Here is a 101,799-nt window from a genome sequence, read left to right as displayed (position 1 = left end):
TAAGGTTTTCTTGAGCATTGCCTTTGTTTTGCCAGTCTCATTGTGTACACCCGTGTGTAATGTCTGTCATTATATACTTGAAATTGTTGCTTGGGAAAATATTGTACTAATTAGTGAAAAAAATGTATAAACCTAAATGAGTGACATTTCCATTGAAAAATGTGTCATTAACCTCTGCATCTTTATTTCATGAATAAAAGCCTGTGTTGAAAGGCTTTTTAACTCTGAACTCAGTGAACTTATTTGCTGTCTCTAAAGCGAGAGTATCCACCCAAATAGACTGTTTTCACCAGCCAATGTTTGTCTGAATGACAGTGCCAAACCAGTAGTGAGAGAGGAAATAGGCTCTCAAATATGCGGTTATGTGGACTCTCTAAAAGGGAAACATACAGGGAATTTAGTATTATGACAACATTTGACTTAACATTTTAAAGTCCCTGACCATGCAAGTCACAGAACTTATCGCAGTGCATCCAAACTATTATTTTTACAGTCTATGATCCAAACTGGTATGTTGCAACTTTTTGTATTTAATTCTTTGTTTCTGTTGTGTTGAAATAAAATCATATTTTATTCAGTGTCTTCTGTTTGATTCCCTTGATATTAGGGTGTGAGCAATGATATATTTAAACGAATAATCATTTCGAAATAAACAAACATACAGCTACCACTCAATTTCGATTTTTTTGTTTTTAAGATTTTTGACTCTACCCGCTTTCCGTTCTGTTTGGATGTATCATAGCAACCAAAGGGGAGGAGGGTAACGTCTTGGTGAGGAAGGAAGCGGATGGTTTCCATGGTCACAGCTGATAGCAACCTATCGTAGGAAACCTAAAAGTACACGGTAAGTTTTTGTTTAAGAACATTTACTGACCGGTTTATGGTAAAAACATGTAACGTAAGTTTTATTAACGAGTAAAAGTTGTAAGTTGTTGAAGTGGGCTTAGCTCAAGACGGCTTTGCTAACGAGAGTAACGTAAGTCAGATCATATGTAGCCTACGTCATTACGTCAACTCCTATAAATATAAAATATTTCACATAATTTTGTAATCTTTACGACCTGTTACGGGACTGCAGTTAGGAAATACATAAAAGGACATTATTTTTGTTCTGATAGAAGTTACTCAAAGCTGGAAAAATAGAGTTTATAGTTTTGTGCGACTTTTATTAATCTGCACATTTTAGGTCACGATCCTGCAGGTAGTCTATATTTATTTGGACTCCCGTATATTTCATGACCCTTTACATCTATTTAGAATAGCCTGCCCATGTGGGATAAGTTACAAAACTCCTCAAAACCTAAGAATTGGTTGAAGAGGATAAAGTTTTATTGCACACGCATTACTGTTTGCATGCATTTGTTTTATATTATAAAAAGCAGTAAGCTTTGAATTCATTAAGCTAGAGACATAAAGGGTTAACTATATGAGGATATATGATCAAATTTACCTCATTAAAAATGACGTGCTCATTACTTTGAGTGTTGCTCGATAGATTCTTGACATATTGTTTCAGCTCTGAAATAGCCTAAACGAAATAAAGTTCTTCCACTATTTTAAGCCACAAAATGTTTAAATTATTGGGGGTTTTTTTTGTGTGAAAAATATTACAGCTGGTGCTATGGGGGTATCACTGACCAGGGCAGCCCAGTGGAGCCCAGCCAGCTCTGGTACTGGCAAACTGGAGTTCACATCAATGAATGAGTCCTTGTTGAGAGAAATCCTGCGCTTTGTGGAACAGTTCAGCTCCCGACACCCACAGGAGGCAGAGCATGTGTTTGAGGAGCCGCTCCGGTGGAGTACCACTTTAGTGGCATCTGATTTCAAAACAGGCTATGACATCAGGTTGGTCTAATCATGAGCCGGGCAGCTGGCTGGCTGCTGCTTTCAGTATTACGTGTCTGTGCAGGATATGCTGTCACCATGGTGTCCAAATGTATTTTACCTTGGCTTTAGTCAAAGAAGTAAGCTATAATTAATTTGTTTTTCATTTTCAGTTAGACAAGAGTACATTCCATTTTATTTCATCAGAAATTCTGGTTTTCTTTCTTTCATATCTTGGAAGCAGAGAAGTAAAAAACAAAAATACAGGATCTGATCTTCCTTTTGAGCTGTGTCATTTAGAATCTAGCAGAAAACAATTCACAATAAGTATGAAACAAATTCATGTCTTTTTCTTTTTTCCCTCAGTGAGTTAGATTTACAGTCCCATGAGAAAGACAGTCAAGGGCATCCATTGTTGCAGTTCACCTCTCCCGTTGTTTATGTACGCAACTTCAGCCAGATCGCTAAACTGCTTCATCTGGTAGAGGATAAGAAGCTGGAAGAGGTCCGAGCATGTCTAGAAGGTTAGTATGATAACCACGGGATGGATTTCGATTCCATTAGGTCCAGACGCCATCATACGTCTTTGACACACAGACTTTAAATTGAGATTCTACTTATTCTCGACAACCAGCCATCAAATAAGAATAATGCATAATTAATAAAGTTTTTTTATCCCAGCTGATTCTTGTTTTTTGAAAAGATGAGTGTGAATGTGACCTGCTGTATGTTTAATTTAAAATTAACTCTATTGATAAAGTTATGAGCTTCTGAATGTGAACATATGCTGATACTCGTCTGTTTTACAACAGAAAATAGAGACCCTGTAGCGAAAATTCTTGGTCCCAGCTTTTCCAGCATTTTGGAGAAAGAGGATGCCGATTCTGATGGACTAAGTGTGGTAGACAAAGCAAAAGAGGAAGGTCACGGCAAGGACTCAGAGGTCAAGGTGCAACTGCTCCTGTTGCTGCAAAATCTGGATAACCACATCGTCACCAAGTGCCTCAAAATGATATCTGAGTAGGTGCCTCTTTAACCCCATCCTTCTATTTGTTTGGCTGTCCTCTTTCATTAAGACCTCTCCACTTTGACCGTGACATGTCGTAGTTTTGAATTGGAATTGTCAGTGGGCTTCAGAAAAGGAACCGTGAGTGAGTGAGATGAATTAGATGTTTGTCTTGTTTTTTTTCCCTCCATTTTCATCACAGACAAGTCAGCCTGGACCCCACCGCAGTGAAGAATGAAGTGGAGCTGTTGAGACGTTTCTGCAGTGAAAGAGAAAAGAGAGCGTTGAAGTCGGTTCGATACACATCAGGTTTGAATTATCTCCACTTTTCACTGGGTTGTAGGGAAAGCAATTGCTGTTAAGACTAAGGCTGGATATTCCATAGCATCAAAAAAGGTTCCCATTCTGCCGCCGCTTAAACAGTGGAAGTCATTATATCTGTCTGATTCCAGTTCAATGAGTCATTAGTCAGGGCATCTATTTAGCTTTTTTTTTTTTATCATGCCATGCAAAGCAAGCAGCTGCATGTGAATACCAAAAGCTCTTTCTCAGGTTGAATATGAAAAAAAATACAAAAAACAACATCAAATAAACAAAACTAATGTTAAAGTATGATAATAAATCTACATTTTAAAAGCTGGCCGGAGTACTACAAGTCTATGTTTCCCCTGCTTACCTCTACCTGTTGTAAAATAAGTTGCAACACAATATAATGTAAAACATTTTTTGTTAGAACCGCCAACTTATTCTTCTTGTTTTCTTTTTAGAATATGAATTTTCGAATGGCTGCCGTGCCCCTCCGTGGAGACAGGTGCTTGGGGAGATTTGTTACCTTGTGATCGAGCCTTGTGACGCTGAGACTCTCTACATCACCTACAGCACTGCTGGAGTTTTTCTTAATGGGGTAAGAGAAGGTTGATAACGCCCTGTGGACTACATCAGCTCTGAAATGAAATATATGATATATTTATGTTTTGGGGAGATAACTTACCACCAAATTATTTCTGATGGAACAATTCATTATTGCACAGTCAGTTAAGTGGCAGTAAATTCTCCACTGTATGTTTGGTTTGTAGTTTGAGAGACAGTGGAAATTGCTGTAAATTGAGGAGAGAGAGAGTAGGGATCGACATGCTGAAAAGGAGCCAGACCCGATCCCAGGCCGCCTGCTCGGAGGACCACGGCCTCTGTACATGGGGAGCGGGAAACGCCCCAGGCAGTTCACGTCTATTATTCCAGAAAACAAAACACAAATAATATGAATATGTTACTACTACATTTTTCCTCAAGCTCCTTCAAGAATTTGTTCAGCTCAATAAATCGCCACATTTCTCGTGTTTGACCACAGAAAGGTTTGTTAAGATAACAAGAGAAATCTTGGGACACTGGTAGCGCAGTGGTTGGTGCGCTCCATGTGTGGAGGCTGTGGTCCTCCGGGAGGGCAGCCCAGGTTTGAGTTCCACCTGTGTCTCCTTTCCAGCATGTCATTCCCCATTCTCTCTCTCCTTGGTTTCCGACTCTGTCCACTGTACTATCTCTCCATTAAAGGCACAAAAAGCCCAAAAATAAATCTTAAAAAAAAAAAATAAAGATAACAAGAGAAATCTTGAGAAGAGACATGAGTAATAGAAGGTTGCAGCATTACATAAGATAGACCATCACACGCTAAAAAATAGTACTGACAATATACCGTAAGTTGCTTAACGACATTTATGAGTTCCCCAAACTTTCAGTATAAGTTGAAAACAGTGCATTTAGTAGCTAAGGAATTGGCCAAGAGTGTTTTTCTGTCTTTTCAAGTTCTTCTGACAGCTGTGAGTCTCTCTGTGCATCGTTCCAGCTGGAAGGCGTACCATATTTAAACAAAGTACAGTGGTCTACAAGATTACCACACCCAGTAATAAAACAAAGAGTAGTCTTTACATCCCGTATAGGCACGTGCATCACCATCACCCAGTAAAGACAAAAAACAGTGGAAGATATCAGATTGCAATGCTTGATGTTTTCTGATGCCATTTTGAAGTGTCTTTACACCAGGAAAGTTTGTAGCATGAGTAAAACAAGCCCATGTTCTTGATTATGACCAAGTAACAGCTTATTGCTCAAAGTTTTAAATTATGTTTATGAATATGTCCAAAATTAGTTTCATGCAAATATCAAATATAGAGGTTTTCAGTGTTCCCCTAAGTGTGCTTTTGCATGGACAGACATGGAGCTCCCGTATACTCTTCATCAAACGTGTTTGCAATCATTTCTAAGAGGGGATTTTGCATGCTGCAGCAGCTTTCACTCTTTCTGTGACTTTGCTGACAAGCCATAGGTTTCCTGCTTCTGTTTCTTCACCTGGAAGCGGTTGGGCCGAGGTGGAAAAACTACAACCTTACACCAAATGGTTGACATTGATGCAAATGAAACCTCAATGAGCAGCAGTGTCTTACATCTAATTTAGCGGTTTACATGGTTTTACACTTCCTCTTTGAGGCTGCCTGGAGATACTCTGAGCCTTCAAAGTTCAGCTGTTTCCAGCTGACATGTGGGTCACATTATAATTGTGGTTTTTAGAATTAATGAAGCTGTTTTTCACTTTGTTTTCACAGCGCATAAAACAGGAGGGGGAGGAGGGTGACTATGAGCGAACAAGTGATATCTACAAAGACCTGGTTACTCTTCTGAAGAATCGATCTCCACATTTTGCTGAACACATAAACAAGCAGGTACAGTGAAATACAGGCAGATGCATTCAGTGACACATGAAGACCTCCTTATGTAGCCTTGAATTTTAACATTCAGGTCTTGGTTGTGTGGGTGTTGAAATGCATCTTTGTTTCATGAACAAGGTCCTTCTCTCCAAACCTCTGATTTGATCTCCAGTGCTGTGTGACTCATATTCGTAAACACAGTTAGGATTGTGTAATCAGTGTCTGTGCTGTTCTACACCAGTGAGCTAGTGTCTGCTTGTCACTGTGCTGAAAAATTCCTGAAGCGACCTCCTCCGTGTTGCCAACATCAAAACAGCACAACCACTATCCCACCCAGCACACACACCCCCTCAACACACAGACAACTACATGCAGGCACACACACACACGCTCACTTCCAGACATTGAACAATGTGTAATTTATTCAGTAGTGCTACTTCCTGCCTTAGTGATTTGACGACTTAACGTATCACTTCAATAATAGATTCCAGCTACAGCCAAAAATCTGTTCAGCTTTTCAAAATGTGATCTGTTTTTCTCACTCAGAATATAGCATCATCACATGCTCGCTATTGCCTTTAAAGAAACAACTACTCACTGCCTGCTTCTTTAAAGTTATAAAGGCTAAAAGTGTTTTCTTTTTAATAGAATCGATTGTTTTTCCCAGAATCTGCGAAGGTGCTTTTAGTCGATGTGATTTCTTCTGCAGTAGGAGATAAAATTGAAGGTGTTGTAGTAATATGGAATGCAGTTAGTAAAGGGTTGAATAAACAGATGAGTAGTGCCAGGCCGAACTGTGTAAAAAAAGACATTCAGGCTTTTATGTTTTATGAGAAGTGTGTGAAGATTGATGCCCTGAGTCTGAACAACCTAAAAATGATGGACAGCTGCAGTAAAAAGTTGATGTGAAGCAGTTTTGAGGAGGCACAAATCATTCGGTGTCTTTGTCTTCTGGATTCTTTCGCTCCTTTGATATTCCCCTCCCAGTCTTCTTACACTGAAGTTTCACTCTCACTCTCTCTCATCTTCTACTCGAGCTAATCATCTTCACATGATGCTGTCAGCATAAACACAACACTTTCACATTCAATTGATTGATTTCTGATAACAGCAATCAAACATCCTGTCTCTGAGATATGAAGTAATTGTATTCATTCTTGATATGATTGTTTCCAGTTGTAATTTTGCAAAGTTTGATATCTGCGGTGTCTGTCAGAAACACAGTTTGGCATAGCTGCAGCTCAGTTCCCTGATTGCAACTCAGAGTGTTGAACTTGGACGGTGATAGCCAAAGATAACAACACCTAATCTCCCGACATATCTGAGCGTATTCCCACTGTGAGGAAGCAGGTCTTTTTTTAACACTTTTATTAGATTAGACAGCCTCAATCAAATGAGCAGAGGCAGCCAGAGGAGTCAAGGGCTGCAACACTGGAGGAAGCAAACTCGCCTCCTCTGCTCAGTGTTGAGGATTCATTTTGACATCACAGCGTGATTGGAAATTGGACATGCTGCGTATTTGCATGCACAAAATGCTCCCTGTCAAGCAGAGAACTCCCTTGGTTGTAGATTTGTTTTCCTTATTCACCTCCTGAAATTAATATGGACTGTCTCACTGTCATAATCAGTCAGTAGACCTCTTGAATCTTGCCACTGACAGATGTTTTACGGCTGATGGTTTTGCTGCCCTGATTTTCTATGAGTATGGATTAAGTCATTAGACACAAGTCTACCACAAACATATGCAAATAGTTTTAGGATTTATTAGTCAAATGCTCGGAAAATAAAGACGAATACAAAAATAAAGGTTTTACTTCTCAATTGCTTGCCATAAAAAAAAAACCCTCAGAAAGGCACCTGTAATAGGACTTTTTACTGTGGCATGTCAAGGAATTTGGAGTGTTCCCTCCTGTGTAAGCGCATGGACTTTGTCCATTTCACATATAATAGAATTAAAGGAGGTTTGTTAGCCTAATAAAGTCAGACTGTGGGTCTGTGGTTTGGTGAATTGACTTGTATGTTTCCAATAGCAGGTCACTTTGTGTTTTAGAAAAAAAACAACAAGTCCTTGGAAAAGTGATTAGGCTCGCTTGGCTCCAGCTTGCGCGTGAACACAAGCCACAGAAATACATCTTAATTCTTTTTCCTCTGCCTTTAAAAACTGTTGAGCTCCTAACAAACAATGACAGTCTGAGCTTTCTCTGCAGAGCAGGTGTCTGTGATTAAAAACTCTCCTGCCTGCAAACCATTCATATGCGTCTTATTGGCATCCATGTATAGGTTGTTAAATTTGAAAGAAAGACCTCCAAAACTTAAAAAAAAATACTAAATAACAGTGACACAAAGGCGTTATTTTGTCAGTGCCAAGCTGCAGACTTTTAGGTTGAGGAATGTGCAGCAACAATAAACTTTTGATATTGTTCAACCAATCAACACAGGGGAATGTCGTTTATGTAAAGCATTGGAAGAAGTGTGATTTTATTCCAAGTACGTATTAAAGGCTGGACTGTTGTGCAGGCCTGCACAAGGCTTTTATGTGAATTTTATGTTGTTCATGTGTCACTGATATTGTTCTGTATTTGATTCCTCTGCTGGAGTGAAATGGCTGACACTGAGTCTGAACATTGAAGAGTGAACCATCGTGTCAGATGATTAGTGAAACTAAAAGGCACATCCTTACAAAAATGTAAAGCGAACATCGGAATGACTATACACAATGACTTCACAAGCATCAATCAGAAAAATGTATACCACTTGAACATGTGGTTGTAAATCGACATTTATTGTATGTCACTTCAATAGAACTTCGGTGCGAATTGAAAGAGGACTTTCTCCTCACTCTGCAGCTTTTGTCTTTTTCCACTTACCAACAGGATTTTGCAGCTCAAGAACTTCCATCAACACAAAAGATCCAGCATGTGGAATCGGTTGATGCGGAGGAACAAGGCCAACCCCAGAGGTCTTACGAGCAACAGGAAAAGAATGTGCATGAGAAGTGGAGACAACACGCGCCATACAAGGCAGGCGGCAAGAAGAAATATGAACCATGTCCGAGATGGAGGAATCTTGGTCTGATTTCTCCATGTGGGTACGTGATAAGTCCCTTCATGAGTATCTTCAGGCTAAAGCCTAATGTGTGAGGTGAGCCCGGCCCGACTTGGCCCACAGCCTGAAGCTGGTTTGGCCAGGATCTGTCATTCAAACAACTTCAAACTTTAATTATAAATTCCAGCTTATAAAAAAATATCAGATTTTAGTCGGGCTCGGGCCATAAATACAGTTAATGAGACGGGCCAGGAGACATCGTGCACAGGCTTGGGTCGGTTTGGGGCTCGATCTACGCTCTGGTGGGGATCCCTCTTGTTAACGGCATGAGCTGTGGATGATATTTATGCCAAGCCTTCGACACACGTGCTCAGTGTGTCCGTTAGCAGCTGCACATTAGAAAAGACATGCTTATAATGTTTATAAATGTCAGGGTAACTGCAAATATTCCTAATTATACATTGATCTCAGTTAATAAATACGTTAGCTGTGCTGAAAGCCTCTCTGCTCAATTTCAGACAGAAATCTTGGGAAAAAGTCTTAGAAGAAATCCCCAAATGATCTATCACATATGGTCTTTGATTGATAAATAGATCTAGCATGGGCTGATCTGTTGCAGCTGCACTTTGTGATAACTGTACCCATTTGAGTAAAAACTGGCTGAAGATGAAAGTATCTCAGTTGAAAAAAAAGTGCCAGCTGAACCCTTGTCTCATGTTGTTAAATAATGATTATGTTAGAAAAATAACAATTTTCAAAATAGAAGTAGGCATAATGACTCTTATTTCACATCATTATAGTAAAGCAGAGGAAAAGAAAACCAGTAAGAGCTCTGGAGAGGAGAAGTCTGGTGAAATGCAGAAGAAAAAGTCGGCACTCGGAGCCAAGAGCAAGATGAAAGCAGAGTTGTCGGTGTCCTCTTTACCTGTCCTACGCCTGTCCTCCCACAAGAAAATGTAAGTGTCTCAAATGATCTTCCCTCTTGTCAGAGTCTATAAGGAATTCTTCAGGGTGAACTGGAGGAGATACCTTAACCTGTATAAGATTCAGGGGCTGATATGAAGTACTAAATGTTTTTTTTTTCTTGTCGTGCAGTTTGTTGTTGTAAGTATAACAAAACCCTGAAGAAGCTTTTTCTTCCTTCTGCTCCTGGCAGGTATTCTTCCTCTCCGCCAAATACTTTCCAACATATACACACGCTGGTAGCATCATAAATTGACGCCAGCCACTGTTTACTGATAGCATTCTTTACTGCTCATCACTTAGTGTAAAGGCAATAAAGACCCGGGGTGCATTCACTCAATCACAATCATGCACTTCACTCAGAATAGAGGCCTTTTCTTCTTCAGTGTTTATCATGTTGATTTGTGGAAAACATTCGCTCATAACGGCTGGCTTCTTCTGATATTAAGCTCCCCTGGCAATGCTATTTGTACATACATGGAAACTGTCTCTCAGCGGCCCCATTTGAATGCGTACCAAATTTCATTGCTCCACAGTGCACCATTTTCATGATCCTGTTATCCAAGTGGCCACAGCAACTCTAAAAAGCCATCTGCAAATTTGTTTGCATCCAGTCTTTGCTCTGTGTTTAATGACTGATCCAGTCCTCCCATGACATTATTCCAATCTTTACTTTCCTGCTGCTAAATTTCTGAGGAAGTCAGAACACTTGACACTTGAATTTCAAAGTCTTTGATGAGTCTTCTTGTGTGGGAAGACCAATCTGTTCTTTCCATTTCAAACACAGGAAAAGAGATTTTGTGATATTGTATTCCATTCCCTTTGTCTGGTTGTGTATTGTCTAGTTGTTACACTATCCTGCACCTTTGTAGATCGTTATCTGAGGTCTTAAGTGCACCACTATCTGCTCTGCTTTGCTCAGTAAGACCCCAGCAGGAGCCATGCAAGTTGATGCATTCAGTGAGAGTTCATCTGAGAGTGAGGAGGAGGAGGAGCAGCCCGAGCGCCGTCCAGAGAGCAACACCGATCTGCCGTCTGAATACTGGCAGATCCAGAAACTGGTCAAGTACCTCAAGGTGAGCAGATACTTCACTGCACACTGCTGTTCCTCCTCTGCTCATCCCAAAATACTGATCTGTACAGAGAGCTCCTGCAGGTGAAGGCAGACCACAACAGACAGGAAACAATAAAGCTCAGGCTCTTTCCTGTCATCTGTACAAGAATTTTAATGCTATCCCAAGTCTGTGTTTAACTTTTCAAAAACTCTTCAGAATTTCAATGCATGGAAAATTAAGTCTAGTAGTCAGGACATGGCTGGCATCATTATAATCCCACTTGTGGGCCCTGCTTCAGTCATATCAAGGTTCTGATTAGTCAAGAAAAGGATGTCAGATAAAGTGATGCATAGGTTTCTACCAATTTTTGGTGGCGCTTTGTAGGACGATGCTTATTGAAGTGGTTGACTCCGCTTGTGGATTCCTGGCGTCTGACACGGGCCTCTTTTTGGTTTCACATGTGAGCCAAAGCACAGGGGAGGAGAGCTGTCTGACGGCAGCAGCTGTATGCACTGTTTGCCCACACCGCAGAAGAAGCATACATATGAAGCACTCCCTGTGATAGGTCTGACAGGGCATATGGTGAATATTAATGTGTCAAAACAGAGAAGAAAAGGAAAGAGAATAGAAACGCCAATGAGCCAGACTGGCTGGGAATACCTAAAACCACTTCAGAGATGACTCTACCTTACTCAGTCGTCTCTATTATCTCTCTATATCTGGACACTATCATTCAGACACATTATATTTACAGGCTGCATTTACTTTATTTTAGGAATCTGTTGTGCTGCCCTATCTTCTTTGACTTTACAGCAGAATTCCTTCAATGCTGCTGCAACCTAACACATCTTAAGCACGTTAATGTTTATTTTTAAATAAGCAACAATAGTCCACATTACATTCGATTTCTCACAGTGCATCAGAGTTAATCTTTAAGAGAAAACACTGCTGTAAAGTCCAACTCTAGGTTTATATTTTTTAGCTTAGCAAAATGGAATATAATAGAAGGAAATCCCCACTCTAAGTGCAGGCTTATATTTCTTCCATAAAGGAAAAAGACGATGGAAATGACATGAAACAGGCAAATAAAAAATAAAAAAATGGCGAGTGTTTTTCACATGATCTCCTTTCAGTGTGATTGTGGTATATGGGATGTGTATGTTCCTGCTTCAACAAGATGCAGCAGGGCAGTTACCAACATGTCCCTGCTTTTCTATCTGTCTGGAAACCGCACAGCACAGTTATTTATGGGGTTTGTCCAGTAGTCATTTTATAATATCATTACCATCAGACGCTGAAACTCACCCTGAGCCAAGTTAAATATCTGTTTTATTTTAGGAGGAGATATTTTTTCCCTCCTTTCCTCCGCACTATAGACAGCCGTTTGTACTCGAGGAAGTTTAACACTTTCATAAAGCGACACATGTATGTTCTGTTTTGTGTTTTAATGATATTTATGTAGGGATATTTGCCTGGGGCTTCGTTGTGTTTGTTTTTAAACTTGTATGGCTGGAGATCTGTGCCATGTTACATGGCATGCAGATTAGAGATGAAAGAGTTTCTACAGTCGGTCTATGTCTTCTACTAACCGTCTATATTATGTTAATATAGTCATAAGGCATAAAGCACTTGAAAACATTGTTCCTGTGCCAGGGCTGCATTAGTGTGTTAAAAAAGTACACTTCTTTCCAAGGGCAGCACTTGCTCAGTCTGTAGTGACTTAAGTTGGGGACTGGAGGGTCCCCGGTTCAAGTCCCGTTCTGGACCGAAATATAGAAGTTGGTCTGGTTGCTGGACAGATGCCAGGTCACTTCCCAAGTACTGATGAGGTTCCCTTGAGCAAAGCACCGTATCTCCAACAGCCCTGATGTGCTGTGTACCCAACTCTGACATCTCTTTATTGATGCGTGTTCACAGATCCTCAGGATTTCATAAAGTATGTAATATATTTTAAAAAACCTAAAATCTTAAGAATCTACTTTAAAGAGAGTACAGAAAATGTTTTTTTTCCAATTTCCCAGCCCATAAAAAATCTTTATACATGGAATGGGCATCACAAATAACCAAATATTAAGCTTAAGCTTCTTCCAAAAAATATGAGTTATGTTCATTTTCATTTCGAAAGATACAGGGAATAAACAAGGCTGCAAAGACACATACACATTTTTTTTCAAGATGTATTTTTTGGGGCTTTTTGTGCCTTTATTTGAGAGATAGGAGAGTGGATAGAGCCGGAAATCAGGAAGAGAGAGAGGGGAATGACCTGGGGGCCGGCTGCTTGGAGGATTATAGCCTCCATACACGCACTAATTACTGCTCCACCAGCGCCCCACACATACAGTTTTGAGAATTTAAGTCATAAAAAGCATGACATTGAAATTGAATGGAAACCAGACTAGACAGATCTAACTAAGTTTGAACTTTGTTGATTAGAAGGTTTCTAGTTAGGATAAAAAAAACTCCTCATGGTAAATTTAGTCTCCAAGTTATAAAATCTTCTTTCAGTGTTGTGTCTGTTTAGATGAAGATGAAATTCCTCAGCTGCCGTCGATTATATCTGCTCATATTTTTCTAAACATTAAACATTTTTCATCATAGATATAAATATTTTGTCTAATAAAAAACATGTTACTGCTTAACATATGAACATTTGAATAATGCGTGTTGTAAACATTTTCATAACTTTCTCTTTGAATATTTACATTTTTTCTAATGGCACAATGTTCTTTTCTAATCTTTCCTGAAAAGTGGAGTTACCAGAAAGTTTTTAATCTGTGCAACTTTTGTTCATAACCTTAAAAATATTTTCCTTTGGCTCTAAATTCACCGTCAGTGTAGAAGTAGTTAACACAAACAAACTGAGCTGTCCTTCACACACATGGTTTGTGTTCAGCCCTCATTAAGGTAGCTCCCCCTCTGCTGGCCAGTAACAGTACTACAGCCCAGCTCTCCTCCAGAGAGAAACATTCCTTTCAATAGCTCCACACTAATCCTGTCTCCAGTGAACTCGAGCCAGAATCAGCTCATTTTCTCAAAAATATGTAGATAATTAGGCTCTAAGTAGTCAGGCACTTTAGATATTTTACATCAATCAATTAAAATGATTAATTTTAGTGCTTGTAATACATTAACAACATGTCTGATTTGGCAAAAATGAGTTACATAATTTAATTCTTTAGCAACCTATCATTTCACAGACTTCACTCCGACATGGACTTTTATGTTATATGAGATTCTAAGTCAAGGAGAAAAACAAACCAGTAATTATTCATTATGTCTCTGCACTTCTTCCATATATTCATGCAGGCTGTGTTGGTTCTTCTTATTTGCAGCCTTCCCTCTGTGTCTGCTCTTAGCAGAAGTACGAGACCTCGTTGCCAATACCTGCTCTCTAGAGCTAGATGACGTGCTCCGAGTGGCCACCTGTCACAATTCTAGCATGGAAGATATACATTCTTGTGTATCTCTGCACTTATAAATAATATGTATGTTAAGCCTTGCTGGATCAAATCCAAGCCAGACACCTGCACAAACCGTCTTCAGGAATAGGGGCCAGTATGGAAGGTCAGCAGGGTATCACTGACAGCCAGGTTAACCCCATCTCTGCTCCAACATGCTGAATACTGTGTGAAGTACCATAGGGAGGGCAGGCTGAGTTTACACAATCCAGTCTGCTGCAGTCTGAGACACCTGTAGTAAAGAGACAGAATGAGAAAAACATCTTTAAGCTGCTGATCTGATATTCAGCTCAATAATTGAAGTGCAACTAATGGTAAAAAAAAGTGAAATGGTTAGAGTCACAATATATTTTTGGATATTATTTTTGATTGTTGACCGAGCTGTGTTGTTTTTTTCCCATCACTGTGACTTCAGGAAGTTGCTCCAGGGACTTACCTTCAGTACAGTGCGCCTAAGGGACAAAATAGCAATTGAAAAAAATAATGCGTTAATTTCTGACCTTATTTGCATTGCGATTCACGCGTAGCTATAGTTAGATCATTCTTTATATATCAGGTTTTGATCCTGCAATTCCCCCTTACCGACACATGAACAACTTTCAGTCTTGTTTTCTATTGGTTGGTTCAATTTCCTCTGCTGTTAGCAGTAGCTCATGTCTTGACAAGTGGAAACTCCTTTAGGTTTAAGAGGCAAACATGTGAAGATTTTTTCTGGTTTGTTTAAGCACTAAATTCAACATGTTATTGACCATGTTTCCTCATACCCAACATGTGAAAAGAAGTCAACTTAATATTTGTATTACATATTAATTATGAAAGTGCCAGTAGGTCATGGCTTACAGAATATGCCAGCCAAAACACTTTCTGAGTAGTATTATGTTCGGGGGTCGAATAGTGGTTGCATTGGTTCCACTTTGAGCATCTGCCCCTATCTTGCTCAGTGAGTCAAATATCTCTCACCATAAAAGATCGTCAGATGTTCTCAATGTTTAAAAGAATGTCGACAGTGCTTCAAGAGCAAAGCTAACAGAAAATGAAAGCACATGATCTGTTTTCTGTTCTCCCAGCTATCACTCCTAAACATACCTTTTTTTTTGTCGGGGGGTTGTTTTTACAAGGTACGAACCTCGCCCGCTGAATCCTTTGAAGAGTGAGAACGGAGGACACAAAGGAAGCAGTGGATCCACTGCTGTTAATGGGCAAATGGTTCACATTTAGGCTCGCATCATGATATGGAGAACACATGTGTCTGCTCTCCTGCTGTGTCAGAGCACTGCTTTGTGAGGGAGATATGATCAAACACCACTTGAGTCTGTGGCATAGTTCTTCACTGATGAGCCAGCCACCGCCAACAGCTGCCTGAAACACATTACTTTCCCTTCTTCTGTATAGCTATGGGTTATTTTCTACTTATATGAGTTGCTGATCGCATGGCATGTAACCTTTTTATGACTGGTTAAAAAAAATCTACTTAGGATGTTCCTGAAGTCTCAAATTATTTGCAAAGTGTGCAACTAATAAAGGATATGAAGCTCTGAGAGTTAGATGCAGCCTTGAATCTCAAGTCGGGAACTCTATCTGTAGCACATGAAACCACTATGAAAAGTGAAAAACATTTGATTGTTCACTTGCCAGGAGATTTTGCAATGGACATTTCAGTGTCACATATCAAAGCCATGTAACAGGTATTGTATTACAGAAGCTAACTGTTACATGTTGTGCCATTGGCTTCTGTTTTATCTGATTGCTTTGATTTTTTCCCCTCTTTTTTAGTGATCGGCTCCATTGCCTGCCAACAGAGTTGTGCAATTGCTGATGATACACGCTAAATATGGTAGCAGAAAAACACCATCACTGCCTGCTTGGGACCTTAAGACTGGTATTTTAAGTGCCATAACGCTGTCAACACCCATCCACTGCCTGGACATTTATTTGGATTTATGCAGTGTTAGGAGAACTTGACAAAATATAAAAAGTATTGGGATGCTAACTTTAGCAGAAGTCAAGTTCTGCCACGGCTGCACAAGTCAGGATTTGACCACACACATGCCCAATTTTAAATCTCTGTATTGTTTGTTTTCTTAGTGAACACATTGTCACTAAGTGGCCATAAAACCTAATCAGTTTTCTGCCAAATGTGTGCAAAGCTGTTTCAATTTGAAGCACTGCACATGTTGTCCTTGGAGTGTTGTAGTTACTCACTTGGTAATCACTAGGGTGCAGGGCTATTAGAATATGTGAGCATGTAGCAACTGTCAAAACAGATTCTGCTTTTGAAAGGCCAACTCATCATTAGTTTCAGGGTTTCAGTGCAAATAGTGTGCTATTTCATTTAAGGGTCATTGTCTAATGGCTTTTGGGTTGGCAGCGTTGTCAGAGCTCGGTGCTCTGTTTGATAATTTCCTTTCTACGCTTAACACTTGCCAGACTCTGGTACAAACAAAACAACGGCAGCAGGAGTGGTATCATGTGGGGGAACAACACAGGGAGAGAAAGGTTGGTGGAATTGAGGGGAGGTTTTGCATCCTCCTCCCTTTTCTCTTTAAAAGTCTGCTTAATGTCTAATTCTCTCCACCCCGCTGCCTTTGGTCTTTCTGTGTCATTCATTCAGGGAGGCGACCAGACCGCCACTGTGCTCACTCTGGTCCACATGATGGACTTAAATTTGATGCAGGAGACGTGCCAACTGGCCATCCGGGATGTAGGTGGCCTTGAAGTCCTCCTTAACTTGCTGGATACAAATGAAGTCAGATGCAAAGTGAGTAGCTGTGCCAGAGCTGAACCTGGATGGCCTGCAGGCATACGCTGAGCCTGCTGTGTGTGCCCGCCTGTGTTCTAGTAACAAAAACATGAATGTTGGTTAGAGAGCGTGCGTTTCAAGACACAGGGTAGCAATTATTCTTCAGTGTGCCTAATCACATGTGGGTGCATTTTAACCCCCATTTTATTATGGCTTTTTGTCCCTTCTATTTTTAGTAGAAATGTGGGTTGTTGGTTATTAGATATCGCTGTATGAACACTCTGTACAGATTGAAGCCTGATGTTTGCATAAACACAACATGTTTTTTTTTTTTTTTACATAAAACAAACCCATACTACACAAAATTACTGTTCACATATTGTAATATCATTTTTTCATGTGTTCTTTAAGATTGGATCATTGAAAATCCTGAGAAAAATAAGTCACAATGTGCAAATCCGTCGGGCCATCGTTGACATGAGAGGCCTGCAGAGCATTGTGAAGATCCTGGACTCTCCTGTCAAGGACCTCAAGGCATTAGCAGCCGAGACCATCGCTTATGTTGCAAGATTTCGCAGAGCAAGGAGAACTGTCAGGCAATATGGCGGCATCCAAAAACTGGTGGGTAGAGTAAAAAAAAAGCTAAGTTTCTATGATTCTAAAGTTGTGTAGATACAGAGATAATATGCAAAAAAGTCCCTGATCTGTCTTAAAGGGATGAATGAAAGAATGTTATGTCCTACAGTGGCATACTTTCCATTAAATAACATGTCTTTTTATGTCTATGTCAGCAACTCTGAAATTTAGTACTAACGTTTTGCATTAAACCACAGTGCCTCAGAAGCTGTGGAAAAACAGGATGGTGCCTTTTCAAATGGGATCCCCATATTATCATTACTGTTTCGTTGAAAATCTAAAACACAGAGTCAAAATTTTGCAGAACTAGGTTTTGATGCACGGCAAATCAATTACCTTTTTGTGCCCCTTTCACTGTTCAAAGTGGCCCGTTTGTCCTTTTTCAGCCACTCTATAAAACAGGAGAGTGGGCGTTTGGGTAAAACAGATAGAATGTCCTCTACATCCTCTGACCTGCATGCATGTTTGTTGACAGAACGCCCTGTGATTAAAGCTTGCATGCCTTGTATATTTTCCTCAGCTCCAAATCGGATGTTCTCATGTGCAAGTCACTCACGGAGGCAGATTAATTTCACGCTATGCTACGAGACCACCTTTGAACTATGCTGTGTGTAATAGCTTTGCCTGCTCTGTCTCATTGGCCAGGAACTATGGATTAGAACACTGAATGATGGCCATAAACCGTCACACTGGGCTTTTCAAACCTAACATCAACATCTATCCTGACAGTTTTCCACTCCTAGCATCTCTGGCTTTTTCATCCTTGCAGACCCACTGGTAATAGAATTTTAATTGCGCCCTTAATCACAGCAAATAACCTGCTTTTCCCATCTGGAACCATCCATTATCACTCCGATCCTGCAAGCAAACCTTTCAGACTCCTTGAATGTATGTCAAGTTCAGAGAGTTTGAGTAAATGTGTGTAAGTTTTATGCCTGAGCACGTGTGGTCTGCCTGCTTGTTTGCTCTCATTTTCATGTTTGTGTTTATCCACTTCTAAATCTGGCCCTCTTGTTTCTGTGCGCAGGTAAAGCTGCTGGACTGTGTCCCAGATTTAGCCAACCTGAGTGCACACCAGCAGAAGGATGTAGAGGTAGCTCGCTGTGGGGCTCTGGCTCTGTGGAGCTGCAGCAAAAGCACAAAGAACAAGGTAGCCATCAGTAAGGCCGATGGGATCCCTCTGCTGGGACGCCTGCTCAAGTCTCCACATGAGAACATGCTTATTCCTGTGGTGGGCACCCTGCAGGAGTGTGCCTCAGAGGTGAGGGGGGGCACACACTTTATTTTGTATTTATTGTTTTACCAGTGGTCAAATAATTCTACATGTAATTAAACACAGATGACTCTAAAGGACAACATGAGATTCCTCTGAAAGGATTAGGCTGATTATAATTATTGTCAACAGTGAATTGAAATCTACTTACCTGTTCTGTGTGTGCAACCTAAACTGTGTATTTCTTATTCCTGTGTCAACCAGAGCATGCTTTTTGAAAATATTATTGTCCTTAGGGTGGAAAAAATTTACACTTCAATGTACAAGCAGTCACAAAGTGTTGAAGGAAGGCCTAGCAAGCACAATAAGAAACAAACAATTCATAAAAGATCAAAGTCTGAAAAATAATTGAAGAATAGGAACAATGATCCATACTCAAGGAAATACACAAAAATGTCTAAGGATGAAACAGAATGATAACATGTTAGAGTAAAAAATGAAAACAGTATGAAACCAAATTTGATGAGGTGAGATGAGGAAACTATTAGAGATATAAAATAGCGAGAATTATTATGTAAAATGATTGTATTTTATTTGGTGTTCTCAGTGTCTGTACATTGTTTTGTGATTGCAGGAAAGCTACAGGACTTCCATTCAGTCTCTTGGCATGATCAAGGATTTGGTCAAGAACCTGAGCAGTGACAACGATGAGCTTCAAATGCATTGTGCCAGTGCAATCTTCAAGGTACACATTTTCCCAGTGGTGCTCTTAATTAGCGTCTGTTTTATTTGTTTTACAGAATAGTTAAAACAAGGACCTAAAGCATGAACGTTTTTCTTTGTTCCTTCTCTCCTCATTCAATCCAGCCTGTAGAAATGAACGGCGTTCTCGCCCCCTTCCTTTTGTTTTGCAGTGTGCAGAGGACAAACAAACTCGTGACCTCGTGCGTAGGTATAAAGGTCTGCAACCGCTGGTTTCTCTGCTGAGCAAGGCAGACAACAAGCAGCTCCTGGCTGCTGCGACGGGGGCCATCTGGAAGTGTTCCATCAGTGTGGAGAATGTGGCTAAGTATGCCGGGCCTCACTGTGCTACCTCTCATTAACACACACACAAACTGAACATGCCAGAGATACAAAAACGCATTGTAGCAGAATATTTTGGGTTGTATGACTGTGTGTTTGCAATTAGTGGTAACAGACGAGAATGACTTTGATAAATCACTCAAAATAGCAGGCTAATGAGCATCAGTGAATAAGGGGGTCAGAAAGGAATTTCACCCTCATGAGCTCATTTCTTTTTGAAATATGTTTGAAAAGATGACTTGGTTTTGCAGCAGTCTCAGACCCCGTACAGCAAGAAGGGGTTTAACTAACGTGTGTGCATTGTGGTTGTCATGCCATCATCACATATGTTACTTTTATAGGGGACTGTTTTCATTCATCAAAAGCTGTGTCACTTTTTCCACTCACATGCTGTTGTCATATTCCCCCTTCTTTTATCATTTTGTCTGGCTGAGGTGATTATTTGCGGAAAATGTAAAGTTTTTGCACGGATTCTATTCGCTCTGAACTTTTACAAGAGTGTTTGCTGCTTGAATTAAATCTTTTCCACCGTTCACAAAGGCTCAAGTCAATGTGCTGACTTTATAGACTTCAGTTGATGTGTTTAGTCGAGGCCCGCGTGTGTAAAATCAGACGTATAGGCATACTGCACGAATCTGCAAAGAGATGGTGGTTTTCTAATGTCAGAGGACGTAGGCTGGCAGAGCCTTTAATCATTTGTCATGTAAGGCGAAGGAGTTTATTTGAGTGTCATTTCGCCTGGTTCCTTCAGTAGTGTGAATGGTTTTTGACTTGTTCTTTATTGTCAGATGATTTTAAAATCACTGATTTTCCCTCTTATATAAATAATGCCCAGAGACTGTGCCTTGGCAGCCACATACATTTCCACTTGAGGAATGATTAAGTGGTATTTATGTTCTTATTCAGTTTGAGGCCAGGGGCATAATGTATAGCTATAACCCTCATGCAGTCATTTATCACCATGGCAACATGTTTATCAATTAAGAACCTTATTCCACCAATGTAGCCACATGCACTGATAAGGGTTTCTTAATCATTTTTATGACATGAGTCTTTTGTTTTGTTCAGGTGGGATTATGTAAACATTATATTCTGCTGACTGAGAAACGTTGTACGGCTCAGATCGCAGTGGGATTCTAAAAATAACAAGAAAAACGAGCAGTAGCACTCACAAGGATCTTTCTTCACTTCATACATCATAACTGACAGAATGATATCCTGCATTTAAAGTCTAAGTTAAGTCCTCCTGACTGGGACTGCAGTGTCTGCTGCCACAATGAGTTAAGTGAGGATTCCTTCACAGGAGCAGAAGCTCGATGATGACATTTATTTTAAAGCTAGAAGGACAGATCACTGCTGCTTTAACCAATAGCCTTGAAGGAAATCATTTGGGGGTTTAATTTACTGAAATGTAGTGAAAAAAGGATGATCATAAACAAACAGTTAACAGTGGTGACATGGCTGTAACTACAGAGTATTACATCAAAGTGATAAATCAAACATCTGAATCCGCTGCTTTTAAATAAATAAAAAAAATGGCTGAACCTTTCTGACTGCGTTTTGGCAATAGATGATAAAATAAATGAGCTGCACCGGGCATGAGTAATGTTGAAATACTTTCAGCCAGCAGTGACTCTCTGCCATTCGTAATGACTTGTCACATTGTTGCTACGTTAAATACTTATCATTGCTAGTAAAAATAATATTAATATAAATAATTATAATGATGCCATAAATCACATGTAAACCACGTTTACTGACAGTTCATGTTTTAAACACTAAGAAACACTTTGCCTGCCTTCTCTTCATTTTACCTGTCATTAAGGTATCTTACCAAAGGACCTTAGTATGACAGGTTCGCTTTGCATTTTTCATTTCTGGGTTTTTTTTTGGGGGGGGAGGCAATGTGTACAATTAGGTGTGAATGAAACTCAAATTGGGCCAATGACATGATGCATGTCAAAAGTATTTAAAGTTACTTAAATGTGTAAGTGGTTCTGTTTGGTCATTTTCTCTCCGGCTTATTGAAATCACTTAAAATGTCTAGATCAAGTAAAAGCTCGGAGAGAAGTGGCTGAGTCATTACTGTCAAAAAGTAAAAGCTGCTAATGGCAACAGTGTTTTAGAGGCACAGGCCTGCTTCAAAACCAGTCACAGGTTGTGTGGTGTTCTGTGATGAAAATCTGTTTAAAATATATTTATGTTACAGCGATAATGGAGAAAAAAAAGGCCCTCCTCTATTATATCACAAAGAATCCGGTCAAATGAAACAGACCTTTCTGCCCACTGCAAACACCATTACTTTTTTTTTTTTTTTTTTTTTTTTTTTTTAAATATGACTGATGATTTTGGTGGTCTGGACATTATAGAGATCGGGGGGACCTCCACTCAGGACAAGTAGCAGCATGTGTTAGCTATTTGCTTGATTAATGATGCATCAAATTGAGAGATGATTGATGCCCAGAAATTTAATTACATTTAAACCTTAAGTGTGTTTGTTTAAGGATCACATAAGCTTTTGTTTTTGTCAGACTTACAATATTACAGAGAGCGCTTTATCTGGGCCGGGCTTTGAAAAAACGCCTTTTTTCTTTGCAGATTTATGGATGCATCAACATGTGGCCTCTTGAGCCCGTACACCAAGGTGTTCAGGACACGCAGGAATGCTGTAAAAAAGTGCTAAACATAAGAGTGAGGGAACAACTTTGCAGTGGAAAGTAATGGCTGCCAAGTCTGACTGTATGTGCCAGCGCAGTAATGTTTGGGGTCAAGATTGTGGGGTTCGCTTCCAATTTACTGGCTACCCCTCCATCTTACCTCTGCTCCAGCCCGAGGATGAGCACACCATAATTGCCCCTCCAAATGATACTTAACTATGAAAAGGCATGTGCTCATCCAAGTTATTCACCGCTCTGCTGTGAGCAATCTGTTCACTTTTAGGTTAAATACGCAACTGCATCTGTGTTCATGGTCATTGCTACACATCTCTGCGTGCCTGAAATGTCTTATTTCTACTTGCGTCCTCCTAAGGACACTTATTATAAAAGGCAGCATTTAAGCTTTCTGCACTTCGTTAAATTTGCAACTAGTGTAAAAGAATGAGAAGAGGAAAAAGCAGGCAATCAATCATTTAAATCCCCCGCACAGAAGCCCCACTGTGGTTCCTGTGTCTTCTGACAGGCTTTTATAAGCTTCCAGTGTTTGCAATAGAAGCTGCTCCGGGCAGCCTTTTCATGCAGTGTTGCTCTTGCCATCACGTAATTACTTCAGCTGGGATTGGCTAAACAAAAATAGGCATTCCTCACTGTTCGTTTATCAAAAGTTATGTCTGTGATTACAACATAATTCTACTGTAGGCAACTACAGAAGACACTTCAGCGATGGAATAGGAAAGCCATTGTTTTTCTTTACAGTGCATTTCACTGAAGTTATCTTTGGCAGCTCCTCTGTTCATTAGCAATGTTTTCACTTGCAAGAATAGGCCGTGTTCCTGGTGAAGCGGACCAAAACCAAATGACCCCAGCCATCTACAATAGCTTACGGACCCTGATGCCAGTAACCGTAACTGCGAATAAAAACAGTCGTAGAACTTAACAGTACATCAGAGGTCTGTTGAGGTTTCCTGCAACCGCATTATATCCCTTTTAAATGTTTACTATAGTTTACCACTCTGTAGCATTGGCAAACAAGTCAAGATCACAGCAAAAGAGGGTGGAAGTTTTTTCCAAGCCACAGCAAAGCTTTGGTTATGCAAAGTCTGACAAGGGACAACTGTGAGCAGCCGTGGGAAACCTGCCTGTTCTGCTGGCTTACAGTAAGAGTTCTGTGCCCGTGTGACTGGGGATGCTGCAGCTGCAACTTGTCACCTACTCAGCTCAAGGCGTTTTTACCCAGTGGTGTGAATCCATTGATGGCAGTTTTGTCTGTCTGTTGGTCTACGACATAGTCCAGACATGAATATCACATCAAGTATTGAATAGCCATGAAAGATTTTACAAACATGTATGGTCCCCCGAGAATAAACAACACAGACTTTCACACTTAATCTGACAATAAATGAAGTGTGAACATTCAGGTTTCCCAGGTGACTTTCCTCTAAAATAGTATCGTGACCCTTCTTAGAACTATTTTATGTTGTAGTGTGCGTCGAAATGTTAGTCCATTGCACCTTAATAAATTGCCTTAAGTGATCCATGTGCTCTAGTGTGTTTTTCTTTGTATTCTTTTTACTTTGTTCAGGAGTCCATTGAATTGTCTTTTAAACATCTAAGGTCCTTCTCTGAGAGCACCGACCTGTAGAGGGGCTGAAGCGCAATCAGTTCCCTCTTCCTTACTATTAGAAGGTCGACATTGGGTGTTTTCAACATAACTTTCCACAGGGGGGGTTTACAATCACCTACTAAGTTTTTTTTTTCTTGTGCCATCATCCTGCCAAATACTTTGTTTTGTGACCAAATAGCTGCAGAACTAATCCAATTCTGACAAAACTTTACCAACTTTATATTCAGTGCTGAACAACAAATATTTGCATGCAAACAAGTCGACCTAAAAATGGTTAGTAATTAACTCAAGCAACATTGTGCCTGCATAGTCAAATTAAGTTGCAAGCATGACAGCATGCTCCAACACCAGTCTGAGTAATTAAACTGATTTTTCAGTGGGTTTTAAGTTCATGGTAACAATTGCACAAGTTTTACATCAGCATGTTAGCATCTTCATGTGTATCTATTTGCTTTTGTCTTTTTATTATGAGCTGCTAGCATAGCTGTTTGTATTGTTTCTGGTTCACTCTATTAAATATAATAAATATCTCCATCCTTAAAAGGTTTCAGGAGTACAAAGCCCTGGAGACCCTTGTTCACCTGCTGACCGATCAACCTGAAGAAGTCCTGGTAAATGTGGTGGGAGCAGTGGGAGAGTTTTCCCAGATTCCTGCCAACAAGGCTGTCATCCGCAAGTGTGGAGGCATTAAGTCCTTAGTGAATCTGCTCACTGGAACCAACCAGGCAAGTGTCACTTTCTCTTATTTTATCTATTGTGTAAAACATGTTTCTATGTAGATCCATGCATGTTGACTTTATGTGTTTCACCAGGCACTGCTTGTGAACGTAACCAGGGCAGTGGGTGCTTGTGCCACAGATATGGACAACATGGCGTAAGTCTCTTCCTGGGCTTTAAACCAGCTAGCTTACAAAACAGACCCATGTGAGGTGTCTCTTACAATGTGATTAGTAACTTACCCACTGTCATTACCAAATTAGCTGCAAACACATATTCTTAGCCATGTTTTGATGTCATATGTTATGACAAGGGAACGACACCAATTCCAAGATCCAAACACAGTATCATTAACCTGTCATGGGCTGATACTTAAAGAAATTTATGTTCTTTTAATTTGTTATTATGCAGGTACTTTCCTCTTTCATCCCCTGTTTAATGACAGGTTTTACAAGCCTTGTTTATTGTACCTGCTGTGTTAAATATGGTTGTGGTTTGATTCCCAGTGCTTTACTATAGCTCTGTGGTCACTGTCAGGACTCGAGCTGGTCAGACGAACATACCTAAAGCCCTACCCTGTCCAAGACTACACAACTGAGAAAAACACAGCAAACCACAGTCCAGAGCTCTTTGTTCTGTGTTCATTTAAACTCACACTCAATACTGCTGAATATCGCCGAGCCTCCATCTGTGCCTCATTGCTTTTATGAGATTGTTATGGACTACAAGATCCTTCCTAATTAGAGCTGGACACTTATACAACTTAACAATCCACACTGTTTGTTAGCTGTTAATGCTATCCAATGAGCCTGTTACTTTTTTTTTTGGAAAAAGAAAACAAGGCGTACAATAAAAAGTGAAGCATGTCAAAATAAAGCCACTAAGTGTTGTAAACTTTGCACAAATGGAGAAATGTTTCACATTGGTTCATCATGTTCTCCATGTTTTCTCACGGTATGTATATTCAGGCCTCATTTTTCAGCCTTCACACATAGCTGTAAACAGTGAGGTCTTATTCCAACAGCATGTTGTATGTTTTGTGGCAATAGCTTATTTTGAGACATTTATGTGTACAGTAGTTTTCTGACCAATTAACATCACTCACATTCGGTTGTTTCCTGCTCTAACTCAGCACTGCTAAAGCTGTTTTTCAAACCCCTGTGTTTAGGCAGTGTTTGGCTTGCGAACAAATATGATTATGATATATGCATGATACCACACAGTCAGCTACAAAATTCCTGTCAGTGAACATGACTTATCCAACCGACAGAAACTTCTGTTGATCAGAGTAATCATTATATCGTCATCATTCATATTCAGCTCTTCCATAACTACTGAGAGTCCAAAACAAGCACAGATCACTTTCAAGTTTTCCATCAAATACTCGCATGTTTGTTTTTATTCTCAACCAGTAGGCAGTGTGTGGTTAATGACAGAGCACTTCCTCCCATGAATCTTGTGTAGCTACAAGAGTGAACACACGTTGTTTAATGCCTCCAGGGTTTGTGGTCTCCTCCTCTAATCCATCACTGTCAGCCACAACTTCATTGCTAATCTTTATCATACCTGCTTCATGGGAAGAGCGAGCTGTTTTTGGCGGATGATATGATGCTTTGCTTTTGTTTTTTGGTCCGGATTTAAGAGGCCCAGTAGACTGGAATCTGATGTTATGATCCCTCTAGACTGATTTATGTGCAAACGGAAGACAGATGGCGCAGAGGACGTCCCTGATGAGTGTTCGCTCATTGCCAGTCACGGAGATACTGTGATTAGGGAGTGTTTAAGTAATTATGACAGCATTCAATGTCGGCCTTGTTGGTGGAAGCACACATGGGGAACACGTTACATGTTATTTATACCAGACAACGGGTGCTCTGTGGCGTAATGCTTCGGGTTCCCAGACCCTGACTGCAGTTTTGAATACAGTCATGTATACGGCATGAAATACAGCTCATGCCTAAGTAAACTTCGCTCAGACCCTGTGAAATATAGAGCGACCTGTCTCTGGCTGTGTTTGATTTGGAAAGAGGGTCCTCTTCTTGGCTTTGGTTGAAAAACAAGCCACCAACATAAAGTGTAAGTTTGTCTCAGCTTCTATTTATAAATCTGTGCATGAAGCACTATACACAGATGTATGTAAGTTAACCTCTGGCTCTAGCACTGCTCCATGGTGGGTGATTTAAGTGAACAGACAGTGGGTGGGTTTCAGGCCTGCAGAGTAACTGAGCAAGACTGAAGGCAAGTTGTAATGAAAAGCCAATGCTGAAATCGATAGATCCTTTGATCCTTCTTGGCTGCTGTAATAGTGAACCTGCTGCTAGCCAGCTGAGGCAAACATAATGAAAAGAGTGATACTCTCAAATCTTTCAAGGAAAAAAGTATGCACAATGAAAGTTGTCGTAAAAATCACAACATTTTTTTTTTTGTCTTGCTTACTTTTTCTTGTTCTTTCATTCTCACACTTCTCTGATGTCTCTGTCTCTTCTCAGAATCATTGACCAGCTCGATGGAGTCCGCCTGGTGTGGTCCTTACTGAAAAACCCCAGAGCAGATGTTCAGTCCAGTGCAGCGTGGGCCCTTTGTCCATGCATTAAGAATGCAAAGGTACAGTACAGAGAAGTGATTTGTCTTCTGCCTCTGACCTGTGGCTATGTGAGTGACGCACACCAAAGGCACACATAGAAATTATCTTAATCAATGAAGTCTGCAGAGGTTTTGTCTTTCAGAATAAAGGGTTATCCCACTCACTAAATAGAAGCCAGCTTATATCAGCATTCATGTCTGCAAGTTCTCCCTCCAACCTGCTGCTGCTGCTGCTGGGAGGTTAGCAGGGGCAGAGCTGTTTCAGAGGAGGCTTACATGGACCTCAGGCTAATATGAAGCAGAGAAGTCTCCTTGGCACACTTGGATTGGTGAATTGGGAGAGAGACTGAGTAATATCCTGTGGCATGGCTTCTAAATTTCCCAGCTGAAAATCCTCCCTCAACATGCTACTAGTTACGGAGGCACACTGTCTTCCAAAGGGTATCAGACAGTTTCTGTGAAAAGGACTTCTCTTATGACAACTGCACAAATGGTTTGCAGAAGAACCCACAACTTAATCTAAACCCAGGAAGTGAGGTACGGGTCGATGTGCATTACGAGTGTTGTGTGTATTCTTTATCACACTTTCTTACAGTGATACAACATAAATTTGACAAACGCTCTTTGGTGTGTGAAAAGTTCAGTGTTTTATGAAGTTTAGCACTGAAACATTATGAGTTGCTTTATGGTATTATCACAGGCCCTAAACCCTGTCTTTCAAAGAAGCTTTGATTTCAGTTAGACATTACTAAGTCTTTAATCCCCTGTGCCCTTAAATACTTTCCAGTTATAACTGTGGTAGTGTTATATTATCACTGTGAATAAGGTAACCAGCTCATTAAGTTGAAACAGATATATTGGGCCCAGGCAGGTGTCTTGGGGGTGAAACCCTTTTTTTGTTCAGGCTGGAATTTCTCTGGCCAAGAAGTGCAGTCAAAATGATGCATGGCAACCATATGGAGGGAGACTGCGGACCCACTATGGGGCGCTAACAAAGTTTGACAATGTATGTCTGGACGTCAGTTTTCCAATTTTGAGGGAAATTCATGAACATGCTCTTTTTTTCTGAGACAGGGGCAATGACAAGAACTAAATAGTGCTCTTTGCCCATTGAGTTCAGGAATCTGATATAGCCGCTTTTGGTGCAGTCGCTATTTAGATAAAAACCCCATGTGGTTTGAGTTAGCAGCTCCATAGTGGATTTATGAGAGAGCCGTGGTATAAATGCATCTGAGGGATGTTTCAGACAGTACTGCTGCCCCTCAGAATACACAGTATCTCTGAGCCCTCTGCTCCACAGTTTGGAGTCACCGCCTATAGTACTATAAAAGTGCTGCAACGACTTAATAGTGAAATGTTCAACTACCTTTCTTCTCCAATCAAAGAAGCAGAATCCTCCCAGTTGAAGGTAATGGGGTGTAACATGAATTTGCCTGGATGCAAAGGCTCACTTAGATGCTTGCTTTATTTTTCCTTTACATAGTAGCTATGTATGTTATAGTAGCCTGATTGCTGGAGAGAAAGGGTCATGGCACGCTTCTGCCATTCTCAGCTTGGCCTGCTCCCCATCGGCTTGAGATCACGCACAGAACAGCAGATAATGTGTTTTCTATTTCATTTCATCCCGGGTAAGATGAGGGGAGAGAGAGAATAGCGAGAAAGAGCCTTTCCGTGTGCAGCCTCATAATGTTGCGGTTTTCAGATCTGGGGGCCCGTCCAGGCCATGAAAGAGATTCTGGCTAGTCTACCGCAGCTGGTGGCTTGAGAGAGCTTCCTCTGTCGCAGGGACTCCCGGCCAGCCATCATCAGTATTCCTGAGGAAGGGCTTCCTGTGTGTCGGAGGTCAGCTCCTGGCCCCGGCAATCTCCCCCCCCCCCCCCCCCCCCCCCTTCCCTTCCCTGCCCTGCACTGCACACATGGCTCATCCTCTGGCACGGCATCACAGGGCCCATACACCGCACCCTGGCTTGATCTCAGCTGTAGCTCTCTGTTAGGGAGGAGAACACAACAGTACATCCAGCTCTCCTCAAGTAGCTGCGCTCTAAAACCCTAAATCACCCATTGCTGTTTTGTCTGTGCTGAATTTGATGAAATCCCTTAATTTACAGAATGGAGTACAACCAAACTTTATGTTTAACCATCTCTTGTGTATTGAACCATTCATCAGCTGTGGACATGTAGATTGATGTTGAAACATACTCAAATTAAGCGTGCTTTGTGATTAATGTGTAGTCCAGTAATCCATAATTGTATGCTTTTGGAGAAATGTGTGTTCTATTTTCAAAGCACTGAACATTACAGCCTCTGCCACCATGATGTACACTTCCATGGCTGGTGATATGGTGTGTTGTGACTTTAAACAGCAGCCTAATGTGCCAAACCATACTGAAGCCAGAGATGCTTCCAGCTCTTTTGCTGTGGTTCTCCCGGCTCTCGTCACCGGCCTGTCTGTTTGCTAGAAATTGCTCCAAAAGTGACTGTGATCCCTTTGGTGTTACATGTTGCCATGAACTCAAACCATTAAGCTTTAAATACACTGTGCGTCAGTCTGAGGCAAACATTTCAAAAGCTATGACTAAGCTCTTATTTTGAAGTGTCATATTCATGATGACATTTAGGTTGAAAGTATTTCTTAACTTCATGCAAACTAATTCCTGAATATGGATACATTTATTTTAAGTACAAGCAGGTACAAAAAGGTACAACTACAACAATTTATTTTACACATTTTTAAGTCTTATTAATTTTCTACTTGTTTGCCCAGATCAACAACAGGTTTACCGAAGGAGAGGTTGTTTTATGTTTAACTTTAGATAAAGATAGTTCTCCTGGTTGGTTTGCTTTGATGGGACTTTGATTGTTTCCTGGGTTGATCAAAGTACTTTCTTTGTACTAATTTTGGTGTTTCTTGTTTTGTCTGCCTTGCTCAAATGCCCCTGCCTGCCTCTCCTTGTCAGTCATTAGACTGGCTCCCTCTTCATCATCCTGCTCATTCATTTTGACAGAGCACCAGCTAATAACAGACTCTTTGCCCATAGGATGCAGGGGAAATGGTGCGCTCCCTCGTTGGTGGATTGGAACTGATTGTTAATTTGCTGAAGTCAACAAACACTGAAGTGCTGGCGAGCATCTGTGCTGCCATCGCCAAAATAGCCAGAGACAAGGAGAATCTGGCAGTCCTTACTGATCATGGGGTTGTCCCATTGCTGGCCAAGTTGACTGACACAGTAAGTTCACTTCACTGCTGGAGACAAACAACAAGGTTTTGCTAATCAACAGCACTGCATTTAATGTCAGTAAACAAATCTTTACAACAGTGTGGTGGTCTTTTCCCATTTACCTCAGCATAAAACCAGGTAATGAGAAGTATGTTGTAATGTTTTGCCAGGAGTCTCCTGCAGAGCTGTATAAGATGTGTTGTTGTCGACATTGTGAAGGCTGGTCTCTTGAGATCAATAGCATCCTGCTCTCCTTTCCACAGACTGATGACAAGCTGCGTCGCCACCTGGCTGAGGCCATCGGCCACTGCTGCATGTGGGGCAGCAACAGGGCATCTTTCGGTGATGCCGGAGCTGTGGCCCCACTCGTGCAATACCTGAGTTCAAAAGACACAGCGGTCCACCAGAGCACAGTGATGGCCCTGTACCAGCTGTCAAAGGACCCCAACAATTGCATCAGCATGCACCGGAGCGGAGTGGTCAAGGTCAGTGTTAGTTCTGCGGAGGCTGGAGTTCTGACTCCTTACTTCTGCATTTTACAAAGAATTAATTCTATTGTTTATTTTGTGCTTGTATGGCTAAATGTGTCATAATAACCTTGAGCAAAAGTGCTTTGCCCCCCCCCACCCTTGTTTTACCAATGTGTGAAAAACACAGGGTAATAAACCTTGAAAAGCTGTGACTATTTTCAGAGACTTTGACCGATGAGGGCAGAAACAAAGTGTGTTTCATTCGGCAGCGGAAACATGACTCCACTTTCTAGCCGTCATGGGAATTCAGCAAAGCTAACAGCTCAGTGTGTGCGCAGTGCCATTTCTCCGGTAGACCCTAGATGCCATTACAGCACAAGTCAAAGGGCTGTAGCTGGGGGTAACTGTTGCTAAGGGCTGTTCCTGGACATCAGGGTAGAATGCAGATCTGGTTCAGGCCAGAGAGTGGGGTCAGAGCTGTTTGAGGCTTAAAGAGAACAATGTTTGGTTTTTTTTGGTCAAGTGTTTTTTTTTTTTCTCTCCAAGGCTACATCCGCCAACTTCCTTCATTTCAGTTGTGTAGCACTCGTCCAAAAAGAAACAAGCATTGTTTTGTCTAAAGTCTGAGCCTTTTGGGCTGTTTCCACGTTCAGCACCAGAGACTGTTTATGTTTGTCTCTGACAGTGATGTCTAGATTTTATGTTCAGATTAGGCTGTAATTGATGTCGTGTCATGGATGATCATGTACCCATAGTTTAGCATTTTGGGAAAAGAGTGCTATCTTTTTCTCTAATTCATTCATCTTTCACATAGAAGCACTTTCACATGGAAATCTTTTTGCAGTCCAAAGTGAGTTTAAATCCTTTTTCCCTACCCTAAATAACAACTGCGATATAAATTATAAAGTGGTTATGCCATTGCAGCCAGATACTTCTTTTCCCATGTTCATTAAATGGTGTACTTTAGCTCGATCTGCTGTTACAGTGTATGTGGTTCAACACTGGCCATAATTGGTAGCTGGACTCAACATTGGGTGTTCCAACAGAGTTATGTCCAATTTGCAAAAGTCGTTAAGCGGAGTGCTTTTTTGTAGTTTGAGCCACGACAAAAACTGGACAAACCCTCTTTTTTTTCTCAGTGTGTGCGTGTCTATATTCAAAATCTGGTGTGTTTGTATGGGTGTGAGTCCAGAAGAAAGGCATACCACCCTTTTTAATCTGTCTCTGTGTTTGCCCTTATTATGTACCAGTTAAGAGTTGCAACACTACTCCTTCATGTATTTTTGGACTTTTAAAGAGCTTAATAACCAAAGGCCACGTAAGTGCACCAGTATTGCATTTGTTCTTAATCTCAGACATGGAAACACAACACAGGCAGCCTCATTGTTCAGGCTGGCCTCAGTCTCAGTCGGTCAGGGAGGGCGGCGGATACTTACCTGCCTGACCCAGGAGGAAACATTTCAGTGAGGGGACCTCGTCAGTGTCCTGGATTTCGGTTTGCACTGTGATGTCGTGCTTCATGATATACAAGCAGCTGGTAGAGAGAACGTGTTAAAATAATAACTCCAGTAGATCTGAATGCGTTGGGAGACAGATTATTGAGGATTGATACACAGCCATGTGTCTGATTTACTGCCACGTGTAAAACTCTGGACTGACTCTTGTATTATTGGAAACGTATTTCAAAGAGCTTTTTCTGTGCCGTGGAGAAGCTCTACAAACATGTTCACCCACGTGTAGTATACCATTTCCAATAAGCGCAGGTCTCTCTTGCTCCAAGGTTGGTTTAGAATGTAACTTTCCCCTCTAGTGCACTTTATGGTGTATGGCCCGGTCCCTCAGGATTCATGGAGGAAACTAAACGTGGATGAGGAAGCATTTCACACTGGAAAAGAGATTAGTGACTTGTTTTAGTGTACTCAGCCTCAGATTTGCTCAATAGTTGGTATAGTTATTAAAAGTAATAATTCACCTTGTGTCATTTTTAAGTTCTTAAATATTTGTTGTTTCCTTGCTCCTAAAGTTGGTGAGCCGTATTTTTCTTGGAATCAGTCTGCTTCTAAGATCAGACGTTGTACAAGAGTAAAGACTTCAGGTGCAAAGTACATACCGAGGAAAAAAGAAAAAAAGATGAATAGCATGCACCGTTTGATTTCACATCCACACTTGATATCTCACAGTTTTATACGGATGTGCTTGGTTTTGTGTCATGTACAGAATCAACATGCCTTCCCTCCTGTGCTTTACATTGCTTCCAGAAGCTCTGGGGATTGTTTACTTAAACCATAAATCCTTGTAGACAGCTTCAGCCAGCTATTTGCATTAAAGAGGCTCTTTCATAAGAAAAGCTTTGTGAAGTAAATGGACGAAAATTACTAAATGTGGTGGTAATGATTCGTAATTTTCAACTGAAAGCTTTCCAGAGCATTGCTTTTGCCAGGTCCTGATATGTATTTTAGGCGTTTGCTAATCTAAATGAGAAAAACGTTTGCACTTTAGTTGCCATGAGCACGCTGCTGCCCCAGCCTGCTGAGTGTTTGTTTTATTTTTTTTCTCTCTCCTGCACAGTCAGACGCAAGGAGTGAAAGTGCACAGTGAGGATGTGGGGGGCAGAAAACACACTAAATGTGAGGGCAGGAATAAAAACCCAACAGAGCATCACAGGTTTACTTCTTCAGTTTCCTGTTGGTTTGTGGGAAACATGACTTCAGGTTGTGGGTGTAGTGAGCAGATGATACAGCCACTGTGTGCTGCCTGCTCTGTTATGACTACCATGTTTTTTACAGCCATGGACTGTAATGTTTTAGAGACTTTGAGTCCTTGTGCATTGGGTCAGAAATGCCAAGCCATGTTTGGGTTAGAGTAGGGTTCAGACAAGAGGCTTTTCTTTTTACTCAAATCACAAAATAATGATGTGAAGGGGAGGACAACTGGGTTGGTAAGGCTAGGGATGGATCCAACACAGGCACACATAACAGATGATGCACAGCTGATGAATGGAGTCTGATCTAATGAAAACCTGGTCGACTAAGTCTCTTTTCTCTGGATGACAGTTTGGTCAGCTATTTCCGGGCAGCTGTGGTTCAGACTGAAACTTTCCTCCTCAAGTCATTGATTTTAAAGTCGCCCTCCCGCCTTCTCCTTTTGCCCTTCAGACTACCAGAAACAGCAGCTTAACAGTCTCCGGTTCACTGGAGGCTGCAGGGAATGTTGTTTACCCTGACATCCTTCACCAGCTTCCCCTCAACCCCTGCTAAACACGGCTGTGTGTTTGTGCTGTTTGCGTCCAGGCTGGAGTCTAAAACACGGGAAAGCTGGGTTAGAAGGGGGTTGATGGAGCTATAATGGCTGTCAGACCTGGCACATGGGAATTTAACCTGAACTCTTGAGGGCAGACAAGGTGCAATAGGGCACACTTAACACCATGACACCTCCTTGTGCGATTCAATGTGTATGTACACACATGCAACAATATTGTGCAGCCCGGCCCAGACCTCATGCCTGCTCCTCCCCCTCCCTCGCTGGCTGGAGGGAAGCGTGTTCCCCCAGCTCCCTTCTTGGAGGTCAGAACTTACTGAAGCTCTGTTAAGTTGCAAAAACCTCAAAGGCTCACGATTCAGTTTTCAAATGTGGGGCAAGTGTTCATGTTACCACAGTCAGGGAATATCTAACAAGTGCCGTATTATATTCTGAGAGATCCCAGCTGGGAGGGAACGAGCGAGCTTGAAAAAAAAAAAGGCAGCGAAGAGAGACACGCTTATCTTAGCTGAGCCGCGCACTTCGGGAGACCTTATTTGGCTACGTCTGAATAACATGCTATGAGGTTGGCAAAAACTCTGCCTCTGGCACTTTTCAGGCATCCTCTTTTCACAAAAGAGACTTGTTTAGCGAGCTGCATGTTTTCTGGAGCCTGTGGATGTAAGTTTACTTTTGGAGGTGTTTTGGGTGCTATTTAAAAATCATATAAAACCTGAGGGCAAATGTTTCACATATACTCCACTACACTGGTGCATTGAGAGGGGCTGACATCTTCGACTGCTGTAAGTCTTGAAGCGATTATAATCAGAAGGAAGTGTATTCTCGCACTTTTTGAGAAAACTTACGCTGTCGTTTCAGAGCCTTTTTCCTTTTTTGTTCTTGTACATATACAAGCTGGCTCACCTCATCTCTCATCTGTTTTCTTCACACTGTTTGTCCTTTCCCTGAAAATCCTGGGAATGTCTTGTCTCTGCTTCTTTGGCTGTTTGCTAACCACACAAATGTGCCGAGTCGTGCACAGTCACAAGTTTGCATACAACACGGGGAAGGGTCAGGATCGACCTTTAGCCCTGCTTAGAAATACAAAATGAACACGATGATGACCTGAGAGAGGAAAACATCCTCAGTACGACCTCAGCACTGATCAGAGTACACATTCATTAAAAAACAAAGAAACATTAGAAATACCAACTCAAATGGTTTTTGAAGTGGGGGACATGGGGGAGAACACATTTGTTTTCCGAGGACATTTAGAATCATTCATCTGCTTTTAAATGAATCTAAAGGAGAGGTATGATTATTTTTTGGTCTTTTTCTTTGACTGTGACATCAGTCTTGATATTGTCTTAAGTGTTTCTGAACATCAACTGGGAAACATGATGGTTCTTAAACTTGACTTGTGAGCATTATCTTCCTTTAAAGAGATTTTTTTTTTTAAATCCCCTTTCATATGCTGAACACGGCTTTGATACGTGGGACTTAAAAAGTGCCTCAGACGTCTCAGCAGTCGCTGTATTTATCAAAGCCTCATTGTGTTTAGTAGCAGGGAGGCCTTAAGTGCTTAGTTGAGGGATGTAATGTTGCCGTTGGTTCATTATGGATGTAAACAAGATGATCCAAAATAATTGCGAGTGTGGCTTAGGAAACCTCTGTGGCACACCATTGTGATTTCACCAGGGAGCACACATTGAACACATTTAGATCCATCCATTACACCAGAGTATTTGTGCTTACATTGACATTTACTTTGATTCAGCCACGCAGACGCCCACAGACATAATGTAGTGATTTTGCTGCAGATAAAATAGAAAAATGGCTCACCCCTACAAAGCACATGCCACTCAGTGGTATGCCATATATCCAGTGTTCCTTTCTGCTTATTTCTGCACAATGCGCAGCTCTTTGAAGTTACAAAAATCCTTTTTTTAATGTTCAGTTTTATGTCACCAAAATATAAACTTCCAAAGCTGGGCATATCTGGAGAGCGCAAAACCTTGTTCTGCAATAAGATCTAACGAGATCCATTACACAAGCCACTAATAGTCGGATATAATCTGACCTTTGGAACGGCAGAGGCTGTCAAGTTGTGTGGTTCATGCTCAGGTTTTTTAATGTTGAGCCTGCCCTGCAAGACTTTCATCTGAACACAACTTACAGGAGCATGTGTGCTCGCAGCTGTAACCCCTTTGCTGAGGCATGGTTTGGAAGGGTAAAGTGGGACACACACATACACACACACACACACACCCACACATAAAGGACCACATGGCCTTGCTGCCTGAGACTGTCGCAGCATAGCCACTTTACATGCATGCAGCCCTTTAGGATTGTGAAGTGTCGACTGCTAACATGGCTATGTTAGCAGTCGACGTATGTGCATTAAGCTGCTTGTTTGGGTACTTTTTTGTACAAGTGGTTTAGTACACTGTCAGTCAACATTGATGTTTTATAAATCTGGTACCTCTGTTTTTTTTTGGTTTTTTTTACTCCCACAGCCACTCATCCACATCATGGGCTCTGACGATGAGACGCTCCAGGAAGCTGCGGCTGGTTGCGTGCTCAACATCCGACTGCTGGCCCAGGCTAACAGAGAGGCAACGTTTTATTATTGACAATGAATAATCACAGCAAGTTCACTTTAATCACATGGCTGGATGCTGGTGGGAAGCACAAAATGCTGTTATCATGTCTTACTACTGTGCTCAAGGTTTACAAATCCATGTACAGAATCTGTTAAATCATGATCATTTCATTGTCAGGCGATTCGTAAAGAACTCAAATTGTCCTCATGATCATCTTTCATGTTGTCAGTCTGTGAAATCTATAGAGTAGCTTTGCACAACTTAAAAAAAAAAAACCTTGTTCCGCCTTTGCCTGAAATGGTTAATTTCAGCTATGTCTCTTTAAGGACCCCCTCCACATGTGTCCATTTTCTTTCTTTCTCATTATTTGTATTGCGCCAATCTCTAGACGCTTTACAAAAGAGCATATGGGATAATATGCAGGAAGGATTTATCCTTTGTGTTCCTCACGTTCCTGTTGTCCACACCTCCTTGCTGCGATCCCTCATGATTTGAAAAGCCCTTACTCAGCGTTAATCCATCATGAGTGTAGCACTTAGCAACATTTAGCAAAAGTTACAGTGGCATGAAAAAACTTCCTGGGATCGCCGGAGATGGGATAATTGTATGTTAGTATGAGCATCCAGCATTCTAAGACTAACCCTAACCCATGTGCGTTTTAAAATGGGAATCAGCACAACAGGTCAACTTTAAAAGATCATTTTTTGTGAAAATCACGGGGGATTGTTGGCCATTTTATAGTTAAATCAATAACAATGTTATCATCATTAGCTACTCTGAGACAAGTGGTGGTAATTTCTGTCTTATATTAGCTAGCTAACCGTAGTCAATAAATATTTTTTTTATTGTTTGGCGCCAATCAAAACAAGAGTTATCTCAAGATATTTCACAATAATGTAATAACGACCATTCCAACATTCATTTGATGTGACACACTGTCAAACTGTGGTTTAATGATTATGTTAGCTAGCTTACAGCAGCTAGGAAGTTATCAGTGATGTTGTTTTTTACTTTATATTTCTTGATCTTTTCTATCATCCATTATTACCTAGTGTCTCTTTAATTCCTGATCAAATGAGAAGAGGTGACAGCAATTTGTCAAAATGTTTGGATGATTGCAAACATGAAACCCGGCAGCACAGCATTATAACAGCACTTTAGCCTCCCACCCTGAGCATGAGGTTAGAGGAAGTATTTACCATGTGAAGTGTGAAGAGATTTATGTTTGTCTTTTATAACTAACACAATAAATAACCTGAGAAATAAACTGTTGTATTATAATTGATTAAAGCTTTTTACTGTCCTGTTTTTGCTCACTCTCTCTGACAGCGATGATGTAAATAAATGCTTCTTCTTCATGTTTGATCTTTAACCAAATACTGCAGTTCAGCGTGATGTCCTTCTGAAGTAACATTCCTAAAATAATCCTCCAGACCACGATCCAAACAAGGCACACATCTGTTAGGTTGCTCAACTCTCTACACACTGTCTGTGTATTTCTGCTCTTATGTCTCATAATATTTGTAACTCAGCCAAATAAGAAAAGACACAGCCTGCAATGAGAACAAAGCAGAAACGCTTGCTGTTAGTTATATAGTAGCAGTTTAGATTACAGGGAGTCTGCAAATGTTGTGTTTGTAATAAATATGATAATTTTAACACATTTTTCAAGTCTTAAGGGAACTACTTTATTTCCATAAAAATTGTTAATACATCGAGTTGGGAACAGTTACTCAAAAGTTTAACTCTGTTAACCGTCACTCCATTATGAGATACGTTAACTTTAATCTGTCAGACCACTGACAAACAAACAAGTCTTTCTGATATATTTTTCTTAAAGGGGACATATTATGAGAAATTCACTTTTACAGTGTTTTTTAACATATATTTGGGTAACCTGAGTGTCTACTGACCCACAAAATGTGAAATAAACCCATCCAGTCCTTTGTTTGTGGTCTGCATAAGTCTTACAACACAGAGACAAATTCTATGTTTCAAATGTGCTCTCCTTGTGATGTCACAGTGGGATTCTGGTAAAAAATAAATCCCCTCCCCTCCCCTGATATCTCCACCCATGGACTCCATCCCCAGCCTAGAACTAAACTTTTGCAAAGGTCTGCCATTTTTATTCTCACTTGATAATCATTTCATCAAGATCAATAATAATTTAAAAAATTAACGCTGATAATTAAGGATGAACGGGTCACCAGACTTATGCACAGCTCTGGTAATACAACTGTATGTCCTGTCTCTGCTCATTTCTTCCACATAACTCCAGATTTAAAAGTTAGATTATGTCGGGGGTTTTCATTAGAAATAGTGAAATAGATTTTACAGGGAAACTCATTATTGTCAGTAAATGCTAAAAAGTCCATAATTCAGGGTCATCTCTGTACAAGGGCGCTTAAATGGCATTTAGTTGGCATAACTTTTAAAGGACTTAATGAGGGATGTTTGGGAAATCCCTCATTACAGCAACATGTTCTGCTTCTCCCACATGTGGTCGTTGCTTTTTTGTGAGTGAATATTTTACTGAAAGGCTTTATTCTCTCATTTTAATGCTGTTGTTTTTCTTTACTTTATATGTTAAGGCACTGCAGTGGTAATAATGTGAGTACAGCTGGTCCGTTTGTCTTCTGTTCTTGTTTATTATAAACAGACCATGTCAGGCTTGACAGCATTTTGCATGTCAGATTCAGTGGAAGACTGTTGGCCTCGACCACTGCTGCCCTCACACAGCCTGTCAGCCTCTCTGTCTCCCTGATCCCTCTGTCCTGGTCCCAGTTAGCGGAGATGCTGCAGCATTCAACCACAGAGGCTGCTGCTAAACCTCATGGGACTTTTATCATTAACATCAGCAACACGCTAAAATAGAGAATTAGCAAAACATTGAAAATATGTGGTTGAAAATCTTCATCACTCTTTGAAGTTTAAACACTAGCAGCTGTTTGCAGGGTTCACTGGGAGAGCACGGATGGAGGAGAGTATTTGAGAAGCCTTCCTACAATGAAGATCCTCCGAAAACACAAAAGCTAGGAGCTGAAAGAAGCCACTGTCTCCAAACCAGTCAGAGCAAATAAATTCACGATGATTAATAGCTGTTTAATTCGACGCAGCCAGTTTTATGGCCTCTGCAGCATGCCTAGTGTCAGAACGGATTCGCTAGAAATAGTCAAAGAAAAGCATTTATTCATTTCAACAAAGAGGGACACTTTTTGTTTTCTTTGTGTGGGTCAGCTTAGCCTCCCTTCCTTCAGCTGATTTTTTTTTTGTTTTGTTCAGCTATAATGTTCACAATTTTCCCCTGATTTTTTTTTTTTTTAAACTTGGTTTCCTGCTATACTCTTTTGATAATTACAAGAAGTAGGGGAAATTTATTTCCAAAAGTGGGGTGAGAAAGGGAATCCATATCTTTTCTTTTCATTTAAAGGAGTCATTTTTCGTTGCAGCTTGTAAACACAACATTCAAACTGGACCTCTTCTCCTGGGTTCACACTCACTGCAGGACGAAGTGTGTACGTTCTACCTACACTGCAAGCTACCACCCGCTAGCACAAGCAAACCGCCAACAGATAGCAGACCAGACGCCAGGTCAGCGTGTAAGAGCCGACACACGATTCAACCTTGTGAACGAGCTTTATCTGCTCTGCGTTTCGCCTCACAATGATTATATCTTTTGGTATTTGCCCCTACATGTATGTCCATGTCCGTCATATTTGCTAGTTTTAATCTAATTCGATGGTTGAATTGTATCCACTTCTAAACTCACCTGTGCGCTCTCATTGGCTGGGGGAAGACACACCAGCTTCCCACCCAGAAACGCCCTGAGTCGACCAAAACAAAAGAGACATTAAAACCCAGTCAGGACACAGTCTCTGCAGACACAGTCTCCAAAACACATGTATGTAGGCCCACAAGTGATGATTGAGCAACATTACTTTCGTCTAAGTTTTCATTTTTTTAGTAAAAGCTACTGACTCTATCTTTGATACAAATACATAAAGAGCATGGCAGCAAATGGCTCCCTGCAAGGTTAAAATGTATGCAGAGCAACATCTCTCCTGCTAACAACTTAGCACATTGTATCTCATTTAAAATATACAAAACACATTTTATGGCCTTCAAGTAGAATTACATGTTGGATCTATTTCTTGACCCAAAACCAGATTCTTATGCACCCTGTATTTCTGAGCGCCAGGCAGTTGTTTACCAGGAATTTATTTCCGAACATAACTTCCCCTAAAGCCACAATTTGTCTAGATGACATTTCTCTTTGAATATGGATTAAACAAAGCGAGATACAACATGCTAATTAACCATGCTGGTTGGCGTATTTTGCTCTGTTTTAACACAGCAACTTTGGCGGCTTCATCCTTCCGTCTTCCTCATCTGCCAAACGTTGGGGCTAAGCTAGGCTAACCACATCCTGACTCCAGCTCTCTGCTTTACACACAAACATGAGATTTGTATTCATTTTTCCTCGTCACTCTTGGAAGGAAAACGAATATCTGTCCCCCCCAAAATGTTCAACAATTTCTTTCACAAATTACGTAGAAGAATGTGCAACTCCACTTCCATGAGTTTTGGTCAATCAAGGCTACTACTAGCTTTCTGCAGTAACCTGATTTTGCATACCTAATCCAAACAACAAACCCAAGTTGCTGTAATTTCGCTAAAGGATTAGAGGAAAATGTAGTTAACACACTAATTTGTGCTGATTTCTTGGCCATGATTTTCTTTGCATACATAGAATTGGCTTCTGACGTGGGTTCAAGAAGTTTAGCAATAAAAAGAGAACAACGGATTCTTTCTCTCCTGCATATTGGCTCCTATCATGTCTGAGCTGAATCTGATGAGCCTTGATTTGCATTATTTAAACACTTGCTGGATAGAAACAATGCTTTCCTTTCCTTTCCTCTCTGAACCTGATGTTAGACTTTGCAGAGCGCAGAGGAAGCAGTACGTTTGTTTCAGCAGCCTGGCTCTCGGGCCCATCGGTCATAAAGCGATGGTTGAATGTATTAGCCGAGCCACAAACCCTCTGAGAAAAGAAACTGCCACTTTCTTTGGTCCGCCGTCCAACACAGGGACATTATTCACGGGAAATTAGAGGTTACATGCCTCCACGCCTCGGCAGAGGCAGCAATTACGTCCTCCTGCTCTGGACGTTTGGTCACCATTCATGATCTGATGCTTTTCATCGCTTCACGGAAGGGATAGAAATAGCGGAGGGATAACCGTGATGTTGTCGCTCCTGTTTGTTGGGCCATGTGGGCTCTGGCATCTGCCACACCCCTGTATCTCCTCTGGTCTGTCTCACCAATGTCCCGACCTTCACCCTGCTGAGGCTCCGGCAGAGGTTTCCCTCAGGTCAGGGTGATGGATGCAACCACACTCCATTACTTTATTACACATGGCTCAAGACTTATGTGTGGAAATATCCGCTCTGCAGTCAAGAAATTTGTCTGTCCGCATTCTGGGTGGACGGAGTAATACATTTATACATTGCTTATTTTTATAGTAAGGCAGTCTTTCAGCTGTGTATTGTGATACCAGCTCAATTGTTTTAAGAGTGAACTACTCTTTTGAAGTGTTTTAAAAGTTCCCGCATATTCTCATTCGCTCTGTCGCAATATTTTTATGAAAGAAATTAAGCATAGTAAAACTTCTGTCCAGATATTAGAAGTGGCTTTCCTTCCCCCTTTAGTGTCTGAGGACCGTTTTTTAATATAAAATCACAAACTCTCGCACAGCAGCGGCAGCAGCATGGTCTGCTTGTGATGTTGCCATTAAAAACATGCTCGTACACAACGCCCTCTCAGAGCCTCGTCCAAACAGAGAGCGCTGCTCACTGGTAGCCGAGTGCAGCGGGTGAACACAGCTTCTCTTCTCAATCTGTAAATTAGTTTTTGTATCATTGCAGCATGCTGCACACCAGCTCTGTTGGAGTGAGCCTCGCGTGTCACTCGCACCCACTGTTTGCTCAGCGGCCTCCCTCTCTGCTCCCGTTTCCTTCCTTCAGTCACTCACAACATCGCCCAATTTCATACTCCCCTGAAATGCTGTCCTGTGATCCGTGTGCATTTCTACTACGTTTTCACTTTACGTTTTCGCTTTCACTAGACTAATGAATCCTGACACTCCCTTCCATAACACATGAATAACAAGACAGTTTGACATAAAATAAACACAAATGTGTGAACACATCCCCTGTCCTGTGGGTCGGATTTCAAGTCTGCAGTAGAAATGTCTCTATAAAGGTGTCACAAATTGTAGTTTTTCCGTCATTGGTCATAACAGCTGTGTTTTATGCTTGTGTACGTTAATTAAAGGACTCCATAAAACATTGTATGTCGCCTGGCCCAGCAGTGCACTAACCATAATGGTAAGGGTTAGCTCATTTAGGCTACAACTTTATGATTCAGGGAAGTCTACTTGACCAGTGTACCTTTATAAATCCATAATTGCAAATAAAATAAATATCTGTCTGAAGTTGCAAATTAGGGTAAGGTCCTACAGAGCTGATCTTGAAGTTCACTACAAATGATGTTTAAAGTAACGGTCCTGTTAGCTTATTTGAAGAGACAAACCAATGTGAGCAAACACCATGCCCATAAAGTAATGCAACACTAAAGTCATGCTTTAGTCCAACTTGAGGTTGGCTGCAGAAGCCCCAAAAGTGACATACACACCCATTCATAAAGTCAGTTGCCTGCTATCGACAGGCTTTGAAAGTCAGTAACCAAAGTCAGTAACCAATGGGTGACGTCACAGAGACTTTGTCCATCTTTATTTAGAGTCTATGCTTTTTAATATGGGACCTGAAAGAGATTTCTTAGCTTCTGCAGTCAGCCTCAAGTGGACACTCAAGGAACTGCAGATTTTTTTTGCACTTCACATTGGCTTCAATTTTCAAAACTAGTTTGCAAAATAACTAGTGTGGAAAATAACAAGTCAGAATGGGGTTTGAATAGTTCTTTTGTAAAGTTATTTACTGTTTGATGCAATCTACAGCTATACTGCAGCTGTCAGGGGGATCTGGACATGTATTGGGAACTGGGGTTTATGTATCCAAGAAGAATAGCTGATACATAACCAAGCAAACAAGTGTATCAGTGGTTAGCATAACAGCAACAAAGGTTCACCACCCAGAGCTGCTAGCAGTGGTTTTGCCACCAAGCTTCCAACCTGTTGTTCAGAGATCCCCTGATTATGTTTGGTGTGATGCTTCAGGTTTGATAAAAAATATAATGACTATGAGATTTTTTTTTCATCAATACATACATTTTTCTTGTATGACCACAGGGCAGAGCAGATTGGAGGAGGCAGCGTTCATGGCTTCTGTCAGATTAGTCATCCTGACTCATCCTGAACTGTTACGGCACTCGATATATCCAAGCCTTTCTAATGAAGCAGCCTTAACTCACCGGATCTGATGCCTGTTTGTCTGCTGTATAGTCAGTGTAAGGTGCAGGAAGGGGCTGGAGTTCAGGATATGCCTGTCAACCACATTAACAGATCAGAGCTTTTTTTTTTTCTGTACCTGACCTTGAAATTGAGGAAATTGTGAAATTGTAGACACCATTCCTCTGATTTGATGAAACTTGGAAGGTATGACTCTTGCTTGGATAAAATTGCTCTGATTAGCCTCGAAGGCATCTTTTAAAAAGAACAACATGTTAGCAGTTATTTTCATAGGCTGTAACTTTCTCACCCTTTGTGATGTGACATGTGAGGATGTTTAGTTTTGTGTTCACAGAAGTTTAAGTGTAACCTAAAGCCTTTTGGACCTTTCCTTCTTGCATTTACACCAAACTGGAGAGGAGACGATACTGATGGCCAACAGGCAGTTACATTCATTTGCAGACAAAGGATAATGTCAGGAAAAGATGCAAAAACGTTTCTTCACACAGACAGTGATGAGTTGGCACACTCTCCCAGCTGCACAGCTGTGCGCCAGAAGTCCGGCCAGGTTTCCCCTCTCTCTGGATCAGGAACCAACCTGAGAGCTCTGCATGGCACGGCACCAAAAATTATATTATCCCAGAGTTTTCATCACAGTCTTTTCATCAAGCTATCACAACTGTGGACCTGAGGGGAAGACATGCAACAGAGGGGAATAGCACCAAATCAACAAATCATCAGCAGGGCATTATAGAACATCCTATTTAAATCTGTAACTGATTGCTCGCTTTGAGACATGAGCACAGAGTTGAAAACTGTAAAAGACGCCGCTGGATTAAGTTTCTTCTCAGAATTAAAGTAATATTTGTAAAAGTTGACAATTGGGCAAACGACTGAAACTCATTTTTGCTGCTTTGCTGTGGTGAATCCCTTTCATGTGGTACTTATTCTCCTCTGTGTGACCATCGGACTCCAATGTTTTTTGGGACTTTTTTGATGCTCCTGCTTTAATTCTGACTTTTATAAATGTCCTCTCCCTCTGCGCCATGCATAAATAACCCCATGTTCCAGTCTAGCTCACTGCTGCCTGTCAGTTTGCCCAAGCACTCCCAAATACTTCAGACCTCTTCAACAGTCTGCTTACAAAGAGAAAAACCTGGAGACTCAACAAGCAGAGATAGATGGAGTTATAGAGGTGATGACACTCATATAACTGAAACCTTTCACACTGGCATTATCAATGACACATTCAAACCTTAACAGGAGCACTTCTGGCAGGGTTTGGGTTCACAAAAAGCACACTTTGTTGGACTTTGTTCTACTTGGATGGGTGATGTAAGAAAATGAGAGGGTCCAGTTCACAGTGAAAGCATGTTCTCTGACAGATGTATCCATCACCTACTTGTACATCCGATACCACGCTGGCATCTCCTCCCTGTGTAGTAGCCTGTTTAGTAACCATTTGTGTATTCTTGGAAAGCCATTTTTAGAGAGACAACAGAAGGGTTTAAAGAGTATCGGCTCTTCCAAGGTGCAATTATTCCCCACTGTAATTTTCAAGGAGCAATCCTACTCATTTCTAATGGCGCCTGGTTTGGCCTCTTGATTGCTTTCTGTAGACATGGATGGACAGCAAACGTTACGACTCGCTGATTAGTGTCCCAAATGTTTAAATCCCCCTGAAAACAGTAATTGGGTCATTTTGAACAACCTGCAAATTTTCTCCTCAGTCACATTTTCCAGCAAAGCTGGCAAACTATCGGACAAATATGTCTGTGGCTTTACAAGTAGTGCGAGTGGTACAGTGTGTAATTCCAAGGTGGTTTAACGTGTAGAAATTAAGTCCAAGTCTGGAGTGAAAACAGCATCTTTAATGAGGGGCAGATTACGGGTGCAGGGGACGGGTTTTAAAAAATAATTTGGATTGTAATGGCGTAAGGTGTTGACATTGAGCTTACAGCGATTTTTTTTAGTAATGGCCACCTTTCATAGCCAGATCCTTTAATACACATTGAATGATGAAGTACCCCAAGGCAGAAAACAGGGTGTTTCCTGCTGGATCCATGACGTATGATGTGTCTGCTTTTCAATGTTACATTCACAGCTTCAAAAAGGACTCACAAGTCCTTTATGGACTTGTGGACAAACTTCTGGTTAGACTTTCTGCTGCATCTTTATTTGTATTATTTTTTTATGATATTATATTTGTTAAAACTCAAAACATTGTTCTGCCTCCATACGTGGCTATGTTTTCTAAATGGGTCAGAGTTTTATTGGTAGTTACTGGAAAAAACAAATGTTATGAGCACAAGAAAAATAAAACTTTCACTAGAACCGCTCCTCTGGCAGGCCAGACTGAACCAACACACAAAATGAACTCCAGTAGATTTGATACAAAACAATAGTGAGTGAACAATCGTGAACAACAGAGTGAGTAACATGTATATAAAAAAAATAATGGATGAAATGGATGCAATGACAGAGCTTCATTTTCCCTAAATGACTCTGACGAACAACATATAAACTCAATTCTCTTGGGCAGAAGAGGTCGGGTGACATTAAACTGAGGTTTCCTTCTCACCATAGAAAACAAAGTTCCAGATGTTGGGATACAGAGCAAAAGATATCTCATGAAGAAATGTTCTTCAGATGGTCTCTTTACTCAGCAGCCTCTACCATCAGTGTGTGAATGTGTAGATGTGACCTGCAGTGTAAAAGCACTTTGAGTAGTCAGAAGACTAGAAAATAAATATACAAGCTCAAGTCCATTTACCATTTACAGAACACAAAGAGCTTTGTTATGTCCAGATAACATGATAAATAAGTCGACTTCTTGAGAAAAGCAGAAATGACCTGACATCACTGGAGAAAGGAGTAAACTAACTGTATGTCCACTTAAAGCTTAGGCACTCAGCAACACTCAGAACAAATATCCTGCAAAATTTCAATTGGACTAAAAGATGATCTGGGTGGATTCAGTCCAAGGTCGAGAGTCAGAATCAAGAGCAGTGTTTTGTTTTTTTTAGCCATAACTTGAGAATTTACCCAAGAGTAACAAGGTTAACTTCACTGTAAAATACTTTTCTGGCATTTTCATGTAGTCAGACGGCTCCTGTTTAATGTATGCATAATGCCTTCTTTTGCCTTTTTTTTTTTTTGCTTTTATGGAAACATTTTCCTTCAGATAGATAGATATATATCTATTTATATTCTCATGTCAGCCCCTGTTACACCTTCACTCTCAAGGAAACACTAACAGATCTAAACTTCAACCTGGTGGATATAATCACCCATGAGGTAGCTAAACTAGATTTCTCTGTTAGCTGTTGAATGACATGATTTTCACTTCTGGAATGAATAACAAGCACAAAGAGTTTTGTTTTAAACATGTGGCCTGCAAGCTCAAGGTGAGATAACACTGCTGACATCACTGTGACATCATCACGGTTATGTTTTCAGATTTGACAGACGTCCTCCAGAGCCACAGAGGTAATGACTCCACTGTTTTTACAAATTAGAACTGTAGGTACTTTTTGAACTCATATTTGTAAAATTTGTGGTGTGTCTCTCTAACCAAGAAATCTGGTGAAATTTCCTTTTAGGTTTTGAGTTAACATAACCCAGAGTTTCCTTTACGGGTATTAGAGTATCAGGTGTCATTTCAGGCTCCATTTTTAACCATTATAAGAATGGATTTCTGAGCTACTTTATCATTTAAGCCCAAGACTTGTTAAAACCTGCACAATGTCTCATCTGTCTGCAACTTCAGACTTTAAATACTGGTCTATTGGTTTTGGTGCCAGGCTTCAAAAACCATTATTTGTCAAACGCAAGTGACTAGTAAAGCTAGAAGGATTAGAGGGCAGGGAAAGCAGATGCCAGTGTAATTCATGAGCTCCAGCCTGACTTGAAACAGAGCCGTGCACAGAGCTCTCCAGCAGGGTCCCTGCCACCAACCCCCACGAAGTCGGACACCATGATTAATGTTGTGATCCTACCTGCTGGATCGTTTTGTACGCCCACACTGGACAACAAGGCAGGAGGAGTCTGACACAGTGAGCCAAAACAGAAGCTTGGGAGGAGGTCGATTATGATAAAAAGAGATGCTCAAGAGAAGACTCTGTCATTTCCCATGCCTGTAGAAGGCCGCTCTGCCCCTCGGGGTTTTAGACAACAGTGACAAGGTCATGGGAGGTAACAGAGGTTCACTTCAGGCCAGGAGGGAAACTTACACATTGTGTATGACCAAAGCAAATAAACCCTCCCCAACCTTAATTAAAGTGATTATATGACTGGGCCTTTCATGGGATGTTTGCACAAGCTGTTAGTGAAAGTTAACTTCCCCCGTTAAATTAAAATAAGCACAAATAAACAATAATTACACGGATCCCGAGCCCTTCATATGGCTGCTGCTGCTTAGTCACGTCCTTCGAATCACTACCTTGGATAAACCCCAAGGGAACACACAGCTGAGGACCTCAGAACCTATGACTCATGAGGCCATAATGTGACAGGTTTTATAATGGAAGTCAATGAGAGGGTATCAAGAGTAATCAACAGTGGCATGGCTATATACAGTAAGAATCTCTAACCAGGACAGACTTGGATTTCTTGGGTTTAATATTTGATTGAATGATCGTCCGTGCTGCAGAAGCCATTATCTCAAATTGATACCAACGTCAGCTCCGAGGCAGCTTTAGGATAAATGCGGTGAGACTAAAGAATGACACACAAAACCGTTTTATACCCAAGGTGTGATCTTGCAGGAACATGATACGATCTTTACAAGCATCCAAAACAAGGTTTACTGCACTGTAAAGTGTGTCTGCAGCAGAAAGGAGGTAATGGGTTTAACTTGGTGCACAGTGTGGCTGTAAAAATGTCTCTTTCAACAAGCAAAGCTGTGTCAGTGTTTCTAGATCCTAATTGCTTCCAATATAGCTTCACTATTTAAGGGATTTATTTAGTAACGAGGTTGGATTTATTGTGGCATTAGCAGAATTTAAGTGATTTATCAACACATGCATATTCTCCGTTTTCCAAATGTTTATTTTGGTGCTTTTTTTATGTAGAGATAGGACAGTGGATAGAGTCAGAGTTTGTGGAGAGAGAGAATGTGGAATGACATGTGGGAAAGGAGCCACAGGTCGGGCCACCCGCCCGGAGGACCACAGCCTCAGCTCATGGGGCGCACGCTGTAACCACTAAGCCACCGGCACCCCACAACAGCATTTTGTGCATTATAACTAATGTCAATAAGATTCTACATAAATATCAGTGAGTCTTGATTTTTAAAGGTAAAGCGTTCTGGTTTCCCTTTCTAGCACATCTTTAGTCTACGTAGTATTGACCAATCAACAGGTCATATGATGGAGAGCTGTAATGACATCCCAGCTCCTGTTTGCAGTAATCTGACAATGAAAGCGTTTAGATTTCCTGACTTTCATTAAAAGCATCAGAAATCATCAATCTCACCTCCATTCTTTAAACATTTTTTTTTTATTATTATTCTTCTCCTGACAAAGTTTACATTTTTATCTTTACAAATCTGCATCATGATGTTGACATTTAAACAAACCTAAGACCTGTTCATACAAGTAAATCACAGGAGAGTCAGAAAACTCATCCTGCTGAAGAGAGCCAGAGTGAAGCCTCAGTGTAACTCACTATTCACAGTTAAACTGAGACTCACCAGAAACAGATGAATGGCTGTCCTCCAGAAGATGTAATGAACTAAGAAAAGACAACGTTTATTTTGCAGAGGATTCTGAAGTTGTGAAAGTCCCCTCTCTTTTGATCCGAACACATGGTTGCTTCTTCAGTTCCTAATTGGAATGTAAACTAAAAGATTAAATGAGAAGAAGTCTTGGCTGAAAGTGGTTTTGCTAACCACTGGCTGCACCAGAATGCTCGACAAGTTGGTCATCTTTCCCAGAGGCTAACAGTAGATCCTTAATTGGACTTGTGGTTGACAGGTTGTTACCAGGAGAATCAGTTAGCGCCTGAATCTGTACAATGGTGGCATCACATTTTTAACTACCATTTGCCTTTTTATGGAGGTTTAGTTTGGGGAAGATTTTGCAACTTCCTGGAATCAACTTAAACTATTCACAGCAAAGAAACAGTCTAAGCTAACCATCTGAGATTTAAGTTTTAATGCTTTGGTTTTCATACTGATTAAACAAACAGGGTGTTAGTAAATATAGTTAGGATGCTCGTGGGAAGAGTTTGCTGCATTAAGGGCATGGCTAGCAGTTTAGCCCTTTTTCACCGTTGTGCCAAGTTAAGCTAACTGGCTGGTAACAGCTCCCTCATAACTGTCACTCTAAACTCATGCATGAACTGGAAAATTGCATGTTTATGTACAGGAGAATGCAAAGGTAGAACAAGTGTGGGTGTGAAATTTTGTGTGGTTCTGATCTTCTCATCAATGTTGAACTTTTGTGAACACTTTAATTTATCTAGTTTCTCATAACTGCTAATTGTTTAATTACCTCATTATCTTTGGCGCTTTAGATTTAGCAAAAAATGGAAACAAGAAAGGACATGATGAGTTCTTTAGGAGATGTAACTTTCTGAGGACAGTCCCATAAGCCAGAGATGTTTCCCATGTCAGTTTGATACATTTCTTTGGAGATAAGTACAGTCTTCAGACTCCACCATGCATTCAATGATTCAGACAGCCTACTTTTTGCAGCGAGCAGCCTCCCTCTCTCTCTTTTCTCCTCGCTCGCCGCGGCCCCTGAACCGGTGTAAACCATCCACAGTATGTTCGCAGGCTCGAGCTGTGTGCTAGGAAACATGAGCAGGGTGAGTTATTCATAGTCCCGGGCGCCGCGGTGCAGGCCGCTGGATAAAGCGGAGGAGGAGACGGCGGTCCGTGTGGTTTGAGCTCAGGATCTCAGGACGGGAACATGTGAGCGGGGAATGGGCGACTGCAAACAGGATTATTGTTGTACACAGCAGAGAGACACAGGAGGGTCCCGGGACAGGTAAGTGACCGAGAAATACTGACAAACTGAGGTTTGTTTGAGGAAGGAACCGATAGTTTGGAAACGGATGTAATAAATGATAAAACCACTTTACCAAAGTTTGAATGGACATTAGTGAGTTTGCGCTGCGCTTTATTCTGATATCAGTCTGCTTCATTTTTATTCATATAAGATCATTCAGATAGATATAGATATGGACTCAATCTCCACTGCCAGTTTGCTGTTTCTTTGTTTAATTCTAGAAAGCATCACTTCATGACACCGTTAATGTTTGGCAGCTGCTGATGGCACCACTTCACGGTGCGTCTGTCCCCTGACGGATCCAATATGTAGCCTGCACGGGAGAAGCTCTAAATTGAAAGTGAAGAGAAAAACAAAACGTCACATCTGAGGAGCATGAAGAGTTGTTTGTTTTGCATTACAACAACAACAACAACAACAAAAAAGAGCGCACAAGATAAAATAAACCATTCAGGCTTTACAGCGACGGGAGACCACAGGGCAGAGGAGGCAGAGCAGAAATATTCAAGATGCTTCAAGTGGATTTATAAAACACTTTTCTAAACTCATGTTTAGGTTTTACTGTCCAAACAACTTGGCTGTAGATTGAACAGCAATATGACATATGTTCCTTTGATTTAGTAAAATGAGATTAATATAATTTGATGTTTTTTTTTAATTTTGTTATAAGAATGAAAAGTCAGGTGTTTCACAAAATGAGTTTATGTGTGATACATTTTAATTGATTTATATTTATCTCTAATAATGATGCTGCTGTCTGCAATGATTTCTCCTGTGAAGCCCTTAAACGTAGTGAAATACACCCCTCTGAGTCTTCTGGATATTTTGGCTTAATGGTTTTACACAAATACCTCGTTAGAAATCGAACTTGCAGATGTAAATGTTTACAGCGAGCGACCTTAAAATGACGCATCACAACAGCTTTACGCAGTGACTGCACGATAGTGTACTGTACTGTACGTGCTGATAAATGCAATGTTTGGGCATAGAGGTGAGGGTCACCTGATTATATCCACATCAGAATTAATGTGTCAAATTACAATTTTACATGACGTTTGTGTTTTCTGGGAATGGTTATCAGGGAATAACAACTGCTGAAATTAACGTTATTTATGATGACTACCTCTAATGAAGCTTCAATTTCTTTGCTCGAGACGGTCTGTTACGTATTTTGTATTCTGTTCAAAGTCCTTAAATATCCTCCCTTTCTCCACAGGAGAGACACGGGGACATTGTGACACAAACGAGGAGTCTTTTTTTCTTCCTTTTTTAAATTTTGCTCATCACTCATATTTGGGGAATATCAGTCCAAAGATGAACACCATCGTGTTTAACAAGCTGAGCAGCCAGGTCCTGTTCGAGGAAAAGGCGAAAGAGGTGGAAATGAGCAGCAGAAATTATCTGGAAGTCATCGACGGGCAACATCCAGACCTCCTCTCCAGCAACCAGACCATCAGAGACAACCAGGGCATCAGACACAGACGGAGCGGGTAGGTGGAGCAGTCTGCCGTGTTTAACGCTGCTGGTCGGCATGCGAGGCTTGTACTAATATGTGGATTAGCTGTTATTTCACTTGGCACAAGTAAGCAAAGGGAGAGCCTGGAGTAAAATGCTGATTTTGTCTGGTATTCTCTCTTCACCTTGTGCAAAGAACGAAGCCAGAATAAGAAATATCAAACTCAGGATAATGTGTCTTTGGTCAAATTACTACCATATCACACCATTAAATGTCGTGAACTTAATTAAACTTTATAGGCATATGTGCATTAAGTTTGAAACTGAACAAATTGGTTAAATAGTAGTGTGTAATTTTCACTTTTACGCACAAAATCGGACAATTACGCGCGGATAAAAAGTAATTTTTTAACATCTAAAATGTCATCTACTTTTGTGTCACAGTCCGATAACGAAGCATCAGTCTGATTATCCAGTCTCTGCTGTTTTTAACGTTGCTTTAGTGCAACAGGATCTGATGGATCAGGGAATGGATATTTCCCGTTTTCCAGTCTGGGCTTCGTGAAAGTGTTGATGTTCACAGCTAATCTTAAAATTAATAAGTAGGTCAGCCTGTTCGGTAGCGTGTCTGCTGAAAGTCTCCATCTGTTTCCAAGAAATAAATGTCCCCTTTAACTTTCTGTGTGGTCTAGTCAATCACATCAGAGCCATGGGCTTTAGTTTTAAATGTATATCTGATTCTGTTTGGTTTCTCTTCCACGTCAGAAGGAGCAGGTGTAAGAAAAGTTGTAATTCAGATTATTTGTCATGTATTAATTAGAAGATAATTGGCACATATGGGGACAACAGAGGAACGGAGAGAATCCTCTGAGTATATTCTGAGTTAGTGAACCTGTGAGACTGTAAAGTGTCACCTCCGGGGAAGCATCAGTCCTAATGAAGAACATTAAATTACCAAACAGAGGTGTGTGCGTGTGTGTAAGTGTTTAAACCAAAGTTCAGAACACGGAGTAAAACGTCTTTTCGGATGTTCATACTGATCTAGATTACAAGGAAAATATTTGTCGAACATGAACCTCAGGCAGACTTGAGGTTAGACTAAAGTATGTTACATCTGCAGCCGGCGGAGCTTTTTGTTGAGATAAAGGGAGAAGCAGAGCACAGCACCATACTGACATCTACAGGTTCCTAAAACCTGGAGGGAAGGTGAGACTGGGACCCTCACAGCATCACATCATCACCAGACTGCCACAGAAGTACATTTAAATATTCTTTAAAAATACACATTTATTCATTATACATGTATAATGATTTCATGATATTTTCTGGTGATTTTGTCTTTAATATCTTCATCACAACGTCTTAAGAAGAGCTTTAAATTGTCATTACTGAGCTGCTGAGTTGGGACTTTGGAATAAATGTATTTGTATTTTCATCCCAATCCCACGGTATATATTCTGCTGTGATATTTTTACACCATTCTCTGGACATGTGTAACAGCTCTTTTTCTGTAAAAGAAAAACCAGAAGTATAATTTCAGCTCTCGGTCAGTCCCCTGGGCGAAGGCTTGGCTGTGACTCTGACCCAGCTACATTGTTCTTGGTCCACTTCTCCGGGGTGTGAAGTGTTCATCTGGCCAAACTGTCCACCCGGCTCAAATGTTTTTGTTTGTTTCATTGCAACGTGTTGGCGGTTTGTGGGACACGCACCGAAAAATAAACTGGCCGTTCCCCTGGCCCTGCTTCCCACTCTCTCTCTCTCCTTCTCCTGCTTTGTCTCCATGTCTCTCTCTCTTTTAATCAAAATCCATTGCTCTAATTGCAGCTTAGGGTGAGAAAATTGTACACTGTAGAGAGTGTTCACTTTATGTGTCATGACTCACAAATTCAGACAACATGCCGGTCTGCTCAGGTTTCCACTGGTTTGGTTTACGTCAACAAACAACATAATTCAGGTTCTCTTTATGGCTTTAAAACCAGATTTCATTTGGAGAAGGGGAAATTTAATCTAAACTGCTAGCTGACAGTTTATCCTTGTATAATGAACCACTGAAAAACAGAAACGCTACACCATACACCTTAAAAGAAAGTCTGAACGCTGCTTGTTGATGTGTTGGCAGGTTATACATTAACGGAAAACATCAACTAAAGAGATGAAAAAATCCCTCCAGGTTTAGATTTTACTGTCTTATAATTTCTGTCTGACATCTGTGAACCTGTTTCTCCACAGAGGTCGTCCCAGCGGCGGCAAAGTGCGACACAAGCGTCAGGCTCTGCAGGACATGGCGCGGCCGCTCAAACAGTGGCTCTACAAGCACCGAGACAACCCCTACCCCACCAAGACAGAAAAAATCCTGCTGGCCCTCGGCTCACAAATGACCCTAGTCCAGGTGAGTGCACCTTTTTTTTTGCAGCTCAAGAAAAAAAATCAAAGCTGATTTGATTATAAAAGTGAGAGGTATTTCTAAGCATTCTTGCGGGTATGAGTGTGATCAGCAAGGGGAAATTCGCACTCAGTATTTGAGCTTCTGTCTAATCAGGTCTGGAAAACTGGAGTTGTTATGGGATTAACAGGCTGCGAGTCGAAAGTGTTTTTACATCTTGAGATGTTTATTTTACAGCTCTCCTGCAGGGATGGTTAATGTTGTTTCTACCTTCTTCCAAATCCTACAAACGGCATTTATTTTTTTAATTTCACTCCAATGTAAAAAATAGCTGCAGTCATAAATTAAATGCAGACTTATAACTGTCAGTGGTTTCCAGCCTTCTTGATTTATCACCTTGAATAACATTTCTTCTTGATCACTTCCATCACAGTCATTTTAAGTGTTTTTTTTTCACATGAATCTTTATCCATCGTCAGATTGTTGTTGTGTTGCAGTTATTAACATGTGCTTTTAGTTGTCTTGCCCCCTCTTCTGATAACTCGAGAGTCTAGTGAACATCTTGACTTCAGCACCTGACAAACAGACCACTGATAGGGAAACCCGGCAGTGAATGTGTGTGTGTGTTTTGTGTCAGGCCCTTGCAGCTGTGTGTGTGTGTGTGTGTGTGTGTGTGTGTGTGTGTGTGTGTACAGTATCATCTGTTTGACAAGGTCACTGATACGGCCTCACAGCATCTGCGGCGGCTTCCTCGGGCCGTCGGCCACGCTGCTTAATCTGGTTCTCATTTTGGGAGCCTGATGGAGCTGTTTGTTTTGTTGAGGGCGAGCAGAGTGCAGAGGAATGCTTTGTGTTGGACAGCAGGGTGCCTCACACACACACACACACACACACACACACACACACACACACACACACACACACACACACACACACACACACACACACACACACACACACACACACACAGCCTCACACACGCATACTTTTGAGACTGACACCCAAATACCAGCAGCAGGGTCTAAGGTCAGAAGATGATTTTGTACAGGCGGCTACATTTACCAAATTTAATCTTGAAAAAGAAGTCTTCAGTGGGCACATTTGTTAGTCTTTAACTTTCTTTGTTTTTATGGTGAGTCATTTGGTCGTCAATTCAACATGTTTATGGTAAAAAAAGGTTTCAATGAAAGTGTCTGTAGTTTCTTCTATGTGAGAGAATGTAGCTTTGATCTCTTTTTTTTCATTTCTAAATGATTGAAAAGTTTAATTTATTTCTATATTGACACATTTTCAGACAAAAAAAAACGAAAACAGGCTCACCCTAAGATCTGGCAGCATGAAAATGATTTGTCTTATAAGTTCTTTTAAAAGAGGAAAATGACAATGTACTGTTTTTGTCCTTAAGGAGAAACCTGCCTTGGTTAAATGCTACATGCAGTTCAGTACAGCACCAACAGAACACCACAAAAGTGACAGAGACACAGTAGCAAATTACAAACAGCAACAATGAAAATAATCGTACAAATTAGAATTATTGTATAAATGCATGCTACCATCAAATTATTTAATATGCGTTTCATTTTGTAGCAGCCGTATGTGCCATTCCTCCTCGTTGTAGGAGGCCATGAACTACACATATCTTCCACTGTTTAGTCCAAACAAACCAGCCGCTGCTGCCAGTAACGTAGAACGCATCACTTCCTGTGCTTTTTCCCTGGAGACACCCACCTGGCAGCAGGTGTTTAAAACAACTAAATCTGTCATGTTTTAGCAAAAACAGCCCCTTTTTTCCATGTAAATGTTGTGATTATTTCAAAAAGTTTGTGCCATCTCTCCATCCCTGTTGTAATCCCTGCATGCTGTCTCCTCTACGCTTCAGACGGGACAGACAGAGCACGGCTGAAAGAGCAGCTTTGGCGGCTGTGATGCAACATTTTTTTTAATATCTCTGGGTATCATCTGTGTGGATCATAATCCCCCCCCCCCCCTTTCTCTTTTTCTCTCACTCCATTGACGGCACATCTTTCCTCCAGTCCTCATTAGCGAGCCGCCCACATCTCGCCTTGTCTCGCCTCCCCTGAAGCCAAGCCACATGTACAAGATGCCGTCTTTCCCCTCGGTGCGCCACAGCACTGGGCTGGAGACAAAAAGCATGTGGGATGGTCTTAGTTAACGAGAAACACGATACAGAAAGAAGGGATCAGAAAAATAAGTACTCTAGCATAAGGCCCCGTCACAGCCTGTTCATAAGCCACTTGATGTCTATTGAGCATGAAAAGTTATTCTAGTATAACATCTAATGGTCTCCCTTCCCAGTGAAAGGAAGAGCGGCGGCTCAAGTGTCTTTTTTTATTGCATCTTGAAGACGCTGTTGGAAAAAAAGGGTATTATTGGAGCGAGGCTGCACTAGTCCAGAATAAGCACAGTGAACGTACATCTCGTTCAGAACATTAGTAAATGAAACGTTGCATTCGCTGGCGGTTTAACGCTCTGGGTGTTAAATGTTTCTACATGGTGTTGTTGCAGAAGAGATGCATGCTGGGACGTCTCTCCCCGGAGCGCCTGGGATGTTTCTTAGAGCTCAGTTTCAGAGAGCTGCTCTGCAATCCGACTCTGTTTTCTGTCTCTCTCCTCGAGTCCCTCCTGGTTTTTCTGAATGAGACGGATGGCCGGCAGCGAGCAGACGTTTTCATAAAGGATAGTCTTTGTTTTGTCAGGGATGTGGAGGTGTTTGAATTCAAAACAATAACACATGTTTCTGTTTGCTATGTCTTCCCGCTTCCTTCTCTTTCTCTCAGGTTTCCAACTGGTTTGCTAATGCCAGGAGGCGACTGAAGAACACGGTCCGGCAGCCAGACCTGAGCTGGGCGCTCCGGATTAAGCTCTACAACAAATATGTGCAGGGCAACGCGGAGAGGCTGAGCGTCAGCAGTGACGACAGCTGCTCAGAAGGTACGGCTTCACGACACCTGGGCAGGAACTTCTCCTCTCTGTTCAGAGTTAAAAGACGCTTGTTTTAAAAAAAAAAGTACTGCTGTGTTCATAGTGTAAGTTAGAAAGTGATCAAAGAGGATCTTTTCTTAATGGCAGGTTAAAGCATCGGTTATTACAGACTTTAAATCAGGATAGCCTAATCCCTATTGCACAGATTTTTCATTTATTTGGCCTTTAGTCTTTATAGGATGGGACAGATGAAAAGGAGGGTAAATACGGGGAGGAGAGAGTGGGGTAGACATGCATCAAAGAGACCGTTTAGGGAGTTGATGCATCGAGGTGTTTGCTTCTGACCTCTGAGCTAACCCAGCGCCCTGATTTCTACATTTCTTTTTCTAATTTCTCTCTCCGTTTTGAGTCCCCCAACACATGTCAAGTGATTACTTAACATGTCACACTTAACGTTCCCTTTAAAACAGTGACAAACAAAAGGTTGCGTCACACTCTCGATTAAACACAATCCGCTCCGATCCTCTACCTTGAATTAGTGCTGTTTTTACTTTGTCGGTTACATAAATAACTCGAGTTCTGAGTCCAGTAGTTGTGCCAAGATCATTATTTTTAACCTCCACAAAGAGGATTATGCAGGATTACAGGAAAACTCAATGGAAGGTGTTTTTTTTATTTTGTGTTACACAAATTTCTTTTTTGGTTCCAAACACTCCGTGTAGTTAAAGGAGGCAAATGTTCAATGTGATCCAGGGCGCCGTGTTGTGATGGATGAATGTACCTAAACACTAAACATGGTCGCTGTGCATTTACACTTTCTCCATCATATCCAGCACAAAAAAAATGTGCGAGTGATCTGATTTTGATCTGTGAAGTTTTAATTATGGTTGCTCGTTATGGGATCTTAGGAACATGTGTTTAGACTCGATGTTGGAAAACAGCTTCATCCATCACTCTGGTTGCTGGTCACATTAAAAACATCTAAACCGCTTGAAGATGGATGGGTCACTACACCCTGTGTGAACCTGATGCCCTTTGCACAGAGTTATGGACTAAATCCCATTACATCATACATCTAGTGCCCAGAAATCTTAATCCAGCATTCGGACCTGAAGAGAGGCCAAAGGCGCCGTGTGCCCGTCTTAAAGCTGGCCGATGCTACACAGAGCCTTGTTCTCGACGCATAAAAAATGGGTGAGCGTGTGAGCCAGCCGAGCGACGCCGAGGCCGGCGTGCTGTGACACGCTGTCATTAAGACACCCCGCCAAGCCAACCTCTGACTCGCAGCCTACAATTGTAAATGAGCAGCTCTCTCTGTCAGCCGTGTATTTACAGAAACAGCCTCCTCTAGTCACTGACAGCACTGAAAACATGGTCAGGAAACAAAAAAAAAAATACAAAACACGTGTGCTCATGCAATGAAAGAATGAAGAGAAAGGAAGAGCGCTGTGGTGTCAGTGATCTCTAATTAAATTTTTGAGGAGGAGCGGCTGGGCTTGCGGCTCGCAGAGGAATGTGTGCATGGTGTTTGCATTGTGTCCGCCACAGGCCACTGTACCACCGGAGGCTCTGTATATCTCACCGACTCTTCTCCCTGTCACATTATGGTTATGAAGCTATCCGCAGCCTGCTTCCACTTCTGACCCATGAGCTAAAAGCCCTCCATTATGTTTTTAAGCCTATGCTTTTGTTCCAGGAGCTATTTATGGGGCCAAACCTGACCCCACTGACTCTGCAAACATTCTTCTGAAATCGGCTTGTTTTGTCTTAAATCCAAAGGAGAAATAAAAAATGAGGGTCTGGATGGGACACGATGTCATTGGTGTGATAAAAGGATGTCTTATTAGCAGATTTAAAAGAACCTTGACTTGTGATCATTAGGTCAGATGTGTTATCACCTGTGTGGTTTGAGAGGAGAGGCTGGACTCGACCTCAGACATCACAAAGGGAAGGAGAGCGAGTACGCTACCTCCATGTGTTTCTGATAAGTGGCAGCCATCATTTTAATTTGGCCCAGACTGAATCAAAATTACATAATTACTTTCTTGGCAGGGACAGTATCTAGAGTGAACTTCTCCCTCATTTCCCTCCTGCCAGAGGATATCTGGTTTTTCAGTGCAGCGTTTTATCTTCCCTGCTCCTTCCTTTCATCAGGTACAGACCTGATGTGTGTTTTAATTCAATCGCTTCGACTGCAGAGCACCCTGGAAATTATTTATTTCTTCAGGGGGGGAAAAGGGGGCAATGTGTGCTGGATTCTTGATGGAGAGGAAATAGGCTACCGATCTGTTCTGGTTTGGTAATGCGTCACAGGTCTCGGCCGGGCTTTCTGCTCTTGGTCTCTGCTCTCACCCTGGTTTTTAGATTGAAGATTAGCTAACCAGACTCGGAGAGAGGCAGGATGAATGTACAGGAGCTAGAAAAGCTTTCAAGAAGCACACTCTGAAGAAAATACGGTTAATGGCCATGTTTATCTTATATATTACATCGTTTGATTCTTGTCATTATTAAAATCAGTGTACAAGAATGAACATTTGAAACATTTTAGCTGTGGTTTAAATATACCCGGGGCCTCCATTGGCTTGATAAATAAAGTGATGATTTATTATTATGAGATTATGAGTAGTTGTTAATTGCACAAAAAGGACAATTTAAAATTGTATGAAGTAATAAATAGATGCAGAGATACATACCTTTCCAAAAAAATGTGTAGTTAAAAAAAAGCTCCATAGCTAACACTTGAAAAACTTTCGTTTTGAGTTACACTTTAAATATGATTTTTTTTATTCTACTTTTATTTTACTGGGTGTTTTCCATTCAGATACAAATCTTATTTCCTTGGCAGTCCAGGCTGAGAATGAGGCACTTAAAAGTATCAAATGAAGTGCAAACAATTTGCTTCAATAACTAGAATTACTAGAAAGAAGTATTGGGGGAAACACTGACGGTCATCCTTTGCTTTTGCCAAAATATTTCTGCATTGCATGTAATCTTTTGTCTGTCTGATTTTTTTCCCTTTTATAGACGGAGACAACCCTCAGAGGTCACAGAGCGGCCCCGAAGAGCTCAACAAGCCCATGTACCAGAGCGTGATCAAGAAAGAGGGCTCCATGGGCATGGCCATGGGAATGGGGATGGGAATGGGAATGGGAATGGGTATGGGAATGGGTATGGGAATGGGAATGGGAATGGGAATGGGGATGGGGATGGGAATGGGCGCGGGGCTTCGCTCAGCTGCTGAAGCCGCCTCACTCGCCGAGGACTACGTGTCTCCACCCAAGTACAAGAGCAGCCTTCTCCACCGCTACCTGAACGACTCGCTGCGCCACGTCATGGTGGCCAACGCTGTCATGGACGCCCGCAAGAGGAACCACTCCGGCTCCTTCAGCTCCAACGAGTATGACGACGAGCTGCTCTCGCCATCCTCCTCTGAGGCCGAGGCTAACTTTGTTTATCGGGCTGGTAAGGAGCCACATTTCTTACATTCTTTCCTTTTGAGCGTCTCCCTCACACACGACATCCTTCACTTTTGTTCTTTTTTCGTCCCCTCCATCTGCACATTTTGTTTTAATTCCTGCAGCTGGTCCATTATTTCCAAACTGTCTGCCTCCCTACACGTCCTCCTGCCTTTCTCTTTGTATCACAGTGCCGCTGCAAACTGTTCTCTGATAATGCCATACTTTCACAGATTTGGTATAGAATGATTGCCAAATGTGATTCTTGTGGTTACTGAAATGGTGATGCAGTAAAGAGATGAAAGCGAGCTGCAGTGTGTGCACACAGCACAGCTCGTGTACAGTCACCGCGCACACACTCACACTGGCTTTCTCTCCCGAGCAGAGAAGGAATTCCCTCCAGCCAGCTCCTCTGGCTGGGCTTTAGCCGGCCAGACACAACAAGGCCATGTGGAACATGCTCGCTTTCAGGCTACTGTTTGGCATGCCTTTGATCCTGCCATGAGGTCCTGCTGAGAGAGCAGGCGCAGGTCAAACAGGCTGTGTGTTTGTGTGTCTGCAGACTGTGTGTGTGACATGTAAAAGCACACATTTCTGTTTCAAATCACCTTTAAAGAAAAGTCTTTATACATATAAAAGGGAGAATCTCCTGACATGGGTCACTAGTAGTTCACATGAAATGTGCTGATGTTCTCATGGTCAGTGGAGCTGAAGGTGTTCGGCCTTGTGCTGCTCCCTTCACAGAGTCATTTTCTGTTATTAATCCGTCTGCAGAAGGAAGAACACATTCCAGAGATAGATAACACCAGATGAAGCTACTGTTTTATTGTCCCATCTTGCTAGATGTGTGCGTTTGCACAAAATGTTCTGTTCTTGTCCTTTGACACGTTTTGGTAGGAGACAATCTTTACAAGGGTTCAAAGGTCATCTGTGTTGCACAGAAAAATTTACAATAAGATAAAAATTTGACCAGCTAAACATAGAAAAGTAAAGATGTAGACAAAAGTGTTCTGAAAATCAAGAATGAAAAGATATAATTTAATCACTTATCAAAAAGTTCTTGTATATTATTGTTTCAAAAGAAGCATCGTACGTATATAAGCAGACTCCCAGCATGCATTGCTGGAGAGTTAAAACTTTCTAGAGATGTTTTGTTACGTACTGAAAATGTGACATATGTCCTCTGACAGCTTCATGTGTCATCTTCGTTTGACTTTTTAATGACTCGTGCAGAGAGCCCATTGTTGAACTGAGACATATTCTCATCGCATTACAAAAAGTTTTTTTCAAATGATTCTGATGTTTTCAGAAGTTGTGAATTGAATGTCCGGCCCTCACAAATCACAGAACTCTGCATGCTGCACAAGTCTTTCACAACTCCTCAGCTCACTCTCCGTCTGATCTGTGAACAATCAAGGTTAGATCCGTCCAAGTTCTTCTTCAGCTGAGAACAGTGCTCCTTTTGTTCAGCCTGACTTCATAACCAATAGTTGTGTTTTCACTTTTTTGCTGGGCACACAGACGGGACCTGGAGGGGGCGGATTTGAAGGTGTAGCTGATGGAGTGACAGAGGGGTGCCAGGGGCTTTGTGTGGAGGAAGAGCAGATTTTATTGTGTTTCATTCAAGGCTTCTACAAATGTGCTTCATATTATCTGAGTGTGAAGCAGGGAGGAAGGGAGGGGACGTATCTGGTTTGTATGAAATGCATCAGAAGGCTGAGACGGTTACAGTCCTCCTGATCGAAAAAGTTGAAACCCTGTGACCTGAACGAACATCGGACGTTTTGACATTGAAGCACCTGCTGGGGCTCACAGATGGAGAAATAAAAGAAAAGATGGATAGACCAAGTGAGACTTATAACTCCCTTTTCTCCGAGACTTTAATAAGACAAATCCCCCAAAACGGATTAATTCACCTGGCCGGCCTGCTGTTTTTAATAGAGTAACCTTTTTATCTCTATGGTTAATATAACTTCTTGGCACTGACGTCTCCCTCTTGGATTCCTCTGGCTCGGTTACCTTTATAGAAGTGTTACACTGTTACATGCAAGAGAGGCTTTTCATTCCACACATGGAAAGTTCTCCGAGGCGCTGTTGACTCATGGGATCGAACACCTGCCGGGGCTCTCAGATGGGATTGCCCAGTTGTACAAAAAACTGAAACAAAGAAAAGTCAAGAAATTGAGTTTTTAATTTCACATCTGATTTTGCCGACTCAGACTGAGAGGCAGGCAGAGAAAGATCGAGAAGCTCAGGTTTGCATCATTTCCTTCGTCGTTTTTCATCCCGTGGCAGCACATTCCAAATATTTTGGTAGTGAACACATTCCTCCTTTACAAATAGTTTTCTGATGTTTTTGTGGGAACAGAAAAATCGCTCCCCGAGTAGCAGATTTCACATAAATCTTGCTTGTTTCAGTTATTCAGAGGGAAAAAAGGAATAAATCGGATTTAAACTCGGAGAATGTTCCCCTGCTTTCTTTTTGACAATGATAAAAATGTCTGACATTTTCAGGCAGAGGAGAGGAGAAGAATTAGAACTTGAGTGTAGGCGCACAAACGGTGTCTTTTGGCACATTCTTTTGCATAATTTCTGCCTGTAAAACAATTTGATTGGTCCGTCGAAAGTGGCGTGCCTGGCAACCATCATCCCATTGGATAAAAGTCCATTAATGGGCCAGTTGGCCGCTGTGGCCGCAGCCTGAGCCTCTCAGTGTTATCTGTGACTACAGAGGGCAGTCAGACGTGGCAGGAGATGGAGAGTGTAGATTTACCCCAGTGGAAAACTACTTCTGCTGGCTTGAAAGGACTCACACACTCCTGCACACACACACACACACACACACACACACACACACACACACACACACACACACACACACACACACACACACACACACTCATGTACCATTCGAATGCACACACACACATCCAGTACAAACACCCACATGCACACACACCTACAGTTCAAAGCCTGTGGGGAATTTCATTGAACACAAGGAGCAGTAGAATTCCATCACACATGCCAGGGGTTTCATGCCAAATTACCCTTTAATGGGATATTAAATGGCAGGAATCTGGCTCCATGTTATTCTTCTTGCTCTGTACCAGATTTCGCCCCGTCCGATATCATATAGATCATTATACGCTAAATAACTCACAACGTTTCTGCGGATGGAGACTGAGAGATCTCGGTCAGACGTTTTACACGAGGTTGACAGTGGTTGACATTTTCTCAGGTTTGCTCCTTTATGCACTCTGGTCACAGCTGACTAAAGAAGCCTGATGGAAGAGAGAAAAGTGGCCAAAGATCCTACTGATGTGGAAAAGCAATGATATAAAAAATATATATATTAGACTACCACAACATTTGATTCTTCTTTTTCTTCCTCCTTTAAGAGGGGAATTGCAGCCAATCAGAGCAATATCTCCAACATTTGAACGCGATTGTCCACGGCCAAAATATCAGTTGGTCAGTATATATATGCTTGCTTGATTTAAAGTACTTTTTATGAAAATATTATGAATAGATTTATCTGTGGAGAGCATGTGTGCCATGTTGCATACTATGTGATTACTGCACCACCATCTTCAATGATAACGTCTTACAAAGCCAGGATGGCATCCTTGTACTCATAATGTTTTGAATAACTATCTGGATTAATGCACTTTAAAATGAAAATAGAGTACCTTGAGACAGAAGAGAAATGTAGACACAATAACTGACTCTGCCATGATTTCTCTTTCTCTCTCAAAATGTGTTGTGTGCATGCTAAATGCTAAAATTGTCATTTCTATATTGCAGTAATTAAAGAAAAGAACCAATGGAGCCAGCAGGAATGTGATTAGTTTTGCTCGTATTTGGTTTGGTTTTATTCTGGATTTGGTTATTAGACTATTTTTGATCCATTGGTGACACTTCATGAAAAGTCAAAGAAACACCAAATTGCTAACAGTTTGTCCTCAGGGGGATCTGAATGGGTGTACCAAATTTCACTGCTATCCATCCAATCGATGTGAGACAGTTCACTCAAAACCAAAATGTAAACATCATAGTGGCAGTCAAAGGCGTGTCACCAAAGCCAGAAGCATTCAACCTCTGGGGACGATCAATGAATCCATACAATTCAACAGAAATATATTCAAATAGTTTTTGAGATTTTGTTCTAAAATGCTGTGTAGCAGGTTTACTATTGTATGAAATAGCAAATTGAAAATGTGAAAAGTTATTAAAGGGACTATTAAAAGAAGCAAAGGGTATCCATGAGAAAGATTCTTGGTTGTACAAAGCAGCAAAATGATCTTTATTTCACAGCATAAATGTGTCTCATTTGTAAGTCAGGTGCTTTTCAACACCTGTATTTTTCTTAGAAATACGTTAAAAGAAATTAGAAGCGTCTTACCACAGTCACTGAGGGCCTTTCAAATGAGGTCACAACGTGTGCCAGACTGTTATTGAATCCTGGAGAGTTCAGTGGCCCTTTAGAAAGGTCTGGATCCGTCCTTGTTAAATGGAAGAAAAAGTAACCTTAATGTGGAAAAAAAAAAAGAATGTTTGGATTTCTGGTCTAGAGGTAGAAAGGTTGAAAGATCGGATGTGATAAAAAAAGATTTCTATCAAGGCTGTTTTCATATTTTTGCCTAACAAGATTTAACTGGATTTCCTTTACCATTAATGTGTCTCTTGTTTCCTCTCCAAAGAGAAACCCAACTGTGATGATTTATACAGCAGCGTTGTTGAGGGATGGAAGCTGTTGTGCCTGCTTTAAGATGTGGAGTTTGCTGACTGATGAGCAGCGGTGTGAATTACTGTAAACCACAGAGCAGTGCAGAAGACAATGCTTGACACGAGGCCGCTCAGCGACAATGAGCCACTCCCGGACAATGATAAATGATCCTCATCATCTGAGGAATCCAGAGATGTGGACAGACTGGCCACGATCTGCTCTTTCCACAGTTTAATAGGAAAAGGGAAGGCAGAGAAAGGGAGGAGTGGGTTAGGGATGTTGTTCCAAGACTGTAGCTTTTGCCAAAACTCACTCGGTTCAGGTTGGACTTCAGGAATCAGAGTAGCAGGAACAAAAAGAGGAGAGGTCAGATCCTGAGTGGAGTTTCTCTAGCAGTGGCATGTTGGGAAAGGACAGCATGGTGGCTGTGACTAAGAGACAGAGATTGTGGTTGGAAGAAATGAGACGTGTGTGTTTTCTTGTATTTCCTCTCACAAAGATAGGGAGAAAAGGGAAATCCGCCAGACTGAGGTCAGTTGACTAGACCTCACTTTATTACAGGGCTGCTTTGGGAATCGTAGCCTAACTCCGATTGAGGGTTTGTGTTAAAAAAACAATCAAACTGATCCCGGGATTAAAGTGCACCTGCTTTAAGTTGTGTCTAACCATGTAGATAGTTGTATTTTTAATATCTAACTCTGTTAAACAGATGATGAGAGTTTAATTTCTGCTCCTCAGAGCATTTTAAAATTTGATTTTTTTTTCATCAAACTTTCACACTGAAAAAAAGCTGTATAACAAAGAGACCTGACAGCTGCTGTCTCTTGTAGAAGAATGTAGTTGAACCAAAAAAATCAACACTAACCAACCATATTACACATAGGCCTCATAATGCCATGATTATTTTGAGTAAATAAGGCCAGCAGTTTTGTGTTTTGCTGCTTTAATTGGGTGGAACAAATTCCTGCAGACAAGTTTTTCTGTTATATTTACAGTAGCAAACGTTTCAATATGAAGGCGACCAGGAGACATGGGGTTTAAGTGTAGAACCTGTAGTCAATGGATAAGGAGTTGACTTTTTTCATGGTAGGCATTGTGCCTTAAGTATGTGATGTAACATAATTACACTTGTTCCATAGTGTTCTTTACTTTAACTCAAACCTGATCATTTCTACTGAACTAACCACTAGACCACCGGCGCCCTAATCAGAATTATTTTGATAATGTAAGCCAATGATACTTATTTTTTCATACTTGACCACTTTGTTTTCTTTTTTTCTGACTGGATGTTGCATGTTTAGATAGATAGATAGATCCTTCAATAATCCTTTACAGGAAATTACAGTGCCACAACAGCTTCAAGACAGACATAACACCACACATTTCATCAGATAGCTTCCATACTTAATAAGTTAAAATACAATAAAAAATACTAAAAAAAGTGCAAAGTTATTTTTGTGCATTGTAAAACCTTATAGCAGCTGGTATATCATAAACTTCATCACACTCACTTCACATTTTGAAGTTGTGGGCCACATCGCTGTTTTTGATGTGTGTGTGAAGGCATTGGCGGTAAAATAGAGGCCCTAAATAACACGACATAGTCATGACGTCATTTTTGCACTCTGTCTCTAAAAGATGGTGATGTGTATGAAAGGCTGTGAAGTGTCCTTTGGGTGTGGCTGCTCTGATGGTGGGAACGACGGGGAAGTTGGCAGAGGCGAGGAATAATCCTGGCACTGAGCTGTGGTGCAGCTTCATGCGAATGGAAAGGTGGATAAAAAGATATGTGGGATGTTGGCTGATGCCCACTAAACAGAGTCTGGGTGTGAGGCAAACAGAGAAGACAGCAGCAGACTGAGGCAGTGTTCATCCTGAGGGGACGCGGTAACAGACTGTGTTTATACACTCAACTGCCTTACATAGACGTGGAAGAGCGAGGAATAACGTGCTCTCTCAACCTGATCGTTTTTGAAATCCACAGCACGACAAGGCTCTCACACAATCAGCTCTTCAGATTCCCAGCTGCCATGCCGAGTCAGGGAAACCGAGCCCCGCTCTGCCTCGGTCCGTATAAAACACAAATTGTTTCCATTTTTAAAAAAAACAGAGTTTGTCTCGAACAATAGGCTGCCATTGTGCGTTCCCACGGGATGAAGGAGAGGAGAGGGAGGTTTAATGAGAGAGCAGAGGTGTGACCGAGCGAGGACACAGAACACACACACACACACACACACACACACACATACACACACAGAAATCCCCAAAGAGTGCGAGACGGTTGTTCAACCAACCACTGTGAAGAATTGCAACATAATGATGCAGTGAGTGCATTGTAACGTATCATTTGGCCTCCAGGTCCCAAAAAAAGAAGATATTTTCGAACACATGAAAACACTTAAAAATCTGAATAATGTTTACTTGCGTTTTTTTTTTTTTCCTAACGTGTGTGTGTGTTTAGTTCACCACAAACTGCAGCGGTTCTTCCCCCCGAGGATAATACTCTGTAAGCTGTGAAGTAATAGTCTCATTCTGGAACAACTGTCATGGCTTGTCCCTTTTTATTACCCCGTGGTGTCAAAGCAGCGATAACAGACTCCTCTGTTCATCGTTAAAGCGGTGGTGTCATAAAGTCAGCATCTCAGCGATGAGCACGCTCAGGGTTTCCCTAAAGAGGGCATGAATCTTTGGAAGGCTGACTGGAGAATCGAAAGTTTGACTGCTTAAAGTTTTGTGATAAATAGGCTGGTCACTCAAGACGCTTTCAGTCTTACAAAGAATGTGATGATTTTAAGTCTGTTATTTGTTGGCTGTGCAACTCTCAATACACGACCCACTTTCAGGCCTCCAGAGGAAGTGAGTACAATGTCACATGCAAAATCATTTTTGTTTTTCTAACAACTGTCCTTAGAAACTCTCTTGTTTTACTACTTTAATCGCTCCATAATGACATAATCTCTCAAAGTAAGCTGCTGGCTTTAGCAGTAGTTAGTATGGTGCTATTACACTTTGTCAAAAAGAAAAAAACCTTGACATGTTTACATACCTTAAAACTTCAATCAACAGCCCAGGCATTTATTGACTTCAGTCTATGAAATGATTCTGCCTTTATTTGGGACAGGTGTCACTACGAGATGGGCTTTCAAATATTTTCAAACAAAACTCGTGCACAACAAAGACAACAAAGGGGAAGGCTCTGACATTGCAAATTTACACCAGAAAGAATATGTAACTTGGTTCAAATCTTAGATATCAATAAACACATTAAACACATCACTAATTTGATCCTGCTTTGTAAAACAGTATGCAAACCTGCTTCATGAGCAATATTCTGTCTTTCTGGGACAGATGTTGTAGTTCATCTTCATTTTTTGCGTCTTGCTTCTTTTTTCTCCCTTTTTTTGATCCACAATCTATTTCAACACTAAATGCATCGAAGCCTCTAATCGAGAGCTGCCTTCATTTGTCAAAACGTATAGCAACGCTAGGCAAGTACAAGGGACTGGGCCTTAAATTTGGATGGGCTTTTATTTTGAAGTTTTACGGTACAGACATAAAAACACACACACAGGGATATGACCAAGAGACTGTGTGGTCGAGCAAGTGAGATAGACAAAGAGACTGAGCCTGTGCATAGGTTGCTAGTTTGACTTTTTTAAGGTTGGGGGTGTCAGGTATAATAAGATAGTAAGGGTAGAGCATACTACGGAGCATCCTGTAGTCCGGGACCAGCAGAGGTTCAGCTCAGGGAAACCCGGGCCCTGATCCTCTGATGACATCACTCTCCTCTTTTTAAATCTGGTGTGATGATCGTTTCCTTTGCGACCTTCTGTTGTCACGCCAATTCTCCAATTCCTGATCTTTTTTTGGGTCTGTCCGTGACACCCTGGCAGTCGCGCCCTCGCGCACAGACATCAGAAAGACACTCGCACGCTCGCCATGACAACGTATTTACTTCTCCGTCGAGACGATCTTCCCATTTTGGCTGATTTTACTGGGGCCCTGATTACTCTGTGTTTACTGGCACTCGTAAACACAACGACAACCTGGCAGCACTTAAGCATCTTGAAAACACTGTTATTATTTCTCCATCTCGCAGGAAGACACAAAGCGGAGTCCTCGCTGCTGGATGTTGGTTATCTGCCCCGACCGCAGCCACACCAGTGTGTCATCTACCAGGCAGACATGGAAACAAAAACTCAGAGAAAGACACAGAGAGGATGGGAGAGACATTTTTGGGCAGCAGATCGGTATCTGTCTGGCTCTGTCACTGTGCGTATGTTCTATTTAATAGTGGAAGAGCTAATTATTCAATATTTTCTCAAGTGATGAAAGTGTTGTCAAGACAAACGGAGAAGGCATTAAATTTGCAGCGTGTGAGATGTCTTTGGCTGGCTGAGTGGAATTGACAGTTTGGTTCTTTGGCCTCAGACTCAGACTTATTCACCACCCGTAGAGACGGAGAGAGAGCGGCAGAAAAGAAATGGCTGGGAGGGGGTAATATAAAAGAAACGTTGGCAGAGAGCGACGCGGTGCAGTGCCAAGGCATCTCTAACTTCATTTACAGACTCTTTCTGACATTATAAAAAAAAAACCTCGATCATTAAACAAGTATAAAAAAAAGACGGATCTGGTAGCCTCAGAGCGTGACTGATCGCTCTGTGTCGCACCTCGTGATCCAGACTGCGGCCTGGTTTGCTGCAAGACCAGAGATGGCATCCGAGGACATCCCCTAAAGCAATCCTCGTCTCCTTTTTTTGGGTCCCAACCAAACAAGCTTGGTTAAAAGTTAACCGCACATGCAGTCACGTCTGCAGAAATTAGGCCGCGTCATTACATCCGGTAAGCTTCATGAGAGTTAACGGAGTGGAGAACAGAACAGTCATATACAATTATACATGATTTTTGTTATGGTCCAAAAACGTTTAATAAAATCTTATAGGTTGGCCTATGTAGAAGAAGAGACAACTCTCATATTCAGTTAGTTTAAAGATCTTGTTACCATTGAATCTTGTTCACACTTACACAAAACTTCCAAAAAAAAAAACGACAAAAGTTTTTGCTGTGAGCTGCATGTGTGAACGCAAACAGCCAGATTTTTCACTCTCTATCTGGAGTCCCTCCAACTAGCGCTCGAGTATTTTTTTCCACAGAAAGTCCGAGTGAGTGGATGTTCTGTCCAGAGCAGAGATCTGACTCAGCTGGTGGTGACAGAGAGTCCTGACTCATCCTCTGATCTTTACCGTCTTCATGATGAATCAAAGGGAGCCGCGCGATGACTCCATGATCTGTTCTCATCCTGACCTGAATTTGCAACAGGTCAGCAGTAAGCAGGTTGTCGAGGCTGCAGACCACTTTGGCTCTCATCTGGTGCTTAAGAAATAACTGCTTAGCTCACTTCCTTTCTTTAACTATCAAGTTTGAATGTGTGTGTGTGTGTGTGTGTGTGTGTGTGTGTGTGTGTGTGTGTGTGTGTGTGTGTGTGTGTTGTTATTCCTGACAAAGTAAAGGTATTTCAGCCCTTGCTCAATGACATATTGTTTTTAAACATTAGAGACTCCCCCACACTCACTTCCTTCAAGAAATCCCTAAAAACTCATCTCTTCAACACTGCCTACAACCACTAACTGCCAACCCCCCCCCTGTTTTTGCTTTTTGTTGTTTTGTCAAAGCGTCTTTGAGTTTTTAGAAAATATACTTAAATATAAACTCTATATAAAATAAAATGCATTATTCTTGGTGAAACTTACGGCTTGTTAAATTGTTTAATTAACAGATTAATTATATGAGCTTTACCCACTTATTTGTAACTCAAGGCCAACACATTTCATGTTTTTCTGTCGTATTTACATAATCTGAGGAAATAACTTTTGTCTTCTTACGACGTGGTATCAGTGTGGTACCACGATTAGTCGAGTAGCTCTTTGGAAAAAAAGCTAGAAGGTGAACTGTGAGTTGAGAAATCTTTGCAAACGTCCAAATCTGAGTTCGAGAACAAACTTTGAAATTCAAATTTTGAAAGATAGATATTTGCTGTCCTTCTTTCAGCATAGATTTGTCTTTTCCAAGTTTTTCTCCATAGCTCTAAAGTCAACTTATTAACACATTTTATTAGCACCTGGTTGCTCTGATTGCCAAAACAAGTCCAACATATTACTAAAGGGTTGTGATCCAAATGATGAAGAAATAAGAAATTGAGAGTTTGAGAGTTTAATAGTTAACAATAAAGTAGTTGTATTTGTGAACTTGGAAGCAGATTAGCTGTTTCTGCTTTCAGTCTCACTCTAAGCTAAGCTAAGCTAAATTAAACTAAAGGGCTCTATCTATTCTACCTGAATAGTAAATGCACAGACTTGACAGTGGTATCAGTCCTCTCATTTCAAAAGATAACAAAATGACTATCCTTTAAAGTCATCCCTGTTTCATTTATTGTGTTTTGTTTTAGGACTTCATTCACTTGGTTTTTTTTAGTTATGGAAACTTTGTAAATCCTCGGATGTTTTTGGCAGCATGAGACATTTGATGGTGTAAGAATTAACACTTATTCTAAGCCCAACTCAAAACCTGAAGCTTTAATGTTGTATCAAATGTGTGTACGTGTGTTTGTGTTTATTTGTCTGCCTAATTCAGCCCAGCCCTCAGTTTGTGCAACAGAGCCCGCCTTGTTTATTGTTGAATGTTGCTAACAACAGCTCCAGATGGTAATGATGAGAATAGACCTCTTAACAGGTGTAACCTCACTCCCTCACTCATTTGTCCACCGCGGCTTGTTTTCCCTCATTTTCACCGAGCTTTGTTAGAGCTACTCAGACTTTTGGTTCTTTTTTCTGTAAATGCTCTTCCTCCATGATTTTGAGGTGATGTAAATTGAGCTACTTTTTTTAGACTTCCAGCATGCCTCCAGAAACCGTCCAACTCTTTATCTTTTCCCCTGTGGCGGTCCGTGAAACCCCGCTGTCGGTGAAGCCCAAAGGAAACAGTAAAGTGTGACCGAGTGTTCAGTAGCAAAGTATTAGAGCAAGAAAAAAAAGGTGGAAAAAAGAATATGAAAATAATAAAAGACTCTTCGTGATTTATTGCAGATTTATTGAGTCTTTGGCGCAGCTTTTGTTTTCAAAAATCTGACTTTTAGATGTTTTAGGCACAGAGCTTTGGAAATGGAGTTTTTGTATGAAGTGGTGCATTTCCAGATCTTGGGGTCCTGGGGTTCCCGAGTGCAGAGAATGGTGCATGGTCAAAGGGGGAGGGGTCCTCAGGGTGGCCCTATATATCAGCTCTACATCCTCACTTTCTCTACCTGCCAGAGACCTTTAGAAAACACTGTTTTGTATGTTTCTGAACATCGGAGCATCTGGACAGTGGCTGCCTCACACATACTGGAAACGCTTAACGCTGTGGATGGAAAGACTCGCACACACTGTACTTCACAGCCCACAGAAAGTCCACAAAACACAAAGAGACACTTTCTTCTGTTTTTGTTGATGTGGCTGGTACTGACCTTCGTGCTGCTGCCACCAACAGATCTATACGCCTAGCACCGCAGCAGTAAAACTAACCTAATATATTTTGGGGGGGACATAAAACACTCTTAAAAACAGTGTAATTTTCCTGTAATTACACAGCTGTGATCATGGAGAATGGTGCATATTTTTAATCAGGGACAATCTGCTTTCAAGCACTTGCAACAATAAAAAGAGTGGATCGGGAAGAGGGCTAAAATAGAGAATAGGAAAAGAAGACGAAGAGATTGATATTATCAAGGGTTTTGAAACTGTGGAAGAAGGAAGAGGACAGGTTGAAACTTGATTAAAACATGGACAGGAAACATTTGTGTTGGCTGGGCTGCACGAAAATGGTCGTTCTCGAGTGCCTGGATCGGGAGGTGTCAAAGCAAATTCCTGCAGCAGAGACAGAACAAGCAGAGGACAGAAGCCCGGGGACCGAATGAATATCAATAAAGAGAGAAAAGGGCCTCACTGATAAAGCACGATAAAAGCCGAGGGAAAGATCGGACAATAGGGAGTTGTGGTCAGACAAGAACGTGTGGATTTAGTCTCAACGCTTTGACGCACTAAAACCTAAGATCTCATTCTGTGGTTTGTACGTCTGGGTTATCATGTCCTCATCTCCCTCTCACACGTGCACACACATTCCAGGAGAAAATTGTGCAGAGTGAAGTCTGTCTCTCTCTGTGGAATATACCCATTAGAAAACAAATGGAAAACTACAGGAAATTTCATAATCAGGCCACTATTAGCCCGAGGCCTTGAAATCTCGGCACGGGTCATACTAAAGGGGAACGTTTTTGGAAAACAACAGAGGAACAAAGCAATACATTGGGGATAATTAGGTGCTTATGGCAGATTGAACACTGGATCCAGGTCTTTGGAAACTCCAAGGAGGGCTTAGGCGAGGTTAGAGGTGACAAAGCAGAACGGTAAAAACCTTTTGTGTGCTTTCTCCGACGCCCGCAGGCGTTTGGCTCTCCGCCTCTGTGGCTGTCTGCGACGATGCTAAACCCAAAACACAGTGTCCTCGTGCAACCTTTTTCCAGTCCCTTCTAACTATCATAGGATTGAAATTCAAGTGAAAATGACGGGTGCGGATTTTCATTTGCAGCAGGGAACCGTCACTAACGCCTGTCGCCGGGTGTGTTGCGGCGACGGTGGCGTAGGGAAGGCCTCGTTAAAATGGCAGCTCAGGTTTTCACATTTGCTTTACTGGAAAATGTGGCATGGAGAAGTGTGCAGGGGACAATTTGTTCCTGGGTGCTGTGTTTGTGGTTTGACAGCTGCAAGTTTGAAGAAACAACCTTAATGCAAGAAAATGGGAACGATATGTCGCAGAGGGCCGGGTTAAGACAAACTGGTACCCTCAAACTGGCTTAGAAAAGATAGACAACAAAGGCAGTGGTTTATAGTGTGAGGATTTAAAGGTCACATATTCTCCTCCTTTTCAAAATGTTTAAATAAGTCTCAGAGCTCCCCGAATCATGTCTGTAAAGGTTCTTGCCAAAAATCCACTCTGATCCTGCATTTGATCATGTCTATAAACCCCTCTATTTCAGCCCTGCTCATAACAGGCTGTTTCTATGTCTGTACCTTTAAATATGTAAATGAGCTGTGTCTGACCACGCCCCCTCTCTGGAAGGGCTCAGGTGGCTCTGGCTTTTCTCGCTCCATGCCCTATTGTTTACAGTGAGAAGGCAGACTCAGAGGGCAGAACAAACACCTAGCTGTGGGAGTGTCACCCACCTGGGGGAGGGGTTACTGCCCTTTGTGATGTCATGAAGGGAAAATCTCCAAACGGCCTGCTTGAGCACACATTTTCTGAAAAGTGGAGCAGACAGAAGACGGAGAGGATGGACTTTTCTCATCATTGGGGGGTTTGTAGACAGACTAGGGACACATAAGTTACTGTGAGTGAAAGTAAGAGAGAGAGAGAGTGAGTGGTCGAGGGAGTGACACTAAGAAAAATGAGTATGAGTGAGATGTTTTCGAAGTCAGTTGCCCAGGAGTTAATGTTTTTATTGCCATGGTATCGAAACAGGTATCGATCGATTGTTTGATTGGAACTATCTATCATATTATTAAATGTTGGTATCATACCGCTCTAGTACATTGTTACTTCTTAGTCAGTTTTGAATGTTTTTTTTCTAATGACTGATAAAAATCAAATGTGCGGGCGGGTTGAGTTGCCCTTTCTCTGCTTGAGCCCCTCCCCCTTTTAAATTCTTCTTCACATCCCTGCTACTAAATATACTTTTCAAGAGAATTTGCTTCTCTTTTGAAGATTCTTATGTCAACCAATCAGCTACACCTGAACTCCTTAAAGGCTCAGAAGGCCTTAGCTGTTTGTTTAGTCAACTTAAGCGAGCGCCCGGAGGCTGCGCAGCTAGAAAATCCAGACGCTCTGCTCTCTTTTAATGCCTCATGAACCGCCAAGCCTGTGTCATCACATCCACTGCCAGGCGAGGCCTATACCTCAATCTGGACCCAAGACTCGAGACAGGTTCAGCGCTAATACGCCGACGTGCACATGGTCTTTCTCTGAAGTAAACACACTGTTTGCCCTGAAGAGAAGTTTTGGTTTCATCGTTTAATGACTTTGCTATTCCCCGCTAATGTTTTACATATGAGATAGAGATTGCTCCCATTTCACCAGAATCAAAAGCGAGCATCCATCTTCTCTCCCTGACTCACTTTGCTGTCCTCTGATTTCCCCCCTCAAATCTTTTTACACTCAATCATTCAGTCTGATTTCCTCAGACAAGTCAATTACACTGGCCCGGGCCCATTTGTTTTTTGATCAAAATATTACAGAATGGAGTTTATGAGTCATAAGAAACGTCTTTCAACTCAATCCCATTAGTCACCTTGTTTCTTGACGGCTTCTTGCAAAAAAAATAAGTATTTCTGGTCCAGCGTCTGAGTGAAGAGAGAAAACAGAGCAACACATGTTTGCATACCAGGACAGTGTGTGTGCAAGACCTAACACAATACCTTACACACACATCTTTCCTGAGCCCTTTGTGTTCAGTTAGGTTTCAATAAACTCTCATTGATCCTGGAGAATTCTGCAAAAAATTCACCTTTTCTTTCCTCTTGTGCTTTCAGAAACCACAGAGCATGGATCAAGTAAATGTGACAAGTAAGTTGACCTTCTCCGTCCAGATGACGTCCTGTGTTTCTTTCATTACAAGCCGAACTTGACCTCTAACTTATCCCTCTCTCTCTGTTTTGTTCTTTCCTCCCCGTGTTCGCACGTTTATCGCTGATCATCAGCAGCAGCGGTGGCGTCGTCGCCGCGCAGAAGGAGAGGGTGAAGGGCAAAGACGAGACGTACTGGAGGGAGATCAACGCCGCTATGGCCTTGACCAACTTGGCGCAGGGGAAGGACAGCGCCTCCGGAACAACCAGCTGCATCATCCAGAAGTCCTCCCATATAGCAGAGATTAAGACTGTCAAAGTGCCGCTGGTGCAGAAATATTAGCCCCCTTGATGTCACTCTCCCTTCTCTCTATGCAAAACCAGCAAACATTCCTGCTCCAGCGAAACTCGCCGGAGTCCAAATAAACTCCCCCGCTTCAGAGAAAGAGAGGAGAACTGTTGTTTAAGGAGGAAGTGAGAACAGAAAGAGAACTCTTATTCTTTTTGTCGTCTGATGAAGTGCAAACAGAGGCCTTGACCATCGTTATTTTTTGCTGGCTTGATTTGACAGACAAGCGTTGACGGTGCAGTATTTCCTAAAAAAAGACACTTTTGTAATGTTAACTTATTTTTGTGATTCTTTTTTATTTCCTCTTTTTTATTCTACAAAATGTGTATTTTGCCAAAGTGCCTTTCTTATTTGTTAGATGATCCACTCTCGGGCTGTGGTCGATGCAAACGATGTGCCTCCTCGACTTAGTTTAGAGTCACAGCCGTGAAAACATCCTGTGCCTTCATGAAGGAATGAGCTCACGATTACAACCCGTTGATGAAGTGAAACAGCATGCACACACTCACAGAACACACACCCAGCCGTGTTTCCCTGAAGACATTGTGCTTGTTTTGACTGGAGTCTTCACTTTTTGACCGTTAACAGAACACTGTTTTTGTCTCGGCCGGCCTCGCTCTGAGCTGCAGCCGGAAAAGCAGCCAGCATGCTCCACCTTGTCCACATCTCGGCCTTGGATTTCATCAACCAGCGAAGGACTTCTTTCTTATCAGTGTTTTTTTTAATGGCTGAAATGTGCACAAGCGCTCAGCTGGACCCCGATGAAGTCACATACTGGAACCCATGTAGATGTAAATACGTGCTTTAAGGTTCAGCTCAGTATCTCTTCAGACGGAAGAATGCCATGACCTAAAAGGGATGTTTTCGCTTTGCGTTATCAGTTGTTTTTTTTACTCATTTGTTGCCTTCTCACATGTTTGTACTCAGAGTGAACGAGAGAAGGAACGCCACCATTAGCTCCGCACGCCGTTTGATCCTCAGCCCTCTCAGCTGTTTAGCATTACATTCAAATTACTGTTTACAAGAAGCCAGAGGAGAGACTTAAATGTCTGATTTTCTCTCCCCCCCCCTTACTCTTCTTTTGTTTCTTGGTTTGTCTTCAAAAATACATTCCAGTATTATCTATGTGTCGGCCAAGCAAGTGTTCAGAGTATTTGTTACTGTCAGTGTGTATATGTGTGGTCGTTTTCTTTTTAATCAGAACTTTTGTGCTTGCTTTCACTCAACCGTGCAGCATTAAGAGTTCCTCTCGTCATCCGATGGAAAGAATCTCTGACGCAGAAAGTATTCGTGCACATGTTAGAAACGTTTGCAGCAAAGGAAGCCGAGTTCACAAAGTGGGAGAAAAAGAAGACGGACTTGTGGGAGAAACTGAAGTTGGCGCTCTTGTGCTGACTTCTTAATGTTATGTATATCTTCAAGGTACTGTTTATGTGTGTCAACATGTACACTCCTTTATAAGTTGTGTAGTTTGTTTCTTTTTTTTTTCCTGACAACCCAGACTGTTCTTCTGGTCAAAGACTTTGAAGGAGCTGCACAAACACAGACTCTTTGACCCTTTTATGTGTCTTGAATGTGCAAACAGTTTTTAAAAAGCTGCACTTAATTCTTATTTTTTTTCTACCAGAAAACACAGCCTCCATTGAGAAGTTTTGTTCAAAGTGAAGTTAAAGAGATGAAGGACAAGCCTATATTATTCCTCTTAGCGTGCCTATGGATGTAAAATGAAATCAATCGCACTAGCCAATCCCCGGGCACTATTTGCTTATGCAGCGGGGGTTTTTGGGCTGCCACATGTGTTTTTTATACACCTGATCCAGGCAGGGTAGCTGCAGGGTAGTGCCGGGCCGGCTGCCTTGTGTTTCTAATCGCACCTCTGAACCTCTGGACCACTCGAGACCCTCACACCTCACACGATACCTGCTCGCTGGAAGGAGAAGGAGCAAGTCGCGGTGGCGGCCTTTGTTGATCCTACCTGCAGACACTCCCCGACAATGACACAACGAGTACGAACAAAGAAGTTCCCGCAGACTTTGGTACTGTACACGTCTTTCACCATGCTGACAAATGGAAAGTCATGGTTTGTATTAAAGCCTATAAATTATTATTATGGACTTTGTAAAGACAAAGAAAGTTTGTTTTTTTATTGTTAAGTTATATAAATTGAGATTTTTTTCTTTTTGTCTGTTTTGATAGAGACTGGATTTTCAATCCAATGACCAAATGCATATCTCTTTGTTGCTCTCATGTAAAATTTCTTTTATAAAAACAGATGTTTGGTGGTCAAAGCAATGAATAAACCTCTGATGAAATGAAAGGATTCTTCTTTTATTCATTTCTCATTATTAGATTTTACAAGCTTTTACTGGTTCAACGTTGGCATTTTATCCTCTGACAAATAATATTAGAACACAAACTGGTTGAAAACATCACTTTGACAACTTTGATTTGTCGGTTTGAGTATCTTGGACATAGTATACCCCTTTTCCACCTTTTCAAACAGTCAATGTCTGGCTACCATTCAGTGCAGGGCGACAAGATATATACAAAAATATAAAAAATACGAAAAGTCTTCTCATCAGTTAAAAATCCTGAATGAATACAAACTCTGCAGAGCTGAGGGGTTTTCTGAGTTTGTTCATACGAGCAAACTCCTTTTGCACTGCATCTTAGAACTGGCTTTCCTTTTTAATATTAAAATACAAAACAAATGCTGCCTTGAAGACCAATTTGGGTTGTGGGGAGGGGGGGGGGGGGGGTCGAAGGCAGCCAAAAGAGGAGACATTGAGAGGATAGCTTCCAGATGTGTGGAGGGACACCTACAATTCATTTAGCAGACGCTTTTATCCAAAGCAACATACAGTACATCAGAGAGTAAGTACATCTCAAGCAAGGATCTAGAGAGGAGGAGACAACGTCAGGAAGTGCAAACAAACCGCTTTAAGTCTGATCAGACACACACGAGCTGACAGGAAGTGACCAGTTAGAGCACAGAGTTAATATATCTTCATTTACAACTACATGGACGGGTGGTGTTGAGAGTATTAATCACTATCAAAACCATCCTGAATAGCTTCATTATCAAAATCATCGTCATCATTATCAGTAAGTATTCCTTTTTATTCTGATCCCCATTAGCTGCCACAAAAGTCAGAACCACTCTTCCATAAAACCAACATAACAAACAAAATATACATAAAAAATACATCCTATAAAATGTACATAAAATACAACAAGCATATCAAAGAAAACACGTAATGCATGTAAAAGAATCTATGTATCTGTTCCTATAAACTAGTTTAAAGTAACATAACATTACATCACACAAAATGACGATCAATCATAGTCATTCTCTTAATTCAGTGATGTCATTAACCTGTGTGCTCTCTTTGTTCATCACAATTTCTGAACAGCTTCTGAGTTGAAGCAGGGGCTGTGAGTGTGTTCATCGTTTCAAAGGGAAGACACATCACAAATGCACAGACGCAAATGTTGCCCCGTTTGAGCTCTTAAAGTTTCTCTTTGTTGCTGTCACCAGGCTGAAATCTTAATTCTAACCATCGGCCACATCTTGACACGGAGCACAATACAGAGGATGTTTGTTTGGGGCACACAGGGCGGGGTGGTTTTTTAAGAGCTAAACAAACTAATCATGACAAACCATAGGAAGAGCTGAATGTATACAGCAGTGATCTGCATCAACCACATCCCACACATTAGTGGTTTGGGCCCCAGCGTCTCCTCTCTGCTGTGTATTTTTGCTACCTTAAGAAGGATGTTGGAAGTTTTGCTTTATTTGTTTGACCCGGGATCGGATTCAAATCTGTCTCTGCAGAGTTCAAGAGGGCACCAGTGGCATGAGATAAACAGTTTTAAGTAAAGATTTTATAAAGTTTGGGTTTTTCTATATCCGCTGTCGTGTTGTGGATATGTCTGTACATATAATTTAACACTTGTGGTATTTGGGATCCTGTATGATAGCGCCATTGGACAGCCGGGCCTTTGTGCAATTTATGAGTCTGTGGGTATCTAAGGGAGGCCAGGGGAAGACTGAATTTATGTCTCATATGTCTAGGTGTGTCTTGTTGCCTCAAGGCTCAGTCCTCTTTCTCTTCCCTGTGTATTAATGGCTCTACCATGCCACCGCCGCTCCTTCTGAACCTGAGCTGTGCCACAAAGCCGAGTCTGAGACCCCTCTTACGTCAGGAGAGACAGAACCAGAAAGAAATTACAGCTCACAAGACTGCATGAAGAGATTTAAGAGTATAAAAATGATTTTGTGGCTGGTTAAGTTTTATTCTCCTCACACAATTTTGGGAAAAAGCTGTAGAAACGTCTCTGACCAGAAGATTGAAATTATCATTTTAGAAAACAACGAGCTAAATGAAAAGTTTTCTGCATTCAGTCTTTTTGATAACAACCACCATGCACACAGGTCCACACAAAACAAATACAAATGTTCACATGCCTGGCCAGTAGTTGGCTGCATGACTTTGTAATGAAACAGCATGAGCATGCACACATACTCATCTTTTAGAGCAGGGGTGTCCAAAGTGCGGCCCGAGGGTCATTTGCGGCCCTTGAGGGGATTTTTTGCGGCCCGTGACTTCAAATGAAGAATCAGAAGATTTTGGCCCGAGGCCTTGATTAAGATTGGCACATTATCTTATTTTTCTTTTTCATGTTAACAAGGGCTGAACAATATTCCTAAAATAGAAAATGTTCAGTAACATGTATGTTGTTGTTTTTTTTAATCTACAGCTTTTACTATTTTCCAAATTTTTTTGTAAACTATGAAAAAAAACGTGTGCAACATTTTTGCAAACAAGCGGACTGAGAGTTTAACCATTTAATGACCTGAGCTAAATGCAGAAAGCTTTTCCAAAAACATGAACCACGTTACAGGCTTGATTCTGAGAAAAAAAACAAATAAAGTAGAACAAAGAAATCTAAATATTTGATTTCCTTTTATTAAAGGGTTTCTTTAGCGAGCCTTTTGATTCTGATCTACAAAGCCTTACTATTTTTTCAACTATATCTTAAAAAACAAAACCTGTGGCCCGTGAGCGATTCTAACACGACAATTTTGTCTCGCAAGAAAAAAAGTTTGGACACCACTGATTTAGAGCCACGAGGTGTAAATATACAAAAAGTGCTAATCGCCTTTTGGCCAACCTTAGCCAGGACTTTAGGTGGATTCAATATTGTATATATTTACTGTATATTCAATATATTATGCGTCTCCACTGATCAAAATGATGGTGCAGTAAATCTACACTCCGCTGGAGAAGCGTTGTTAGGCTCAAACAGCACTCGGGAGTCTACCATTGTTGTCCACCTTTACTGGAACCGTAATGTGCATGTGTGAAAATGTTCTGTTCTCAGAGGAATTGCATATTTTCAGTTTACACGACATCGGAGACGGTGCTGTTTTTTGCACTCTCTCAGAAGAAGCTATTTTCAAAACTCGTTTTCAGGCACCTTTGTTATCTCCAGATTACGAGAGAACTTACTCCTTTATAATGGGACAACCAGTATCGTTATCCTGAGATAATGAGATAGATAAGTTGAGATCTCAGGAAACCATCAAACCATCACAAATGACTAAAGAGGGAAAATGGAGTGAATATAATGAATGCTATCCACATGGAGCTTCTTTTTATGTGTGCATATTTAAAATCAGTCTCGCTTAAATCTTTGTAACAAATACACTGTTATGTTTTTATACATATTTCACAAATCATTGTACGATCATACTTTTACTATGCATTATATTTCTTAACTATAGAATAAAAGAAACTTTCAGATATTAGACGCCTCCACGTCTTCACTAAAAGGAGCTGGTTTTAGGGGTCCTGGAGTGCTGGAGGCTGTTTCCTGTTATATTGTCACTTCAGTACATGATATGTCCAATCCTTCAACAAGTTGCCCTGCTAGTTTCCTTTGAACATCAACTTGGACAGGTTTCCTGAATTAATCCTATCAGGCTTGTTGACCTTTGTTCCCTCATTTCTCTGAGCCGGTGAAACTTCACTGAGACACTTTTTCCATTTAGAACCTGAGTGATATTCCATGCTGCTTATGGATTCTAATTTTTCCTGCATGCCTCCCTTCTTTACTGCTGAAAGATTTGAAAAGGGAGTCATGCAACTGCACAGTCATCACGGCGTATGGGACGGACAAGCGGAGATTCCCGCTTGGCGAGGCCCGAGACTTGACAGACTCCAGACTTTCACCTTGGCCGTTTAGTTCATCAGAAACTCACCGTCACTGACATCGGGCAAACCACACGGAATGAAATCCAAGAACGCAGGCGCTCTGAAAATCATTTCCCATTTGATGAGGAAATCTGACCCCTGTGGCATGCTGAACTAATTAGTTGCCTTGCTGTGAAGGATGCTCCGCGGAGCCCTCGGTTCATTGGAGCCAGGACTTTGTCTTTATGCTAACTCCTGCCCTTGGACGCAAATATGAGAAAAATTGCTGAGTCTAATTGTTAGATTCCTGAAAGAATGGACTGATTAAAAACTTGGTCCGGCCTTGCAATCACTTTGGGACTGGGGCTGTTTTGGATCAGCTGCAACTCCATGGATGTTTGAGGAGGTGATGCGTGCGGGCGGCTGCTCAGATCACGGACACTGCGTGAACCGGAGCTAATCACACAGGAGACAAAGGGTCAGAGGAGCCTTATTACTGCACAGACAAATTACACCCGTTAAATTAGCACATTCTCCCAAAGGGCATGTCTGCAGATGAGAGCAGTTTAAGTTCGCATGATACAATGAACCTTCACATGATGATAGCTAACTCTAAAGAGGAATTACTCTGAGCAGCGCTTCTACAGATTACTGACTAAATGAATAACGTTAATGAAGAAGCTATGTGCTCTGTGAACAGTTTGTTGTCTTTGTATTTGTTTCTTATGTGTTTGGAATAAAGCAACTTTCTCCCCTTTTTTCACCCAAATAGAATTGAGCTGCATTCACGTTCTTTCTGATCAACTGAGCAACTGTCTAAGTTAAGGAAAGCAATACCATAAAAAAATGTTTGTTTCAAAGCTTCCTCTGCCTGGATAAAACAATTGTGATCCAGACAACAAACTAAAAATATCGACAAAGCAACATCACCATCCCTTTTTTTTTGGATTAAGATCAACCAGACATACACCGAGAGCAATTCTTCTTTCTGTATCTTTGTTTGAAGATAACCAATAACCAAAATAAATTGGTCGAAAAATCATCTTCCACCTCAACAAAAAAGTCCATCTCTGCAGGGATCCTCTCTGCAATGCTGCAAAAACAATAAAAAAAAGGGTTTTAAAAAAATCCAATAGTAGTCTTTTAAATCCCAGAATTCCACTTGACTAAATATAAACTGTAAAATGCATTAAACATTTGAAAGAAATTCCTGCATGCTCAGGATATACTGATGTTAGCGAATATTTAGAGAAAATTGGTTCCAAAGTTTCATGCCATTCTATCAGCGTTTGTTTTTTCCTTGCTGTAATGAAAGTGTATGCAGCAAAAGAGCCCATCTATTCTATGCATTGATGAAAACTGTCTTCTCAGCAAAACATATCCCTGTTTGTCTTCTTGATTCCATTATTCTACTCTTCTTCTGGATCCAGATCTGCTGCAAAGAGTCAGTTTCTGAGTCTGTGTTGAGCTAACCTTAGGCAGTTGAAAAATATTTCCTGTCTTCATTTCTCATAATAAACTTCTTCAGAAACCACCAGAAACAATAAGGAGAGGTCTATGCTTACATGGAACCACAAGTAAATGCTGAGTTTGGCCAAACGAGGACATGCTGGCTGTTTTTCCAGGTGGACATCATCCCTGTTTTGTTTTGTAAGACGGTCTGAAAACAAAAACTGGGAAAAAGGTGACACATGCCAGTTTTTAAAAAAAAAAAAAAAAAAAAAAAAAAAAAAGGTCAGTAGAGTTTTTAAGAGCAGACTGTGGAGGCATGCACGTTTTTTCTGACCGGGGAACAGATCAACGTTGATGGTTTAGAAACACTCTGCTTTAGCTGCCAGAGTAAACTGCCTTCACAGAAATACAGAGAGACGGTTTTTCCTGAGATGAAACAGGATTGGGTCTTCAGGGGTGAGGGAATGCAGGAAATCTCTCTGTGGATACCTGGTGTCATGTTTTTATTCTCATGATTTCATCAGCTGCACCGTGTCGTAGGCAAGACAACGCTTACACAAACTGCAATCACGCAAAACGTTTCCTCCTCTTCGCTGTAAACTGAAATGATCCCAGTGACCGTTTCACCACAAAGCTGTGCAACATAACAGCTCTCATGTTCAGCGCTGTTGTTCCAGAGGTTAGCCTGATCTTTTTTCATGATCGCCTTCCAACATCCAAACAAGCCCACCATGCACAGATCTCTGTTTGTTTATCGGAGGGTAATGCCTGTGAATTTCCTCACCAGATCCCGTGTCTGAATCCATCCAAGAGTCACGGCAACAGCAGCAGCACGGCCGTACGAGCACCTCAGCTGTTTCCTGACGGACTAAATCCCGGTAATTGCCCGTTTTCTGAGCTCCTGAGACAGATCGGCTAAACAGCTGCTACAAACAAAGAGCCCCCACCCAGAGAAGCTTGGTGTCCAAGATCACGCACGGCTGCCAACAAGGGATCAGACCACAGCAGAGGAACCTGGAGAAAGCAGAATGATGCATGAGTTTAGGGGTGAGAACTGGTACTTCCTTTCTTTTGGTGCAAACAAAAGTTAAGATGACAGATCTGTTTTCATATACACATGAAATCCCCCCGATGATAGCTAGCATCTCAGTGTTTCAGTGTTTGAAAATTACCCCCAGATAGATTCAAACTACTCAGACATAAGCTCATTCATAGTCATTGTTTGGCACGCACAAACAAATGGCTTGCTTCAAGGGATGCAGGCCCACCAAAGAGCATCTCATTTTAGGTCCAAAGGGCCGGCCAAGGAACGTCAATGACTCAGATTTGAAATGCTACCTCACATCAGAGCATGCTTGGCTCCTTTTCCTTCCCCAATCTTTTATTCAGATTCAACAATCACTACTAAACAATGTTTTATTTTTTCAGACTGCCAATGTTTTAGATTAGTTAAGTCCAAACATGTTGCGGTTGGTGTGAGCCAGGTGTCAGTTCCAGGTCAGCAGTCTCCAACAAGGGTCAAGTCTGAGGAGACACAACATGACGAATTGGGTAAAAATGGCATAATTTCTGAAACAAAAAATTTAAAATCGATCTTGACAAATAAAGAATTGTAAAGGGCCCTTGCTAGTTTTTTTTTTTTTTTTGTGATGTATGACTTTTATTTCTAAGCTAAGTTGACTCTCTAGAGTCCATGCTCACACAGGTTGCCATGTGGTGGACTCTGAAGCTTCAGTGTTTATCCAGCTCTGTATGGGTCTGTAAACCTTTCTGTGTTCTAACCTCTCTCCATTTTTCAAAAGCATCTCCAATATTGATCCTAGTTTGAGCACGTTTCTGCTCGTGGAGTTTATTAGAAACATGCAGAGGCTTTTTAGGTCGGGTACAATCACTTCTATCTGAACCACTTCTCTTGACCGCTTCCATCTCTGCAACACCTGTTGACCTGATAACTGCTCTCATATCTGGCAAACCGAGAGGCGTCCAAAACGGCCATGTGGGGGTGTCTTAAAAGCGCCTACCTTCTCTGGTCCAAACAAATCCAGAGCATTCAGGAGCAGAATCTAAAGTTAGAAGGAGGACATACTGGCTGCTGCGTTGTTGTCAGAGAAGCCAGCACTTCAACATAGCATGTTTCCTTAATGTCTGATCATATAGTAAGATACCTTACTTCTCCTCCTTTAAACTGCTTCAAACTATCTACTGGGATAATAAACTCTAGATTTAGAATTCAAACGCCAGATTATTTCTCCGGTTTCAATCAATAAATGTCTTTTTTTGTAGTACATGTAAAGTACGGGGATTGTTGTCTCCTGCAGGCCCCAAAAATCCTCTTAATGAAACAAATCCTGCAAATATTTAAGTCTAAAAGCTGCAACCTGTGATAAGGAGGTCTAAGAAAAGTTGGAAGTATAGGTTAAGGCCTTAGTTTAGCAGAAGTCAAACTGGGAAATAGAGGACCTTCTGTTCCGGGACGCTTGGTGTTAGAGACAAAGGTCATGATCACGATGCTTCAAATATATTTCAGTTTTAAAAGGTATTATTTTTGCATTGGAGGAACCCTCTCATTGCAGTCTTATTTCAGCTTCTATGAATGAAGTTTGGGTGTTGCCATTCTCAGAGGCAGCATAATTCAAAAATACCACTCATGGCAGCACCATATGCCATGATTGCATGATTGCTGTTTTCACATTCTGTGGTGTCACCAGTAGAGCCACTTTGCCCTCTAGAGATCGTCCTCCAGGGCTGATAGGACTGCCCGTTGTGTGTGAGGTTTTGCCTTCAACCAGGCACTGAAACGTTGGGTTCAGTCTGATGGATTGCGCTGCTCAGAAAATTGGAATCTTGCACGGTTTGCAAGTTGCACAGACAGTATCTCATTGAGGTCGATGTATCATCCCTCCACGTTTACAGGGCCTGTTGTCGAAGACATTCCTAGATTTTTACCTCAGGGGGAAGTAGCAGCTCGACGTCACTATGAGGCTTTTGTAAGTGGCGTCCAAAATCGTTTCAATTTCAGCTCATTACTAGGTTTTGTCGCAGCTTTGAACTGCATCTCTTGTAACACGATTCCATTCAAACTTGTTGACACTTAAAGTGCTGCACAGATTGTTTCATCTGAAGAAGCAGAGAAGGGGTTTTCTGGTTTTCCTGTTTTTTAAAATGAACATTTCTTCCTAATCAACTGGCAAACTATACCAACTATAAATGCTGATTTTAGCGGTTAAATTGCAAAGTGAAATGTCTCTCTCATCAATCTGCTTTCACACCGTGTTTTGGGGCCAGTGTTCACAATCATGAAGCTGTTTATAATGTTACAGGGGCAGAGAGTGTTTCTACCGGCGGTGTTAGCAGTTGTACAGCAGCAGACGGACAGCCGAGTAAAACAGAAGCCACAACCGCTCATAACATCATGACAGCCGGGGGATCACAAATAAGACGCGGAGGAGAGCAGGGCCGAGTGTCTCCGTGCAATATTTCATCACAGAAAAGCTAAATAAATTCCTCACTACAGTCAAGTGAAACCACGTCAATGCAGCAGATGTAAGAAATGGCAGCTGCCGGAGGAATGCGGTTTGGCAGCGAGCGCGGCCTGGAGAGAAGCTGGAAGGTCCTCTCACGTTAACACTCTGTGTTTGGAAACACAAAGATACATTGTTGACGGATGGAGCGAGATTCAATCGTATATAAAGTCGGTGTCAGGGTTTGTGTGAATAAAGAGAGGGTGGTGGGTCCAGTGTCTTTTACCATGGCATGATGAACTCCCACACAATGCAGGCCCAGATTTAGTAATTCTCCCAGGACATATTTCAGAAGACTGGCATTACAAAACAGTCACATCAGTTTTTAAAAGGCATTAAAAAGTGAAAGCACACACACATTTTATTAGAGCATATTGTGATATTTAAGCACACACACACGCAGGGAGGCTGCAGACAGAGTAAGAGGCTGCAGACCTGGCAGGCAGCATGGCATCAGTGTGGCAGCCAATTTTGGATAAACAGGCCTCACATTGCTCAAGCACCAACAGCCAGAGCCAAAGCTGTAATGTTACTATAAATTTGGAATCACATGGGCACACGCAGCCAACGCAGGAGCCCACTCCTCCAGATGTTAATTATGGATCTCTTTATTTTTTATTTCTCTCCTCCCACAGTCAGATAAACACACACACACACACACACACACACACACACACATGTTTGTTGTAAATATGTTGAGTGGAGCTTGCCTGGATTGACGATCCCTTCATGGGTGATTAGCTGTTTGATGAGATCAGATTAGGACTGGGCTCGCTGCAGATACTCCGTCTCAGTGGACTGGCATTTATCTCACACATCCTGTCCTGTTTGTCATTTATGGGCTTCTGGGGAAACACAAGTCTTTGACTACCTGCTGCATCAAAACTCTTAATCTTTGTCATCACACAGTCTGAGAAAGGTCAGGAATACTGACTATTTTCCTCCACTGGAATACCACGTTTTGAATATATCATCTGACATTGTATGATTTTTTTTATGCTGCCTCATATGAAACCATTTTTCACCGGCTGTACTCTGAACATTTCCCAAATTTCATGCACTTTTAAATTATTATTTTGAAGAGGACTGTTAGTCATATGCAGGCCGTAATAGGAAGCAAATGTTTGTGATCATCAGCTCACTCAGATGTTAGTGCTTAATGATGACGTCGTGTTCTGAACGTGAAGCTCCTTTTGTGTTGGGAAAACATGGTGGTGCATGTTTTCTTCACCTCTGCAGACATTTACATTAAATACAGCATATTAATGAGATGTGAACGAGTTAGAGCAAAGCAAGAAAGCTTTTTGTATTTAAGTGTATTAACAGGAAATTCAGAATTCTTCACAAACAGTGGAGAAATGTTTGAATTAATCCTGACAACATTTGCAGAGGCTTTTATGTGGTGTGTATTTTAATTTATTTAGATTTTTTAAATTATTTTTATCTGAATGTATTTTTATAAACATTATATACATGTTTTTATTTTGATATACACATTTAGTAATCCTCTTCTTCCATCGTCCATCTTTGCTCCTCTGTGTTTTTGTTTCATTTTTTCTTGCTGAAACTGTATTAAAAATAACATAACATTTTAAATACTCACAGATATGGATATTAATAATACGCTGCTATCTCTATCTCTATGAGCTCTGTTGACTGAGAAAAGCAAAAATAAAAAAGCAAGTACATTTTTCTGTCGGACACTCCCAGCGCCTTGTCGTACTCCCTCTTTCCTCGTTGCCTCGTCCTCGTCTGCGCGAGCAACAGAAATGAAAATATTACCAAGCGTCAGGGTGAAAACATTGCTTCTTGTCGAGCTCCTTCATGATGCATCGCTCGCAGGCTGTTCAGACTCTCCAGTAGGAAACAAAGGAATCAAGCTGATTTTGTCGCTGATGCTCGCTCGTGTTGCATGCTGTTAGGACACACTGTAAGTTGTGTGAATATAAATGTTGTGCTCTGTCGTCACCAGAGTAAGCTGTCAGTAGTGATGTACTTCCAAACACTACTTGATATACTTTTTAGTTCACTTGCATTAGTTGCTTTTTCATTGGAAATGTATTTGGACAAAATCCAGCAAAACTATTCTCAGTACCTCCAAGTGGAGTATGGGAAACTGTCTCCAGCATGGACACTGGCTGAACATGACAATTCAATGCCAAACACAATTCCTAGAGTGGAGCTCTGCATGAAGTCCTCCTCTTGTTGGAGACACAGCAGCTTCATCATCAGTCATGCTTCATGGAACTCAGAGGAGTAGTGTACAGTAACACTTTATAGCCCAAAGCGTTACCCTGGCAGGGACCGCACAGGACCTCCGGAGGATTTAGGAAAATATGGTCCTTTCACTGACAGAGCACACTCTGTGCAACACTCTGGATTCTTCCTCGAAGCTCAATCAACACACTTTATACCATTTTTGGGTGCAAGTGGCTGCGGGGCGACTTCATGAGGACATATATGGTCACATACAGAATCCTTTTCATTCAGAGACGCCTGGCTATGACCATGGAGGCTTCGTTTCAGAGCCGACGGAGAGGAAGCCATTATGTGAATCAGCATTGCTAACTAGAGTCATGCAGAGAGGGCATGTTTGCATCGATTCATACGACAGCAGAGAGTGCCCAAAGTCTTATTTCTCTCTCACATGTGACACAGAAATGAGCATTCAATGTGGCCAAGAAACTGCATGAAGTTGTGTCTTGTTCCAGCTGTATCCGATCGCATGCTGAAGCTCCAAACCGACATGATATGCAACTGAGAACTTGTCAGTGTTGCCATGACAGAGAGTAAATATTACACCATTTACCTGAGACAGCTGTCGTAATTTTTGCACCCGCAGCAGCTTGGCTGAGCCGCAGTTAGCGTGAAGACCAGTGAGATATAGCAACTGTTCAACGGCCTAATGGCCCATTTGGTTTGTATTCAGGGAGACAGATCAGCACAGACATGAAACAAAAATGTGTCTAAAACAAAAGCAATACATCAAGTAGATAGACACTAATACATGTGTTTTGTTTGGTGATTACCACTCTGACCCAACTCACATTGGTATCAGATGCTTCATCCTGAAATAGAAGCTCTATCTCTTAAATAGAAAAAGATTTAAAAGGAAAAACACACATTTTTGAGATGTGAAAAACAATCTGACTTTGCACAGACAACTCAGTCACTGTCGGGGTATCTTGCTGGATCACTTTCCAGACAACAGGAGGATTTACATTCTCACATGCAGCCTGCACAAGGTAATGTTGGGAAATGTTCAGGAGTGCACAGCATGTGTGAAATGGGCTACTCAGCTGGCCTTGGTGTGCAGTTGATTTGATTTTTTTGTAGATAATTAGGCCATACTGTAAGACGGGTTGGTATAACACGCTAGCAGGCCACTTTTTTTCTTTTTTTTTACAGGATCAAGCTTCATATTTACTCTACAGAATTTCTTTATCTGTATGTCGGCACCAAAGCGGATGAGATCAAGAAACAGAAAGAACGATGAAGCAGGAGAGCAGAAGTTTTTTTTTATCTTTTATGTGATCTCTTGTCATGTGTGTAGTCTCCTCCTCACATTGGAGGTGGAAATGGATGGTCAGCTCATGACCTCACTGAAGTAAATATGTGCTACTGTCTGCAGCTAGCATTGAGTGAATGTAAATATTAGAGAGCAGCACTGTTGCCTGCTGGGAGGCCGAGCATCCAGCAGCGGGAGTGAATTTGAAAGCCGCGAGATAAACCAAGGTTTAAAAACTGTGGGGAAGCAGAATCACACTACGCCCTCACAACACTGTTACACTATCTGTCCTCAGGCCCAGAGGGGGGCACAACATAGCAGCAGGGTGGAGGTAGGGAGGCTGGTTGGTGTTGGTTTGGTCTCTAATTACAAGCTCACCCTGGGCACTGTGTTTTTTAAAGCTGAGGTAAAGACAGAAACAAGAGGAGAGGTCTGTAGTCGTTGCTGTTCGGTGTTAATACAAGCTGGAGCCCAGCAGGGTAATAACACGAGCCATATTGGAACTGGAGGTGGTGATATGTAGACAAAACAGTCGCCTAGTACTGTAGCTACTAGCACACGCACACCGAAACACATCACAAAGACATCGCATGCATGCAGGAAGCGAGGAATGCCCACATGCGCGCACATCTGGTTAGCGAGTGTGAGGCGTCTGAAGGTGTCACTTTCCTCCGACATCTGAAACAAACAGTCCAAAAACAGTTCGTCCCACATTCCAAGAATTCTCGTCTTTAAACAGAATCTTTTTTAAGCTAAAACAATAGAGCTACAAAGGTTCAACCCTGAAGGCCAGAGGACACTTTGTTCCTCAAGATTATTTCTTTAGTGATTCCAAATTTAATCTGGGTTATCTGACAAACGAGTAAATACATTTGGGTTTACAATAAATAAAATCAGGCAGTAGGAAACTGTTTCATGAAGAAAGAAGATCACAGAAACAGCAGCCTTACTGTCTGTGCATTTCATATAATTCATAGTAATTCCAAGGAACCTTCTGCTTGTGTTGGTTTTGGCGCGACAAAGCAAAACCTCCTATCTATCCATCCATCCATCCATTCATCTATTTCCTTCTACTTATCAGGGGCCGGGTCACGGTTGCAGAAGGCTCCTGACATCCCGAGCCACCCTTCATAGGAAACCTTATTTCAGCCGCTTATGTCAGGGGGCCTCATCCTTTCAGGCACTTTACCCAAAGCTCATGACCATAGGTGAGGGTTGGAACGTAGATTGACTGGGAAATCAAAACCTTTGCTTTTCAGCAGACTGCAAGATAGACTGAGATAGTATTCTCAATATGGCACAAGCACCACCTTCAGTAACCAATGGGTGTTGCACTGAGACTTCATCCATGTTTATATACAGTCAATGCTTACATTGTGGAAATTCATGTTTCATTACAACTTTTTTGGGAAAACATATTGTTTACGCTGGGGCAAAACTGTGCACACCGATTTCAGATTGAACACGCTCCTAATGACCTCACTGTGTTCATTCTCCACAGCAGTTGTGTGCCTGTTTGTTTTATGTTTCGGAACTTAATCTCAGCGATGCAACCGTTTTATTTCTGTGATTCACTGTTTTGTCCTCTCTTGATTTTTACCTCTCTTGACTATCTCTCCCCCCTTACTCACGCAGCCCCAGAAGAGAAGACAACTTTCAGTGTGATGTCACACTTAAATCAAACTAATGTTTCCTTTTAGACTCATACATTTGTTCCGATTGGATAAGAAACCCGAGCAAACCATGGAGGGAATCAATAGCTAAGGATTAAACTGCAGTGTGATTCAAACCTTGTGATGTGTAGCTTTCTTTTTCCTCCCTCCATATTTGAGCCAGACTTCTTTGTGCCTCATCTCTTCAGAACATGACAACAAAGCTGAACTTAATTTTATTTTGGGCCTTGCTGACAAAAGATAACTCTGACAAATGTTCACTTAAAGTCCTGCTTCCTGGTTTCTTCATCTGTGAGTAGCTTTGAATAACCAGAGATCAAACAGCGTCCTCTTTCAGGCCATTAGACAGACAGAAGTACCGCTGCTTGAACCCAGCTAAACGACTCTTGCAAGCTATGTGATTACAAAACACTTGTCACGCCTCTGTTATTCTACATAATCTGATTGAAAGGTAATCCTGGGACAAAGTGGAGAGTGGATACACGCAGTCTGAATTCAATGAAGCCCTCGTGCATGTGGAGGATCTCGTGTTTGTGTGACCTGGGCACGATTTCCTTGGAGAGAGCTTTATTTGACTTGAACCCGCTGGTGGGAAGGTGGAGGTCGGCTTTGTGTTTTTTCAAATTCAATTGTCCACTATACAGTGGAAGAGCCTGAGCTTCCTGCGGTGTGCAGTAATAAACATCGACTCGGGTTTCATCTGAGGCACACAGGGCTGCAAATTGTCAGGAGAGAAAAAAACACAGAGATGTGGACTTACTATAACGTAAAAGTTCAGTAATTTCAGGGAGTATTTGTACCTTACTTTAGTTTATATATTTCTGTCAACCTCCACTTTTACTCCACTACATTTCCTAAATAAATAAATCTACTTTCTATCCAAAACACTGTTTGATGGAAAGCCACACTTACTTTTTACTTTTAATACTTACATACAGTTAATGTGAAAAAATACATTTAATACTTAAGTACAGCAAGAGTGCACTTACAGTTACCCTGCGACGTGCCGAAGCATGATTGTCCCCACTCCCCCACTGGTCTGAACTCACATTTCTCCAAGCCTAACCGGACCCGAGCACGGTTTCCTCTTGTACATACATCATCACCTGGTCTCTAATTACACGCTAATTTAAGCCAATAACTTAAGAAAAAACTAGAAATGGATAGTTGTATTAGTTTGAATCTGTAAAGAGTACCTGATGTCTTCCTCTCTCTAGTCTCAGTTTGATACCTTGGCATAACTTATAGAAAACCCTGAAAGGCTCTTTTTTAAAACAGTAATTAATTCATGGCACACGCATGGCTTCACATCATCCTTGTTGAAGCAGAGTCAGCACATTAGAGAACAACACAGAGAACATGACTTTAGTTTAGTGACTCATATTGAGTGGTTTTGGTCAGATGTGACCCCGCAACACTCCTGGATTTCTCAATATGTCAGGCAGCGATTGATTATTATGTCATGATTACATTGCGTACCCGTACAGAGCGACTGTACCTCGCCAAAGCTAACCTCTAAACCGTGCCAGGGTCAAAGAAGTGTACTTTAAGGAGCACTCACACTAGTCAAACAAACTGGACTTTGGGTGTGAAATGTGCTTGGGCATGGATTGCCTAGTGTGAGTGTGGTCTTCAGCTACTTTGACTTTTACTCGATCGTTATTAGAATATCTGATTTCCTCTATTGCCAAAGTTCTTTTTTCAGTACGATATCTTTCCCTTTACTCAGCTATGACTTTCAGGTACTTCCTCCACCCTGCAAAACCTGAAAGAGCTAAATGCTCTGTTCCTAATCTCTGCCAGGTTGAAGTCTTGCCTAGTGGAAAAAAAAACTTCCCTGTAAGACAGTCCTTCCAGGACCTTCAAGACCTCCTTGTCTCTTCAAAGTCAGTGAAAATGTGAGCTAAAAGTCTTGGTGGTTTACAACAAATTCTCTGGTCCAACCGATCGAGATCAGCTCGGCAAAGAAAAACAAGCAGTGCAATTACAACACAGGGGCTCGATTATTTATACAAAATAATGAATTTGTTTCTATACATGCCAATCATCTCACCCAGAGGGGAGTTTATTAATGTGGGATTCTGTGTTTTTCACGGCACCGCGGCAGAAGCATGCGTCGAGTCTGTCGAGGATGTTTGAGGCATGTGGAAAGCTTACACCCAGCCCGTGTTGATACAGAGTGATTAGTTTATTATAGAAGCTGATGGCCAGAGTACATGGGTATTTGTGGCCATGTTGTCGCAGTAGCATGAGTGAGATCCGGCCGGTTTGAACTGACACACTGAATGACGACATCCAAGAGAGGGAGAGAGGCGTCGCGAGCCCACCTCGAACACGGCTGAGTACGGGCGGTGGTGGGATGATGAATGAAGTAACTCATCCTTCCATTTTTGTTTCTACATCTTGCAGCGCCCCTGCTGCCAGGCCCGTCTTCGGCCCCTTGTTGCTTATTGTCACAGTAACCCGAGGCCGTGGATGAAAGCAACCCCTACTGCGAGAAGGAGTTTTCTCTTGGAGGGTGAGGCGTCCGTGTCTCCTGGTTCCTTCAGGGGCCTGTACACAGGTCGCACTGTTTTTGAGAATAACAAGGGTGAGTTACAATACAATCATTTAGGTTTAAATTAGATTGACAGAGTATCAAATACAAGGAAACTCAATTACAGCTCCATTACTAGCTGATTTGACTTACATGGACCCAAGGCCAGAGGTTCACACCAAACAAAGATGGAGGTTTCCTGCTTACCTGGGGCCTGTTTTTATTGAGTTAAGGGGTCCTGATATGATTGATGGGTATTCATAAGAGTCTGGTGCTTATAGGGAAGTAGGTAAGCTTCTGTGTTGAAAGAATTTGAAGCAATTTCTGTTTTCCAAAGATGTTTTCACTGTACATTCTACACTATGACCATGCAGGTAGTTGAATATAAAAATATTGAGCCAGGCCCACACATGACGGTTCATTGATTGTCATATGGAGTCAAGAGAAGGGGGGAGGGGGGGGGGGGGGGGGGTTGACTGACTTCCCCGTAACCCGAAGGACACAGAGGCCTGCAGCAGGTCACAGCGCTCAAAACAGATCAGAGTCCTGAAACTGGAAGCTGCCATCGCCTGACGAGAATGTCAAAGGGTCTTAAGTGTAAACGGGTGCAACAGTGTAAACACGAGGTCCCACGTAATCAAAAGTGTTTCCACCTGCAGTGACAGAGCCATCAGTTCTGGGCACGCCGGGTCATTACCTCACAGACTTCTGGTGCTCAGAGGGGTAACCTAAGAGAGGCCAGAGCTCGACTTTGTGCTGACTTTAAAAAGGAAGGTATAAGGAGCACGAGCAAAAAAAGAGGCATTTTCCTCTACCTCACCTCAGAAAGTAAACAGTGAAAAATGTCTGCAGACCTACACAGGAAACCTTTGGGGTCTTTTTAGTAGGACTGTAACCAACTCTGATGCCGCCCTGTACACAGCGAGATAAAAGATGTTTGATCAGGCGGAAATTCAGCCTGACTTCAGAGTCAAAAATGTAATCTGTCATGATTTGGTCTCATTTGTATTTTTGTGTATTTCAGAGTTTTTTAATTTCCCGTGTCTATCCTAGTGTTGCTTGTTTCCCTTGTGTGTTTTTATTTTGTAAAGTTTCTCTGTACTAGTGTTGTTAAATTATTGAGTTCTCTTCTGATTTATTTTGTAGTTCTTGTCCTCATTGTTTCTTGTGTTTATTCCTGCCTCTGTGTGTTTCCCTCATTGTCCTGATTACCCCTGTGTCTATTTAATCTCAGTGTTCCTTCCCTCTTGTTGTTATCAGAAGTCACTAATCCCATTCATACATATTCATACGCCGCCAACAAAGCAGCGGGAGAAATTCGGGGTTAACTGTCTTGCCCAAGGACACATCGGACATGTAGCTGCAGGAGCTGGAGACTGAACCCTTGACCTTCCGGTGGAGAGACGACGACTCTGAGACACAGCCGCCAAACAAAGCTGGCATGTTGGATCCAAGAAACTCTTAATGTTACTGTCAATTAATTAAGTCATTATTACCTGTAAGCAGATTTTTTTCTGTGTTTCTCATGTCTTATCAGCAGGTTGAATTGTTTTGGAAAGGAAACATTTTGTCCTGTTAAAAAAAAAAAAAAAAGAGTTGCACCTTGACTCATCCTGTTAGTGATGATTCAAACCGTCCTCTTCAAGCCGGAGCTGCTTTTTGCCCAGAGCTGGGGAGGTCCTCTGAAGGGAATGGAAAGAAAGGTGATTATAAATATTAAACCCCAAGACCTGAGGGCTGTAAAAGTCTGTCAGAGTGAACTTATAGGTGGCCCGCTGCACCTCCTGCTATCAGCCGTATCACATTCTCATTATCACAGAGCTGTCATGGCAAAGATATTATTACTTCCATAGACTACTCTGGTATAGCTCTGTCTCAGGGACGGTCTTTACAGTCACCCTCACGCTCTCTTCTTCACTCTTACAAGGCAGCATGGCAAAACAATTACCTGATAGAAAATGGACAGTGAGCATGACAAAGTGAGCGACGTCTGTCAACCCGACACCTTATGAAACGATGCCCGACGTCTCGTAACTTTTTTTACACATGACAGCATGACGGCTCTCCTGAGGGGCTCGTCGTCTGAGTGCTAATCCATACGGCCTGAGGAGGAGGAGGAGCAGGGAGAGACAAGACGGCGTTAATGAGATCCAGATCTGCTCTGTTAGCTTAGCGCCGGGCTGCATGCTCAGACACAGACAGCGGTCCATCAAGCTGCTCCTGAAGAGCTGCTCACAGGCCTCACAAGCAAGTGAAAAGTGTAGATGTCCATTCAGCCAGGCTTTCTTGAAGGTTTGTGTTGTTGCAGTTGCAGTACAGCCAACGACTACAACCAGGTCTATCTTTTTCCAAATAAATCCATTGACCTCTTTGTCACTTATTGTATGTAGTATCTGTGTGGAGCGGTCAACAAAACTGTCTTCTGTTTTGTTTGACTGATGTCACACCTGATGTCTGGTTTGATTGATCTACCGACTTTGGCCTTTGGGTGTTTCAAGAAAAAAACATTGAAAATTGCCTTAAACCAGCAATCTCTCTACTGGCTAGCAGGGCGAGGCAATATAAAAAAAAAACTCATCCCCGACACCTGAAGCCAAATTCCAGACAGTAACATGTCTAGATAACAAATGTAACCAATAAAAAAAACAATTGCAGCTTCCCAAAGGTGACAATGTCCTTGATTCCTCTTTGTTTGTTATGATTGTGCATGAATATTTTCATGTTCGAGACTGTTGGCTGATACATCAAGTAACTGTGAGACATCACCTTGGGCTGAGGAAATTTCCTTTTCATGTTTTGAACATTTTGTAGATCTTTATAGACACAACTGGACAGATGGGGAGTTGTTCAGCTACGGATTAATTAACAGAGTCAATTCCACATTGAACACGGTCTCTGACTTGCAGGTGTTCTTAATAGAAAGTATTATTCATAGAGCATTAAAGGGGGATTTAGGAAAGCTTATGAAACAATGCTCTACTTCACACGATGTGGCACTGGGCAGGAATGTGAATCGACCATTATTTGTAAATGAGTCTCAGATAATATCGAACCTGTCAGCCTAGATCTTTGAGTCGCTGATGTTTTTCTAGTGCAGGCTTGAGGAAACAGCAGCGCTCCAGCTCGGCACATGTTTGGACCACATGAAGGCACTGTTACACCGTGCGCCTCGGTTGTTGTTTGACTGAGACATATTTCCAGACGGCTGCCTGGACTTCGGGCAGGAGATGAGGGATTTGCTACAAGGGAAGGAGTCCTCGCTGCCAGACCCAGACCCTTTCATAATCGCCCAGGAATTATGCACATCCCAGTTAAAGCACTGGTAGAGTGAGTTATGGCTGTGGTGGTGTTTCCTGAGACGTCTGCCAAGAAGATGATTTAGATAGATCACACGTCTAGGCTCTGAGGGTTCCTCGGACACTGTTTAAACACAACGCTTTATTCAGAGGACAGAGGAATGCAAAGGGCGCTGAGTGAAAAACCCATCACCTACCAGCGACATTTCCAACATGGACATTTTTGTCCTAGTAGTGCTGTAAAAGTAAGCGAGTCAACAGCAAAGCTTTAAAGATAAAATATAAAATATAGACTTATACAAAAGTAATGCTGCTCCATACATGTGTGGTGGTGACTGTGTCTGCAGAGACTCTGTCCTCTGACTGGAGTTTCATGTTTTTAATTTTCTTTCTGGTTGCCACAGGATGTTTCTGGACGGAGAGCTGGTGTGTTTCCTCCAATCAATGAAGGCACACAGGTGAATTTAGGAGTGGATATATTTCAGTGATTGGACGCAAATTCAAACAGGCAAATATGGTGGTTGTGGACGTAGCAGCAAAGAAGAGAAAATACAATCACAGTGAGGAGAAACGCCGGGCGGATAAAGCTCCAGGGTGAACCTTGTGTTGGCTTTCACCTACAGACGTGGAGTTGGTCGGCTTTTTGTTGGACAGGCAGGTTCCAGACACCAGCGGTTAGCTCGTCATAATGTGCAGTAGCTTGCGGTGTACAAGCAGTAAACAGACACACTACATCCTGCAGTGAGTGTGTGCTTCTGGTGGGGATGAGGTACCCAGTTTGAATGTTGTGTTTACAAGCAGCAAAAAAACAATGCTGACTCCACCTTCATGTGCATTATGCTGCATTCATGTGGTGTACGACACATCGGAAAAATGAGTTCTCAGAGTTTTAAAATGCACATGAACACCTGCAAAAGTCGGAACAACAACTCACTCGGGGAAAAAAATGTAGGTGCCTGACTTACCGACTAACGTCAGAATCGTCATCACGAGTGGCAAAATATGTTTGGTCAATGTTAACATACTTTTTATTAATTCACGTTTTGCACATCAACTTTTTACTCAAATATAACTTAACAAAAAATTTCCTTTTGTAGCTTAAAAAAGATTTTTATTCCGTTTAATACAGAGGGAAGTTTGTTGTGAAATATGTATACATTCAGCTTTACACTTCATACAGGAATCATCCCAACCAATTCCTTAAAAATACACAATTTACAAGGTTTACATGTTCCAACATATTTATTAAACACAAAAGAGATAACTGAGTAAAAGCCTACTTCCTTTTTGTTTTATTATACCATTAAAATCAAAATGGTAAACTTACTTTAGCTAAATATAAGTTATATTGTTTATAGTAAAAAGCCTAACAAGGCCGTTCACTGGACAAACAAACACAAAAAAAATATGGCACGCAGAGACTCACATGCAATTAAAAAGAGATTTAAAAAATAAAATCTAACTCGTACTCATGTCATTTTCACTGAATCCCCGTTACAAGATCACACTCTCAGAGCTAGACTTTTCCCAGGATTTTTTCCAAGAACACACATCAGCATTCAGATTCTACAAACATGGTGAGAGGTCAGAGGTCAGGGGTACAGTACATGTATAACTGCTTTCCTCAGATACAAAAACACACAGATAGATAGAGTACTGTGAAATCCATTAGCCATGTGGAGCACACAGCTCTTTCTTTGATTTTCCGAAACCCAGTGGAAACACCCTCATGACTCACTGCCCCGTCTTATATTGAACACTTTTCCTTTGTCTCTGTCCAGTCCAAACGGATGTATATGAATAACTGCAGCAGTGCTAGTGATATTACTGATATTATCTGTCTGAGTGAGGGAGTGCCAGTGAGTCGCACTCCATTAAAGCAACTCGTTACAACAAAGGCGTGCAATTTTAAGAGGTTCCCTCTTCTTCGGGCACCCGGTGGAAAGCTTGCTAGTGCCAATCTCTTTGATTCATGCACTCTTCAAAACACACCACAGGTTTGAAGTCCAAGTCAATAAAAGCAGTAAAACATCGTTCCAGACACTTGGTAACTCTATTATATTCTGAAGAAAAATGAGGCAGTTTGTGAAACAACAAAAGAAACGCATGATCCAGGCCTTTAAAGACTGAGAGTGTGCGAGATGAGAAAACAAGTCAGCCTGGCTTGATAAGCTTCTTCATGAGCAGCGTAATGTTCAGTCTGCGGGGGAGGGGGGGCGGGATCAAGCACAGGACAGAGCAGAGGAAAGGCTCACACTGGAGAGAAGTTGGATTTGCATTGATACAGATGTGTTCGCTAAGGCAAGGTGCTCCGAGGATGATCAGCATGCTGGAGACGGAGAAAGAAAAAAAAACCTGGGGGTCAAACTGTTTCCATTCTCATCATCACCCCTCACAGATTTATTCAT

General features: G+C 41.5%; 2 protein-coding genes across 3 annotated transcripts; both read left to right on the top strand.

Annotated features, from left to right (window-relative positions):
* Positions 1–747: 747 nt before the first annotated feature.
* Positions 748–38,439, top strand: odad2 (outer dynein arm docking complex subunit 2). Its single transcript, XM_061064855.1, has 21 exons — positions 748–844; positions 1,614–1,845; positions 2,191–2,348; positions 2,637–2,844; positions 3,033–3,139; positions 3,598–3,734; positions 5,428–5,544; positions 8,403–8,617; positions 9,375–9,530; positions 10,460–10,613; positions 16,662–16,808; positions 17,202–17,411; positions 18,454–18,687; positions 19,274–19,384; positions 19,554–19,708; positions 24,548–24,728; positions 24,816–24,877; positions 27,210–27,324; positions 30,342–30,530; positions 30,785–31,006; positions 36,745–38,439. The coding sequence occupies exons 2-21, from the start codon at positions 1,622–1,624 to the stop codon at positions 36,859–36,861; spliced, it is 3,219 nt and encodes a 1,072-aa protein (XP_060920838.1). The 5' UTR covers positions 748–844; positions 1,614–1,621; the 3' UTR covers positions 36,862–38,439.
* A 12,673-nt stretch (positions 38,440–51,112) lies between these two features.
* mkxa (mohawk homeobox a) lies at positions 51,113–79,519 on the top strand. Of its 2 annotated transcripts, none has more exons than XM_061064490.1 (7): positions 51,113–51,227; positions 52,465–52,738; positions 54,933–55,092; positions 57,885–58,038; positions 61,054–61,491; positions 76,827–76,860; positions 76,998–79,519. In XM_061064490.1, the coding sequence occupies exons 2-7, from the start codon at positions 52,563–52,565 to the stop codon at positions 77,200–77,202; spliced, it is 1,167 nt and encodes a 388-aa protein (XP_060920473.1). In that variant the 5' UTR covers positions 51,113–51,227; positions 52,465–52,562; the 3' UTR covers positions 77,203–79,519. The 2 variants fall into 2 exon arrangements, with proteins under 2 accessions (XP_060920473.1, XP_060920472.1); XM_061064489.1 differs by having other exon boundaries at positions 76,995–79,519.
* Positions 79,520–101,799: the final 22,280 nt, after the last annotated feature.

The sequence above is a fragment of the Labrus mixtus genome, chromosome 19 (genome assembly GCF_963584025.1).
Source record: "Labrus mixtus chromosome 19, fLabMix1.1, whole genome shotgun sequence".
NCBI lineage: Eukaryota > Metazoa > Chordata > Actinopteri > Labriformes > Labridae > Labrus > Labrus mixtus.
Note: the sequence above shows the minus strand (reverse complement) of the source record. Positions and strands in the feature narration are given on the sequence as shown.

Excerpts from the sequence above, each read along its gene's own strand:
- odad2 (XM_061064855.1), top strand. The coding sequence starts at position 1,622 with ATGGGGGTATCACTGACCAGGGCAGCCCAGTGGAGCCCAGCCAGCTCT. Across the intron at positions 8,618-9,374 it reads GGTCTGATTTCTCCATGTGG|TAAAGCAGAGGAAAAGAAAA; the intron begins GTACGTGATAAG and ends ACATCATTATAG. Across the intron at positions 19,709-24,547 it reads AGTGTGGAGAATGTGGCTAA|GTTTCAGGAGTACAAAGCCC; the intron begins GTATGCCGGGCC and ends CATCCTTAAAAG.
- mkxa (XM_061064489.1), top strand. The coding sequence starts at position 52,563 with ATGAACACCATCGTGTTTAACAAGCTGAGCAGCCAGGTCCTGTTCGAG. Across the intron at positions 52,739-54,932 it reads ATCAGACACAGACGGAGCGG|AGGTCGTCCCAGCGGCGGCA; the intron begins GTAGGTGGAGCA and ends GTTTCTCCACAG. Across the intron at positions 55,093-57,884 it reads CACAAATGACCCTAGTCCAG|GTTTCCAACTGGTTTGCTAA; the intron begins GTGAGTGCACCT and ends TCTTTCTCTCAG.